The 144,179-nt window shown below is 40.5% G+C and overlaps 1 protein-coding gene across 2 annotated transcripts; it reads right to left on the bottom strand.

Annotated features, from left to right (window-relative positions):
* Positions 1 to 27,032: 27,032 nt before the first annotated feature.
* On the bottom strand, positions 27,033 to 110,258 carry trpc7b (transient receptor potential cation channel, subfamily C, member 7b). 2 transcript variants are annotated; one of them, XM_064341922.1, is made up of 12 exons: positions 110,093 to 110,255; positions 107,966 to 108,728; positions 96,469 to 96,654; positions 94,175 to 94,339; positions 87,514 to 87,730; positions 48,006 to 48,239; positions 40,202 to 40,466; positions 36,918 to 37,113; positions 36,239 to 36,448; positions 35,688 to 35,771; positions 35,521 to 35,596; positions 27,033 to 28,439 (listed from the first exon to the last, which is right to left on the bottom strand). In XM_064341922.1, the coding sequence occupies exons 2-12, from the start codon at positions 108,713 to 108,715 to the stop codon at positions 28,303 to 28,305; spliced, it is 2,520 nt and encodes an 839-aa protein (XP_064197992.1). In that variant the 5' UTR covers positions 108,716 to 108,728; positions 110,093 to 110,255; the 3' UTR covers positions 27,033 to 28,302. The 2 variants fall into 2 exon arrangements, with proteins under 2 accessions (XP_064197992.1, XP_064197991.1); XM_064341921.1 differs by lacking the exons at positions 27,033 to 28,439; positions 48,006 to 48,239 and having other exon boundaries at positions 35,554 to 35,771; positions 110,093 to 110,258.
* Positions 110,259 to 144,179: the final 33,921 nt, after the last annotated feature.

The following is a 144,179-nucleotide window of genomic DNA, read 5'->3' as shown; positions in this document are numbered from 1 at the left end:
GCATGAGAGTCAGCGCAGGGCTGAAAAGAGGCTGGCCTGGCTCAACTGGGGCACCTGCGATGCACCTCTTCTCACTGTCGGGCAGACCAGAGAGATTAAGCCAAAGGGCCCACTCACCAGCTACAGCCAGGGCCATGGAGCGACCACAGGCCTGGACACACTGGCGAGCATTGCACAGAACCAGGTCGTTAATAGTGACAATCTCTTGCCACAGTAAGAGGGAAGGGCTCCCCTTCACAAGCTGTTTCCCCATCTCCTCAATCAGCTTGGCTTGGTACACTGAGAGTAGAGAGGAGACATTGATGGCTCGAATAGCGAGGGCTGACGACCGGTAGGAAGCCTGGTGAATAGAGGCTGTGAAACGGTCCATCTTATTCGGTAGGGTGGGCTTTGGTGGCGCCAAAAGCCCTCCCTGCATGGGGTTCAGGTGTCAAGCTATAGAGGGTTCGACAACCGGGGGTTCCCCCATGGCGTGGGCGGAAGTCAAGGGGGTCCTTCCAGTGGTGCCTCATGTGTTTAGCACAGGCAGGAAGGATGGGGAAAAGCTGTTTCTGAGGGCCTGGGAGAGGGTCCCATCAAGACAATTCTCATTTTTGGTCATCAAATTTGAATCAACGCTGTGGCTCCATTGTGTTCCTAAGCTGACCACGCACAGCCACAAGCATCTGTAAATCAAAAAAATCTTTTTGGTTTATGAAACCTCAACAGTTTTTGAAATTCTGTGCCTTTGTTACAGTAACATTCAGAGTAATTCTGACTGGAAAACAAACTCCCAAGGGTTACCTTTCAGAAGAGACCATGATTATGCCTGTAGTTCAAATGGTTCAAGAATAGTAACCATTTTATTTTGGGTATGTCATTTTCAGGCTTGTGTAAAAAAGACGGCGCTACAGAAGGGGTTAAACACCTGATGCAGAATGTGCAGAAATTTGAACACACAACTTTCTTGCTGTGCGGCGACAGTGCTACCCACTTCACCACCGTGCCGCACAATCGTTACCTAGACTATGCAAAACTAACAGACATTTTTCCTCACGCTGTAGTTTCAATGGGGTTAGAAAGGGAATTAATTCAACAAACTGCCATTGTTGCAATTTTGCACCAGCTAACAAGTTTCGGTACCTACTTGATCGAGAGCTGCTATTCATTGGTCAAGATTGCACCTGCTGAAGGGAGTTTGACCATTATGTGACATGGGAAGCCACAAGGCTTCCCTCTCCAGCAATCAGCGCTAATATTTGCTGCACACCTTGCCTGGGATTTCTCTCTACTAAGTTCCTACACTGGCGTCTTTCGAAATGATAAGCTTCTTACATGATCACAGAATACTGGAAGTATGTCTTTCCAAAGATTAATTGCAATAGTGAATGTCATGTTAGACTGACTTTACTGTACACATGTCAATAGTTACATATTGCAACTTATGCAATCACGTATATTCTTCATCTAGGTCAGGGGCGCCTAAAGCCACTTTTCCACTGCATGGTACCGGCTCAACTCGACTCGACTCTACTCAATTTTGGTACCAGGTACTTCATTTTCCACTGCAGATAATAGCACCCCCGTCAATGTAGCTGGTCGTCATAGTGATGCCGCATGAAACTGCCGTGACATCATCTTCAACGCGACACACACAATGGAACAATGGAGGATATCGAAGGGATAGTGTTCTTGGTATGTGGCTGTTTTTCACAGCAAGGAGGCAAATTTTGTTTCAGAAGAGGCTGAAGGCAGCAAGACAAAAGACTGCTGAAAAAAACAGAAGAGTTTGGGAAATCCTACATCAGAGCTCAGACGATGAGACGACTCTGGTTGCTAGTTTCTAGTGACAATTCTCTCTGACCAATCAGTGGTCTGCAGTGTTTTCATTCACGCCACCTTTTGGTATCACCTCAGCTCGCTTGGAACCTCGACGGAGGTGATACCAAAAAAAGTACCAGGTACTAGGTACTATCCACAACTTTTGCCCGATGGAAAACCAAAAAAGTCGAGTTGAACCGGTACCATGCGGTGGAAAAGCGACTTATTACGTTGATCATGATCGACCAGTCAATTGTGGAGGTCATGTTGGTAGCCATTAAAAAAATATATATATTTTAATTATCTCCATTTTCATCACTCTTCCCTACTGCTTCAACCTGACAGACAGGTAAACTATATTGACATGAAATGAGACCTATCTGCTGCTGATGAGAGCTTTGTAACATTATACATTCCCATTCATGATATAGACACAATTAAGCACTCAAAATCTTATGGTATGTTCATGTAAATATCCAATATCACATGATAGTAACACAAGACCTTTGCCAGGGAGCAGAGCAGTCATGGTGATGACACTATAAATCTGGTCCATTTTTGGCAGGGAATTACACTTTCAATATCTGATCAATAATGGTGTAAATAAAGCTAAGGTTTTGTTCAGATATGATACTGATCAACCCCGGCTGGGTCACCTGTCAACCAGGGCCCTGCCAGCCTGCAGGTCCTGGGGCTTAAGCCCCCCTTAGCCCCGTTGTTAATCCGGCCCTGATGAAGAGTAGTTAAGTAAACGTTGGATCAAAATAACTGCACTGACATGTGCTAAGTAGCTAGTTAAAACTAGCTTTCTAGTTTCTGTCAGCATTCCAAGAGACAGTAATAAAGGACACAGCCCTTCTGGCCGGGAACTGTGATTGGGGTGGCTAGTGGCAGTAGCCCTGCTAGCTACCAAACAGTAGGTTCTTAATCAGCGATGTTCCTAGCTAGTGTTATCTAGTTAACATGCTAATGATAATAGTTATGAAAAAAGGATCAAGCAAACCTTTGAGTGTTCGATCTAAATAAAGGAACTTTCATTTGCTAGTCACTAGTTAAAACTAGCTTCTGTTTGTGTTCTGGGACACAGCCATGAAGACACTTCACCAACCCGGCAAGGCAGGAACTGCAAGTGGGACGGCTAGCTGCATTAGCCCTGCTAGCTACCTAGCAAGCAAGCAATGTTCTTAATTACGGGAGTGTTAGAATTGATTAAAATGAGGCGGCGTTATCCTTCATGAAGTTTAACCTGTGCATTTTGTGTTTTTGCGAATTGCTTTCATTCCAATAAAGGATTTGCACTCATTCAATAACTGTGTGGATGCATTGCTTATTGATTTGCACCCTATCTTAGGAATGGACGTGCGTGAAGCGACTTATTGCTTTTCCCATACAGCCCAATGCTGCTCAGGCTGTATGGCAAGCCTGGCCATCTGCAGAGATAGCTGCTCACCTTGCGCTCAAAGCCTTCCACTACAGTCACGGGGACTTCATAGATGAGCAGGGGCCAGAGGAATCTTGGGAGGATCCCGTGCTGGTAGACCCAGGCCTTAAATCTTCCAGGGAGCCCAGACTTGTCCACACCTCTCAACCAGCCCTCCAGGTCGGCACTAGTAGCCTTGATGGAGTCTGTGTCCTTCAGGCTGCAGTTGAAGACCTTCCCGAGACTCTTCACTGGTTTCTCCGTGACAGACGGGATCTGATCTTCTCCCAACCTGAAGCGGAACTTGTCAGTGACCTTCCCTCTCTTCAGAACCAAAGACCGGGACTTTGTGGGTTTGAAACTCATGTGCGCCCACGACACGAGCTTCTCTAACCCCTGGAGGATCCACCTGGCTCCTGGCACTGCTGTTGTTGTCACTGTGAGGTCGTCCATGAAGGCTCTGATGGGTGGTTGCCTCACTCCAGACTTTCTGTGGGGGCCTCTGTTTCTGCTGACTTGACCAGCATGTTCATTGCCAGCGTGAAGAGGGCCACCGAGATGGTACACCCGGTAATTATTCCCATTTCCAGCTGGTGCCAGTCAGATGTCAGCAGACCAGAGGAGACCCTCAAGCTGAACTTGCTGTAATAGTCCAGGATGAGGTCTTTCACCTTCTGGGGTATGTGGTGTCTCTCCAGTGCAACCTCGACCAGCTTGTGGCGTATTGAGCCACAGGTCACCACGCCTGTATGTTCAGGGCAACCAGAGACCCCCGGTATGCATCCCTTCTGTACCGACGCGTCAATGTATTTGTTACTCAGCAGGGAGTTGGAGAGTCTTTTGGCCACAACGCTGAAGATCTTACTCTCCACGCTGAGCAAGGAGATGATCCGAAATTGGTCGACGTTCTCGGATCTCTCCTCTTTCGGTAAGTATACCCCTTCAGCGTATTAAATAGCCATGAGGTGGGAATTATTTAATTATTTCGAAATAAAATGTATTTATTTAATGATTTATTTAATGATTTATTTATTTATGTATTTAATTCCACATTTATTTATTTAATTATTTATTTAATTTTGGCATATTTCATCCTTCATACCTGTGAGGACTTGAGTTTATTGTCTGCACTGGCACCCCGAGGAAGCTGTGGTTCTCTGTAATTCTTGGTAGTCAAATCCAATCAAATCCCTGCCTGCTACCAAGAATCTACCAATATTTGAAGACACTAGCCAATCAGGTCGCGCAACACTACGAAGAATTGAAAGACACGGCCAATCAGAATTTACCAAGAATTAACCAATCGCTCTCTCTACTGCCTCGGGCTGAGAGACGTGCAAATCTTGAATGAGGTAAATTGCTATTTTCTTTTCCTACATCGGTAGGTAAAGATAACCGCAAATTTCACTGAATGATAATTTCACTTAGGGAAAAAGCTATGACTAGCGAATTTACCTTGCCAGCTAGCTGGCTAGCTATGGATAAGTATATACTTGCCATATGGCAACGTTACCAAATGTAATGAGAAATTAATTTTAGCTAGCTAGTTACCTTAATACCGGTCAGCTTCAAACAAGGTGGCCAACTAATGTTCACCGGTTTACGGTAGACGATCTAATCTGAGGAACCATTCTTAATTTACATCAGGCACAAGGTAAATATATCTATAACCTTTAAGTGTATTTTCTTTGGCATTATAAATATCTTGTTTTATATGAGTATTTTTCAGTTATATATAGTTAGGCAAATAACCTAGCTCACACTGTAAGAAAATAAAATGTCCCAGAAAAAACCTATTATACACCTGATCGGTCATTTTCATCTGTATCACCTGTCACTGTGTCAACTATGTTTTTTAAGGCTACTATAACGCCCATTTCTTTTAATATGCCAAAAAATTCAACATAAAACCATCTTAGCATAAAAGAAACCTATCATAGTTTTCATTGTTTCACAATACTGTGCAGTGGCAGTACATAATATGATTGCAACTATCAGCGTGTTCACAGTATGCTCAGTAACATTTGCTGAAATTTTGCAGGACTTGTGGGAATTTGGTCCTTTGTAAAGTTCAATTTGTAGTTCCAAATTTTAAGTCAATAACAGTTCATTAAAGCCAAAATAGTCTCCTTTACAGCATGAAACATAGCAGATTAAAGCAGGACAGTTATAATTATAATAGTGTTATTCAAGAACCTGCTTTGTACCCATATTCCAGAAAACAATGTACCAATAAGGTGCCAGCTAACCAAATGGCCATTTTTATTTTTGTGTACATGTCTGATCCACTCTAATAGATAAGAGCACCCATATTTGTGCTTCCAATTCTATGGCAAGTCGATCCCAAATCAAAATTCTTGATGATTTCATTAAATAGTCATTGCCATCTGTGTGTGTGTGTTAGCTCTAGTAGGCTGGGGCCCAGCAGCATGACATTTATGATGTCATATTAATATCACAGGCTGTATTATAACTTTAAAAAATAGCAATGAGCAAAACTAAATAAATCAAAGCATTTTTTAAACCTGGAATGAAGGGTTTTAGACTGCTATAGCACTGTATACACATGTATGACATCCATTTAATCTATAGTCTTGTATGTATTACTACACTGTTAAATTAAATTATTATTAGTAGTAGTAGTAGTAGTAGTAGTACTAGTAGTAGAATTTTTTTTTCATTTGCAAATTTTAGACTGCTGTAGCACTGTATAAAAGATACCATTCAGATGTTGACAATTTAATCTAGTCTTTCATTTATTACTGTTTTGTTAATGTATTTTGTATTGTTGTTGTCATTATGATCATTTGTAAAGCATTTTAGACTGCTATGGCACTGTTTAAATTATGCCATAACAGATGCTATCTGTTGTATTTAATTCTTAAGAAAAATTGTTTCCATGATGAACATGTTTCAAAATAGAAAATGTTCATAAGTGGATAAAAAGCTGGAAACCAGATTTGTGGTTTGCTGTTTAACAATGTTCTGAGTCAGTACTATTGTAAACACTGTAAATAAACAGTATTGATTGATTAGCCTAATATTTATATGTCATTAGAATGTAGAAGCTGAACATGCATGTATCAATCGCTACTGGTAATTGAAAGCCATGAAGTTCTTGAACACTGAAAAAACATTCTGAAGGATTAAAGAAACAAACAAGACTGCACAATAAAACTTATATATTATATGCAAATCGGCACTTTTAATATATGACGGTCTTACTCGTACCAGAGTGTTGTATTAATAGTTTTATGCCTCTGACATCGTTAGTCATCCTTTTAACCGCGTTTCGTTTCGTGTTTTTAAAAAAATGCGCGATTTGCGGTGTCCTCGTTTGTAACTCACGTCGTCGCGGGGTAATTCTCGGTTACTCGTTTCAATTTTTGGTAACCCAACAGAGACCAATGCGCTATTTTCTTGGCGCTACCCTCGTGGCAACAGCAGTGGCCAAGCACTATTAAAAATCACATCTGGCTACGAGGCCTCAAGGTCTCAAGCGGTGACTGACAGGAGAATCGGAGAAACAGTGGCATTTATTGGATTGCAGTGTGTATGTGGCAAATTTGGCGATTCAAAATTTCATACAAAATTGTTCTGGACTATATAATGGGGTCTTTATACCTTAGAATAGCAGTAATAAAATTGGATAGCACTAGTACCGCCTTACCGAGAGCAAAAAGGCTTGCCTCCTTTCCTCCTGATCCCACCAGCCGCTACTGATGACACCGACTTTCGCCTCAACCAAATACGGTTTTTATTTGGATATTAAATGACAACATTTTTGTCAAATTTCCAAATTAGCTCAGTTTTACTGGTCTTACGTGGAATCACATCAGAGGAGATAAGATAACGTTTGACATCGGTTTTTTTTTTTTTTTTACTAACAACTATCTTGCACGCAAGCACTTTTAAATAATTCAATACTTGCTAGGTAGGGGGTTTAACTGATTGATTATTCGTTTAGCAGCTGGCTCTGGGATTCGCGACAGGCTGCTTCCACCTGGCGTGCTGACAAGGTAATAAAATCTCTCCAGGGAACTCCCAGCGATCTGAGCACAGCGGTGTACAGTTACAGCTCGACCTCTTCATTACCATGGGCCGTAGCTATGGTCAAGTGGCTGGTAGACGACATGGAAAGGAATGTTTGGGAAGATAACACCATAGGTTGTAGCCATTGCAGACTGCACGCACTCAGCAATGTGAGTATGTGCTCTTTTTAAGTGCACCAGTTGCCATGTCTCTCACCTTGTTAGTTACACACTCAGCCAAGGGACCGTTTGATTGGGATACAGAGATCAACGCTCAAGCCTTGTGAGGGGAGAGTTACATGTCACGCACAGCGCCATCGCATGGGCAAGTTAGCTGCCAGTGGAAAAATTTGGAAAAACAAGCAGACTAGTATAAAATGTAAATAAATAAATAAATAAAAAATCCGAAGAGGGGGCTACAGCAGAAATATTTTTTTTTTAATTATGCCCATAATATAATTTAGTCCATAATGCTCAAAATAGCAATCAAATAGCAAGCATTACAGTCTTTCTCAGCTTCTGAATGTACAATGAAGATTCAAGGTTAAAAACCATGCAATGCCCAACTTGGCTTTGGAGTGCTTCTACTGTTTTTGGACTTACGTTTTTGAGATAAATTAGGCCTATAAGAATTACTCACGATGGCTCAGATTTAATAAATCACCAAAATCATTGGGATTTGATTTGTGTGATTACCCATGTGATATATATATATATATATATATATATGTTTAATTTGTTACTGCATCTTTTAAAATGCTTAGTTTGTATCTTATGTTTTGGATGTGATCAGATCTTTAAAGTCAGTAATGTATAATTTGCATAACCTATTAACACTCACAATTACACAAAACACATAATTCAAAACAAGCCATACACAGCCCAAATAATATTATTTTCTTCAAAAACACATTGGCAGTGGTGGATGCAGTTACATTCTTTTGCATTTCAAGTCTGTATAAGAGTCTGCTAAATGAATATATATTTAGCAGACTCTTATACAGACTTGAAATGCAAAAGAATGTAACTGCATCCACCACTGCCAATGTGTTTTCTTACTATCATATCCTGACTGAACTATGTTTATGATTTGCCACAAAAAATGTTCTACAAGTTTATCATCAAATTATACAGAGTATTGTATAATTCTCTTATATTCTCCAATATTCAGGCACTGGAGGGAGGGAGAGCATAAAGATTGGTTTCTGGGGCACAAAGGAGACAACGTGGTAGTGGAGGAAAGGAGGACACATTTTTTGAGTATTGGATGCACCCCCATGTGGTTTTCCATTGCCATACCGTGCTGTGAAACTATGCTTACTGGTTCTAGATACGTTCCATCAGCCACAGAAGCATACCGCATATAGTTCTTAGAACTTAGTTGACAAATTTGAAAAAAATTAATTTAGGACAGCCTTACAAATGAAACTGCAAATTTGACTTCACTTGATCACCAATAAGTAAGCATTTAGCCTGCTTGCAGCAGAGTATAGGGGTGAGTTGCTATAAATGTAGGTTTTTGGATTTTTACTTCAGACAGCTTTGACATATCACTTGTCATTAGCCGTATCAATTACATTCATTACGTAATCGAGTCAGATACAATTACAACAAAAGTACACACACAACAAAAGTACACACATTCTAAACAGAGAAGATTCTCCTTGTAATAACAGGGCACAAGGAGGTATATCCTGGAGAAGATGTCACTATTTGTATTTGTATCTGTATTTGTTCAACCAACACAATTATTTGTATTTGCTTTTGTATTTGGATAAAACCGTAAATGGGTGTGACCTGAACCGAAGTGGGTGGAGTTCAACATGGAAGCTGTTTTAAATGCCAAAAATCCCAGATTTTTACAATGATAAATACTGGCATTGCTATTATTGAGATATTAAAGCATTAAAGTCATGGCTGCACAATGACATGAATAATAATTGGTTAGTATTATTCTAACCAGTTTATTATAACCAGTTTAACAATGGGTAATTTACTAATTTACCAAATGACCCATATGTTATATAGCCATAACAGGCTTTTATAAGACTGGAAGTAAACAGTCAAATCAAGTTTCAGACACGCCAATTGTTTTTATTAATTAACACATAGTTGCTCATTCTTACTCTGAACTTCATAGTACGAACTGCATTAACCCGACCACCACCCTGACCTGAGGGACACTGAAGTCAATTATAAAATGAAAAAATGTTATAATAAAAATATTAATAAAAAAATAGTTTTTTTGCCTTCGTTTTGAACAACTGTACGCAGTGAACCCCTAATGAGAAAAAACTTACAGAATGTAAGGGTAAAATGTTGTTTTTTGTTTGCTAATGTTTTTTCTTCCCTCTTCATTGAAGCCACACATTACCTGTATGTTTGATTTGCATAACATTAGGTAAATTAAAGAAGAAACTGAAAAGCTTCCATGGGTGGAATACTTCTTCAGCTATTGTCCTTTACTCAAACTTCCCCAAGTTGTATTTTATAAAGACAAGCTCCTGCACATGAGCTCGGAGCAGTCTGTGATGGGGAGACACAGCATCCCTTGCTATGCTGAAAACTTGCTTGGAACACTCGTTGGGGGGGCAGGTCAGATATTTTAGAGTCACACAGCCTAGTGCTGGGTGTGTCATTAGTGAAGAACCTGTGTCTAATATTTTAACTCTAGAAAAGCTGTCACAATAAATTTCATTCCCCCTACAAATTTAATCCCCCCTTTTCCCTTCCGGGTCACGTTGTGCTGGTTGGTCAGATCTCTCTGTCAGAACATCAGTGTTAGCTATGTATTAGCCACAGACTGTTGAAAAAAATATTTTATTAGCTAGCATTGTATTAGCTAGCAAAGGATTAATTTAGCTAGCTAGCCATTGCCTCTGTGACTCTCAAATTCAAATTCAAATTCAAATAAACTTTATTAGCATGACACACAGGCAAAAAGAAATGGGTCAAGCCCAAAATGGCAAAAAAAAAAAATTATGGTTTTAATGGTCTCAACAACAAATCATTGGTCAGAAAATTAGCAAGAATTAAACAAATGCACTCCTGAGACCTCCTGTGCCACCATTTGCTTGTTTACTTTTGCTGCAGTGAACTGTTTGGGGAAAAGCTAGAAACAGAGAAATTAACTTATACAGTAGACAAATGAATATAATGTCAAATAAAAGAGTCATGTTTTGTATTTGGTTGCATATCATTTGCATGCAATGACTTCCTGATGTCCGTGACCTATCAGCATCATCAGAGTCTGGATATTATTTTCAGGTTGTCCTACAAGCGATACAAAAACTCTGTGCATTTGAATGGATCTCCATGGGAATTTGGGGGTGTGACTAGATTCAGCTGTAAATTATGCTGATACAGTGGCTAAATGGCTTTAAGTCAAAGGTGCAAGGTATCAAATGAGCCTCAAACCACCGTGCTGCTGCCAGATATGCAGTAGATACTACAAGCATTGCTTTTCCTGATTAATTTTCCTGTTAAACTCAATGGAAAAAATATTCAGGAGAAACAATGCTTGTAATGCTCTCTCTCGCTTTTGTGTACTTGTAGCGGTCATTTTATTTTGTGTTTATATAGGTGCACTCTCTCTCTCCATACGACAGAAACGGTGTTCCCCGGTACTGGCGCATCTCCCCCCCAGGTGTGTCACACTGGCGTTTGACAGTACTATATCAGATTTTCAGCGTGTCAAAAGTTTACATACACTTTGGTGTTGGGGACATGCCGCTACTTCTCATAGTGGGGCACGAAACTGTAGAAGATACACCGATATCATCACAGATAGTGCCAGCATTTTATAATCAGTCTCATTAATTAAAGTTACAATCTCGAAGATTTCCATTTCGTTCTCTTTGACGGTACCAATGGCGAGAAGCAGTAATTGCAGGTGTCAACCAGTGTCGCCTGTGTGACGTCAGTCAGTTGGCACGCCAACTATAACACTTACTATTTACTGAATAAAAAACGGTTGTTATAAAAGTAACGTTATGTACATACTCATTCGTTGTCTAACATTAGGCTAACTGAAGGTGTCTTTACACTGCCGAGCCGGGTTAAAATGTCGTAGCAAACCTGGGGTAGAATTAAGCCGCGTTTCCACCGCAGGAACTTTACCCCGGAACTAGGAACCTTTTCCTTTTCCGGAACTAGGGTCTAAATTTAGTTCCTGGGGCTTTATTTTACCCCCCAAAAAGTTCCTGCTCGGGGGGTAGTACTTTCCAAAAGTACAGGAACCTTTTGGGTGGAGCTTGCAGCGCTGAACATTTCTGATTGGTCGAGTACTCGCAGCATTTGTTTGTATTTATTTTCAACCGCCATGTTTGAAAATATGCAGTCGCAAACCAATTTATTTTCATAATAACTTCAAATCAAACTTGTATGTTATGCGGCACAGTAGCCTACTTTTGGTTATAGCCTGCCAACGTCTTGGAATTATAACGTGTGCTCTTCTGTTCTTTTCTTGCTTTAGTATTCGTTTTATAAAATGCTAAGCATTCGTGCTGGGACAGCATATTACGTAGGCTACCAAAACATTCAAACGGATTAATTCGGTTGCTGAATATTTTCTTCCGGATTTTCTTTGTTAGCCCGTTGTAATTGACTCAAAACGTTTGATACAGTTATGTGAGGTATGCGGTAGTTCTGCGTAATTAACATTGGTGATACAGTAAAAGCAAACTGGAAATCACCTTCCGCACTTTTTGTCTGGGTAAAATAACAGGTTAATTCTAGTAATCGTCCCTTTAGCTTTTTCAGACTGCCGTAATTTTACTCCATTTTACTGCCATTCTTCAATTCCACAAAAAGACCAGGAAGACTATGGACTAATTTATGGTGCATGGTTCGCATCTGGAGGGCACACTTCGCTGCTCGGCTAGCAGTAACTTTTTTAACGAAGGAAAGCAAACGGTGGCTGTACCACTACTAATTAAAATTTTTTTAAAGTCCGAGTTTTCGTTCTATTCTTGTCATTTTGCGATTAGTCTAGGCCAGGCATGTCAAACATACGGCCCGCGGGCCGGACCCGGCCCGTTGGATGATTTAATCCGGCCCGGCATAAATTTCTGAGTATGTCAAAAAAAGAAGCGAGTCTCTATCTTATTTCTATCAAAAGTTATGATTTTTAAAAATAAATACAAACCAAATGCTCCCTCCGGCCGCGGGAGGGCAGTAAATGTGTAAAAGAGCTCACGTCCAGCATGCGGCATTGACACGAGTTAGTACTAATTGCTTCACAATTCACCACTACTAAACAAGTTATCGGTCAACACACCCTTCCCAAAATGGCACTGTCAAAAAAAAGAAAAGTGGACACGGAGTGCTTCTTTGAGCTACGAGGGGAAATTAGACAGTTCATGGAGAAGAAGGGACGCCCAGTAAAGGAACTTAAATGCAAGGAATGGGTGCAGGATCTTGCGTTTATGGTTGATATTACACAACACTTGAATACACTTAACACTACATTGCAGGGCCGTAACAGAGTTGTCACTCAATATTACGACAGCATAAGTGCGTTCAAGATGAAACTGTCACTGTGGGAGACGCAGCTATCCAACGGTGACACCGCGCATTTCTCTTGTCTCACAGCTGTGCGTCCGGAGGCACCAGACCGTCCCGATAATGATTTGGAAAAATATAAAGACAACATAACAGATTTGCTGCGAGAGTTTGAGCAGAGGTTTCAGGTATTCAGTGAACTTGAGAACAAATTTGGCTTTTTTCGCTCGCCATTTACAGTGAAGCCTTCTGATATGCCAGCTGACATTCAACTCGAGCTTATTGACTTGCAGTGCGATTCCGCTATGAAGGATAAATTTGGGTCCGTGGGATTGGATACGTTTTATCAATATCTCGTGCCAGGTTACCCCAAAATAACAGCCATGGCTGCAAAGGTTCTATCCATGTTTGGGACTACTTATCTTTGTGAACAGGTGTTCTCCGTAATGAACAATAATAAAACAAAGCAGCGCTCAAGGTTAACAAATAAACACTTGAATGACATTGTTAAATGTGCTGCTACTCAGGATTTGACACCTAATATCGATACACTTGTGAAGGCAAAAAGATCCCAAGTTTCAGGAGCCAGCAGCAGCAAGTAGACTGCAGGAGTGCAGTAAGAGAGAAAAAAAGTGTGATGACACGAAATTTGTTTGCACTCATGAATACAGATCATTAAAAATAAGATTAATCTGGTTTCATATTAAAGACAATTAATATTGTGCAGTATATTCTCAGCTTCAGTAGGCCCAGCCTAGTAGTTTGATCTGATGTAGTCTAATCTTATTGCCCATGCACGGCTATAACTTTTATTTTGTATTTCTTTTTTTATTTATTTCAAAGCAGTATGACAATTAAGGCGAAAATATTTTTTTCATAGCTCCCACTTGAGTTTGTTTAGTGTGGTGAGTTGGTTCAGGTGTAAAACTGCATTCACTTAACTGTTAAAATAAACCAGTTGTTAACACATTCACCGCCTAACATGAAATCATTTTTTTTTTCCATTGTTGGTGAATAAATGTGTTGTGCTTAGAAAAGATCCCTTGTCATCCGTGATTATAATATGTAGGGTAGGCTACAAATGTAGGCTGAATGATAAAGCATAGTACTGAAAAACAAAGCTAAATATTTGGAGTTGACATTCTTTTACTGATCCGGCCCACCCGAGAACAGAAAGTCTGGATCCGGCCCCAGAGCCAAACTGAGTTTGACATGCCTGGTCTAGGCTATATGGAATTGACGATGAGAAAGTAATCAAACAGCAAATTGTTTACAATGTGTGCATGTTTTCTGCTGTTGTTGCCAGTTATATTGGAAATGTGAATGCATTCTGTCGCTTCGGATGTCAAGACATGAAAGCGAATGTTCGCATAAAAACATAATGAATGTGTTTGAGAGGATATATAAAACAGTTACAATCTGACTATTGGCCTGTTATATACTATTTGTTGCATAACAACGGTCCAAGTTCAACTACCAACAACATTTTTGCTTGACAACGGTAAAATATGCCCAAACGGCTGCAGAAGAATATTTCAATTCCACGTGATTAAATCGATACAAAAAAATGAATACAAAAATAACCATATACAGTCATTGTTGGTAGCCCGTTGTATATAAGTGGAATAAACCCCTCCGGGCTGTCCCGGTTATTAGAAAATAATGGAGGCTACTTCGGTGGTAGTATGGGGTTACAGAAGAAATCATAGGACAGATGGACGGACGACAACGTCGCTTTTTCATACGTCAGTGGGCTAATTTGCCTAATCTTCGCGGGACTTTAGACCGCGGTGGAAACGCAGACAACCATGGGCTGAAGGAACCTTTTAGTTCCTTGAAAAGTAGTTCCTGGGACTAAAAGTTCCGGGTAATTTTGGTGGAAACGCGGCTTTAGTGATGATCAATTTCTGCAAACGTTCTTTATCCACCTTTTTCCCGGTATTAACATATTTACACCGCAGAGAAAAATTCGCGGGATTCGCTCCTGCAATTATGTATCACGTGCACAATAAGCAGTCTTTTTCGTGAATGATTGTTGTGCGGTATTTTTGAAACAACTGCCTTGCAAAATGTTACCCCTGGTGTTTCTGGTTTTGCTAGCTAAACTGTTCGAGAATAAAGCTGAGCTGGGTGTTAAATTAGTAAGCAGAACAAGAAGAATAAAACAAAAACAAAGGGGATTTCATCAAAAAGGGCATAAAGGCTGAACGAACATATGGGGAAGCGTGATAAAATAATAACAATGCTAATCCATACTGCCGTATGCTTTTATTTCATTTTCTCGTGACGTCTTCAGAAATCAGACCCGGCTCTGCTCCCCATACCTCGGCTTTATTCCGATCATTATAATATATTGATGAACTCGATGGCAATGTAAATAACGGTAGCGCCAGTTCAGATCAATGATTCGCAACGAGGCGAAACGGTTTTAGAATGTTGCAGAGACAATTGCAGCGGTATGAACTGGCTAGTAGCAGAGACGTTGCCTGCCCTGAGGTTTTAAAAGACTGACCTTGTCAAATCGCCAAGTGTAGTTTTAGAACGTTTACGATCAGACGTCTTGGAATTTTGCAAGTTGCATCCAGTCTCGTTGCGAATCATTGATCTGAACTGGCCTTAAGTTAGCTACACTGCAACGTTGCAACAAGGTAGCATTGCATTCGAGAGACGGTTTGCGAGGTCGGCTAGCGTTAGCTAGCGTTTTTTCTAATTGTTAGCTGACATTAGATTGTGTTAATTACATTAGCTAGCTAGCTAACACAATGTTACCTGATATGAGAGATGGATACTGTGCGCAACGTTGTCTAAACTAATGTTGTCTTTCTTGACATGGTCCGGTAGCTAGCGTTAGCTGTGCAAATAGCTATGTAATTTAGTAAAGTTACATTGTCATTAAATGTAATACTAAATCTACATCAACAAATAATATGATCTCTCATGTTACACAAAAACTTTTTAGGGTTCCATAACTGCCCCCCCCCCCCCCCTTCTCTGTTATTGTAACACATGCAGACACCGGAAAAAACAGTACGCCGCTCACACACAAGTGAGTTGAAGAGCGAGCCTGTTGCGTTAGTTCCGCCTACCCTCTCAGGCGGACCAACCACTGATGGGTGATGGAAAACGCGTCACTAACTATGCGCCGCTTGTGTTTTTTTCCCGGGAATGTCGCCACAGACACCCAGTTCTTTAATCATGAATTATTATAATAATAATAATAATATTAATTTATATAATAATAGGCTCAATCACCATTGTGTTACCTAATTCGGCGATAGATAGTGACTTAACAGACATTTGTTTTAATGAAAATCTTCAAGATTATTACTTTAAATATACAAACTACAAATGGGCAACTTAAATTAATAATAAAATTAGTTATTATTAAAATTACAAATTAATAGTCAATTTTAACCAAATCATAATATCATGCATTCAGCTAATACTAAATTAATATAAATGATTTTGCTAAGACGTGAAGGTATTCTAACTTTTGATTAGCAGCAGCTGACTCAATTCAACACAAGAGTAATATCAATAGACAACCGTGTAAATATAATAAAGTTTATTAAACACAAAGTACCGAAAAGGACAAAGCAATTCTCTACAATGATGTATAACAAACTATGTGAGTACACGTGTGTCTGGGTGTTGTGTGTGCATGTGTGTGTGCACATGAGTATGTGTGTGAGGAGTGTTGGATGTTCTCCTACGTGGAAGTTGTGTACCGCGGACACGTGTTCACGAAGAACAGAGGAACAAGATGGAGTGTGAATGGAGGGGTTTTTGAAACTAGACGAGCTAGTGAAAAAAACATGAGTCCTTGGTTTCGTTGTTGGAAATGATTCCTGGTTTCCAGTGCGAAGTCTGTGGGAGTTGTAGTGGAAAAGGGGAAGCTGGCCGCCCTTTTCTGGTTCCAAAACACACAGCCTGATGCTTGTCGCAGGTTGCTTGCTTCATGGGACTATCTCTGCAGGATGCATCGGTCGTGTCTGGCTCTCCTGGTTCTTCGACCACCACTAATCATAGGAGCGCTTTGGAGCGCCTCGTTCCTCCCGCAGCCAGTAGTCGAGGGAAGCCGGAAAGGAAAGCTGTGTTAGGGGCTGTGGTTAAATGAGTCACTCTGAGGTGGACAATATGGGCTTTGTAGTTTAGTGTCTTTTGTAGGCTATGGTACCTACAGTGGAATTGCCTTTAAATCCCTCTGATTTTAAGATGGCTCGTGTTACCCCACTTCTCAAAAAACCCACCTCAGACCCCTCCGATGTAACAAATTATCGACCCGTATCGCTTCTACCCTTTCTGTCCAAAACCCTTGAACGAGCAGTTCTTAAACAACTAACCTCTTTTCTCCATCAGAACAAGACCCTCACCAGTCTGGCTTCCGATCCGGGCACTCCGAGACTGCACTCCTAGCTGTGACGGAGGCACTTGCCACTGCAAGAGCCTCACGCCTCTCCTCTGTCCTGATCCTTCTTGACCTGTCTGCAGCTTTCGACACGGTCAACCATAAAATACTCCTCTCCACCTTGGCTGGGATGGGAATTGCCGGGACTGCCCTGTCTTGGTTCGCTTCCTATCTTGCAGATAGGACCTACCAGGTCACCTGGAAGGGGTCTGTCTCTGCTTCTCATCCACTTGTTACGGGAGTGCCGCAGGGATCTGTACTGGGTCCTCTGCTGTTCTCCTTATACACCAGATCTCTTGGTTCAGTCATTAATTCACATGGCTTCTCCTATCATTGTTATGCAGATGACACACAACTCTTCTTTTCTTTCCCCCACTCGGCCACACAGGTCAATGATAAGATCTCTTCCTGCCTGGCTGACATCTCCACCTGGATGGCCAGCCACCATCTGAAGCTCAACCTCAACAAAACTGAGCTGCTCTTCTTCCCGTGCAAGACCTCCTTACTTCGTGAGCTCTCAATCATGGTTGATGGCACCACAGTGACTGCCTCTCACTCTGCCAAGAGCTTGGGGGTGGTCCTGGATGACCAACTGGACCTCAAGGAGCACATCAAGGCAACATCACGGTCCTGCAGATTCCTTCTGTACAACATCAGAAGGATTCGACCATACCTGACGACACACTCCACCCAGCTGCTCGTCCAGGCTACGGTGACCTCTCGCCTTGATTACTTCAACTCTCTCCTTGCAAGCCTGCCAGCTGGTGTGACATACAGCCACTACAGATGATTCAGAATGCCGCTGCCCAACTCATATACAACCTCCCCAAATTCTGTAATAGCAGATATAGCTGTACAAAATAAGTATTGTACCTTACTGAACCCGTGTTTAGCAGTTGTCTACGACCATGAAATGCACTTTTTTGTACGTCGCTTTGGATAAAAGCGTCTGCCAAATGAATGTAATGTAATGAATGTAATTGCTTAACTTGAATCAAACGCTTGGGGTAGCCTTCCACAAGCTTCTCACAATAATGGAATTTTTGCCCATTCCTCCTTGTGTAACTCAGGTTTGTGGGCCTCCTTGCTCAGACATGCTTTTTCAGTTCAGTCCACAAATTTTCTATGGGATTCAGGTCAGGGCTTTGTGATGGCCACTCCAATACTTTCACTTTGTTGTCTTTAAGCTATTTTGTTACAACTTTGGAGGTATGCTTTGGATCATTGTCCTGCTGGAGGACCCAGTTGCGACCAAGTTTTAATTTTCTAACTGATGTCTTCAGGTGTAGCTTCAGTATTTCTAGATAATCCTCCTTCCTCATGATGCCATCTATTTTCTGAAGGGCACCAGTCCCTTTTCCAGCAAAACACCCCCACAACATGATGCTGCAACCCGCATGCTTCACAGTTGAGATGGTGTTCTTCGGATTAAAAGCCTCACCCTTTTTCCTCCATATATAGCGCTGATCATTATGGCCGGACAATTCCATTTTTGTTTCATCTGACCAGAGAACACTCCTCCAAAAGGCTAGGTCTTTGTCCTGGTGATCTTCTTCCTTGCGTAACAGCCTTTCAGGCCATAGTGATGTAAGATTCTCTTAATGGTGGATGTAGATACTTTGGTACCTGGTGCCTCCAACTCCTTCACCAGTTCCTTTGTTGTTGTCTTGGGGTTCAGTTGAACCTTTCAGACCAAAGTTCATTCAGCCCTGGGAGTTAATTTGTGTCTCCTTCCTAAAAGATGCAGTGTCTGTGTGGTCCCAAGATTTTAATATTTGCATACAATTGTTTGTACAGATGCTCGTGGTACCTTCATTTGCTTGGAAATTGCTCCTAAGGAGGAACTGGACTTGTGGAGGTCCACAATTTTTTTTCTGAGGTCTTGGCTGAGTTGCTTGGATTTTCCCATCGTATCAAGGGCAAGAAGGCAGTGGCTCTAAAGGTAGGCCCTTAAATACAGCCACAGGTGCCACTTAACTCCTATTTATGACAATTGGCCAATCAGAAGCTTTTAAAAAGTAATTATATCAATGTCTCAAATCTTCCAGACCATTTAAAGAGACAGTCAACTTGATGTAGCTAAGAGGACTATTCAACAATTAGCTAGCTTCTAGCACTAGCCAGCACTACGCTACCACCATCAACACAACGCACACAGCACTCATACGCCGGTATACACTTGTTATAGCTAGCCGCCTCTACAGCATTTTCAGTAATACGGGAGTATGCAGCTTAAATCCTCTATGGAAAGCAAGCTCACAGCGATCTTATCTACGATCAGTAGGTAAGGTTGTGCTTCACTTCGGGGTGTTTATTCTGATGGAAAAGAGAGAGAGCCAACTTTTGTATTTTTATTTTTTAGTCAGTGACATTTCCTGCTGACGTTTACGACGGCGATCGCGACCACAACATTTATTTTGCCTTTTTTGTATAGCTATTTCCGTGGATAAAATTGCAATTATTATTATTATTATTATTATTATTTATTGGTAAAAACATTTACTTCATATCCAGGGAGATAGCCAACTACTTGAAAGTTAGATTACACGTGTAGCCATTTACCAATACAATTGCATTTCAGGCTGGAAAATAACCCGTTAAAAACCGGAGAAATTGCTTACATCAATTTATGGAATTTTCTAGACTGTTAAAAGAGACAGTCAAGTTGGTGTATGTAAACATTTGACCCACGGGAATTATGATATAGTTAATTAAAGCTGAAATAAATATGTCTCTAATCAATTGTTTGAAAATTACCTCTGAAGTGAACAAAGTAGATGCCCTAATTGACTTGCCAAAAGAAATGTATGGTAACATTAAATGTGCGGAGTTGTGAAAAACTTGTCTGAATATCTTTAGCCTAGGTGTATGTAAACATTTGGCCTCAACTGTGGATAGCCAGCGAGACAGCCAGATATACAGACTGCTAGCTAGCTGGAAGATCTTCTCTTAATCTTATATAATAATAGCTTCTCTTCCTAGCTAGCAATATCTCACTGTCATTAGCAACCAGCAGGCAAGGTCAACTTGACGTAAGGTCGTCAAGGGAGTGTAACCGAAAAAGTAACCCCTAAAGGGAATAGGGGGGATGACATTTGTTGGGGGGATGGAATTTGTTGTGACATGGTCTTGTTTTTTACTACGTACTTCCGCTATGCTGATGGCCAGTGTCATCAGACAAAATGATTTCCTGTGAAATAAAGGAGACAGCTGAATCAATTTCAATGCTTGTATTTCTAAATTATAGCAGATTTGTTCTATAGGCTAAGGGAAAACGTATTGAAGCATATTACAGGAATTCTGAAAGTGCTAAAATGTGCATGACAAAACAAAAAGTAGTTAAAGACATGCAAAGTGCAATATTTTCCAAAGTAATTTATTTGGTCAAATACGCAAATACTTCCAAAGTTGTTGGAGGATATAACATTTACAATGTTGGAGTAATTCTAATGATAAACTACCCAGTGCGCGATGGTCTCGCTTTGGCCTATCTAGTGTTAAAGGAAATTCTCTCTGCAGGTGTGTGTCTAATTGAGAAACGTGTTGCTGACTTCTGAGTGAATCACTTCAAAAAGATGGTAAAATATATCCGAATCTGAATAATATTGGCAAAATTCGGGAGGAGTAAATATTTGTGGAGAATGCATTATTTGAGTGTTGCCGAATGTGGTATTTGTATTTGGCTCCATCTCTAGTATATCCATTTAAGAAATAGGATTTATTTCCGCAGAACGAGTCCGGCACTTACACCCAACAAGGTAGACAAGCCCGAAATAAAGAAAACTGGAGCGGTCTCTACTTTTTAAAATAATAACATACATAATTTTATATGATTGGTCCTTGGTTAATACATAAGCATGTTATGACCCCTGTTGTAAGTTTATGTTTATATTTGTCTCTGCATGTGTGTTTTGTGTTTCCGTTTTGTCTGATTGGCCATATCCGTCTCCGGTTACTCAGAATGAAAAAGCCAGAATTTTCCACTTACCAGGGGAGACTAGCACTTCTAACTCGTGTTTGGTGTGTTGTGTATAGAGACTGCTTCCTTTGACTTTGCGTATTTTACCCTATTTTTGTTTGATTCCAATTCCCGTCTGGCCCTTCTGGTTTGTTTTCTGATTAGTACTTGTGTATAAACACTAACTCATTCCCTTCAACTCCGCTTCTTGCCTTAGCCCTTCTAATTTGTTTGCCCCATGATTTTGTGTTTCTGACCATTCACTCTTGTATTCTATTCCAATTCTCGCCTAGCCCTCTTGTTTGCTGATTGGATTTCGTGTTCGACAATTCATTCTTGACCTTGACTTTTGTTTTGCCCTCTGCTCGGCTGATAGTGCTCCGGTTAGTTAGTGTGTTCCCCGCTGCAAAACAAATCCTTTAAAGTGTGTTATTTTGGTTTGGTTTTTTTTTCCTTTATTATTCTTGAAGGTACTCCGGGCGGAGATGTAACACTCCATGGGGGGTATGCTTTTCAAACTTTTGGTTTCAGACTATTGGCTAATTGTCTGAAGTTAGTGTTCAAAGCCACCCCGTGCCCTTCAAAGACTAGAAAATTTTCAGTTAGATTTGGATAGCTAAATAGGGACTGGAGTTACTGGTCAGTTTGCAGTTTCCTTTTCCCCAATCATTTTCCTCATCATCCACCCTGTTACGATCTGCCTTAGATCGGGTAGTAACAAGCATGCAGTAAAATGTAACAAAGAAAATGATTCCCAGGTTGCAAGCCAACATCCAATATCAGTTTGTTTGGCAATCTCATGACAATATTGGGTCAACATTGGCATACATTGGCAAGGCTGACAAATGTCAAACAACTTTTCCAAAATCGATAGTTTGTGTGTGAATTATTCTGGTCCTTTCTTTTATCAATTTGCTTTTTTTCTTAAATGCATTTTCTTTTCACAGGTACAAAAGGTAAGTATTTCAATATTCTGTACAACCAAAATGTTCTTTTCATAGCCCTGAATTTTTAGATTCAGATAATAAAAATCAATGGAACCTATGTATGGAAATGAACGATGCTCCAGAAATATGTCCCTCATTTTTCTGGGAGGCAGGTAAAGCCTTTCTTAGGGGAGCCATTATTTCATACAATATGTTGCAGCAAATAAAATACTAACTGTGATCTTGAAGGAGACCTAAAAAGAACCCCATCTAAACAGCTGACAAAAGAATTACAAGCGACTAGGTCAGCTTTAGATCGGCTACTCTCAGAGGAGGCAAAGGCCTCAATTTTTTTTAGCCAGGCATAGATTATACGAATTGGGTAATAAGCCAGGCTGCCTACTTGCAAAATTGTTGAAAGATAGATCCACCTTTAATTCAATTACCTTATTAAGGGGTGGATCAGGTAAAACTGCAAAAGACATTAATAAAACTATGAGAGATTATTATTGTTCTTTTTACAGTTGTTACTCCCTAAAAAGCGGTAATTATATACAATATTTTCTCTACCTAAAGTGTCAGATGTAGATAAAGACATACTATTGTAAGGGAATTACAAAGGAGGAAGTTTCAGAAGTGATCATAACTCTTAAAAATGAGAGGGCTCCTGGTCCCAATGGATTTGACCTGGAATTTTATTTAAAATGTGGTCATTTTCTGATTGAAACATTACTGCACATGTACTTGGATTCTTTTCAGCGAGGTCAACTTCCTGCATGTCTTAATCAGGCTAACATTTCCCTTATTTTAAAGAAAAATAAGCCTGCAGAGGAATGAACTTCTTATTGACTTCTTTCTCTTATTAATGTGGACAGCAAGATTCTCTCCAAGACACCAGCAAAAAGGCTTGAGCAATTCCTGCACAAGCTGATGAAGATGGATCAGATTGGATTCATTCATCATAGAAACTCCCTTGAAAATATCAGATGTCTTGGCATAATGCAATAATGCAAACAGTCAAAGCACAGAGTGGTAGTTATTTCTCTGGATGCCAAGAAGGTGCTTAATCAAGTGAAGTTTGATTATTTGTTTAATTTGTGTGAGGTTAGCTAGCCAATATTGTTTCTTATAACTTGATATTGATATTAATACTTTTAATGGCAGGCCTTGTTTTTGCCAGTTTGAATTAATGACAGTGCTTTGTACATGTGAGTAACTTGGCATTGTTGTATGTTGAAAACATGTTTTGCATCAGATATACATTACATGGCCAAAAGTATGTGGACGCCTGACATCCAACATCTCATCCAAAATTGTGGGCATTAATATTGTTGAGGAATTAACCCACTCTGATTTTAGAAGGACCACTGTAATAAGGCACCCTCTATTACATGCTGTATGTAGTGAATTCACAATACATCAAAGCGGTGTGTTACAACCCCTGGCTCTCAGGTTGCAACAAAGAATGGGGGACACATGAAACTATTAAATAATCAAATAATTTATTAACAAAAGTAATGAAATGAACTACATAAAATAAGTTATGTATATGAGTGTCAGTAGAATCAGTGGTGTAGGTGAGTGTGTGTGTGTAGAATATGTCATGCGTGTTGCAAGGTGTGAACCAAACAATAACCAAACTAATGAAGTGCGCAGCAGAGTGGAGAGAGCCCGCACTGGGAACTGGCAGCAGCCTTTATGCTGGAGGACATGCCCAGGGCCAGGGTTACGCCCTCAGCTCTGACGAGCCACCTCCCAACCTAGAATGATACAAAGTAGAACAGAAATGAACAGAAACAACCCAAAAGGGGGCAGGTCGTCACAGGTGCTTTCTCTGAAACACAACAACAAGCTTTCTGGTAGATATACTCTCCATTTACAGTACGTCTAAACTATATACTTTGCACATTCTACATTGTTCCAACCATGTACATATTCTTCTTATTCCAGTTGAATCAGCTCTTAAGCAAAACATCATAATCTTACATTAGGGCAAAACAACTCTATCTAACTGTTGAAGAAGAAACAGATCCACAAAAAAACTTTAAAAAAACGTGATTACTTAAAAATGATCACTTCAGTGTATGTACTCTTCCACAATATGGAGTTGGTCCACTCTATTCTGCTATGACAACCTCCACTCTTCTGGGAAGGCTTTATACTAGATGTTGAAGCATTGCTGCAGGGATTTGCTTCCATTCAGCCAGAAGAGCATTAGTGAGGTCGGGCACTGATTGGGCAATTAGGTCTGGCTCGCAGTTTCCCATTGATTGAGGTTAGGGCTCTGCGCAGGACAGTCAAGTTCTTCCACATTCTCGACAAAACCATGTCTATATGGAGGTCGCTGTGTGCTGGAGGGCATTGTTACATTACTTTACATTACAGGCATTTAGCAGACGCTCTTATCCAGAGCGACTTACACAACTTTTTACATATCACTTTACATTGTATCCATTTATACAGCTGGATATATACTGAAGCAATGCAGGTTAAGTACCTTGCTCAAGGGTACAACGGCAGTGTCCTTTCGGTTACAAGCGCAGTTCCTTACCCACTGTGCCACACTCCGTCCTGTCATGCTGAAACAGGAAAGGGCTTTCCCCAAACTGTTGGGGAAGTACAGAATCGTCTAGAATGTGATTGTATGCTGTAGCACTAAGAATTGCCTTCACTGGAACTAATGGGCCTAACACAGAACATGAAAAACAGCCCCAGACCAAGGGGTACCCAGATACTTTTGGTCATATTGTGTGTACTGTATGTGTTTTCGGAAAAGCTCACCATGTCTCAGTAGGGGCTCCGTAGAAACGCGACCTGCTCGACTTGTAACTTTAATTAAATAAACTATGTGGGTCTGAGAAATCAATTGGCAGTATTACTACTTCTACTGCCTGTTAAAAATTAAGCTTTTTCAATGTGGGGAGGTAAAGCAGAAGCTTCAGGAACGATACTTCCGATATACTCCTCCCTATGAAATAGAGCGGTGAAAGCTATATATAAGCAAACTACGTACTGTTTAAGCCTGCGTTCAAAATATGTGTTTCAGGGTAGAAATGTATTGCTATATGTTGAATATGAGAGAATTTCAATGACTAATCTGCCCCATTTTATGTTTTTATATTACAGAGATACAATTTAACTGCAATTTTAAAATGGCACTAAACTCCTTCTTTGACAGAAAGTCTGTCAACAGTAGCATATCGAAGACAACCTGCAACCGATGACATGCTTGATGAGGAAAACCCCATGGTCTTGTTTGTTTTGGTACATCCTAGAGACAGGCCATGCAGAGGATGGATAACAATGGCATCCTTGTTATTGTATTTGGTAGACAAATCTGACTCGTAAAACAAAAAGTTTTAAAAAGTAATGAGAAGCTGCATATTGATCATTTGATGATGATGTGGGGCCTTGTAATTTTGGGGTTGTAGAGTAATTCAATGCTTCATTTGCTAATAAGAAGTTCTCGCTGTTACCGCAGAATCCAAACAACAGAGTTGAAGTTGTTAGAACACCATACTTTGATCACAATATAGGCTAGATTATACCAAATCTGTTAAATGATTAGGTGATTTTTTCCACACCAAAATCACCAACATTCCACACCAAAATCACCAACTTACACCAAACTCTCACCTCATCCACACCCCCTTTAGATGAACCACTCCCTACTACTGCTGCCACCGCAACTTCTCCCTCCCTGGTTTTACCTTCACCCATATTGACAGTGCTTCACTCACCAAACTCATTTCCTCTGCCAGATCCACCACCTGCTCATTAGATCCCGCCCCCACTGCCCTAATTAAAGCCTGCCTCCCTACCTTCTGCCCTTACTTCACCAAGCTCATTAACCTGTCCGTGACCCACTGTGCTGTCCCCACCATCTTCAAGACTGCTGCCGTGTGACGCAATCCTTAAAAAACCTGGCCTGGACCCAAACACCCTCTCCAACTACCGCCCCATCTCCAAGCTCCCATTCATGTCCAAACTCCTGGAAAAAAGTTATTGCTTCCCAACTCCGTTCATACATGTCCGACAATAACCTCTTTGAGCCCCTTCGGTCCGGCTTCCAACCTCATCACAGCACAGAAACAGCCCTCACCAAAGTGGTAAATGACCTCCTCCTATCCTCTGACTCTGGTGCATATAGCATACTCACTTTTGACACAGTAAACCACAACATCCTCCTCACCCGTCTGTCTCACCTAGGCATCACTGGCCCATCTCTCAACTGGTTTCACTCATACCTCACAAATAGGTCAGAATTCATATCTATCCATGGTCACACCTCAGATCTTGTTACTGTCACAAAGGGTGTCCCACAAGGTTCTGTTCTTGGTCCCCTCCTCTTCATCATCTATATGCTTCCCCTTGGCCCCATCCTCCGCAGCTAAGGTCTCAATTTCCACTTCTATGCAGATGACACCCAAATTTATATCAGCTCTACATCCACAAATCAGCCACCCACTGCCATCATTGAAAACTGTCTGACACACATCAAATCCTGGATGCAACACAATTTTCTTAAACCCCCCTGACATCTGTACCTCAGACTCACTCATCTCCTTCAAATCTAGTCTTAAAACCCACCTCTTTTCCCTAGGCTTCCCTTGATGTTTGTCTCCCCCCTCTCACACCCCCATTTTTTTCTCTGAAATGTATGTTTCATTGTATGTATGTATGTGTATGTACCATTTATTGTAAAGCGTCTTTGAGACCATGAAAAGCGCTACATAAAATAAATGTATTATTATTATTATTATTATTATTATTATTATTATTAAGTACATCGCTGGCAAATCTCTGAAGTAGGCTACTAATGTCATCACTATTAAAGTCTGTGTGGGGTCCCAGTGCCGCTGCACCCCCAGCATCTGCCCCCTGCCCCAAACTTCACTTATGCCTGTAGTCCTTGGTCAATTAAGACGACACCAGTTCACAAACAGGTTTTTATTATTATGAGCAAGTATCTTCATTCCAGATCATAGTATTCTTCACATCAGTAGAAATATTTGATTATTATGATGAATTACTCATTGAAATGAATGTTAACTTTATAATATAATTATTTTACCAACTGTGGTTTTTCATGGAGACAAGATACAAAAAACATTATTGAAAATAAGCACAAAATAAGTCATACTAGTACAGATCACACTAGGTTTGATATATACTTACATGGCTTTTAAAAAGGAAGGTTTCTTTGACTTTATGCATTAAAATGTGAACCCCTCATAAATTTGAACTTAAATGTCCCATCTGACGATTTTGTCATGGTTCTGTGTTTTCCTGTCTGTGTTTCCCTTGTTGGGCCGCCAGGTGGCGGCACTTCTGTTTTGTGTCCTGCTCCCCCCTGTTAATTGTTGTCTCGTTATTCTATCATTGTTCCCACCTGTGTCTTGTTATCCCCTCCTTTTCTGGTTTGATTGTTTTTTGAGTTCACCTGTTTCTTGTTACCCCCTGTCTATTTAAGTTCTTTGTTCCCTTGACTCGGGTGCTGGTTCCTTGTGTTTGTTTCCTACCTGTGTTTGCTTCTGACTTGTGCTTGTTCCTGACCTGTATGTATCTTCTGGTGTTTCTTTTATGTGTTTGCCTGTGTGTTCCACCTGCCTGCCTGTGTTCTGTTCTGTGTTTTTTTGTTCTTAAGAATGTTTTGAGTTTGTTGTTTTGCCCTTTGTGGCCTTACCTGTTCCCTGTTTGTGTTTGCCTTTTTTGTTGTTGTAGTAAAGTCCTTGTTCGTATCTATCCTTTTGAGTTTAGTGTTTTTTTTTTTCCCTCTGCTTTTGGGTCCGTACCCCCCACGAGTCCTGACAGATTTAGCAAATAGACACTGACTGGCTTCTTTATTTTTAAATTAACCTAAAATGCAAAGTAACAGTTATCCCGATCAGATGTGCAATACATCAAAACACATGGTTTTACCACTAAAAAATTATTACGTCTTCCAGTCTGTAACAAATATCTTCTTTTCATTTGCCTTAGTTTCCTGGATTCTGCCTTACAGGTAGAAACATACAGCTGGATTACTAAAGCTTGGATATGCATAAAAATGCCAGTCCTTACAGAGACACAGGTAAACCAGCAAATATCTTTCTGAGTAGGAGATGGAACAATTTGCATTTAGCTGGTTTCCACAGTGACAGGAATGCAGTCTACACGCCATCTGACTGGACTGGATAATGCTTGGCAGTCTCCCTGCTGAAGCACAGGCATTTTGATGAGTGAACTGCTGGGTGGATTGGTGGCCAGTCACAGTGTCAAGCGCAGTGTGTCATGTTGATGTTGTTGCTGAGTTTCTGTATCAGGTCAGACAGCTCCTCTGTGGCCTGAGACTTGTCCTCCAGGAGCTCATAGCGAAGGCTGGAGATGTCCTGTTTGATCTCTTTCAGCTCTCCTGTAATGGACCAGAGAACAGTGAGTGTCAGCCTATTGGTGGAACCCTCAGACAATTGGAAGCCTGAGTCTATTGGAACCCTCAGTGTATTGGAACACTCAGCCAATTAGAATACTCAGACAATCGCCCTATGGCTAGGATCCTCCCTAAACAGAAATCATACTATGCACGTTGACCTCAGACAAGCAGCTCAGTCAAGGTGCATTGAAACCACAGAAGAATAGAATGTAAAGTTTATGACCAAACTTTAGTGCGGTTGCTTCAGCAGTTGTTTAGCTGCTACCTGATGAATAACTTATAGAGCTGTAGCATCATAAAATGTTACCAGTCTAACCATATGACCATTATTGTAAGGGTTAATTTATTTGGCAAGCTATAGCATGAATCTGATGAAGAACAGATTTTGAACAAAAATGCCATGTTACTCACACATACAAAGCACTATCTACTATAATTAATTCCTTCAAATCTAGGCCTGCCACTAAAAGTATTCATATCAAAATTGTTCCAAGTTACATTAAATAATATTGGCTATCTTAGCTCACACAAATGAAACAAGCTCTATTCCACAGCAATGCTGCCCAATATTTCCTAAATTCTTTCAAGTAATTTGAAATTTGGCATGCAATTGGAAAATCATGTTTTCTACATTTTTTATGCCTGTCTGTTGTGATATTGTTACATTGCCACTATTATAAGTATTTACTTGTTAGGAATACTTGGTGGGACAAAATGGCATCCTTTCAATTTACTCTACGTGTTCTACTGGCTGAAATAGCATCAAATTCTATTTCTATATGTCCTATGTGCTGAAATAGCATCACATATACCATGGCTCAACATTTGCCATTGTTACAATTTACTTTTTATTCCCCATTCATTCTCTATGGGAATCTTTTCCAAAAAACTTTAAATATTTGTAAAACTATTTGGAATTTCAAAAATATTTGAACAAGCACACTGCTCTGAATCAAGCTGAATATTATGAAGTTGAATGGCATGTCTAGCTTAAAAACTGTAGGAGGAGTAGTGTGCAGAAATGTAGGTGGAAGAAAATAAGAATAAGAAATATAGCTGCAAAGCAGCAATTCCGAGGTCCAAGCAGCTAATGAAATATGACGCTGGAATCAGCTATGTCCACAGTCATTGAAAAAAGAGTTCATGTTCAAAAAATGTCGTGATCAGACTTAAGCCTGTAACATACTCTACGCAAGTAATAGCAATGCAAGGCACGTTTCTAGCGTTCCACAGAAGAAAAATGTGTAATCTATATTTTGTAACACATTTCCATTTGGGCTAAATGTAAACTCCATTCAACAAACAATTACAAATAAAGAAGTAATCATTTCTGCGCCAAGGTTACTCACTCCAACTAGATTAGCATAGGCTGCCACCTTGTGGATTAGCAGTACATGACCTCAGACAGGGCTAAAAGAAGCCAGTAAACGCACGTATGGTATGTACGCAAACAGCTTGTGTATGTCCAGAATGTGCATTTGCATTTCTGTTTGTGGCATTGAGTATATACCGGGCCGTATGGTTCATGAGAGGAAGATCTTTAAGTATTGTTTTTTTCAGTTGGAAAAATAGTCAACAATGCTGAATATTCCTTTTTTAATGCGCCCATATTTTTCAAGCAATCAACACCATAATTGACTTGCTGAAAGTCAGCCCAGGTCCATCTAACAACAACAGGCATTGCCAGGGATTTATACTTTAAAGACATGCAAGCCACAAAACAGAATCACCCACCACACAAATAAATGTGAAATATTAAACCCCTACTGGCAGCCATATTGTTCATGCCATTGACACTATTAAAGTTTTGGCTAGTTCAGAAAAATTCAGAACATTTTTCAAGGCCAAAGACTAAGCCCGAAATTAATTAGACCAAGAATTAGTGCTGTGACTTATACAGTCCCCTCCAAAAGTATTGGAACAGCAAGGTCAATTCCTTTGTTTTTGCTATACACTGAAGACAATTGAGTTTGAGGTCAAATGATGTACATGAGATGACAGATCCGAATTTCAGCTTTTATTTCCTGGTATTTTTATCTAGATTTATTAAACAACTTAGAACATATCACCTTTTGTATCAGACAACCCAATTTTTAGGTGAGTACAATTATTGGAACATGTGACTGACAGGTGTTTCTTGTTGCCCAGATGTGACCTGTTAGATTGATTGGTTAAACAATAAATAGTTCTGAATGTCAACTCTTGGTTTTAGCCTTGGGTTTTGCCTCTGAAGACTGCATTTGTGTTATAAAAGATAAACTAACATGAAGACCAGAGAACTGTCTTTGGGAGAAAAGCAAGCCATTTTGAAGCTTAGAAAAGAGAGGAAATCGACCAGAGCCATTGCACAAGCATTGGGGATAGCTTGTACAACAACTTGGAATGTCCTGAAAAAGAAAGAAACCGCTGGCGTACTGAGCAACAGACATCGAACAGGTTGACCAAGGAAAACAACAGCAGTTGATGACAGAAACATTGTGAGAGCTGTGAAGAAAAACCCCAAAACATCAGTCAGTGACATCACAAACAATCTCCACAGGGCAGGGGTGAAGGTATCTCAATCAACCGTTCGAAGAAGACTTAGAGAGCAGCAATATAGAGGCTATACCACAAGATGCAAACCACTCATCAGTAGTGAGAATCGGAAGGCTAGATTACAATTTACAAAGAAGTACAGAGATGAGCCACAAAAGTTCTGGAACAAAGTTTTATGGACTGATGAGACCAAGATTAACCTCTACCAAAGTGACGGAAAGGCCAAAGTGTGGAGAAAGAAGGGATCTGCTCATGATCCAAAACATACGAGCTCATCTGTGAAGCACGGTGGAGGAAGTGTCATGGCTTGGGCTTGCATGGCTGCTTCTGGAGTGGGCTCACTAATCTTTATTGATGATGTAACTCATGATGGTAGCAGCAGGATGAATTCAGAAGTCTACAAAAACATTCTGTCTGCCAACTTACGGAGAAATGCGTCCAAACTAATTGGGAAGAACTTCATCATGCAGCAAGACAATGACCCAAAACACACTGCCAACACAACATTAGTGAGAAAAAGTGGAAGGTTTTAGACTGGCCAAGTCAATCACCAGACCTTAACCCAATTGAGCATGCACTTCACCTCCTGAAGAGGAGATTGAAAGGAAGAACCCCCAAAAACAAACATCAACTAAAAGAGGCTGCAGTAAAAGCCTGGAAAAGCATCACAAAAGAAGAATGCAACAGTTTGGTGATGTCAATGGGTCGCAGGCTTGATGCAGTTATTGCAAGCAAGGGATATGCTACCAAATACTAAGTGTTATTTACTTTCATTTATTTAAATACTCTGTTCCAATACTTTTGCTCACCTAAGAATTGGGTGGTCTGATACCAAAAGGTGCTATGTTCTAAGTACTTTAACACATCTAGGTGTAAATACCAGGAAATAAAAGCTGAAATTCTGAACTCTTGTCTCTGTCGGGGTGGGGCGCGGGAATGGACCCAAGCGCAGAGTGCAGGGAAAAACTCAAAACTCCAAACGTAGGGAGAACAAAGACTTTACTGAAATTAACGGAACAGAAAGACTTGCAGGGCGGTTATAACAAACACAAAGAAAAACCTCAAAAAACACGGGAAAACAAAAACCAAAAGTCCCAAAAACGTAGAGAAACAAAACAGGCAAGGAACAGGCAACAAGCAACGAGCAGGCAAGGAACATAAGGCAAGCAAGGATCCAGCACCTGAGGCAGGGAGAAAGGAGACTTAAATAGACCTGACGCAGACGAGACACAGGAGGGCACAATGAACAATCAGGCCACAGAGAGGGAAGGGAACACGAGACAATAAGCAACTAATAATGGGATAATTGAAAACAATTAAACAAGACACAAAGCAGAGGTGCCACCATCTGGCAGCCCAACCAGGAATAACAGGGGGAAGACACAGAACCCTGACAGTCTCATGTTCATCTTTTTTTCTCAACCCCAAATGTATTGAATGTATTGCAAAAACAAAGGAATTGGCCTTGCTGTTCCAATACTTTTGGAGGGGACTGTATATGCTAATGTGCTAGGTCATATACAGTAGCTGCCATGTTCTAATAGATTGCAATTTAACAAATCCCTAACATGCCTACCATGTTTCAAGAGTTTTGACCATACCGTCTGGGAGATATAAGCATTTTCCCTGGAGAAAGAAAATAAAATAAATAAATCGATATAGCTGCGATGTGGTGGGGGGGGGGGGGGGCAAGCACCATGGATGAACTGCATAGGAGCGCAATTAGTATCTTTCTGAAATATAAACAAAGTAATAAGCGAAAAAATAAAAACAAAGTTTAGCAACAATTTAGTTGTCTGCATACCACAGGTGTGCAGTGGGGGACACTACATGCTTCAATGAGAGAGGGAGAAATGCAGAGTGTGCAACGTCCAGTCCTTTCCCCTCTCAGCCTGCCATATGCACACATGTGGTCCTAATTGTGTTGGAGCACCAGCCAATTTGCCACTCTGGAGCAAAAGCACCCCTTTGAGTTGCTAACAATAGCCCACTTTAGCAATCTATAGCTAGCTGCTGTTTACGTTAGCTAGCTTGACCCAACATCCTTTTTCCCTGGACATTTCCTCTTTTGGAACCAAAAATATACATCCATCCATTTCTAAATTATTGAAAATGTCCAGTTAAGTTTTGCTTGTTCCAGAGACCGTATATAAACCAACAAATAGCCTAATATTATGTTCATACCCACCTGCCACTGTCCCCCTTTGTTTCAAAATCCAATATATAGTCAATCAACTTTAGTTAGCTAGCAAACAGTAATTAAGTTTCTTCTTACCATGAAGAGTCACTGACTTGCTTACCTTTTTCTCTAAATTCTGGAAAGATGTTACTCAGCCCTCAATCCTTCCCCTCGCACCAATTATAACAAAAGGTTTTAGATACAGCATATGAACAGATGATTATACATGGTGTTTGGTGATCATCAGACTTAGCATTTTTACATTAGGAAGGGAATCAGAATTTGCCAGTTTCAAAATGGCATCTACCAAAATGGGACTCCCCTGTCATTCCCTCTCTTAGCTGTCAATATTAGTAATAAAAGGTTGTAAATAATGACAGCATATTGTCACGACAGGGATCTGGTGAGGCTTGAACTTTATTGTTCTGACGAGGTGTCCGGGGAGAGGCTAATGCACTAACCACTACACCAAATACAAATGGCAAATATAGCCGCAAGTAGCGATTCCGGAGGGGGGGGGGAGGGGTTCAAGCCAACATGGACTGTTAGAAGGTGAAAGCTGCGAAGTGCAATAAGAACTAGTCAGAATCAGAGTAATTGTAATAGTCAATTCCATTTATACATACAAAGAATTTGACTTGACACAATATGTTCATTCTCAATGAATGAATGAAAAGGTTTAATTGCACAACAAACGAACAGTAGCATAGGACCATCATCATCATATCATACAAGAACTAAATAAATAAATGACGGTTTGATTGTGTCTGGATGAAAACTATTTAATGATAGGTATTGGGTTTTGGAAAAGGGAGCCTTCAACACAATTATAATTAATGGCTATATTTCTGTTTGTAATTGTTATTTATTGTACTGGTACACTCGAGGTTATACCCATATATACTCATTCGAGCTAAATCCAGTTCCAATTTACATTCTTGAATGGTCATTTTTAGATGTGAAGCACCCTTATGACCGGCAATGTCAGTGGGCAGAATTTCATGTCTCTACCATTTATCATCTCACGGGAATTTGCGCAAACATTTCTGAAGAAGATTAATAATAAAAAACCAGCACAAATGCAAAAACAATGGGGTTTCAGCCCTTCTGGCTTGAACCCCTAATTATTGAGGCCCGCCACAATCAATCTACAGTTCAGTCTGTATGCTCCACTGTATTTTCGTTTAAATTTTAATTGGAGAAATTAAGCAAAAGAAAAGCAAGTATCGTTCATAGCACAGTTTGTAGCTTCACATGCAGATTCATATTAAGGGGAATCGAAAAATGGCAAAACACTAGCTTTGTTTGTGTTTAAAGAGCTGCAAGGGTAACGCATGATTTCCTTTTGGTAACATCTGTCTAGAATGTAAACAAAAACATAAGCAAGTCAGGGACTCTTCATGGTTAGAAGACATTTTATGACAACTGTCAGCTACCTTGCTCAAGCTGTTGTCTTAATATGACAGCTTCGGGGATTTATGTTCATAATATAATAGTTAATTATAACTACATTAGTTCTTAAATCTTACCCTGTCGTTATCAGCAACACCAATAATCAGATGGTGAGGTTTCTCGCTTTTACATTGGACGCGGTAGATAGACGTGGCCTCAAAATGTGATCATGTATTCATTTCTACATGCTTTTACTTCTTGCACATATCGCTCCTTTGCTAATGGCAAATCTTCCTGTCTGGTTCCTCTGCTGAAAATTCCAGCTTAAAACTGGTTTAAGATGTGTTTTTAACACTTTTAGCTGGCCGACCAGCTGTTCACTAGCTGACCAGCCTATGTCAGCAAGTCCACCAGTTTGACCACCAGCTTACCAGCTTTGACCAGGTTGTCCAGCTAGAGACCAGCTTTGACCAGTCACAGACCAGCTATAACCAGCTAGAAAACACAGCTAAGCCATCTTAAACCGGCGTAGAATCCCAGCTGGTCTTAGCTGTTATTTTTCAGCCGGGTCTTGAGGAAATTGCTTTCTCATTTTTCCAAAATGTTAATTACCTGTTGGGTTATTTCGAAAATTGTATAGTTTTGACCTGAAATCTATTGTTTGTTTGAGTTTGCAAGAGTAACCAAAGGGAGCCAGACTTGGCAATAGGTTAATTGGAACCCTCAGACTACTGAAATGCACAGTCTAACATAACAATGAGTGGATAGAACTGATATAGTGACATTAAACAGGGCCAGCAGTTATCACATAAATATGAATCATTTCATGATTAAATACAGTAAGGTTTGCTGATAAATAGTAGCGATAAAGCAGTTTAGTAAAGGGTTGTAACACCCAGGTTTGTGAATCATGTTCCTTTTTTACAAAGAAAACAAAGAAAACAGAAAACACCAAACCTTCATTGACTTCGTCGTTTTCCTTGTCAACTTGTGCTTTCAACACGTAGCGTTTTATTAGCCGTTTCATTATTTGCTGTAAAAACATGAATAGTAAATTATGAAAAATGAAAATTTGTGATTGGAAACTGTTTAAAAGGCTCTTCAAAGGGCAGACATGTTCTTGCCTGATATCGAGTGGGCTGGTTCAGTATACTGTTGAAGCTGTGCGACTCCGCTATCCGCAGGTTCAACTGGGTGAAAAGGTTCAGCTGAAATTATAAAAGTGCAAAAAATACCATCTGTTATATGTACATGAAAAACAAGCAGGCCAATGACCAGCTTTATCCTGAGGGTTGCAATACTTCCAAACTACTGTTCTCCCTTTTTATTGTTTAACTTTCTCTTTTTAGCATTGAGTATTTTATCTTACAGTTAGTTATCTGTCTGTATATCACATCTTTATTGTACATTTGTATATATTCCAGTTGTACCTGCAGCTCCATTTTTGGAAATGTATTTGAATGTACTGTATGGAAAGTACTGAGTAATTAAAATTATTATTCAGCCTTGTGTGGTTTAATATTGAGGACAGTTTGGTGTTCGGAAAAAGCGTGCGCATTATGGTTTTTAAAACGCAAAGTTGGAGCAGCAGACTGCAGGCATCTCATCCACTAGAGGACTCCCTCTTGAGCAATGAGACTAAGGCGGCCGACCCGTTGGCTGTCCTGGCTCATACCCTGGATTTGGAGCTGCCCATGCACAGCTCCACGTCCCTCTTCAGTGGGTCGTGCTTACAACAGAGCAGGGAGCAGGCCCGGCGAAGGCACTGGAAGAAAGACTTGGGACTGGGGACGATGCTGAAGGGGGGGGGCAGCGTCTTGCCAGTGTCGAAGTAGGACAGCCACAGCTTGGAGCGTGCATACTTCCACTCCACATCTGCATCACCCTGTGGGGGCAGAGCCAAGGGACAGCTGACTCATGCGCACCGACTCCAAGAACACTACACCCACACACACAGACACAGAGCACCAACAATTGAGGACACTGCAGTGTTATATCATGTCACTTTGCAAGGGCAAGGCCACAGATGGACAGTAGCCTTGAAGACACATGTTGCTGGAGGTCACCTCTCCACATCACACTGTCTATATTAAAGCCATTTCTACCAAGTGTTAACAGCTGGATCTTCCATCTGTTGCCTACTGTGTGGTTAATGGTACTGGGGAAGTGAAACTCTACTACCCGCCTACAGATAGGCTGTGCTTTTAATAATCAATTATGATGCATATATGTGTGTGTGTTTGTGTGCTTGCGTTTGTGTGTGTGTCTGAGTGTGTTCTGTCACATAAGAGATCAGTACAGCTTCCATTAAAAAACATTATTTTTTTTCTGAGAAGCAGGACAGATGTTGTCACCTCGATCTCCTGGTACGAGTTGTTGATCATGGCGATTAGCATATTGAGCAGCACCACCACCATGGTGACGTTATAAATCCCATACAGCACGTAGCCGATGTTCTCTATAAACTTGTGGTCATATTTCAGGACCACTGACGACACCTCAGAAAGTCCAAATATGGACCAGAACAGCGTCTTAAAACTCTCCTCCACTCTAAAAGAGAGAGAGAGAATAACATGCAACATTAATGTCAGTTAATCAATCAATCAATTTTATTTATATATAACATTTCAACACATTAGTGCTACACACAGTGCAAAGAATAACAAAAGAGCAGATAAATATGTAACTTTCTGTGAACTGCAGAAGTTGGGGGATGAGACCAGTACATACTTCCTCTGTCCAGAACAGTATTCGATGTGAATCAGAAAACAGAAAACAGAAAACAGCGGAATTCTACTGGTGACATAAAGGTTAAGGTATTTCAAATAGATAACTATTAGACCATTGCTGGATGTGGGAACTGAAGCCTGATTTCACACTCTGAAACACAGTGACACAGTGTTCTTTGTAATGTCACCCTGTCTATACCACCATAAATACAAGCTTGGCTCTTAACAAAATGGAATGTCTAGTAATTTGTCTCTTCATGTCTTTAACCCATTTTCAAGGTCAAGAGTCCTCATTAATTCATTCAATTTGAGAGGGGAGATTAAAGGTCACTTTTTAAACCAGGCATGTCAAACATACGGCCCGCGGGCCGGACCCGGCCCGTTGGATGATTTAATCCGGCCCGGCATAAATTTCTGAGTATGTCAAAAAAAGAAGCGAGTCTCTATCTTATTTCTATCAAAAGTTATGATTTTTTAAAATAAATACAAACCAAATGCTCCCTCCGGCCGCGGGAGGGCAGTAAATGTGTAAAAGAGCTCACGTCCAGCATGCGGCATTGACACGAGTTAGTACTAATTGCTTCACAATTCACCACTACTAAACAAGTTATCGGTCAACACACCCTTCCCAAAATGGCACTGTCAAAAAAAGAAAAGTGGACACGGAGTGCTTCTTTGAGCTACGAGGGGAAATTAGACAGTTCATGGAGAAGAAGGGACGCCCAGTAAAGGAACTTAAATGCAAGGAATGGGTGCAGGATCTTGCGTTTATGGTTGATATTACACAACACTTGAATACACTTAACACTACATTGCAGGGCCGTAACAGAGTTGTCACTCAATATTACGACAGCATAAGTGCGTTCAAGATGAAACTGTCACTGTGGGAGACGCAGCTATCCAACGGTGACACCGCGCATTTCTCTTGTCTCACAGCTGTGCGTCCGGAGGCACCAGACCGTCCCGATAATGATTTGGAAAAATATAAAGACAACATAACAGATTTGCTGCGAGAGTTTGAGCAGAGGTTTCAGGTATTCAGTGAACTTGAGAACAAATTTGGCTTTTTTCGCTCGCCATTTACAGTGAAGCCTTCTGATATGCCAGCTGACATTCAACTCGAGCTTATTGACTTGCAGTGCGATTCCGCTATGAAGGATAAATTTGGGTCCGTGGGATTGGATACGTTTTATCAATATCTCGTGCCAGGTTACCCCAAAATAACAGCCATGGCTGCAAAGGTTCTATCCATGTTTGGGACTACTTATCTTTGTGAACAGGTGTTCTCCGTAATGAACAATAATAAAACAAAGCAGCGCTCAAGGTTAACAAATAAACACTTGAATGACATTGTTAAATGTGCTGCTACTCAGGATTTGACACCTAATATCGATACACTTGTGAAGGCAAAAAGATCCCAAGTTTCAGGAGCCAGCAGCAGCAAGTAGACTGCAGGAGTGCAGTAAGAGAGAAAAAAGTGTGATGACACGAAATTTGTTTGCACTCATGAATACAGATCATTAAAAATAAGATTAATCTGGTTTCATATTAAAGACAATTAATATTGTGCAGTATATTCTCAGCTTCAGTAGGCCCAGCCTAGTAGTTTGATCTGATGTAGTCTAATCTTATTGCCCATGCACGGCTATAACTTTTATTTTGTATTTCTTTTTTTATTTATTTCAAAGCAGTATGACAATTAAGGCGAAAATATTTTTTTCATAGCTCCCACTTGAGTTTGTTTAGTGTGGTGAGTTGGTTCAGGTGTAAAACTGCATTCACTTAACTGTTAAAATAAACCAGTTGTTAACACATTCACCGCCTAACATGAAATCATTTTTTTTTTCCATTGTTGGTGAATAAATGTGTTGTGCTTAGAAAAGATCCCTTGTCATCCGTGATTATAATATGTAGGGTAGGCTACAAATGTAGGCTGAATGATAAAGCATAGTACTGAAAAACAAAGCTAAATATTTGGAGTTGACATTCTTTTACTGATCCGGCCCACCCGAGAACAGAAAGTCTGGATCCGGCCCCAGAGCCAAACTGAGTTTGACATGCCTGTTTTAAACACTATGCAAATTAATGGCCAGGAAATGTCCGCCATCTGTGAGGACAAAAATCAGGAGAAAGATTTCAGGAGAAAGTGCAGTGTTCCTGTCTTCTGTTTGGTATTCGAGAGACACTTAATAAAAAAGCATTACTCAAGTCCACCTGTTACAAGGGACTTCAAATTAATATCTCACTGGCTGTTAAATAGGTTTATTTTCACCTGAAGAACTCCTTCACAAAGTGGCTAGAGACCACCTTTACATCCAATTTACACATTACAGGTGTTATTTTCTGAGAGCTGAACAGAATCAAGGTGATCATTTGATTCTTAGGATATTACTACAGAGATACTCAGCAGTTGCTCAACCAGTGTCAATTTCTCAGTGGTTTTACAGAGAGAAGGAACACTCAAAACAGGCAGTGATTACAAAATGGATGGCTTGCCTATCAATTCCCTTTGAGGGAATTGAATTATTTAATATTACATTACATTATACTAGTAGATATCATACTAAAGTTATTCAGGTATTGTGCCCTTATTCACTTATTTGGGTATTATCTGCATACACACTTTTGACTTACAGCTTACATTTTAAGTAACATAAAAATGTACAGAATTGTATATGTATAATTGTATATTGTATATATATTAAAGTTAAATAATGCCTGTATAGCAATTGAACATTTTTACAAAAGAAACTGCAATCTCTGAGATACAAGCCTGTTTCCCTGGGGTCTGGCCTTTAAGTTTTATTCAATATCTTACTTTTGAACAGGACAGGAGATTTTATTGGTAAAAAAAAAAAAAAAACATACATAATTGTTGTGGGGTATTGTCCAGCAGGAGGTGCACTCACGTGGTGAATGCGGGGTTCACCTTGGCTCCCAGGTAGTATGAGTACAATATGAACATGCCGATCATGAAGGCAAGGAACACCATGATGAAGAGCACCATGAACTTGAAGATGTCCTTGACAGTTCGGCCCAGAGAGATCTGCAGGGGACCGAAGCTCTCATTGGCTGGCAGGATGTAGGCAATACGTGCGAAGCTCAGTACCACAGCGATGGCGTACAGACCCTCCGAGATCAGCTGTGGGTCTGAGGGCAGCCATTTATCCCTCGCTAGAGGACACAGAAAGAGAAGAAAGTGCCAGCAGGTCAGGTTCAAGTAATTTAGAAAACCTGGAAGTTACAGGTGTATTTCCTTTACCATTATACAGTGCTATACTACTAGGGCTGCACGATATATCGATTTGCAATATTTTTAAGCCTGATAAGAATAACCACCTCTATGGACCATACAGGCGATCTTCTGGCTTTTTTTCTTTAACCCCTTGAACCCCATTTAAAATCCAGGGCTTTTTGTAAAAATCCCCCTGTCCTAAATAAACCACATTATCTCCAAGATGATATATGGTACAGACATGGTTAAAAGCTTTAAATAAAGAGCACATTTGTACCAAAATCCCCTGATCACATGGGAGTATCATTCTGTAAGCATACAAGACAAATTTATTCTGAAAAACAAGAAATCCAAAAATTGTTTCGTATTTTCTTTATTCAGTAGTGATTACGTGTACTTCTGATACTGCATGAAACCAGATTTCTTTTTCAAATCTTACCCCAGGATGTATGCAACACTAGGACAAAAGTCTGGAGTGGATTGAACAATGCAGTGAAATTTGACACACTTTTTTCCCAGTCATATTCCACTTCCAGATGCTAATTCCATTGAAGGTAGTACCCTCTGGAACCCCACAAAACAAGTATTCTTTATTTATCCATTCTCACTCTTGACTAAGCCCAGCATTTCAGTCAAATGGTGTCCTTTTGAAGAGCATCTGTACAAAATGTATTCAAAATGGTTACTTATCGCACAAACTAAATTCACTTAGAAACAATCAAACCACTTGGTTTTACCTTGCGTCCTCTAACCCAATGTTTTTCAACCACTGTGCCACGGCACACTACTGTGACGTGAGAGATCGTCAGATCAAATTGTCCAATTTCACTTAATTGGTCCAGAAAAATGTTGTTTTATTTATTTTTTTAATTATTACTACAGCCAAAAAAAAACTACACATAACACTACACACAACACACATGACTTGTCATGTGAAAAATGAATCATAATTTGCGCCAAAGAATTGATTTCAAACAGCGCTTGTTGAGCGTCTATGGTTGAGCTATACTCTTAAATGCCTGTGGGTAGCGGTAGCGTGATTATTAGCCTATTAATGACCTTGTTGATTTCAAACAATAAGAGAAAGAGATGCAGGTTGCAGCGGTTAGAACAAGTGACAACGCTAACAACAAAGATGGAAAAATATTTCAAGAGGAAAAATACAGATTCTGGACTTGATCCTCCTGATCAAAGTCCTTCCAGACCTGACCCAGATGAAGAGCCCACTACGAGCGGGGGTCAAAACAAAGCAAAAACGGTGAGCTTGCGGCAATACAGTGACAGTTATTTGTTGTTTGGATTTACGTTCACCGGGGATCCTGCTGCACCGACTCCGTTGTGCTTAGTATGTGGGGAAAAGCTATCCAACAGTATCCAACAGCAAGCTTAAACGCCACCTGCAAAGGAAACACCCATCACTCCAAAACAAGAACACAGACTATTTCGTTCGTCTGCGTGGTCAAACTGAGAAACAGGCAACTTTGATGAGAAAGGCCACAAAGGTGTCTGATAGAGCTCTTGAAGCTAGCTACCTAGTAGCTGAACTCATGGCCAAATCTAAAAAGCCACACACCGTGGCAGAGCCCTTTTCAAGCCTAACTGCCATAAAAACTAAGAACAGAGAGAGATTGAGAGCAGTTGAGGAAGAGCTCCGTGTGTGCCTTTCGTCATCTTTGTGTTCATCTAAACAGGGCCAGGTTTCGCACTGAGTGAGTATTGTTAGAGGCGAAATAAATAAATAAAAAGAAAGAAAGAAAAATGTAAATGCACACAAATATTATATATTTTTGTTATTTTATTTATTGTTTTACGATGATTATTATTATTTAGTGACATAGCCCTGTGTAGCACTTGATGGCTGCTAAAGAGAGTCCTTTTAATTCAGGTGCGGCTGCCTTTGTCTGATTCTGTAGCAAGCGGGAGAGACCACAGCAATGTGTGTTTTTTTTTTTTTTTTTTTTGAACGGGTAAACGCCAACCGATTAGTTTGAATTTGAGTATTTCGTTTGATAATAAGATGGTTTGAATATTGTAAATGCTTTCATCTATCTTTTGTCATTAAATGTAGATTTTTTTGGAACTGTAAACCTCTCCGCCAGTTATTGGAAATGTTTGGGATCGCGCAAGTCGGAACACCAGCAGCCACCAGTAGAATCTGATTCTACAAGTATAACTATATAAGTCCTTATAATAATTACATACTGATGCTACTAAGTTTATTTTTGTAACAGTTGGGATGGGGGTGTGCCGTGGGATTTTTTCAATGTCAAAAATGTGCCGTGGCACAAAAAAGGTTGAAAAACATTGCTCTAACCCACACTCAGCTGTCCGGCTTACTGTAATTCAGGCTTGTAAGCAGTGAGTAGGCTGCTGTAATTTGCATATGGAGGAAACAAGGCACAGCGTCCCAGCACTGCCTTTATTCATTATCAAAGCTAACAAACTTCATAGGGAAGTGTGAATTGAGTGAACTTTCATGAAAATGTCTTTCACCAACAGCCTCATGCGCAGACACAAATACATTTCTCATGCAGATCACAACAGGGTGAGAGCCCACAAGGTCCTTGCAGAAATATAAAATCAAATCAGAATCAGAATCAGAATCAGAATCGGGTTTATTGCCAAGTAGGTTTACACATACAAGGAATTTGTTTTGGTCAGGTGGTGCGTAACAGTGAACATAAAATAAGATAAGATAAATAGAGTAAGGTGAACATAGTGCAGTAAAAAACATAACAGACATAACATAACATAACATAAACATAGTGCAAAACAATAACAATAGTGCAAGGGGATAAAGTGATTTTAAGTACAGGTGCTGTCTGTTGGTGTCCGTGGGGGTCAGGATAACAGTACAGTGTCAGTGGTATCAGTGGGGGTCCCGGGCCTTGTTGATGAGGCCAGCCGCAGTCGGGAAAAATGACGTGAGGTTTTGGTCCTGATGGACCGCAGCCTCCTGCCGGAGGGGAGTGTTTGCAAGAGTTTGCGTCCAGGGTGGGAGGGGTCGGCCACAATCTTTCCTGCCCACCTCAGGGCCCTGGAGGTGTGCAGGTCCTGGAGGGATGGCAGATTGCAGCCAATCACCCTCTCAGCGGCGCGAATGATACGCTGCAGTCTGCCCTTGTCCTTGGCAGTGGCAGCAGCGTACCAGATGGTGATGGAGGAGGTGAGGATGGACTCAATGATGGCAGTGTAGAAGTGCACCATCATTGTCATTGGCAGGTTGAACTTCTTCAGCTGCCGCAGGAAGTACATCCTCTGCTGAGCCTTCTTGGTGAGGGAGGTGATGTTCAGCTCCCACTTGAGGTCCTGGGTGATGATGGTGCCCAGGAAGCAGAAGGACTCCACAGTGTCGACTGGGGAGTCATGCAGGGTGATGGGGGCGGGTGGGGCTGCGTTCCTTCTGAAGTCCACAACCATCTCTACTGTCTTTAGGGCGTTGAGCTCCAGGTTGTTATGGCTGCACCAGGACACCAGATGTTCAATCTCTCTCCTGTAGGCGGACTCATCCCCACCAGAGATGAGTCCAATGAGAGTGGTGTCGTCTGCAAACTTCAGGAGCTTGACTGACTGATGACTGGAGGTGCAGCTATTGGTATACAGGGAGAAGAGTAGAGGAGAAAGGACGCAGCCTTGAGGGGAGCCGGTGCTGATGGTCCGGGAGTCGGAGACGTGTTTCCCCAGCTTCACGTGCTGCTTCCTGTCAGACAGGAAGTCGGTGATCCACCTGCAGGTGCAGTCAGGCACGTGCAGCTGGGAGAGCTTGTCCTGTAGTAGAGCCGGGATGATGGTATTGAAGGCGGAGCTGAAGTCCACAAACAGGATCCTGACATAGGTTCCTGCAGTGTCCAGGTGCTGGAGGATGAAGTGGAGGGCCATGTTTACAGCATCGTCCACAGACCTGTTGGCTCTGTATGCGAACTGCAGGGGGTCCAGGAGTGGGTCTGTGATGGTTTTGAGGTGGGACAGTACAAGGCGCTCAAAAGACTTCATTACCACAGAGGTCAGGGCGACGGGCCTGTAGTCATTGAGTCCTGCGGTCCTTGTTTTTTTGGGGACGGGGATAATGGTAGAGGTCTTGAAGCAGGCTGGTACGTGGCATGTCTCCAGTGAGGTGTTAAAAATGTCTGTGAACACCGGAGACAGCTGATCGGCACAGTGCTTCAGGGTGGAGGGAGAGACAGAGTCTGGTCCAGCTGCTTTGCGGGGGTTCTGTCTCTTGAATAGTCGGTTAACGTCCCTCTTCAGGAGGGAGAGAGTCGTCATTGTGATAGGGGAGGGGGAGGGGGCCTCTGAGGTGGGTGATTGTAGAGAGGCCCGGACTCCTGCTGAGATGGGGGAGGAGGAGCTGGTGGTCTGGAGCTGGTGAATGGGGTCACGGGGGATGGTGTCAGGACTGTCCCATTGTCTTTCAAATCGGCAGTAGAACTCATTCAGGTCGTTGGCCAGGCGCAAGTCATTAGTGGAGTGGGGGGCTTTCACTTTGTAGTTGGTGATCTGTCTGAGGCCCTTCCAGACAGAGGCCGAGTTGTTTTCTGAGAACTGCTGTTGGAGTTTCTCAGAGTACAGTCATTTAGCATCTCTCACCGCCTTGCTAAACCTGTATTTAGACTCTTTAAACCGGTCCTTGTCCCCACTCCTAAATGCTTCCTCCTTTGCCAGCCTTAGCTGTCTGAGTTTAGCTATAAACCAGGGTTTGTCGTTGTTGTAGATAACCCTGGTGCGTGATGGTACACAGCTGTCCTCACAGAAGCTATTTAGGCAGTTCGTGGCTGAGATTCCCTTTGTTAAAGTCGCCGAGGACGATAACGAAAGAGTCCGGGTTTGTCCGCTCCACACACAGTATCTGGTCGGCGAGCATACGCTGTGCCTCCTGCACGAGGGCTTGCGGTGGAATGTAAACACCGACCAGAATGAATGAAGCGAACTCGCGGGGGGAGTAGAAGGGTTTGCAGTTGATGAAAAAAGTTTCCAGAACAGGAGAACAGTGCTGCATAATCACTGTAACATCTTTACACCAGCCACTGTTTGTATAAAAACAAATACCTCCACCTTTCATTTTGCCGGAGCGCTCTGTGTCGCGATCCGCTCTGAATAGCTGAAAGCCTGCCAGCTGCAGCGCAGAGTCCGGTATCGATCCACACAGCCAAGTTTCCGTGAAGCACAAAACGGAAGATGTTGAAAAGTCTCTGTTTTTCTCCACCAGTAGCTGGAGTTCGTCCAGTTTATTGCACAGTGATCGCACGTTAGATAGAAATATTCCCGGTAACGGAGTGCGTAGACCGCGTCTGCGGAGACGCACGAGCGCACCGGCACGTTTCCCTCTCCTCCGGCGTTTCACTGCGTGAACAAGGGTGAGCGTACCTTTGACAAAAGTGACCAGTAATTCCGCAGATGTGATGAGAAAGTTGGGAAATAAATCCACAGGAGTTGTTACCCTGATATTCATGAGCTCTTCCCTGGTGAAAGAGTTCCGGATGCTATCGCAAAACACTGAATTTACAAACAAAACAAGGCAAAACAATGCGCACCAACACACCGAGGCAGCCATCCGCGGCACCATCATGATCTATCAAATCATGTCACGTACGGGAGGGTAGGACCCAGACGCGGAGTGGAAAAAACACAGGAACTCAAAAGGAAAGTTTAAACAAAGACTTTACTATTAACAATAAACAAAACAGGGAACCAAAAAGAGGGCACGATGGGCAAAACAAAAAACTCAAACACTATAAAAAACTTGACACAAAAAAACAAATGACAAGGACAGAAACAGTGAACAGAAACAGGCAGGCAGAATACAGGCAGGGCAGAAAACAAGCAGGCAGAAACACAAGCAGGTAAAAAACACAGGCAGGCAGAAACACACATGAAACGCAGTCAGAAACACACACAAGGAACCAGCACCCAAGTTAGGAAACAAAGAACTTAAATAGACAAGAGTAACAAGACACAGGTGAACTCAAAGAACAATCAAACCAGAAAAGGAGGGGATAACAAGACACAGGTGGGAACAATGAGAGAATAATTAAAAGCAATAATACAATTAACACAGGGAGGGAGAACGAACTGAAACACAAAAGTGAAGTGCCAAAAGGGGAAAAACAGAAACAGAAAATACAGAACCATGACATCATAAACTATTGACAATAGTAGTTGCATTGTTTTTATGCAAGCATTTGCCGATAAACAAACAAAGCTCTGGTAAATAACTGATAAAGCATGCGCTAAGGTTCCACTCCTGTACAATGCAAAAATGCGAAGTGAAATTAACTGAGTATGCAGCAGGATGGCTAAGACATCATTTCAACTGGAAGAAAGAAATTAACTACGTGTAAATGACCTTGAAAAAGATAACACTGTAAGGTTACTGTAAAGTATACATGGTTTCCAAGCAGGGTTAAAAGTCATGATGGGTAGATCATAGAGACGGTCCATTATTTCAGGTAGTAGCTTGCTCTTAGGTCATTTACTCTGCACTGAAATGTCTGATTGAGATAATTTTTTTGCTGTTAATAAGGTAAATTGCTTTTTTTAAAAACTGGCACTTCACGTTTGAAATTCTATTTACGTACATAGAAATGCTCATTTTCAAATGGCCCTGAAAACACTTTCAGCTTAATGGAAATAACACATAATGAATAATGACTTTTGCTAGCCTGTCTACAAAGACCAGATTGATTGCTTAGGGATTACAGGAGGATTCTAGTGATATTAATACCATCACTATAGTATTAGCAGTTGTTTCACTTTTCGCAGACAGTTATTGGATTATAAAATACAATAATCACCAGCCTGGGGTTTCAATTTCAGCCCTCCTTTGGGGAAGTGGACTGCCTTGTTATTTCTTGTTATCTCTAGTGGTTTTCCCAGTCAAGACCGGTTTTTTGCATCAAAGTGTGAGTTTTACATTGGTATTGGTGTCACAGAAGTGCAGTGACTGATAAAAGCAATAATTTCAGAGAATGCTATTTTTAGATGCCCACATCTAATTGGGGCTATATGAGATTTAAATTTTTTTTAAAACTTAATCACTGATAACTATTGGGTGTAAATAAGACCAGCAGCAAGTTCATAGAGCTTATATGCGATCATGTGATTTGCTTTGGAAGCTGCAGGGCCTTGCTGCTGATTGGTTGTCTATTCAGCACCCAGTCATTATCAGTGATGTTTTTTTCCCCCGGAAGCATTTCACATGGCCTCTGAAGCTTAGATGTTGCATCATTGTATGATCAAAGACAAAAAAAGACAAAAGATTGCCTATATGCCCCATGACGGTATTTATTCCTATTAAGCTTAAAAATATCACAGTGCAGCCCCACATAATATTACCCTCTAATGTGTATGTGTGATCATAAAACATTTCAAATATTTGCATGGCTGTATTATCTTTCATGAAAAGAGCATCTACTGAAAATGTCTTTAAATTATATATACTATTAAGAGTTTAAACCAGCCTGGCCTCCTGGTCTTCTTACCGTAGGTGAAGTACTCAATGTCAGGGGGTAGAGCCACTAAGGAGAGGTCGCTGGCATGGATCTTCTCATCCACATATTGCTGGGCTTTGGTGGCTTGGAGGAAGGCCAGGAAGCGGGCAGTAAAGGCGGCGATGAATATGGAGAGCATGCCAAAGTCCAGAACATTCCACAGCTGCAGGATGTACTCCCTGGGGCCCTCTGTCCACAGCTCCTTACACTCTGACCACATCATCCCTACACAAAGTCACACCATACCCAAACCACATCATCCACAAGCCACACCATTCACAAGCCACATCATCTTTGTACAGTTATACCATACCCAAACCACATCGTCCACAGCCCCCATCATACCCAAATGACATCATCCACAAACCACATCAACCCTGCACAGAACCACACCATACCCGACCCACATTATCTACAAACTACATCATCCCCAAAGATACATCATCCACATGAAAAAAATCACTGCAAGAAATTGAAAACTAACTTTTTAACCTGTGAATGACAGAAAGCAAAGTTGGAAACATTTTCCAATCCTTGCTTGCCTCATCTGCATTTAAATAAAGAAATCCAGTCTGAAGTGAAGAAAAACAACCTCATAATTTAAACAAATGAGCTATAAATAACATTAAGCCCTTCCTACCAAGGGCAAAATAGGCAAATTCTTGCCTGTTTTAACTAGTGCTAGTACTAATACAAAGCTCTATATCTCAAAAACTATACAGGGTACAAATACGGTTCACAGTGTTTATTGAAGCAGAGTATGGGATGCCATTTGTAAACTCGAATGGAACATGTTCACAGGCCTTTTTTTCTCACATTTAGAAATCTGGTAATATAAATAAACCTTTCTTTAGGAAGATTTCATTTATAAATCTAACCAATGAAAGAAGGTATTTATTTATTTGTATCATATATTAAATTAGTGTAACAAAATAAATATTTAACAAAGATTAAATATTTAAATGATATCAACTATGCAATAAAAATAAATATTTAGTGACAAATTAAATATATAGCTATATATGTATAATGTACTGCTAAATAAATATTTAAAAACCAAGGCACTCTTGTTGTGAAAAAGTAAAAAGCCTTTATTGTATGCTATGCATTAGCCATACAATAAAGGCTTTTTACTTTTTCACAACAAGAGTGCCTTGGTCGCTATCTTATTTCATCAACTTCATCACCCTTGTACCAAAGAGCAAAATGTTGCATTTTACTCACTTCCAAAAGACGTGCTCCTCTCTGTTTTTCGAAATATTTAAATAATTAAATGAAATATTTCCATTAAATCTTAAACCTCAATGATAAAATGCATATTTAGTTCAAAAACAAATATTTATATTAAATCTTAAATCTTGGATTTTTGATTAAATATTTTAGTTAAATCTAATCTAATGTTGGTTTTACGCTTTGCCACATTTAACAATTTGCTATGGGAATCTACATTCAAATGAAATAAATTAACAAAGTACACATCTAAGATTTAAATATAAGTTAAATATTTCTTTCTGAACAAAGATTTATTGTATAAGTTAAATATTTAACTGCAAGCTAAAGATTTGTTTCATTAATACAGACACAACATTTAACTCAAATGTATAATGTGTCACTAAATCTTTATTTAGAAGAACAGATATAAGAAATACACTAAATAAATATGTTTTCTTCAAATATTCATTTATGTGTCTTACATTTAGATATAAGTCATATATTTAGTAAGTTGTTATATATTTATTTATGGTCAGATTTAATATTTAAACTATATAATTAAAAGCAACACTTTCTGCCTTTGATTTATAAATTAAATCTGATGAATTATTTATTTATTTAAGATATATTTATCCCTTGCATAAATAAATGGATAACTTTTTTTTAATCACATTTAAATTAAACATCTATTGAAATAAATGATGTTTATAAATATATAACTTATATGTTAAATCTCTGATTTTAAATAAATATATAATGTCATACTAAATATATAATATATCTAAATCTGAGAAAAATTATTAGATTAAAAATTGAATAAATATTTTGTAAACCATTATATATTTAAATGAAATGCCATTTCTGAATTTATGACACAAATATAACACTCTATTAAATATTTCTCTTATATCTTTGATATATAATTTTAATGTTAAATGTTGGACATTTGGCAGGATTTAACAAATCTGCGAAATATATGCTACTTGAACCCACCCATCTCTGACTCATTGGGACAGCTAGGCCGTCAGAAAGTGTGGTCTTCAAGAGGTGCCTGAGAGAAATGTTTAGAGGCAGATACTGATTGCGATTTGTATTTATATGCAAAACCATGCGTATGCCTCTTTGACTGGTCGGCGTGGAAGTAGTTACATTGGTGTGGATCAATCGCTTAGGACAAACTTATTTTATTTCACATTATAAACGTTTAAACCGCTTTCACGGACCCTTATTTATTTTTTTAGTTACACTGCTGCCAATACATTTTGAGGAGTGTTAGACTACGTCTAACTACGTCTGTACTGCGAGCTCTTGAATGAGGAGCTGCGAGCTGAGAGCTGCGAGGTGGGAGCTAGCTCCCACCACTCAGAGAGAGCTCGCATCTCGCAGCTGAGGACTGTACCTGCTCTCACGAATTAGCTATCTCCATTGCTATAATTCAGCCTAATGTTTGCTGTGTGTGGGTCATACAAATGTAACAGTAGGCTACAGCCTATTTTGTATCTGTAGTAAGCAATTTTCAAGATCACTGAACACACCCTACTTCGTTTTGGAGTTTGAAAATCATCAGATGCTTTCACTTTTATAAACCACATGTGGATTGCCACACAAACAACAATAATCAACAACAATCTCTTTCCTGTCATGCATAAAATTGCTTATTTGTTTACCTGCACACCCTTTTGCACTGCATACAGAAACACTTTCTTGTATGGAACACTGACAACTGAACAAAAACGTCCACACGCTAATTCATACATTCAAAAATGTTCGGTATATCACAGTAAAATAATCATTCATTTCCATGTGGCTAGCTTGTCATCCCAGCTCACGACTTGACCTGAGCGAAACAAAGATTAACCGATTTTATGAGGAGCTTGTACAGTAGTTTCTTACAGTAGACAGAAAGGTACTCTTAAATGGTATGTAATTTTTTAATTCAGAGGGATTGGTTTTACCTCAAAACACAAGGGTTCAGGCATTTCTGCTAACTAGAACATTCACTAGTTTTCTTGTACAATTTATCAGGTAGGGTTACACCAAGTACACCCAGAAACTTCTCAGCATGTATTGTTCACTGGGTCACATAACATTTTTTTACTAAATGGTTTCATTTCAAAATAGACAATTCACCTTAAGATTTTGTTGCCTATTCTTAATCATACTGTTACAATATGCAAATGTGTATACTATAAAAACAACATATTATAAAACCAATAAGATACAAGCCAAATTGCATGTACCTTGGCTTTGCATGATGCAGAGAGCAATAAGGTAAACCTATCATCGAACCCTTTACCTGCTAGTGTAAAATGTAATTAATTTATCGTATAACACTGTTAGTACTGTGAAATAACATGTCAACAAAGGCATTACTAGCTATAGTCTCCCTCATTTGTAGTTTCGCCATACTCCCTTGACAGGCTTATCAAGCCAGGCCTGGACTTTCTAGAGAAACGCCTCAAAAACCTATACATGACTAAACAAAATTCCCTAACTTGGTATTAGGGCCTAAAAAGAAAGAAGTTAACTGTGATTATTACCAAATTAATAAGCCACGCTAACCGGATGGTTAAATAACCGAAAAGTTAACATGTTCTCCATGCGCACATCTTGACAAACTTCCAGAGTGCACAGCCTAGCACCCATTATGCACTTGTGTTTTACAGTGCAAGCAGAAGGGGGAGTGATGGAAAAGAGGTTCTTTGAAAGATTAGTCTTAGCTACTGGCTCGATAAATTGACAGACAGATGTAAGACTCATTTGGAGCAAACCAGGCCGGAATTCATAATTAAAACATAGCCTGAAATTCAGACATTCGATAGGCCTACTGTACTGTCTTTTCAAAAAAAATGCACAATTGAGCAAGAATTTGCATACAACTGTGCAAAGATTTTAAAATCCCTAAGAAAAAAGAAAAAAAACCCTTCCAGGTCTGAAAAATACAAAAGAGCTGCTGTGCCTTCATTTGGGTGAACTGCACAGCGTTACAACTAGTGTTGGGAAGTTTGCTTCATTAAAATGAATCAGTATGTTTGAGTCAGTTTGTCTAAATGAATCATACTTTCGAGTCAATTTTTGTTCAATTTATTTTCCCAGAATGCAGTGCGCCTCCGGCTCCTACGTGATGCTTCGGTTTGGTTCTGCTGATAATAAATCACTTTTGCCGAACATAGGGGAGGGTAGGGAAATAACTATTGGCTTTCGTGTTTTGCATAATTATGAAAATATAACTAGCGATAGATGAATCATTTTTACATACAAACAACCTTGGCTATGATTACACCACAATGAAATTTGATGTCACATGTTACCACGTTGCCTAAAGTTAAGTGAATGCAGATTCAACTCAGATTGGGAGTTGAACAAAGCCAATCAGTTGGTTTAAGAATAGTCGACTGACTGACATCAGACAGGGGAGGGGGGGGGGGGGGGGTTACGATTGTTTCCATCACACTTCCGATAAAAAATAGTTTACTTGCAAATAGCCAAAACAGACTTCTGGCAATATCTCCCGAAATATTTATTGAACTCTCCCGTCGTTCGTTGGAGACAAAGAGATGATAATTATGCGTTATACGTAATAATTATACGTTGTTAAGGCAAGCTTGATGCATCTATCTGAAAAGTCTGTGTTGCATTTTACCCTGCGTTAGGTTTTGCCTTGGTCTGCTTCTTGGTTTTTGCCATGCCTGAGCTGGGTTCATGTCAAAGGTTATACCTACTATTGAAATAATATTGCTAGAGTAATATTCAGTACTTTAATAATAATAATAACGTTATTATTATTATTGCATTTAGATGGGTCCACTTGGAACATATTTTCCTTGGTGTGATATTGAAAGTTTACATAAAGTTGCTTTACACAATGATGTGATTTGATTGATTCAGAATTTTATTCTATGTTTACAAAGTTATGATACTAAAATGCATCTGTGACAAGCATATTTGGACACAAAATGTGATGTACAGTGATAGGAATATTCTCTCTGGAGCCTGTCAGTCCTTTTCCCCATTATGTTAAAAGAAATTAAATGCAACTCAAATAAAGAAGCACGCTCTCGGTGTGAGCTCCCGGTCTCAGCCCCGAACTGTGGCACACCTTTAAGCACCTGGGCTGAATAGCTAACGCAACCCAGGTGCGTGTGCTCTCCACCAGCCGGCTCAGCCGAGACCAATCCGGTTCACCGCCGGACTGAATGCCACAGATATGTAGCCAACATTAGTTGGTTTATCCAACTGAAGCCCCAGAGGGGTTTAGTTATTTTATTTTATTTATTTTCCTATTTATTTATTTTTTATATAATTAAAAAAAATTGTTCTCATTCTTTATTACAGTTCTTATTTGTTTTTAATATTATTCTTAATTCCTTATTATTCTTTTTTCTTGGCTGTTATTTTTTGTTTGTTGATCTTGCCATGGGCTGCCTGTACTGTCTGTACTGTATAATTACGGGCAACACCATTTCTCAGCCCAAGCATACTAATATAATGCTATACAGATACATCGGGTTTTGTATAGAGAAATGGTCCATGTGCTAATTTTATTTTTTACAAAATGCAGCGAGTATGCCCTTACAAAAAGTTCTAATTATCATCAACATTGCCATTAACGTCATTATAAATATCCCAGTGACACTATTTTTCAAAAACTTCTTTCGCAAAGCATTGCATTTCCTGTTTGCGTTTATGTCGCAGCTGCTGGCTGTTTTTGTTCCAGAGTTTTTGTACTAGTTAAATCTTTCTGTTAGTTTCAATTGTTTTAATATTTCAGTAGGCTACATTCAGAACAATCAGTTCATTTTGGTCATGTGAGTCTTTCAGAACATTTAGTTAATTTGAGTCTTTCAGTACATTTTCTTCATTTGAGTCAGTACATTCAGCAAAATCAGTTCATTTGAGTCATCAGTACATTCATTTCATCCCGTTCATTTGAGTCTTTCAAATGAACTGAAAGAAACAAACGAAAGATCAGTCAGACGGGCTTCAGCTCTATCGCAGTAGTACACAAGCGATTTCTTACAATTTATTTAATGACATAAATTGGGATGGCAGGTATGCCATCCCGCCAAGTTACACCTTGGCGGGGTGGCATGCCCCATACCTATACAGCCACGAGAATTTGGCACTTTTAAGGGTTCCCCACAGAAATAACCACAACAGCCACAGACACTCAGCCCTTAAGAGGTTGGACACCTCTTGCATTGCATGTCATTTAAGGTGTTTTTATAGTTGAAAAAAGATCATTCTATAGGCTATAGTCTGCCTGATGTACAACAGTATTGAATGAAGCTCTGAAATCATGGTCAAGTTAAAAATGTGAATTAAATCATTGTCAGCTAAAAATAGGATGAAAAAAATTCTATGCAGATGATTTAAAAATTTGTTGAAATCTGATGGAATGCAACGGCTATTATGCAATGAATGGGAACACAGCTAATGGATGTTGTATAAGGCAGTTGCTCTCAACCACAGTCCAGGGGGACCATTGTGTGCACGTTTGTTCCAACCTTAATTCCAAGAATTTAACAAGCTGTTAATTAATCAGAACAGTCTGCTGTATAATATGCAACAGCAATGTTTGTCTTCTGAGGTTACTGGATTATAAGCCAAACAGTTTCAGGAGAAACTAACTAAATTGAGCTTTGGATAGTATATAACAGTTTTAGATAGCCATATGGATGAGCCTGTGTAAAGCAACATTTAACAACAAAGGCCCAACTTTCTTGATGCACTATATTAGTTTCATTCCTCTCTTCTCAAACAGCCAACTATTAATTGTTTTATGTGTGCGACTTAAATAACTGTGCACAAAAGCTAAAGCTTCAGCCAACATAACCAAAGAAATCCACGGCTGAAGTAACCGATACCAGCATTGCTTTGCTATTTATTTTCCTATGCCAGGTAAACACACATGGCTACCGGACAGTGGCAAGCTAGCAAGCAAAATTACAGAGGCAGCACAATGTCATAGCAGCCAGCTAGCTATTTATATCTGAGATTTTTTTGCAAACAAATCAAATAGATAACATTGGCTACATTAGCTAATGGGATATCATGTTTTTGTGACTGTCCACTCATTCCTGATGGTTCATATCAAGTATTTCCATCTGGCCTGCACTCATGAACACTAAGAAGTGCTAGCTCGATACATTTCTGCGATCCATACGCAGTTCAGTAATCCATATGCAGTTCAGCAAACATGGAAGTTTAAACTACTTCACGGTCATGCTCCTTGTAGTCTGTTCATGAACTGTATGTGTTGCAGTAATCAGAGTCATATGTTGAGTCTTATGCTGGCCAACTAGAGTCAAGCGCTGATGCACAATGAGTAAAACAACTCAACTAGCTCTACAACATGATAATTCATGATATTTTGTCAGTCCATTACGGAGAAACACATTTTTGGCATTTGTCGCACCAATTTATATCCTATTTTCATATATCATATCATTTGAGCTATATAATATAATCAAATCATATTTTGCAATCTATTTTAGTGTGTGAACAAAACATGTCTGCCAAGCCTTGTGAAGATCTGATGAAAACTGAGATACAGCCATTTTTGTCTGAAGCCATGTCCAGTCTCAAATTCATTGGTCCATTGTTGCTACACTGTTTATGCCAACAAGCTGGTTTACAGTTGGCAAGTGTATTTAGGTAACCTGAACATATTCTAAAAGTATCATACAAATTGGCGCAGAAACAAAAAAGCCTTAGGGAAGAAACTGTTTCACATAATATGCAAATTAGCAAAAAGTCCAATATGGCAGACTTAAAATTGAAAGGTGGAGCATTGCATAGGTTACTCCAGAAATTATGTGCAAAATGTTCTGCATGAATTGGACAAAGGGTGTGGGAGCTAGAGCTGTGTAACGATGGTTTGATATTGAAATACTATTCGAATTGCAAAAACAAAAACAAAAACAAACCAAAAAAAAAAAAAAAAAAAAAAGACATTCGAGCATAAAAATTAATGTGAAAAAAAATTGCAGCAGTTTTAGTGCAGCTGTCTTACTTTCAACCTCGGTTGTGTTCAAACAAAAATAAATCTCGCATTCTCGGTTGAAAGCGGAAGTCGCTGGGTCAGGTTGACGATCAGGGCACTTCATCCTTGGTGTCTTCTCCACCGCTGGGAGCATAGTGAATGAAAAGTATATCAGCACTGGCCTCGCAAATGGACCATCTGGTGTTTTTGGCAAATAACCTGCAGGCCTGACATAAAATTCTTGAGTAGTTAACTTAAGCCGCGTTTCCACCGCAGGAACTAGGGTCTAAATTTAGTTCTGGGGGCTTTGTTTTACCCCCCAAAACGTTCCTGCTCGGGGGGTAGTACTTTCCGAAAGTACAGGAACCTTTTGGGTGGAGCTTGCAGCGCTGAACATTTCTGATTGGTCGAGTACTCGTAGCATTTGTGTTGTATTTATTTTCCGCCATTACCCGCCATGTTTGAAAATATGCAGCGGCAAACCAATTTATTTTCATAATAACTTCAAATCAAACTTGTATGTTATGCGGCGCAGTAGCCTACTTTTGGTTATAGCCTGTCAACGTCTTGGAATTATAACGTGTGCTCTTCTGTTCTTTTCTTGCTTTAGTATTCGTTTTATAAAATGCTAAGCATTCGTGCTGGGACAGCATATTACGGAGGCTACCAAAACATTCAAACGGATTAATTCGGTTGCTGAATATTTTCTTCCGGATTTTCTTTGTTAGCTCGTTGTAATTGACTCAAAACGTTTGATACAGTTATGTGAGGTATGCGGTAGTTCTGCATAATTAACATTGGTGATACAGTACAAGCAAACTGGAAATCACCTTCCGCACTTTTTATCCGGGTAAAATAACAGGTTAATTCTAGTAATCTTCCCTTTAGCTTTTTCAGACTGCCGTAATTTTACTCAATTTCACTGCCATTTTTCAATTCCACGAAAAGACCAGGAAGACTATGGACTCATTTATGGTGCATGGTTCGCATCTGGAGGGCACACTTCGCTGCTCGGCTAGCAGTAACTTCGAAGGAAAGCAAACGGTGGCTGTACCACTACTAATTTACATTTTCACGCAAGTCCGAGTTTTCGTTCTATTCTTGCCATTTTGCGATTAGCCTATATGGAATTGAGGACGAGAAAGTAATAAAACAGCAAATTGTTTACAACGTGTGCATGTTTTCTGCTGTTAATGAATGTGTTTGAGAGGATATATGAAAATCAATAAATACAAAAGTAACCATATATAGTCATTGTTGGTAACCCGTTGTATATAAGTGGAATAAACCCCTCCGGGCTGTCATGGTTATTAGAAAATAATGTAGGCTACTTCGGTGGTAGTATGGCGTTACAGAAGAAATCATATGACAGATGGACCGACGACAACGTCAGTGGGCTAATTTGCCTAATCTTCGCGGTACTTTAGACCCCGGTGGAAACGCAGACAACCATTGGCTGAAGGAACCTTTTAGTTCCTGGTAAAGTAGTTCCTGGGACTGAAAGTTCCGGGTAATTTTGGTGGAAACGCGGCTTTAGTCTTACCTATTTCTTTTTCCATGCTAGCGTCTTGGAAGGATAATGTTAAAAATAGGCTGATCTTAGCTCCCTCTCAAAAAGGTCCAATAAAGTATACCTTTCACTTTTCATAGAACTTTATTGGGATGGCAGGTATGCCATCCAACCAAGTTACACCTTGGCGGGGCATGTCTCGTACCTATACAGCTCTGAGAGTTTGGCACTTTTCAGGGTTCCCCACAGAAAGAACCGCATCAACTACAGACTCTCAGCCCTTAAAAACATTCATTTCTGTACATTCTGACCCCATTTCAACTCGTAAATCCATAAACAACCTCACACCTCCACACAATAAAGCACCAAACTAAGGGAATTTAGCATTTTCTTTCTGCCATAAATGCACCTAGCCCACAAAGAATATGTCTCCCCATTGGTCACTTTACGTACATTAACCAATAAAAACATTGGATACAAAAACAAAATGAACATATATACAAGTGTGCATATTTAAAATAGTACAGCTTTGCAGCTCTGACATGTACTTCCTTTGTAGCTAACTGGGTAGTGCCTTTTTGGAACTGTTTACAGGACTGATAGGAGACATTGGCTGGCATTGCTTTAGAATACAGCTTTTTTAATTTAGGTGAGGCAAGATAGCCTATATTGTTTGTAGTACAGTAACTTGGCGTCATTTTGATATCAATACATTTTGACAGTTTGAATGAATGACTTATAGACAGTGCTTTGTAAGTGTGAGTAACTTGGCATTTTTGTACGTTTAAAACATGTTTTTCATGAGATTGTAAATTACCCATCGGAATCAAAACATTTTTTGTCACATTTCTCAGAATTGGGTGCCTTAATGCTGCCTAAGCAAAACGCATTATAAACAGGGATTCACATAAGTAGTACAAACAAGTAGCTTACACATGCATGGCAAAAAGATTAAAATGCGCAACAGTTACATTGTATAATTTTATTTAGGTAGGGGAGTTTCATTATAGATGCATCATAAATGTATCACGGTCAGTACATTTTGGTAAACACCGCTGCTACAGTAGCTATTTCAGGTTTGTACATGTGCAATTCAGTATTGTACTGAGTGCCAAAAGAACAGAGCAATTTGAACAACATTCGCAATTTTCAGAGAAAGACATTCTTTTTATTTGCAATAAATCGAATCAAACAACATTTTAAGCATTAATTTGTCCTTTAAAAGTTTTTATAGTTTTCTGATTCATTCTTTACTGTACTTTTGGTTACCAAAAAACATGATATCCCTGTCTATATAAATGTACAACAGCTATTGCAGTTATGCCACCTCTGAGTTGCTACAAGAAACAACAAGCTTTTAAAAGATATCTAAAGAGAAAACGAGATGGTTGATACCCAGGGAGACCATGGCGAGGGCTTCAGATTTGGAGATTAGGGACACTAGATGGTGTAGAATGCTCTGGATGCTCTAAATGATTAATGGAAAAGAAACAGCCACTTGGTCACAGGCATTTATAATAAGCACCCACCGGACTGATCTGTATAGTAGCCTGCTTGCTTTGAAAAGGCTTACCTGAGTGTTAAGTAACAAAGAAAAGCATATTTCCTCATCGATTCGGACGTTATCACAACTCACTTTACGATAAGTTATGAAGCTGCTTGTGCATCTATGTTTGCACAGTCATAAATAAAGCCCCATGCTTAATGATCTGAGGATGTGGCTGGTCTCACATTACCATTAATGTGTATCCTTAATTAAGATTAGTATGGGCTGAAAAACCTCTATACACATTTTCATTTGCTGTTATAATATGTAGATATTAAAAGCCTTCTTTAATTTTCTTTCAACTTGACTGTGTTCATGTTTATGTTAAAATGAAATTTACCTTTGGTAGTTACAGTATGTCTCTCGTTGTATTAGTTTGCCGTCTTGTGGACATAAGGTGTTGGATGGGGTTGAGGTCAGGGCTCGGTGCAGGCCAGTCAAGTTCTTCCACACCATTCTCGACAAAACCATTTCTATATGGATCTCCCTGTGTGCCTGGGGGCATTGTCATGCTGAAACAGGAAATGGCCTTCCCCAAACTACTGGGGAGCACAGAATTGTTTAGAATTTCATTGTTTGTTGTAGCATTAAGATTTGTCTGCACTGGAACTAAGGGACCTAGTTCAAACCATAATAACAGCCCTAGACCAAGGGGTGTCCAGATACGTTTGGTCACATAGTGTATTTGAATATATTCAAACGTGTGTTCTTTGTTTTTCAGGAATATACGAACGTCATTTTTTGCCAATATTGACAGGCTGTTGGGGAAATATTACATATGTGGGTACCCTCCGTAATTATGAACCTTGCTGCCAAGTTTTAAGTCTCCTCTGTGTAGTCTTGGCTAAGAAAACTAATGGCAAACAGAATGATCTGTGCATACCCGAGTTGGGAGAGCATGAGCCCCCAAATTATGATCTAATTTGTGATGAGTAGCTCAGTGGACCTAGGTAAAAAAATGCGAACTTTTGAGTAACGCATGAGGATTACGGTTATCCTTATCTGAAGTTTTACAGTATGATCAAGGTTTACAATTGCTGAGACAAATGGCACAATGGCATTATTCAAACTATAACAGGCTGGCACCATCAGAAATCCAACAGAAATCACCCTGAAAAACACTTTATGTACTCACTTATTTGACAGGCATCCCATGAGTAGGCTATTCATTAAAAAAAATATCAGCAATCTCCTTCAATTTCAGCTGCTGAGCTCTGACGCTCTTGACAGAAAGTAGCCTATAGCCAGTCCATTCAGTCTCTCCTGTCCAATGCAGCTCATCAGGTAGTTCTTGATAAATTTTAATTTTCAAAATGATTCATTCATTTAAACAATGCTCTGCCGTCGCTACTCTGACAGGCAATGTCATAACTGCAGTAGCCTACACCGCTCACCAAAGGTTACTGGAGAATGCATAATAAGCATTTTCGCAAGTTAGGACAGGGGTATGTTGACAATCTCAGTTTTAAAACATGGCCTGAATGACAGCAGTTGAGCAAGGCTGTTGTTATGCCTGTGATCAGCAAATACTTTTTGACACGGTTGAGTTTTGGGTTTGGCGATTGCTTTTTTAAAAAGCCGTTCAACTCTGGCAACTTGTCTACCTTTCTCTCCTGGTCCGTTTTATCTTTTATCTTCTGAGATCCACTTTTTGTGTTTATAAGGCATTCAGCTGTAGCTAGGACTCCACTTTAGTTGACCATGTTTTCTGCAGAATGGGCATATAGGTTAAGTCTGACATGATTACAGGCTATTAATACAAACAGGGCTTATTAACCATGACAAAGATGAGTTTGCTTATAGAATGATATATAAAACAGATGGTACCATGGCAGTGAACATGTATCCTCTGATGTTTAATGAATGTGTCAAATCCAAGGGCCCGTGTGTAAATGTTTTTTTTTTTTTAATGTACTGCAAGTTATGAAAGAGTTTGTCCTATTTTTAAATGGGAGTGATTTAAGCTAACATTAATTTAGAAGCATTGCATTTGCAGGTAAAGTATAGCAGTAGTAGTAGCCTAGTAAAAATTAAACAGTATAAACGCCGCAGTGGTTAGCCATTGCCCCTTTTAAAAAACATCAATATATCTGCCATCATGAAATGCATATGGCTCCCTGTTGGTGACTTTTGCTAAACATATGCGTTGAAAATTCCAATTTAATTTGAATGCCAATATTACATAAGGGAATAAAGTTAAAAACACTCCTTGGCCATGAACGGCTTTGAAATAAAAAAAGCCGTCACAAGGCCGAATATAGACAAAATCTAGACGTCTAAAGGGGTGGAAATTTAGGTTGACAAATGTGTTTACATAAACAGACTAGGTTAGCTCCACTTAACCCTAATTCGGCCAAGGCTTCACTTCCATAGCCTGGCTATAACATAGCTGGCAAGGAAACTTTCACATTTCAACCAAATCTAGTTTTTCACCAAACTTGCAGATAGTAGGCTAAATATACAATCTAAATGTTTGGTGAAAGACCGGCTGGATCTGGTTGAAATATGATAGTTCTCTAGCCAGCTAAAACATAGCCAGGCTACATCAGGGTAAAACATGAAAAATTAGTGGTAAATAGAGCTAACCTAGTCTGTTTATGTCAAAACATCTGTCAACCTAGATTTCAGACGTTTGAATACCGTGGGTATTCGTTCTTGTGCTCACTGTGAGACAAACGATACTATGTGAAGTTTGCATGTGAAATGATAGCGAATGGATTTCAGGAATATAAATGAGTTCCCACAAAGATAATACAGTTGCAAAAGCAATAGTTTTAAAGTAACAGGCAATTATTAGTTAGCTTAAATAAGCTTGTGTAAAGAGTTAGAGATTTGCCTGAGCCTGGGATTCGGAGGAGCCTCTCAGCTTTTCAAAGATCCTATAGGCAAGTGTGTTACCAGTGAGCCATCCACAAAACACATGCAGCAGGTGCCAATTTTTTTGGTTAAAAATATATGCAGATTTTGTGTGTGTATTCAATGTATTGACTGATGTAACCAAATATCCAATGGGGAGACGTATTTGTGGGCCTGGAGCATTTGTATTAATGTAATTGGCAGGAAAGAGAAGGAAAAAAGACACAAAATCCCCTAAGTTTGGGTTTATTGTGTGTACATGAAGCTGTTTTTTTAATTCTTCCTGTTTAGACAAGGTCTGAAGGTACAGAACTTAATGTTACGCCAAGGCGTAATGTGCCATCCCAATGATTCATTTCTGAAAAAAATATAATTCATATTAATTATAATTAATGCCTTCTACTGCAAAACAGAGGAAAGCCACCAGTGTGTATAAAACTGTCTATTTCAATGATACAACCTTGCATTACATAGAAAAACTGACGACTGATACAGCAGTGAATTTCTGAATATTTGTTCATATTTGGATCTTTATTGCGTGACAAAGGGGTTGAATTGGGCTAAACCTTCAGGGCTGGAGTCTTGATCCTACTGTCACTGCCCATACAATTGTGCACTGCAAATTCACTGGATGGTCAGTCAGCCATATTTTTACATAACCACAAGAAGATAATACCTGTATAAAGTTAAAAGTAATAATCTCGAAGATTATTTTTTTTCATTAAAATAAATGTCTTTTAAGTCACTATCTATCACTGCATTGGGTAACACAATGGTGATTGAGCCTATTTTTATATTAATTTATACTATTATTATTATCATAATTAATGATTAAAAAACTTGGGGTCTGTGGCGACATTCCCGGGAAAAAATCACAAGTGGCGCACAGTTAGTGACGCATTTTTCATCACCCATCAGTGGTTGGTCCGCCAGAGAGGGTAGGCGGAACTAATGCAACAGGCTCGCTCTTGACTCATGTGTAGCGGCACTTTTTCGTGTCTGATGCGTCATAGCGCAAAACAGACTTCGTTTTGAAGCTCATTTCCTGGTGTTGTAGTCCTGGTTGCAGTAGCGCACACGGATGCCAATGAGGGTTTCATATCCAGTTCCATGTAGTCTACGACAAATGCGATCAAAATACAAAGTCAATAATTTTTTCTCACAAGAACAAATAGTCATAATAGGTGTATTTTATTCGTCTTGATGTCCAGTCGATTCTGTTATTCGTCATTTGGGCACAGCCAATTTTCTCGACCATGAGGTACAGCTTGCACTTCCGGATACTGAGACTATCAGTGGGTACACTGGTTACTGTGAGGGGGCCTTGACTGCGGCACAGTCCTTGCGGTCAGAAAATGCAGGCATCCCATTTTGTAGTGGTTTCATTATAGCGTGTGCTATTTACAGCTGCACAGACGACCATAAAATAATCCTCCTCTGAAGTTTTGCGGTAGCCGAGTCGTTTTTACTATTTCCTTTAGCCCACTTAACCAAATAATTAGTTGGCAGAAAGCGTAATCAGCTAACGCTTATTTGCTATATGTGGTAGTCCAGTAGCCTATGCTAAAACAGTTCGCAACTTCGGCTACCAAGCCATTTGACTGGCTAGCTAACCCTAACCGGCAAATATTCCATCTGTCAAACGTGTTTGACGGCTTGTCAGTCGTGTACATTCCGTAAATGTCTACCTGGGCTATGCTGCACGAATGTGACAAAGCTAGAAGCTAGCAAGAAAATAATAATAATTAGAAATTCAATGTACATTATTTTTGTCTTTATGCAACAGGTGGAAAACTTGCTCTTCAAAGTGCGTTGTCATATTTACACGCCTGTAAATCAGTTATTAAAATACTTGGTAGATTTGTTAATCACTGCTGACAGTGTTAATTTTTATTCGGTAAAAAGTGACTTGCTGGGTGACGCTAGCTGACCGATCATTCGCAAGTAAACACCACAAACGGCGATGGAGTAGTAGCAGTTAATGGCTGACTGTGGCGAAAACCTACGACGATAACTTGCTTGGTTAACAGCAGGTCTACCAGACAGTTATATGAAAATTAGCCTAGTCAAATCACCAGTAGTCTACACATCTCTGATTGATTGACCATCAGTGCAGTCGATGTTCTTCCCCTGTAGTTCATATTGCTAATGCATGAGCTAACCACGGATAGCTTACCTAGCTCACTGGCAAGCTGATATGCTAGCTAAGCATATTCGTTTTGCCGAGAAACATAAATTGAAGATAACTGAACATAATTGTATTATTAATGTCATACATATAACGTGATTACATGACACAGTAGGCCCTACAGTCACGGATGGAAATTAAACTCCGTAAACATTTGATAATATATTTTAAAACATAACGGCAGACAGTCAGCTAGCCTCAAGTTCGTTCTGCAATCGTTTGTTCAGGTTGATGGGCTTTTCCGCACCGGACTGTCAATCACATTGTAAAAATCACAAGACCGCTTAACTCTATGGTTTTGGCTCCAAATCGAGAACATGGCCGCGCCCGCCATTGAGCTTCAAAACGTGTTTTACAGACCCACGGAGAGGCAATGGGTGATGTCACAGTAGCTTTGTCCATATTTTTTACAGTCTCTGGTTACAATAACAGAGAAAGGGGGGGTTGGGGGAGTTATGCAACCCTAAAAAGTTTTTGTGTAACGTGAGCGATCATATTATTTGTTGATGTAGATTTTGTATTACATTTAATGACAATGTAACTTTACTAAATTACATAGCTATTTGCACAGCTAACGCTAGCTACCGGACCATGTCAAGAAAGACAACATTAGTTTAGACAACGTTGCGCACAGTTTCCATCTCTCATATCAGGTAACGTTGCGTTAGCTAGCTAGCTAATGTAATTAACACAATCTAATGTCGGCTAACAATTAGAAAAAAACTCTAGCTAACGCTACCGACCGGTACCGACCTCGTAAACTGTCTCTCGAATGCAATGCTACCTTGTTGCAACGTTGCAGTGTAGCTAACTTAAGGCCAGTTCAGATCAATGATTCGCAACGAGACTGGGTTCAACTTGCAAAATTCCAAGACGTCTGAAACATTCTAAAACTGCACTTGGCGATTTGACAAGGACGGTCTTTTAAAACCTCAGGGCAGGCTACTAGCCAGTTCACACCGCTGAAATTTTCTCTGCAACATTGTAAAACCGTTTTGCCTCATTGCGAATCATTGATCTGAACTGGCCTTAACGTTACCGTTATTTACATTGCCATCGAGTTCATCAATATATTATAATGATCGGAATAAAGCCGGGGTATGTGGAGCAGAGCCGGGGTCTGATTTCTGAAGACGTCATGCAGGAGCAAACTAAATAAAAGAATACGGCAGTATGGATTAGCATTGTTATTATTTTATTACGCTTCCTCATATATTCCTTCAGCCTTTATGCCCTTTTTGATGAAATCTCCTTTGTTTTATTCTTCTTGTTCTGATTGCTAATTTAACACCCAGCTCAGCTTTATTCTCGAACAGTTTAGCTAGCAAAACCCAGGGGTAACATGTTGCAAGGCAGTTGTTTCAAAAATACCACACAACAATCATTCACGAAAAAGACTGCTTATTGTGCACGAGATACATAATTGCACGAGCCACAGTGAATCCTGCAAATTCTTCTCTGCAGTGTAAAGATGTTCATACCGGGCAAAAGGTGGATAAAGAACGTTTGCAGAAATTGATCATCACTAATTCTACCTCAGGTTTGCTACGGCATTTTAACCCGGCTCGGCAGTGTAAAGACATCTTGAGTTAGCCTAATGTTAGACAACGAATGAGTATGTACATAACATTACTTTTATAACAACCGTTTTTTATTCAGTAAATAGTAAGTGTTATAGTTGGCGTGCCAACTGACTGACGTCACACAGGCGACACTGGTTGGATCTGGTTGGATCTATGGGAAGTGAGGTCCAAAAACACACCTGCAATTACCGCTTCTCGCCATTGGCACCGCCATAGAGAATGAAACTGAAATCTTCGAGATTGTCACTTTAAAAACAGAAATGCTTTGTTTTAGTTTAATTACTAGACCATACGCGACAACTATGCCGAATACGGAGTTTTGCAGCGCCACCATTGTCGCACTGGTCGTTGATTTAAAAAGCACCCCCTCCCTGCAGTCTCATCTGCAACTACACCCCCCACCCATGACATAATGGATAATATTATCTATCTGGGCATTCATAAAAATATTATTTCACCACTCAAAAATCGTATTCTGTCATAGCAACAATATAAACCCGACAATAGCCCTAAGATATGCCAATACAGCAGTGAAAACGCTGCTCATTGAATAACAAAATAAACGAGACAAAGTTTTTAAAAATGTCATTCTACAGTCAATATCTGGGAATAAATACACAACCTTAGCATTGATTTTACGCATAGAGATGTCCCTTTTGAAACTGAGTGGTCATATATTGTCTTGGACAATCCGTTTGTGAAATATACGCGCATTTGTGATGCTTGGGTACCTTCCAAAATAGCCGTGCGTAATACCACACGTGTTGTTTACGGCATTGTCACCCTTTTTAGTGCAGTCTGGACTAAAAAGAAAACAAACGAGAGTACAGAGCATAGAAATACATGCAAGAGTTAATTACACATTTAGGTACTGTACTGCATTGTGTGACAATATTTTTGCATTACCTTTTAATCTGACATCAATGTTTCATCTTAAACCTTCATAAGGGGCTCATTTATATGCTTTATAATGAATAAAAAGCATTTTATTCATTTTTGGAGAGATTTTGGATATGTTTCTGGACACCTAGCTATTTTAGACCACTATACTGACGGAGAGCTTGTAATTCCCACTTGAAAATGATGCAACAGTGAGTTTCTTGAGTCAAAACAGTTGATTTGTAGTGAAATACATGATTATGTTGTGATTTACTGCAATGCATAATTTAGACATTTTGGGTAGATTTGTAGACACTGGGTACACTACTTAGTTTTTGCTTCATAGATCTTTAGTTGTTCTACATATCCACCCTTAGATTTTATGAACTTGTGGTCAAGATGTTTTTGATCCAGGACATGTAGTTTAACCTGCTGTATATATGCAATTTCTCAGTATTTCATTGTAAACTAAAAAAGAGCAAATTAATTTGTGATTTCTTGCCTAGACAATTGCATTTGTGACACTTTATTTCTTCCAAAATTCTGAATATAAACTAACCTAAGTATTGTAAATGGTACGAATGTCTTGCTTCATTCAAAATATTTTTCAAGTCTCTGTGGCGTTCACATCTGAAGTTATAAAGCTTTAAATAGGGTACCCCCTAAATGGGCAAGGATTGACAGGTACTCTAGTGGGGGAGTGGTTTGGGGTGGAGTTAACCAGCTATTGTTCCCACCCATTATCTCCCTGTGAGAAGTGTGAAAATTCAAAATCTTTCAAGGGGATTTTCTCTGCTACTTGATTTTAGGAGTACCAACATTCAAATAAGCATATATTCTAACTATTTTCAGAATTCAATGTATGACACATCCTTTGAAATCTTACAATCTGCACTTTCATAATCTGTAAAAAAAACTGAAAAATGACCTTGCTCTACTTGAGGACCAAAACACCAGCACCTGTCACATATTAGCTAGGTTACTGACATAACATTCATATATTTACGAGTGTTTACGTAACATTTTTCACCTGAAATTACTGCTTGTTATTCAGGTGTGTTAATAATAGACTGGAAGGCATATTCAGTACTCAGAAAGTCTCATCAGATATTGAAATAGAGCAGTGGTTCTCAAACTTTTTACACTGCGTACCACCTCAGAAAATATTTGGCTGTCCAAGTACCACCATTATGACCGACGTTAAAATATAGTAGCAGTAGTGTAGGCCTACCCTATTCAACTACGCACAGTTCACGGAGGAGGCTAATTTATTCCTAATAAGAAAATGATTTATTGTTGACTGTCGTCAGCCACAGCCACACTGTACACAGGGGTAGCACTAGAACTGGCACTTAAACTCTTACACACAACTCTCATACAACGCAAGGGGCAGCCCCTTACACACACACACGCACACACACACACACACACACACACACACAGCAAGTGAGAACATTAAGAATAACAACTGTACTTCATTCAAACACACACACACACACACACAGAGCAAGTGAAAACATTAAGAATAACAACTGTATACCAACAACCTGTTTGAAATTTTTTAGGCTAAATACAAATAATGTTAAAAATTGGCCAGCATGTTGGTGACTATTGACAACTTACATAAGCCTAATGAGAAGGGTGCGCCTGCCTCTGTGAACACAGTCCTGTGATGTGTGGGTCAATCGAGGTCAGCTTCAGTAACAGGTTTGGCTCAGCATCCATCCTGCTTCTGTATTTCGTTTTTATGACGGCAAGTGAAGACAAGCCTTTCTCGCACAGATACGTGGTCGCAAAAGGAAGGAGAAAGTGAACGGCAAAAGTCCAACAACGACTGACTTCTGAAAGCAGACTTCAATGTTTCGTCGCAAGACAATTCTATTAAACTCTCCTGCTCACCGACAGTGAAGTCCTTGGGCATTTCAGAGGTTTCGAGCCTGAACGGGTTTCTCATCCAGTTGTTCGCTTTGGCAGTCACTGGGAAATATTTGCGGAACTGTTGTCTGAGCAAGACGAGGTGCGCAACAATGTTGTCCCTGACTCCATCATCAAGGGTCAGGCCGTTGTCAGACAGAAAACTCTCCAAAGCGGGGAAAGCTGAAACATCACCTACCTTGACTTTGATTTCGAACAACTCCATCTTTTTCAGCATTGCATTGATTTTGTCCTGCACATCAAAAACGTTGATGGTGAGTCCCTGTAGTCCCAAATTCCGTTTGTTTAAACAAGAGAAAATGTCCGACAAGTATGCCAGTTGACTGAGCCACACAGTATCTTTGAAAACATCTGATAAGGGGAAGCTTTTGTCCTGTAAGAACATTTGGACCTCTCTGTGCAATTTGAAAAGCCTCGAAAGCACCCTCTTGATAGCCACCTTACTTCTGTATGAAGCAAGAGTTGGACATGCTCGCTGCCCATCTCATCGCAGAGCACATGGAAGAGGCGAGAATGCTTCGGTCGGGCCTTAATGAAGTTCACAGCTTTCATGGCCGAGTCCAGCACAGACTTCAATTCTTTGGGCATCTTCTTCACCACCAGGGCCTCGCGATGAATGCTGCAGTGAGTCCATCGCATCTCGGGTGCCAACTCGCGAATTCGAGCTGCTACCCTGCTGTGGCAACCTGTCACAGCCCTGGCGCCGTCCGTGCAGACTCCAACACACTTTTTCCAATCGAGCCCATTCTCTTGGACAAATGAGTTCAGGAGCTGGAATATGTGCTCAGCTGTAGTTCTGGTCTGCATTGATTGACAGAACAGAATGTCCTCCTGCACCATCATATTCATATCTGATGTAAACAAGCAAATTGGCCAAATCTGCAACATCAGTAGTCTCGTCTAGCTGGATGGAATAATAGGGACTACTTTTAATGCGCTCAATCAGTGTGTTTTTAATGTCATCTGCCATGGCTCCTATTCTCCGCGACACAGTGTCGTTTGAAAGTGGCACCAAGTTCAACTGCTTGGCAGCCTTCTCCCCACACATGATGCGTGTCATCTCTTTGGCTAATGGTAGACTCAGTTGTTCACCAATTGCGTGTGGCTTACCGGATTTCGCTATGCGGAGGCTGGCACGATACGAAGCTTCCTGTGCTTTGGCTACGGATGTAACGCAGGACTGAATCGTGGACTTGGACTGCTTCAGTTCGTCACATTTTCTTAGAAACAAATCAACTGGTTTGTCTTTCAGCACTGCTTGTTTGGTTGGTTGATGCCGTTTGAGATGCGATGGTTTCATGCATTCATTGCTAAGAACATCACCACATACCACACACTGCGGCCTGGGTTCTTCCTCCGTCCTGCTCCAGCTGAATCCAAATTTGATGTAACTCGAGTCATATTTCCTTACTGTTTTGCGCCGTTTGCTACTAGCAGGTGCTGTGGAGACTTCACTGGCACTGCTGAAGTAGCCACTAGCACTTGTGCTCGGTTCACTGTCGTCCACTTCAGTTTCTACAGGGCTGCTCGAAATATTCTCCTCCTGATCCGCACTTCTCTTTCTAATAGTTCCCGTTTGGAGCCACGATTACAGTGTTTTTGAACCATTCATCATAGTTTAGCTTGTAACAGTTAGGCCTACTAATTGTGGATGTTTGCGCACGCTACTACCCGACTACAGGCTGATATCAAAAAAAAAATATTACAGGAAAGGCAAAACTTATTTTTAATCCCATTTCAATGATCTCATGGTTAAGGTATTTTCATTTGTAGTAGTATTTTGATAGCATTATTTGTTTTTAAATTAATTTTATTTAATTTTTTAAAAACATTTCGGATTCCTCCCCGTACCACTAGAGGGAGCATGCGTACCACCAGTGGTATGCGTACCATAGTTTGAGAACCAGTGAAATACAGGATAAAGAAGTACTGCATGAATTACTTAAACTAAAGACAAACACGGCAGCAGGTCCTGATGGCATGTACCCAAGAGTACTCAAAGAGTTAGCTGAGATCATTTTTAAACCATTGGCAGGTATTTTTAGACAGTCCTTAGAAACTGGAGAAATACCTGAGGACGGGAAGTGTGGTAATATAATAGCAATATATAAAAAAGGGGACCATACTGATCCAGGAAACGACAGGCCTGCAAGTTTAACTTGCATAATATGTAAAATACTGGAATCTATCAGTAGAGACAAGTTGGAAGTATTTCTTGAAAATAGCAACATCCTAAGGGATAGCCAGCATGGTTTTAGTAAGGGAAAGTCATGTCTGACAAACCTTCTGGTATTCTTTTAAGAAGCTACCAAGTGTTTTGATTATAGCAAAGCGTATGATATTATCTACTTAGATTTTCAAAAGGCATTTGATAAGGTACCACATGAGAGACGTGTTAGTAAAATGAAGACAGTAGGAATTAGAGGATGTATTTCAGACTGGATTCAGAACTGGCTACAGGGTAGAAAACAAAGAGTAGTAGAGGAGGGATATTATCGGAGCAGGGAGCTGTTAAAAGTGGAGTGCCACAAGGATCAGTGCTGGGACCACTGCTCTTCCTCATTTATATCAATTACTTCAACAGGGACATAGAAAGTACATTAGTCAAATATGCAGGTGATACAAAACCGGGAGGCCCAGCTAATAGTTTGGAAGCTACTAAAGTAATCCAAGAAGATTTAAATAAAATCCAGAAGTAACCTGGCAAATGGAATTTAATGTAGCCAAATCTAAAGTTCTGCATGTGGGAAATAAGAACATTAAGCAGGATTACTTTATGGGAGGAACAAAATTGGAATGTGCTCAGTTTGAAAAAGACTTAGTAATGGTTGATCAAAGCCTTTCTGGTTCTAGGCACTGTGCTGTCGCAGTAAAAAAAAAAAGGCCAACAGGATGCTGGGATATATAGCCAAAAGTATTGAGTATAAATCCAAGGAAGTTATACTTATCTTATACAATACATTTGTTAGACCACACTTGGAGTACTGTGTGCCGTTCTGGGGACCGTACTACAAGAAAGATATAGAGGCTGTGGAAAAAGTTCAAAGAAGAGCAACAAAATTGATTCCTGGTATGAAAGATAAAAGATATGAGGGAAGACTTAAGATGCTTAAACTCTTCGAGGTTAGTAAAAGGAGACTCAGGGGTGATTTGATTGAGGCTTTTAAATTCATAAAGGGGATCAACAAAGTGAACTACAAGAGGCTCTTCAGATTGAGTTCTGTTAGTAGAACAAGGGGAAATGGAAATGAACAAAAGGTAGATTCCACACAGGGGTCAAAGACATATAAGGTTTTCAAAGTAGCAAAAAACAAAAAAATAAAACAGCAATTACAATTCCCTAAAAGGCTTTTTAACGTTGATTGGAGTGTCACCTATGCCCTTATATTAGTTATATTCAAGAATAAAGCCAATAATTCATTTTTATTGTGATTCAAATGAATGTACCCTAGTAAAATGTCATTCAGTATAACACTAAGTGTTTTTTCAAAAAATTAAATTTTATTTTTTTGCTTAACAGACAAGCAAACAGACATTAACATAAATATGAACATTACAGACATTATTAGAACCATACACTGAAGATATTATGACAAACAGACATTACAGATATTTTGCTGTTGACACAAATATGATGACAAACAGTACTGTTCATATTGGGGTTAAGTGATTGGAGTTAGAGAAGAACTAAGAAGGATTATAGGGAAGAGTGCGTGAAGAGAAGAAAAAATAATGAAGGATATAGGTAAGTGTGTGTGTGTTGATAGGAAAAGAGAATATAATGAAAGAAATAAAGAAAAAGAAAAATAAAATGCCCATTTTTCATAATCACAAGGTTATATATCCATGCTTAGACTGACAGAAATATAACTACCCAGAAAAAATGGCATTATTTTATTTTGAATACCACATATTTGATGTGTCACAGGTACAACTCAAAATTTGCTAAAGGTATTTCACAAAAACTTCCTGCCATACACTGTAAAAAATTCAAAAATCTGAAAATATCTTTCACTTCATCCTTTGAGATTTGTTTTTGTCTCTCTGAGTCAACAAAACAAAGTTACTGTATTTTAATATAAAATACTGGTGTTACACTGTATGGCAATATTTTGTTACCCTGAATGACACATATCACTACGGCTCACAAATATTGATTAAATGTGATTCCTTCAGCAATAACAATAATGATCCTATAAACTATTATTAGTAGCAGCAATAGTATTTTTCTTTTAGCTATTTTTTCTTTATCTTTAAAACATGGGTTTCTTTTTAGATTGCTTGTGTATGTCGTTTTCTTGTGTAGGCCTATGCAGTATTCTGTAGCCTAACTGGGGTGTAACTTGGAATTTGGACTAATAAAGCTGTGTAAACTTTTCCCAGCCAGATTTGCAGAGTTTTGAATTCCTTCATTTTGTAGTAAACGGTTCTGGTTCAGAGATTACTGCTTGGACATCCGACTTGAAGTAGTATGTGATGTCCTTAACTTGGGGCCACGCAAATTAATTCTTTCTTTCAGCTGCTTGTTGCATGCAACTGATTTCCATCTCCTCTCCCACAACCTTCAGAACTTGGCCGACAAATGGCTGGTAATCGTAATTGACCATTACAAACTTTCCTTGTAAGTCCTCTGGTGGTTTCACCGTCGTGGACAGGCTGTCTTCTGTTTCTGCTTCTGCATTTTGGTTCTGAAAGTCCACCTCTGTTGGAGCATTGCACTCACAGGAGATGCCTGCTCGTGAGCAGAAGCAGGACACCTCCCGATGGTAGAACTTTCCAGGTTCCTTTGCGATGATCTGGTGGATTTTTAAGGTTACTTTGACAGCTGGCAACTCATTTGGAACTGCTTCATCAAATCGGTTATTCTCATCCTCAGCAATCCAGAAGTACTTTACGCTTGACTGCATTTTCTCCAGCATGGTGTAGAGCTCCTTTGGGTTCAGAACATCACCGCCATTTTTGACAAACTCCTCTGCAGAACGTTTCACGGAACCACCAACCCCATCAGGTGCACCTTTTCCGTGGGACTTTTCTGAAAAATTCCACGTTTCCTCTTTGAAACCCATGAGAAATGGCACCGTGCTCAGGAAGTAGAAATTATTTTTATTTCTATATTGCGTGACGGGGCCATCGCTCATGCAATGTAGTGTGGTCAGGGATAGGTTTTTTTCCTTCATGTCATCCAAGACTGGCTTCAGATGAGCCCACACGGCACAGTCGTCATGTCGGAGGGACTCTGAAATGGAGGCATAGGATTGGCATTCCTGTGATGTGTACACAACACTTGTGTGTATAGTTGCCTGCTTACGGCTGCCCCCAAAATGAAAAGCCGACGCGTAATTTTCAGAAATGTCCATGTGGATTACAACCACATGTTCTTAAAGTATGTCTTTTAAGTTTCGGCACTGCTCAACTTGGTGCAGCCAGTTAAACTGATGCCGCGCAAGAGCATCCAGTTTCTCGTTGAAGTTTTTAACCAAATCAAGGTGCCCGTCTCTGTTTTTTTTTTCACAAAATTTGTAAATGACCTTTCTCCGTTGCTTAATTTCTCCCTTTGCCACTGTTGCCATGAAATCGGTGCATTCTCTTCAGGTAGGGCCAGCTCTATTTCACCATAGCAACACTTTGCACAAACACGGTACATGCATTGCTTGTTCTTGAGATTACAGACAATGGAAGACAGTGACTTGGAAACACTTTTTTTCAGCAACCCGCTTTGGCTCAACCTTTCAACTAGAAGTTTCACATGTGACACGCACAGGTGTTGCGGTCATGTGCCTTCGGCTCTGTAATGTAAAATGGCCGCAGTCGTAAAAACTGTCTGCATGACTTCTTCTTTTGCGTGACCATGTCTTTCTTCCCTGAGAGAAGGCGAGTATTTTCATCTCTACTGAGAAATGCAATGACCTGTGTTTTCCTCACTAAAGACATTTTCTTTAGCCCTTGTGGCCTGTATTTTTCACTTAGATTGCGTTTTAATATATTTGACATTCGCATGCCCTTTTGTAATTTGTCGCTTTTTTGTTCTGATTGTTTCAGTTGCATTTCTTTAGTTCTCGTTTTTCGTTTTGAACACTTTGATAACTTTTTTACTTTTTCTGGAGTGGAGGAAGCAAGTGGTTGCTCCAGTGTTTGAGATTGACGCTCAAGGGATTGCTCTAGTTCTGGAGTCAAGGACTCAGATGGTTGCTCCAGCTCGGGAGGTGCAGGTTCATGTTGTACTTGTACAAGTTGTTCAGAGGCCTGCTCAAAAGAGTTTCCTTCAGTGGATACTGGAGTTAAGTTCATCACCACATTTGTTTGATTTTTTCACAGTGCCTCTGATTTAATCTCCATTTTCCCCTCTTTTTTCAGCATCAGGTTGTGTCATTGTATGGATCGGTGGATGATCAGGATTGACATGCTTCTTTCTTCTCTGATAGCTAAAAAATGAAAATTTAATAGTTATGACACTGGCGCAGGATTTGCACCCGCTAAATGTTATTAGTAGTATATTAATAGTAGGCTACACAATGATAACACTTAATCAAAGTTTAAAAGTTAAATCAACTCCCTCTCCCTTTCTCTCTCAAACATGTTTTGTTACTATTTCATTGCTAATGTTAATAATAATCACTTTACTATAATTTGAGCCTGCAGCAACACTTTACGTTGCATTATTACATGATTATTACATAATAGTTAATGTTGTAATTATGCATTTTTACACTGTAACTGATAAATTTATATTCAATGCAGGTACACAAATGCAACTTCAAGACACCTACACAAAATAGCTACATAAAATGCCCATCAAACTACTTCAATTCAAACTTGTACAGTCTCGATTTTTCATGAAGTGCCCCAAATGTGAAGCAGCTATTAACTAACATAATTCATAATCCATTTTTAATCAATAATTGTGTGTGTGTGTGTGTGATATTATATTAACTAATATAATCCATTAGTTATACCTTAACTGCAGTGCAATAAAACATTAACTACAGTGTAATTTGCATTAACTGCAACTTAATGTTAAGTGTTATCCACCCAGCTTTATATCCTATTCTGTTGCTGACAGTAGCATGAAACCATGAAAACAATACTCTGCTTTTCTTCTGGCTAGTCTTTCCTCCCTAGCAACTGGATCTGTGTTAATCTTTTGTCTATGCCGTGCAGCCCTCTCCTTATTAGAAAATGGCATCTACAGTATAAAGATAATGTGCCTTGAAATACCTTAAAATGCCATAAAATAGTTTTAAATGATAATACCTTAAAATGCCATAAAATAGTTTAAAATGATTATATTCAGAATTCATACAACAAGCAAATATGAATTGCATGATTAAACTAGTGAAAACATGGGATAACAAAGCTTCTGTCATTCAGCATAACGGGTGATATTGTGGTATAACATGAAACTTTTGTTGTGCTGAAGGACAAAAGCATGATACTTAAGGACGGATTTCATACATAAACATATTTAACAGGCAGTTCCTTGGCCACCTATATAAAGTAATGACCTTGACCTATAAAGATTATCCTTACTTTTCATATTTAATATAGCTTTTTATAAAATAATAACATTAAAAGTATGTTTTCTGTGTTGTACTGAAGGACATACGTTTTTGTCACCAAATATTATTTCAGAGATTTACTCACCTCATCACATTGATAGAGGGTCTTCAATGGGTCTTCTTTGTGATGTCACACACTGTCACACGATATGCTTTAAAATGTCTTTTTACCTTTGTTACACTGAATGACATTGATGAAGCGCAAAAGTCTGGACAACAGTTATTCAAGTTTAAAAAAAAATTTTTGATACAGTATGTAGCCCATTATTCTTATATATTGTTGAAAATACTAACACAATTATGCCATGGGTGTTCATTTATATTTTTAGGATGAATTTCTACATTTTAAAAACACTTTTGTCATTATAATTTTAACCCGGACAGTTACACTGAAGGACATTTTGACACTTCAATAACTCCCTTAATTTAATAGTTTGCAACGCAAATATTTATGGGTCAAAAGAAGGGTAAGGGTTGAGTGATTTAATATTATGTTTATACATATTTATCTTTTTATGTTAAATGAATGGCCTTCAGACCAAAATTACGCACCACGTCTTTGACCCACATATATTAGGAAGACTTTTTTCACACAGAGAGTAGTCAATGTGTGGAATAGCCTGCCAGGTCATGTAGTAGAGGCAGAAACTCTGGGGATTTAATCTAGCGATAAAATGGCGAGCATCATCGGGCTGAACGGCCTGTTCTCGTCATTATATTATGTTATGTTATGTTATGAGATCTGGCTAAATATCAGTGTTTCAGCATGGTTGTACTGGGAGGGTCCTCTCGCTACGAGCTGTTGACTATGGTTCTGTGGTTGCACAAACACGCTAGTTGTCCAGACGTGTGCATGTCTAATTACCATGTAGGCAGTAGGGGTGGAATTTCCTGCTCAACTGCACTTGAGTTCGTTGCAAACGGTAAAAAATAACAAAGGTGGCACCCTAGTTTGGGCTTCATGCACTAGTGAGCACTAACCATAGAAAATGAGTGGGTGACGTATCATCACTTCGTCCATATTTTTATACGGTCTGTGGGTGACACCTTCTAGTAAAACGTAAAACGACACCTTCTAGTAAAACGTCTAGTAAAAGTTTCATAAGCATTAGCCAGTTGGTTTAGAAAGAACTCAAAAGTAATAGATGAGCACATTTACAAAATGGTGGCCAATTCAAGATGACACCAACACATAAAGCACATATATATTCCTTATGATGTCTTTTGTCATTGTCGCAAGTTTGACATCTCTGCAAAGGAACTGTAATTTATAGTGGATTTTCTAAATTTTTTAATATTTGAAGCTATTTAGCACCACCAGATTGGGATCAAACTTTTTGAATTGGGATAAAACTCCTGATCATACTATTAATACACATACCAAGTTTCATAACTTTATATCAAATAGAATTATTAATAGATTATTTTTATGATAAGCCCATTAAAAATTAATCACATTCCATATATCGACATACATATATCTACATGCAAAATAATATAAAATACATACACAGGTTAAAGGGGAATTTCACTTTATAACACTTCTGCTTCTCATGACTGATATTGTCCTTCTAATGAATGTGTCACCCTTCATTTTTTGTTATCTCATTATGTTAATATTTTACGCTGTTTTGATGTTTTCCTTTACAAATGCAGGAAGAAGACCCAGGTAGTTTAGTGTCGAACTCGAGGATGCATATCATTGCGCGACTTCTGACGTGGCGTACCTGTAGACAATAACATTAGGTTGGTCATAGAAATAGTGTTGTATGACTACTAGCTAGCGAAACCGAAAATGTCTGAGGACGAAGGAGATTTTGTTTTTGATCATGGGATTGTTGTGCCCTATTGATTGGAGCCAGAATACACAGAAGAAGAGCTTGCTAATTTGCAGGCTGATCATGCGAGAGCGAGTCAGGAGCGGGCCAAGATCAAGGAACCACAGGCTATTCCCAGGAAAAACGGCAACTGGTGGTAAACATTTTATGTATCACAGACGCGATAGCGTTAGCCAGCCCGCTTAGTACCTACCTCGAGCGATTCGACCAACGATGGGAAAATGGTGGGTACAGCTCCAGGCTTCAGACGGTTGCCTTGGTAGTCAGTAGCTTCAAAGTGGTCACTGCATATCCGTACTCCTCGTTTGCGAACTTCTTCAGCTGTTATGTTGGGGTGTCTGATTACATCCAGCCATGTCTGGCACAAAGTTGCATCGCGTGAAAAACTATGAAAATGTGCTTTCAAGCCAAGTTTAACGAGGGCATTATAACAACCGGGTACAACGCACCTCATTATTACACCGATATTGCATCAAAAAGCTAGCAGATGTTAGTTTGTTCGATTTCAACGCTAAGTTAACAGAATGTTTTGCTTCGCTTCTTCTCAATTTTGCAGCGAAACGAAATCGAAGAAGAAGAAAAAACCAGAAACCGTGCTACTATGTGGACTTGCGCTAAAAAAACGTTAAGACATTTAAAATGAAATAACTAATCGAAAAATGAAGGGCAACACATTCATTAGAAGGACAATATCAATCATATGAAGCAGAAGTGTTATAAAGTGAAATTCCCCTTTTAAATAGTGAGCATGGAGTGTGGTTCAAAATGGTAGCTGGTAGTACTATTTGCAGTGCACATATGAACTTTCATGGTAATGAAGACCCAATTTCCCCGTAGGAGTACTTTGTAATTAATGGCATACTGGTTCGTACCTATCACTAAAAAGTGTCAAATTTTCATTTTATTTTTAGAAAAAATATTTCTAATTAAAAACAACCAGATTTCAATATCAAAACTTGATGCAGTTTCTTAATATTTGTACTTCTGCTTGTTCTTCTCCCTGCCAGTTGCTTGCTGCCAGCTATTGCAGTCAATAGCACCAAGCATCCTTATTTGATATGTTGTGCTTCACTTTGGGGGCTTATTCCGCTCCTACAGCTTGTTTCCAGCCCAAACCACTGCAAAGAAAGACAACTTTTTTTTTTTTTTTTTCAGTGACATGTCCTTCTGATGTCTACGATGGCGATCGTGACCACAACATTAATTTTGCCTTTTTGTTTAGCTATTTCCGTGGATAAAATCACATTTATTATTATTATTTTCTGTTAAAAACATTTAATTCATATTCAAGGAGATAGCCAACTACTACAAGTTAGATGACATGTGTAGCCGTTTACTAATACGATCGCATTTCAGCCTGGAAAATAACCCATTAAACCAGAGAAATTGCTGAGTTGACTTAGAATCTTTATCGCCACAGATTGTAGCAAGGCTGGCAGCGTCGGCATAGCAACGGACGCTGTAACAAAAAGTATGTCACAAATAACAGCTGTTTTGGAATGTCATTACATCACCCGGATCATTTTTGCAGCCCAGATTAAATTTGTGGTGACAGCACTACAATCTTTGCTATCCGATTGTATTTGATAAATAAGGATCTGCTGAGAGAAGAGAAACGACTCATGGGCAAAATTAAAAACAATATTACTGGACACTTATTACAAACAAATATTCTAAGTGAAGCTAACACTAGATGATATTATAGACTGTGCTCAAACCTATCTGGGCTGCGTTTCCCAGTCTCCTTACCGCTACGTGCGTCGTAAGGTATCCCTTAAGCTCTTCCTTTAGCTCTCGAGCTGTTTCCCAGCGTCTCCTTAGCTAAGGTATACCTTAATTAAGGTATACCTTTAAAAGGGTGGCCTGAGGCACTCGTAAGCTGTCCCTTAGCGATGCGCTCCGCGGTTTCAGCCTTATTATGCCAACATTTTGCTTTTCAAATCGACAGTTGTACTACAGTGCGCATCTAGTAGCACATCGGCATGCGAAAATGAGTTTAATATTTACTTTACGAAAAGTAATTATCCAATCAACGTGTCTGTGCATAGCACGTCGTGAGAATGTTGTCGTTTTACCTGTCTATCCCCATCATGATGGTAATTAAGTATAGGGCCTATCCATGATAATAATCCAATTTGTGAAAAGAAAAAAAAAAGTTTTTTTAAATTTATACGTAGTGGCGCTAACTTAGGATATGGCTTTTCTGACTGCATACCCTGTAGAAATTAGTTCGTTTGTGTGTGAGTCAATGATCACACTGACTTGGAACAAACCGCCGGTTTATTAAGAATATAAAACCTGTGTGTGCAAAAACAATGTTGAGTGAGTCTACTTGCATGACCGAACTAGAGCACGTTGATTGGCCTAGCCATAAACACACATACAGGTACAGTGGCTCATAATGGACAAACATAGCCAAATGATCTACATCCCCTTCCTTTAGCTCACACCTCCTATATAAAACAAAATAGCACTGGGTAAATATCAACATTTCGGAACATTTTTCTTACCATGTTGTTTTACAATTTTCGGTAAACAACCCAATAATGATATTCTTGGTTAAATTTAAGATTATCCAACAGCAAATTAAAGTGGACGAACAAATCACTTTAACAGGTAGACCTATTCATAAGGCACCCTGTATATAATTCATCATGATCATTTTCCACAGACGCGCTTTTGCCTTTCATCTACGATCATTTTTGCATTGCAGAGAAAAGTTTGCAGGAATCAGTGCAGTGCAGTGATATGCTGCTACAGTTGCCTATATATTGTGTGACAAAAACAAATTAACATTAGACCTTTGTTTCAATAAGAACAAAATAATTCACCCATATGTAGCCTATATCCTTTCCCCTGGGCTTCCACGAAGTCCCAGACTATGGCTTATATGTCCCGATTGACGCTTTTTATTTTATCCATTGTAGCCTATATGTACGTATTTATTGAAACTATCACAAGATCTCGTCTTAACGGACTCTTAAAGAGATTAGCAGATAATCTCTAGTAGGCATAGCTTCCTCTTCTGCAATATTAGATTGATGTAAAATGATTATGACAACACGTGTAATATTAAAACGTCATTCACAAGCCTTTACAAGTGAGACAATCGATTCGCTTGGCATCGATTGATAAACTTTTCAGCACCACAGTGAAGGCCAGCTCCAACTTACGATGTACCTTTAAGTTGTCCCTTAAGAGTTGCCTTAAGGTATAGTCTGGGAAACACTCGTAAAAAAGCGGTTTCCCTTAAGAAGGTATACCTTAAGAACCTTTGTAAAACGTTAAGGTACATCGAAACTCGGAAACGCAGCCCTGAGTATTGTAAGTTTCACAGTCAAACCACGAAGTTCCATGAATAACCATTTATAAACGTAAATCTGACTCACAAAATACACACAGAAATGTTATGGGTAGCCTTGTCCTTAAAATAAGAGCAGCGGTCCTTTGACTGCAAGTCGCTGTTCTAGGTCCACAAGTCCCATGGTCGAAGTGTGAACAGTCAGCTATAGATTTGACTGCACACATCTACTATCAAATTTGCCTCTGCTGGGACTCTGAGATCCCTTCTCTCAATCACAGGGGCAAGTATTAGTCGCAACCTATTTCAAGGTTCCATAAATAGTTTAGGAAATATTTTCAACTGTAAATAAGATTGAACTTTTTAAAAGATCATTTGGAAATGTACACTCGTGAAGTGCACTTTTTTGCGTTAGACCACAAACCCCTGAATACTCATATGTTTAGGGTTTATACTGGAGTCAAATATGTATCTAAATGTATTTTTGATTTTTGAGTACTGGTGAGACTTGAAAATACCTGAGAAAGAAACAAGTTACTAGCCAAAATGTATAGACCACAAGAAAGAAACTGTATTTGGAATGCTGGTGGAAAAACAAATCACACACACACGAACGCACACACACACACACACACAAGAAGATCTGGAGGCATAAGAATCTGTTAACATTTTTTTTAACCTAAATATTAAAACATACCTTTCGGCCTAGATTTTAAGTAAGGGCGCATTCATTATAGTTCTATTATACATTTAGTTTTACTCAGATTTTATTGATTTGTCTACGTGTTAAGGCTGTCAAAAGTACCATGAAATTGAGTTTGAATATTAGCTTTTGTAATTAGTTAGCATTAAAATATATTCGAATATCATTTGCTTATAATTCACAAAAATAAGCTGCTTATTGTCGGGCGCAATATGCACGTGACGCTCCCTCTAAACTGGCCTGCGCGTTATTTTCCACAAGCGGGCAGTAGAATAGAGGACATCGGTGAAGTTTCATACTAGGTTACTACATCTGGGCCTCATTTATAAAACATATTTTAGATCAACTGTGTGGCGCGTATGTAGAAAATCACGTCAAAGTAGTGTTTATAAAATTTCAACCATGACTCGATTTGACGGCGCTGAAGTTGGCTCCCGATTCGCAGCTCCCGATTCTAAATTTCCGGTCCACCTTAAATCGGTTGCGTTATATGATTGGATGGTTTCGCGGTTTGCAAAGGCTATAATTTGCTTCTAAAAGTGAGATATGGGGTCCTGGTCTACATCCTACCCCATTTCTGTGAAATTTTAACGTACCATTTTGGGGAGAAATTCCAATCCAAAATTTCACTTTTATATTAGCCTGCGTTGGATTACATTGGATGTTTGAAGTGGGATTATTAAAAAATGCTACAGTAAAATTTCATAGTAATTGGGTAGGATGTAGACCACGACCCCTTCTGCCAGGAACAAGTGTCAGAATTTTCTGAACTTGTAATTTTGGAGAGATATTTCAATCCAAATGTTCACTTTTTTCAATTGCCATCTATTGGATTACATGGAAAGTTTGAAGTGGGATTATTAAAAAATACTACAGTAAAATTTCACAGAAATGGGGTAGGATGTAGACCAGGACCCCTTCTGCCAGGAACAAGTGTCAGAATTTTCTGATCTTTTACATTTGGAGAGAAATTCTTATCCACACTTTCATATTTATCTAATGTCCATTTTTCAATAGGATTGTATTACTGTATTTGTTTATATTGACCGTTTGGAGTTTTATTTGCATATGGTGCAGTGATATTTCATCCACACCATTTCAAATGTACATTATTTCCTGTTATGTCATACACACGTAATGTTGAGACGATTAGATTTTGAGGAGAAAACAAAATGCGTGACACTTGGGTATCTGATATTTCAGTATTACAGAAAGCGTTGTCTTAGTGAAGTGAACGTAACAAAATTTAAAAAATTAAAAATAATAATAATAATAATAATAAAACTAATTTCAAATCACCACCTTTGTTCCATTTCTCACTTGAGCCGTATCTCACTTATAAGCCGCGTTTCCACCAAAATTACCCGGAACTTTCAGTCCCAGGAACTACTTTACCAGGAACTAAAAGGTTCCTTCAGCCAATGGTTGTCTGCGTTTCCACCGGGGTCTAAAGTACCGCGAAGATTAGACAAATTAGCCCACTGACGTTGTCGTCGGTCCATCTGTCATATGATTTCTTCTGTAACCCCATACTACCACCGAAGTAGCCTACATTATTTTCTAATAACCGGGACAGCCCGGAGGGGTTTATTCCACTTATATACAATGGGTTACCAACAATGACTATATATGGTTACTTTTGTATTTATTGATTTTCATATATCCTCTCAAACACATTCATTAACAGCAGAAAACATGCACACGTTGTAAACAATTTGCTGTTTTATTACTTTCTCGTCGTCAATTCCATATAGGCTAATCGCAAAATGACAAGAATAGAACGAAAACTCGGACTTGCGTGAAAATGTACATTAGTAGTGGTACAGCCACCGTTTGCTTTCCTTCGAAGTTACTGCTAGCCGAGCAGCGAAGTATGCCCTCCAGATGCGAACCATGCTCCATAAATGAGTCCATAGTCTTCCTGGTCTTTTCGTGGAATTGAAAAATGGCAGTAAAATTGAGTAAAATTACGGCAGTCTGAAAAAGCTAAAGGGAAGATTACTAGAATTAACCAGTTATTTTACCCGGATAAAAAGTGCGGAAGGTGATTTCCAGTTTGCTTGTACTGTATCACCAATGTTAATTATGCAGAACTACCGCATACCTCACATAACTGTATCAAACGTTTTGAGTCAATTACAACGGGCTAACAAAGAAAATCCGGAAGAAAATATTCAGCACCCGAATTAATCCGTTTGAATGTTTTGGTAGCCTACGTAATATGCTGTCCCAGCACGAATGCTTAGCATTTTATAAAACGAATACTAAAGCAAGAAAAGAACAGAAGAGCACACGTTATAATTCCAAGACGTTGACAGGCTATAACCAAAAGTAGGCTACTGCGCCGCATAACATACAAGTTTGATTTGTTATTATGAAAATAAATTGGTTTGCCGCTGCATATTTTCAAACATGGCGGGTAATGGCGGAAAATAAATACAACACAAATGCTACGAGTACTCGACCAATCAGAAATGTTCAGCGCTGCAAGCTCCACCCAAAAGGTTCCTGTACTTTCGGAAAGTACTACCCCCCGAGCAGGAACGTTTTGGGGGTAAAACAAAGCCCCCAGAACTAAATTTAGACCCTAGTTCCTGCGGTGGAAACGCACTGAGTTCCTCAAAAGGTTCCTAGTTCCGGGGTATAGTTCCTGCGGTGGAAACGCGGCTTTAGAAGCAAATTATAGCCTTTGCAAACCGCAAAACCATCCGATCATATAACGCAACCGATTTAAGGTGGACCGGAAATTTCGAATCGGGAGCTGCGAATCGGGAGCCAACTTCAGCGTCGTCTCGATTTGACCGTGGAAAGGGTTGTGGCTCTATAGCCGCGTTTCCACCGCAGGAACTATACCCCGGAACTAGGAACCTTTTGAGGAACTCAGTGCGTTTCCACCGCAGGAACTAGGGTCTAAATTTAGTTCTGGGGGCTTTGTTTTACCCCCCAAAACGTTCCTGCTCCGGGGGTAGTACTTTCCGAAAGTACAGGAACCTTTTGGGTGGAGCTTGCAGCGCTGAACATTTCTGATTGGTCGAGTACTCGTAGCATTTGTGTTGTATTTATTTTCCGCCATTACCCGCCATGTTTGAAAATATGCAGCGGCAAACCAATTTATTTTCATAATAACTTCAAATCAAACTTGTATGTTATGCGGCGCAGTAGCCTACTTTTGGTTATAGCCTGTCAACGTCTTGGAATTATAACGTGTGCTCTTCTGTTCTTTTCTTGCTTTAGTATTCGTTTTATAAAATGCTAAGCATTCGTGCTGGGACAGCATATTACGTAGGCTACCAAAACATTCAAACGGATTAATTCGGTTGCTGAATATTTTCTTCTGGATTTTCTTTGTTAGCCCGTTGTAATTGACTTAAAACGTTTGATACAGTTATGTGAGGTATGCGGTAGTTCTGCATAATTAACATTGGTGATACAGTACAAGCAAACTGGAAATCACCTTCCGCACTTTTTATCCGGGTAAAATAACAGGTTAATTCTAGTAATCTTCCCTTTAGCTTTTTCAGACTGCCGTAATTTTACTCAATTTTACTGCCATTTTTCAATTCCACGAAAAGACCAGGAAGACTATGGACTCATTTATGGTGCATGGTTCGCATCTGGAGGGCACACTTCGCTGCTCGGCTAGCAGTAACTTCGAAGGAAAGCAAACGGTGGCTGTACCACTACTAATTTACATTTTCACGCAAGTCCGAGTTTTCGTTCTATTCTTGTCATTTTGCGATTAGCCTGATATGGAATTGACGACGAGAAAGTAATAAAACAGCAAATTGTTTACAACGTGTGCATGTTTTCTGCTGTTAATGAATGTGTTTGAGAGGATATATGAAAATCAATAAATACAAAAGTAACCATATATAGTCATTGTTGGTAACCCGTTGTATATAAGTGGAATAAACCCCTCCGGGCTGTCCCGGTTATTAGAAAATAATGTAGGCTACTTCGGTGGTAGTATGGGGTTACAGAAGAAATCATATGACAGATGGACCGACGACGTCAGTGAGCTAATTTGCCTAATCTTCGCGGTACTTTAGACCCCGGTGGAAACGCAGACAACCATTGGCTGAAGGAACCTTTTAGTTCCTGGTAAAGTAGTTCCTGGGACTGAAAGTTCCGGGTAATTTTGGTGGAAACGCGGCTTATGTCAGGTCTTCACTTGACGTATGCACGCAAGTTTATTTGATAAATGAGCCCCCTGCAGTTTCTATAGCCTAATGTGCAAATGAATAAAGCACTTCTCGGGGATGTAATTTGCCACAACTCGGCATTTATTAATCACAATAATAGGGAAATTATTGTTTATAGGAAATCCTTGTTTATTTCATAACACAAAAACTATTCAAACAGCTAATATCTGTAGCCTAAAACAAAATAGATTACTTACTCTGTTTAGTTTGTTTAAACTTCTTTCATCATCCAATTTTATCAATATCTTCAGAACAGAAAGCTGCCATGGGAACATTATTTAGCCTAAATTGTTAGCTGACCAGTAGCGTTAGCACAGGAAATGAACTTTGCGTGCATGAACATGATTCGCCGCATGAAATTAAAGCCTGTATATTTATGTTAATTACAAAACACGAGATCCAAAACTAATATTCAAATGCTCAAATTTGGGTTTGAACTTAAAAAAAAAAAAAGTTTTTGAATAGTTTTCGAACTTCGAATATTTTTTGACAGCCCTACTACTTGTTCTCATCATATTTACTGTGAAGCACTATTTATTGAAAACTTGGACTATATACATAAAGCTTACATTGAACACCCCCACCAAGGAAAAGAGAACAAATTTTGAAACACCATCATTATAAAAAGTTTGTGTCCCCAAACTGCCAGTCCTTGGTTTTCAGGAGCTGGTATTAAAACGGCAGGACAGTGCTGTAATTTTTCAGATGAATTCAGAGCCATCTCTACACTGTCTCTGTATCTTTATGTAGAAATACAGCAAATAAAATAGCATAAACAGGACAAAGCAATATTAACACAACTGGAGACAGAAAACAAATTAATTGTAAATATTAAAAATAATGGATTGTAGGTTACACACAGTTCAATGACAGAATGTTTTAAGGAGGCATTCTGAAGAGGACACAGGCTGGGCAGTCCTGCTGTCTTCAGGTGAACCATTCTACCTGGAAATTCTATCTATTAATTTAAATTATTGTCAGAAGGTAAAACCTGAGCATAACCCTGCTAGCATTACAGCCTGGATCACGAGGGACCTTGGAATCTCATACCCAGGATACGCTCAGTGATCCCAGCATTTTGGAGTGGACCTGAATCCTAGAAGCCTCCACCCCCATCGCCGTGCAGTGTCATAAATTACCCAGAAGGCCAGAGTGGAATGGCGACTGACACGGCACTCTTGAGTAGCTATGGTACGGTACAATACCTGTGACCCACACCATGATGAGCATCTCAGTACAGCTGAAGCGTGTGGTCTTGACCCGAAAGATCTGGGTGGGGTAGTCTGTGACGGTCATGTTGGGCAGGGTGTTGATCCCCTCAAAGCGGTCCGAGGCATTGAACACCAGGAGGCAGAGGAAGATGATGAAGGATGCGGCGTGGGCTACAAACTTCATGAAGGGGCTCCGCAGGACCTTCCCCAACTTGGGGGGGGGGGGGGGATGGCAGGACAGATGGAGGGGGGGGGACATGAAGGGACAGCAGGTTTAGTCATCTTCACATAAATCATTGTTTCATCTCATATGCAAAAAATTTGTTAGAACTCTTCCCTTTTATGAAATGCAATAATGTATTTTAATCCATGAACCTGATATTCTAACTCATAAATGCACATGCTGTATGAGTATAATAACTACTAAGATCGACTGGGGTCAAAGGCAGATTTCACTTGGAAAACCTGCAGGAATGGTATTCAGAGAACAGGACAGTGTTTTTCTGTAAGAACTGTCTTCCTGTTTCTAAAGGGGGCAAAGTATTTCTAGTCATAAAAAGCTCTTGCACCAGTACCTGTCCCCAAGCACAAATGTGAAAAAGGCTTTTAGTGTTAAACCAAAATAATAGACCTGAAACTACAAAAGGCTACCAGCAATGTCACTTATACTAGACCACATCAATACATACACCCAATACCCAGGACAGACTGACCTAAGGCTCATTTGGGGCCTGTGAATGAAGAGTGAACAACAAAATCAATTTACTTCCAATTGAAGCATTTAGCAGAGGGTCCGAGACACCTTTCTTTTCTGAAATCCTGTCATTACATTACATTACATTATAGGCATTTAGCAGACGCTCTTATCCAGAGCGACGTACAACAAGTGCATAGGTTTCAAGATGTAGAGGCGCAAAAGAAACACTAGAGTGAAGTAAGGATCGTAGTGCCAGAAGTGACCACATCGATCAGGACTCCAACCCTGTAGAGTAAGCTTGTTCAGCAGCAAGAATCCTACCAAGTACAAAGTACAAACTAGCACTGGAATCACACCTAATCATACAAAAACAATCCTACCAGATACACTAACATAATCAAATTATCCTAGCTAGGTACAATGAGCTGAACTATAGGCTAGGGAGGGTTGGGGAGAGGTGCAGCCTGAAGAGATGAGTCTTCAGTCTGCGTTTGAAAGTGGTGAGATTCTCTGCTGTTCTGACCATCACGGGGAGGTCATTCCACCAGCGAGGGGCCAGGACAGACAGCAGACGGGAGCGGGAAGTGCAGACGCGAAGAGGGGGAGGTGCCAAGCGTCCAGAGGTGGCAGAACGGAGAGGTCTGGCTGGTGTGTAGGGTCTGATGATCCTCTGAATGTACCCTGGTGCTGACCCTTAGCTGCCTGGTATGCAAGCACCAAGGACTTAAATTTGATGCGAGCCATAACAGGCAGCCAGTGGAGGTCAGTGAGCAGGGGGGTGACATGGGAATGTCTGGGGAGGTTGTAGACCAGACGCGCTGCAGCATTCTGGATGAGCTGCAGGGGTCTGATGGCGGATGCTGGCAGACCAGCCAGTAGCGAGTTGCAGTAGTCCAAGCGGGACAGGACCATCGCTTGAACCAGGAGCTGGGTTGCGTAGGTGGTGAGGAAGGGGCGGATTCTCCGGATGTTGTACAGGAAGAACCTGCACGTTCGACTCACCGCCGTGATGTTCTGGGAGAGGGACAGTCTGTTGTCCATCACCACTCCAAGGTTTTTGCGGTGGGTGATGATGACACCACAGTGTCCCCAGGGAAATAGAAAAGTCAAGAAGGTTAGAGGATGGAGCAGGGATGAAGATCATCTCCGTCTTGCCTGGGTTCAGCTTAAGATGGTGGTTATCCATCCAGCTCTGGATGTCCCTCAGGCAGGCAGAGATGCGAGCAGAGACCTGAGTGTCAGAGGGCGGGAAGGAGAGAAAGAGTTGGGTGTCATCGGCATAACAATGATAGGACAACCCATGGGCAGAGATTACAGGACCAAGAGATTGGGTGTACAGGGAGAATAGGAGGGGACCAAGGACAGAGCCCTGGGGAACTCCTGTGACAAGGGGGCGAGGTGCTGATACTGCACCAGCCCAGGCGACTTGGAAGGAGCGACCGGAGAGGTAGGACTCAATCCAGTCAAGTGCTGTGCCACAGATCCCCATAGCTGCCAGGGAGGACAGGAGGATGGGATGGTTGACGGTGTCAAAGGCGGCAGAAAGGTCTAGGAGGATCAGGACAGATGAATGGGAGGCTGCTTGTGCGGCGTGAAGCGACTCATTGACTGAGAGGAGTGCGGTCTCTGTCGAGTGGCCAGGTCTGAAGCCAGACTGGTAGGGGTCTAGGAGGTTGTTCAGGGAGAGAAAAGAGGAGAGTTGATTAGAAGCAGCTCGTTCAATTGTTTTGGATAGGAAAGGGAGAAGGGAGACAGGACGGTAGTTCTGGATGACAGAGGGGTCCAGAGTGGGCTTTTTCAGCAGTGGGGTGACGTGGGCCAGCTTGAAAGAGGAGGGAAACGTCCAGAAGACAAGGAGGAGTTCACGAGGGAGGTGACATATGGGAGGATGTCAGGTGTGATGGTCTGGAGGAGAGAGGAAGGGATGGGGTCAAGAGCACAGGTGGTAGGGTGGTGGGAGAGTAGGAGCTGGGAAACATCAGAGTCAGTGAGGGGAGAGAAAGTGGAGAAACAAGGGGAGGGAACAGAGCTGGGGGAGTGGGGAAGGGTGGTGGTGGACGTGAAGGAGCTGCGGATGTCTGCAATTTTCTCATCGAAGAAAACTGCAAAGTCATCTGCAGCGAGGGAGGACTGAGGTGGGGAAGGAGTGCTGAGGAGAGAGGAGAAAATGGAGAACAGCTGATGAGGGTTAGAGGCAGATTTATGGATTTTTGTTTGATAATAATTAATTTTGGCAGAGGTTACAGCGGTAGAAAATGTAGCTAGTAGAGACTGGTAGGCAGACAGGTCGGATTGAGCCATGGATTTCCTCCACTTCCTCTCCGCTGCACGTAGGCTGGCCCGGTTGGTTCGGAGGGGGTCAGACATCCACGGACTGGGAGGGGACGAGCGTGCCTGCCTGGAGACTAGAGGACAGAGAGAGTCAAGTGCTGAGGAGAGCGAGGAAGACAGAGTGGAGGATGCAGAGTCAGTGGGAAGGTTGGAGAAGGATTCAAGAGTGGGGAGTGAAGCAGTGACACTGGAAGCGAGAGAGGAGGGAGAGAGGGAGCGGAGATTCCGGCGGACCATGACAGTAGGAGTGGATGGAGGGGAGGGAGGGAGGGAGTAAGAGGGAGGGAGAAGGAAATGAAGTGGTGGTCAGACTGGTGCAGAGGGGTCACTGTGGGATTGGAAGAGGAGCAATTCCTCAGGATAACCAGGTCTAGGAGATTGCCAGCTTTGTGTGTTGGTGGGGAGTGCATTAGGGAGAGATCGAATGAGTGAAGTAGAGGCAGGAAGGCTGCGGAGTGGGAGGCATCAAGGTGGATGTTGAAGTCTCCCAGGAGGATCAGTGGGGTGCCATCCTCTGGGAAGGAGCTCAGCAGGGTGTCGAGCTCATCAAGGAAGTTTCCCAGGGGCCCTGGAGGGCGATAGATAACTACAATATACAAGTTAACAGGATAGGTGATTGAGACAGAGTGGTATTCAAAGGTAGAGATGGAGAGGTGAGAGAGGGGTCATGGTTCTGTATTTTCTGTTTCTGTTTTTCCATGTTGGGCCGCCAGATGGCGGCACTTCTGTTTTGTGTCCTGCTCGTTCCCCTGTTAATTGTATTATTGTTTTCCATTATTGTCTCGTTATTCTATCATTGTTCCCACCTGTGTCTTTTTATCCCCTCCTATTCTGGTTTGATTGTTCTTTGAGTTCACCTGTGTCTTGTTACCCCTGTCTATTTAAGTTCTTTGTCCCCTTGACTCAGGTGCTGGTTCCTTGTGTTTGTTTCCAACTTGTGCTTGTTCCTGACCTGTATGTATTGTCTTGCGTTTCTTTTATGTGTATGCCTGTGTGTTCCACATGCCTGTACCCTGCCTGCCTGTGTTCTGTTCTGTGTTTTTTTGTTCTTAAGAATTTTTTGAGTTTGTTGTTTTGCCTTTCGTGGCCTTATCTGTTCCCTGTTTGTGTTTGCCTTTTTTGTTGTTGTAGTAAAGTCCTTATTTGTATCTATCCTTTTGAGTTTCGTGTGTTTTTCATTCTGCACCTGGGTCCTAACCCCCTGAACCACGACAAATCCATGTATACACCTGGGTAATTTACTGAAGTAATTCAGGTTACACAGCTCTGCTCAAGGGTACAACAGCAGTGCCTCACCTGGGAATTGAACCTGTACACATGGTCCCTTTCAGAAACTGAATATACTGAAAATATATTGAAATAGAACATATTAAGATGTTGAAATGCAAACACATAATCTGTTTAGTCCTACTTTTGGATGTTGCAATAATAAACTGCTTTGAAATATATATAAATTGTATTTACAAATGAACAAATAAACAGACTTCAACTGATACAAAATGCTGCTGCCAGAGTTTTAACCAGATTAAAGAAACATGATCATATCACCCCTGTACTACAAACCCTGCACTGGCTCCCGGTATCTTTTAGAATAGATTTTAAAATTCTCTTATCGGTTTTTAAATCACTTAATGGTATTGCACCTCCCTATTTAGCAGATATGCTTTTAAATTATGTGCCCGGCAGATCCCTGAGGTCCTCTGGTACTGGCCTTCTGACTGTTTCAAGGGTTGGGGCCAAGAGAAGTGAGGGGGCATTCAGTTTCTGTGGCCCTAGCCTTTGGAACAGATTGCTGGAGGGACTGCGGGGTTCTGCATCTGTGGACACTTTCAAAAAGAATCTCAAGACTTACCTTTTTAGCATTGCTTTTAGTTAGGGCATCCATATTCTTTTGTAATCATTTTAATCTTAAATCATTTTATTAATTTTTTTATCTTATATTTTATGAACTTTTATGTATAACCTGATTTTTAAGTTCTTCATTTTCATTTTTTTGTTCAGCACATTGTGTTGCAAATTTGTATGAAATGTTCTCTATAAATAAAGGCTGATTGATATTTATTAATATGTCTATGTATTTACAGTATATTGCAGTATATTCCTTTGTGTATGGGGAGAAAGACTAGAGCCTATATTCATAATGTATCTCAGTCTACGAGGTGCTGATATAGGATGAGTTTTCCCTGGTCCAAATCTTAAGTTTGTTTATTATGAGCTAAAAGGCAAAAAAGGTGATTTATGTTTTTGAGAGAGGTTTTCTCACAAGAAATCCTCACAAAAGGTGCTGCAAACACTGGAGAGTGTTTTATAAGCTGGTTGTAAGACCAAAGTTTTATTATCACTCAAAATAAGCTAGGGTAAGGTAGCTATGAATTATTCATGAACCTTACAAAGCCATCCTACAAAAACATACTCGTGCAAGGTGCAGAGGTTGTGATGGTGTAGCACTTCCTATACAGGTTGCAAGGGTCATTCCAGTTCCATATTGGTTTGTTCTTCATCTATCCTCTCTTGCAAAACAACAGTTCCCTTGTTACATGTCATAAATTTCATCACAAAATATCTCACTTGAGGGAAGAAAGCAAAAGAAGAGAATGTGTTAATCCCTTAAACCCCATTTAAAACTTTAGGGCTTTTTGTAAGAATCCCCTTCTCTTAAATAAACCCCATTATCTCCAAAACTATATACAGTGCAGATATGGTTCAAATCTTCAAAGGGCACATCTGTACCAAAATGACCAAATCCTATCATTCTATGGGAGTGTCACTCAGTAAACATAGGGGACATATTTATTCTGAAAACCATCAAAGGAATCCAGAAATCTTAGTGATAAAATATAAAATTGAATCATAAACGATTTACAGTAATATAGTGCCCCTTATTACTACTGCAATGTCTTTTATGCAAAGCATTTGCTGATAAACAAACAAACCTCCAAGAAAGCATGCACTAAGCTTCCATTCTTGCAATGCGAAAACGCAAAGTGAAAGTAAGTCAGTACGCAGTAGAATAGCTTAGCCATAGTTTCAGCTAGAAGGAAGCCGTAAGCTATGTTCGAAAGCTATATAAATACTTGAAAAACTCGACACTGTATGATTATTGCAACTAGTATGGGGTTTCCAAGCAGGGGCAAAAGTCATGATGGATAGATCTTAGAGGGAATTTAGTAGTAGTAGCTTGCTTTTAGGTAATTTACTCGGAACTGGAATGTCCAGTTGAGATCATTTTTTCACTGTTTGTAAGGTAAGATATTGCTTTTTTAGGAAAACTGCACTTTCGATGTCTGACATTCAATTTATGTTCATAGAAATACTTGTTTTCAAATGCTCAAGAAAACGCTTTCAGTTCACTGGAAATCACGCATAATGAATAATGAATAATGCTAGCCTGTATACAAAGAGCAGGTTGATTGCTTAGAGGATCAGAGGGGGATTTAGCAATATCAGTGTCATCACTGTAGTATTAGCAGTTATTTGACTTGTTGCAGGCAGTTATTACATTATAAAATACCATAGTAATCAACCTAGTGTGTCAATTTCAGCCCTCCTAAAGGCTATTATTAGACACCTGAGTCTAATTGGGGTTAAAAACAATTAAGGTGGAACCGAATAAAGCCTGGGACTCACCCTGCTGCAGGGAGCGAACCAATAGCCAACAGCCAGCAGGGGCAGCCCAAGGGCCACAACCAGCACCACTAGGCACTTCACTGCTATGAACTGTTCCCTCAGCCCCGATAGATTCTCATACCAGATTGTGAGGAGCTGCTGCTGGCAGTTTGGATGGGCCACAAACTGTAGAAAGAAAGAACAACAACAACAACAACAACAACAACAACAGCAATAATAACTAGAAAGATTACAATTCCTGAAGGAATTGTGTGGGCTTGCTTCAAATTCCAACTGGCACTGTCCTCAAGCCTCAATGCATTTCAATGAGGGCGCATAGCTCAGAAGAAGCACAAAACCGTCCAGACCCACGGCGCACCATAGCGTTACATATACAGCCAGGGATCAGCAAGTAGCGATTATGTTCCAGGGATGAGTCATATCCTAAAAGTGTCATGAGTAAAACCTGGCTAACTATATAGCTAGCTAGCTATGGCATGTCCTCACCTCTGTAACGTTATTTGTTGTCCTCCGTGTGTCTAAGCATCTGTATCGGTGGTTGTACCGTCCGTGTGTCCATACATCTGTATCGGTGGTTGTAGCTGTGTGTCATTAGCTCCTACTCATGCGTGCAGGATAGTATCCATATGCGGGTTGTAGCTGTGTGTCCGTAGCTCCTACTCCTGCGTGCAGGATAGCATCCGTACGCGCTAACTAGGTTAACTAAAGTAGGCAAAACGCTAACATGTTAGGGTTACGGATAGCTAAAGTAACGTTAGGCGATAAAGCTGTGCATAAAAATCTTGTGCCGTTGGATGTGCGTCCTACTAAACGTCCGTGAGTGAGTGACCACCTGCGCATGCGTCCTACTAAAGCGTTGCACTAAACGTCCATGTGCGACCCTCTATGGACCACAAAAAAGTTGAATATTTCAAAAAGTTTTGAATATTTCAAAAATCTGAATACAAGCAAAAATGTTTGGAACTAGCCGGTCATTTTGGTGAAAAAAGTTTGAATGTACTGCAAAAACTGTAGGACTAGTTAGAGCTAGAAAGATCCGCAGAAAGTGCAGATAATACATATGAAAGAAAACAAGAGTGGGCTTGCTGGAAGCAAGCATAGCCCACTAATAATAATAATAATAATAATAATAATAACAAAAACTTTCATTTATTAAAGCACTTTTCTCAATGGTCAAAAGTGCTTTAATCAAGGGGAAACAGAGAAGAGAAAGGAAGAGCAGGAGGAGGAGGAGGACCGCACACATTAAACAGTAGCAGCACACCCGGCGTTTCAGCTATCGCCATGCTTTCTGCCATCTCTGATCTCTGACTGGCCTTGGCATTGAGGTTCATGGTGACCATTTGCATTTTAATAGGGTCCTGTGTGCACAACACAGGGCGGAGCAAGGTGTACGCACGTTAAAGGGCCTGATCAAAGGCGGGACATCACATGCTTGCCACCTGCCCCTGTAACAGGAAACCACTCCCTCACTCGTGAGACAGAAGCGTCCAATCAAACCATGCAGACCTGACCCTGACAGAGCATTCTGGGACCTGTGAGGAGTGGGTGGGGTTGGTGGGGCAGGTTTGTGTAAGTAGTGTATGGATTGAAAACCATGGCTATATTTCTGCTCTCACAACCAGGCACCTTGTTGATTGTCATTACTGAGTCAGGGTCAAACTGGTTGGTGGGGTGGGGGTGGGGTTTGGCATCCTCAAGTGTGCACAGTGAACTGGATCAAACTGACAGGTTTGAAAAAAAACTCCATTGAGCATAAGGGATGTGGCAGTTACAGCTGACCCACAACAGTAATGGCTTATCTTCCATGTAAGGAAAATGGGAATAAAATAAAAAAACATAACCAAACTAATTAGGTCTCCTGTAGCAGCTAAGCACAATCCTCTAGCAGGGAGGCCGCTGGATAAATAGATATTCAAATTTTTTATGTTGTGTGTCAGAGTTAATAGATGACAACTGTTTTGAGACCCAAACAAGTTGGACCTGAACCACTGTGCAGTGGGTGAATACTTCCAAGTTGCAGCAATGGGAAGTAGTCCAACTGTTCTGATTTCTCCAATATGACATGAACGGCATTATTCCTGCGCCATATTAACACAAATATTATACATATTCATAGAGGAACATGACCAAGCACACTGGGGCATTGGAAATATTCCTGTCATAAGAAAGTAGAGAAGACAGACAGCAAAAGGTGACCATCTGGTAAGTCCATAGAATGTTGCGACTCCTGGGAGAACAGGCAGCTGGAATAAAGGGGAAAGGCAGCACCGCAGGGGAGAGGAGTAACTGACCTTCTTGACCTCGTACTTAATGGCCAGTTTGACACGACTGAGGAGGGTGCGGTGGCATTGCCCTTCCTCCAGCTCCTTGCTGATGTCACCATTCAAAATAGCGTCCACCTCCTCTGTATCCCGGCACAGGTCCAGCACGCCCACCACAAAGTCCTTGCACTGCATAGACAGCTTGCGATATTCATTCTGGATGGGGTGATATTGGGGGGGGCGGGGGGGATTTGTGGTTACAAACTAAATTGTTTACAACTGGTGAAACCCAAAAGCCTCTTCTTAAATATGTATGCTGCTTACACAGCAGAAATAAGAGTATGTACACACACACACACACACACACACACACAGTACATGCCAAAAGTATTAGGCCACCACTGGTTTAAAAAAAAAAAAAAACTTCTGGTAGAGTAGAATTCAGTTAATTTATCAGTATTTATTGAATAACAAACCAAAGTACAAACATTTTTTTAACATTACTGCCCATCAGCAGGACCCTTGTAAGTGTGGAAATCTTAAGGTTCTTTACAATTTCTAGTTTCTAGCCACAATGGCTTCTATGGCTCCAATCTCTAGCATTAGGGATGAGCGAGTACACCATTATCTGTATCTGTATCTGTATCTGTTCAACCAACAAAATTATCTGTATCCATATCCATACTCGGAATGGGCGGGGCTTAAACCGGAAGTGGACGGGGCATAACCGGAAGTTGGTATTTTAACCTCTTAGCGCAAAGCCCCTAGTGGTCGGCACACCGGCGTGCCGAGATTACTGAACTCAGACATTCAGTGCTACTTCAACCAAAGTATGAGTTAAAAACAGAAACGCTTTGTTTTAGTTTCATTAGTAGACCATACATGACAACTATGCCGAATACGGAGTTTCGCCGCTCCACCATTGTCACTCTGGTCATTCATTTAACACGCACCCCCTTCCTGCAGTCTCATCTGCAACTAACCCCCCCACCCATGACATAATGGACAATATCTGTCTGAGCATTCATAAAAATATTCTTTCACCACGCAAAAATCGTATTCCATCATTGCAACAAGATAAACCCGACAATAGCCCTAAGATATGCCAATACAGCAGTGAAAACGCTGCTCACTGAATAACGAAATAAACGAGACAAAGTTTTAAAAAATGATACCATGTCATTCTACAGTCAATATCGGGGAATAAATACAAAACCTTACCATTGGTTTTACGCATACCGCATGTGATGCTTGGGTACCTTCCAAAATAGCCGGCGTGCCGACCACTAGGGGCTTTGCGCTAAGAGGTTAAAATACCAACTTCCGGTTATGCCCCGTCCACTTCCGGTTTAAGCCCCGCCCATTCCGAGTACGGATACGGATACAGATAATTTTGTTGGTTGAACAGATACAGATACAGATAATGGTGTACTCGCTCATCCCTAGTAAATAGAATGCTACATGCAAAAAGTGCAGTTTTTCTATAAAAAAAGCAACTTCTTACCTTACAAGCAGCAAAAAAAATATCTCAATTAGCCATTCCAGTGCTGAGTAAATGACCAAAAAACCAAGCGACTACTACCCTCTCTAAGATCTACCTATTGTGACGTTTGCCCCTGCTTAGAAACCCCATACACGTTACATTATTCACACAGAGTCAAGTTCTACAAGCTCAGTTACATAGTTTTCGAACATAGCTCACAGCTTCCCTCTAGCCGAAACTACAGTTTAGCTATTCAACTGTGTACTGACTTACTTTCACATAGCACAAAAGTGGAAGCTTAGCACACACTTTCTTGGAGCTTTGTTTGTTTTATGCAAATGATTTGCATGAAAGACACTGCAGTACTGATAAAGGGCACTATATTATTGTAAATCGTTTATGATTTGATTTTATATTTTTGTCATTTTCCTCCTTGTGAGCTCTCACTCTGTTGTGATCAGGAGGTTTACTGCTGACAACAGTCTGGCAGCTGATTGCAGGTCTGAGCACTCAGCAAGGTAAAACTAAGTGGTTTGATTGTTTCTATGGGAATTTAGTTTGTGTATTAATTAACCATTATGAACACAGCTCTTCAGACCATACCTTGGACTAACTATCACTCCCAATCTGGGATCATTTTTTAAATCCCCCTCTTTCAAGCTACACATGTACCTTATTGTACTTTGCATCATTATCTTGATATTGTAGCTTGCTGTGCCTCCTAGTTTGACCTAGCATAGGTTAGGTCAGAGTAATGTTTACTGTGTAAACTTGACTTAATGTGTTCATGGCTATGGATAACTGTTACAAAATGAGTATTGTACCTTATCAGACCTGTGTTTTGTAGTTGTTCCAATGACCTTTGGTATGCACTTATTGTATGTTGCTTTGGATAAAAGCATCTGGCAAATGAATGTAATGTTAAGTAGCATAGAAGCTCTCCAAAAGGACAGCATTTGACTGAAATACTTAGGCTTAGTCAAAAAGAGAAAATGGGTAAATAAAGAATATTTTTTTGTGGGGTTTCAGAGGGTACCACCCTCAATGGAAATGGCATCTGGAAGTGGAATATAGCTGGAAAAAAATTTTACACAATATTCGAATTTAGAGATGTTTGGGACATTTGGGCCCACCTTTGGGAAAACTCATGTAAAATTTTACTGCTTTGTTCAACCCACTTCAAACTTTTTTCCTGGTGTAGTAGTATACATCCTGAGATATGATTGGAAAAATACATCTGGTTTCATCCAGGATCAGAAGTACATATATTCACTACAGAATAAAGAAAATACAAAATTATTTTTTAATTTGTTTGTTGTTATTCAGAATAAATATTCCCTGTATATTTACAGCATGAGACTCCCATAGGATCAGGGGATTTGATCATTTTGGGACAAATGTCCTCTCTATTTCAATGTCTGTACTGTATTGTATATAATTTGAGATAATGGGGTTTATTTCAGACAGGGGGATCCTTACAATAAGCCCTGGATTTTAAGTGACGTTTAAGGGGTTAAAGCTCTTGAAAGTTGAAAACATTAACAATAAAGCTGCACAGAAAATTGCACAATAACATTTAAAAGTGTATAAATCAAACACATTAAAGGCACTGCATTAAGGCATACAGCTACTCCAATGTTAACTTAAAATATCAGGTGAAGCAGGGGAGTACTTGCTTGAGGAGTGGATCTTCTGTAGCAGATTCCTGTTTCTCAGAAGCTCTTCGTGGAATTATGCACAGGTGTGATCAACGTTAACTCTTGTGATGACCAGTGTTTTAAGAGTTGCCAGTCCTATGTAGTTTCTCTTCTCCATCAAGGTATTGTTCATTATAGAGAAGATCTGTTCCACAAGGGCATTTGTGGCAGGTAGACTGACAGATGCAACCAATGTTTTGGAATGGAGTTCCATTTTTCTGGAAATGGGTTAACATCTCCATCCAGCGTCCATCTGCTGGTGTGCATTGCACAACCTTCTCGCCCGTGTACTTCTTCACAGTGGTTGTTTCATGCAATAGATACGCTTTGTTGATATCACTTTGTCAGTGCCTCGATGTCACATACTGAACTGTGCCTTCAATGTCATCGCACAGAGGCACACTGGTCAGCAGTGTCCACGAAAAGACCTGTAGTTCAGTGAATGTTGCTCCCCATTCACTCAGGTAGGAGATGGAACAATCATGAAAGGCAATGCAGTCGTTGAAGGCTGTCATCTGATTGTGCTGGAACCACATCCATACTTCACACAACGTCCTGCAGAAACTGCATAATTGCAGTGGGGACATTCTCCTGGGATGTGAAATAAGATTGCAGTGCTGGGTATATCTTCAGTACCCACTTGACTGCAGGTATCAGGGAGAGCCATCAGGTGTTGCTGTTTGCCAGAAGACTGACATACTGAAGTTTGACAAAGTCACAGAATCCCTTCAGCAGTGAACATATGAGAAAGCATGCAGACATTGATGACAAAGCTCTCAATGTTGCAGGGGAGTATGTCAGCTGCTATAGCATTGTGCGTAGTGTGTTCTGCACACATGAGCATGATGTATGCACACTTTTACCCCCTCGGTGGCCTTGAAGTACTAAATCACTATGGGGATGAGTTTCACCACTTTGTGGTTAGAGGCATCAACTGCAACCGAAACACAATTGACATCCATAGTTTCAGCTTTAAGCATATCCATAGCGTGAGGTGCTATCACGTTGCTAATAAGCGCCTCGGTTTTTTAAGGGCCCACGAGAAAAATTCATCATAGAGGTTATTAATTAAACCAGTTGGATTGAAAGCTCTGGTTATGTTTCACAGTATGGTGAGCAAATGTCCTTTCCTTTGCAGCTCATCTTAGATCATTATCTCTGGGGTTTCCAGCATTGAAGAAGCTAGCAGCTGAACTACTTTCTGTCTCTAGCTGCCATTTGTGATTGCCATCTTCAGATGGTCATTAATGTCCGATTTTCCACCGCGAGCTAACAAAAACTTAGATTTACAACGATTGCAGAACACCTCACTTGTATTACCATTGACATTGTGGATAAATTAGTTGGTTTTTTGGAGCTCTTTATTTAAGGGGCTCTTTCTCTTCAGCATGGCTAGTATTTGGAGGGGGAGTAGCTAACTAGCATCTAAATTATTACGACAATGACGCAGCTCAACGTGGTAGCTATAATTTATTGATTGGCACTCCTACAAACAAATCAATATTTAATTCCCATGTGTGGTTGAAATTGTTTGTTTTCTGATTGGATTGTAGGGCCCTGTTTCACAAAATGTGATTACTGAATTAGCAGGATAACTGCACTGAGTAAAGAGCTGTTGGGTTTTACTCAGCAGTTATCTAGCTAACTCAGTAATCCTGATTTGTGAAATACCCCTAGAACCACAGAGACAGAACGTAGGGACCAAATGTAGGAAATGTCTTAAGCTCAGAACACCATAAAACATATTTTCTACTAGCATCCAAACTGGGACACTTTGTGGACATTTGTTGAAAACCTTGACATCTAGATAATTTGCAGATATTTGTCAGGACAGGGGACACCCTGGCTTGAATCCTGGACTGTCTCAGTCAACTGTGAACCTTCACCAATAATGCTCAGCACATTTGTATTGGTGGCTAACAAACAGCCCTGGCTCTCAGTATGGAATGGAAATGGCATGGAAAATAGTTATTCTAATTTCCTGTGTGCTGATATGTGCTAGATTAACATAAAATTTACCTTCCTGGAGATCCTGGAGTGATCATAAATAGTAACATATGTAAAAATGTTGTCCCTTCCCCATGCAACACAATGTTACATAATCTAGAGTACAGAAAAACATACAAGTATGAATGATTACATGTTTAGGTAGGTGTGCAACAATGTTTTTGGATTATTTTTTAATGTGATCAATCAATATTTCATCTTAAACCCTTCTCGAACATGCCAAATCTGCCCAATCCTTGCCCATTTAGGGGGTACCTTATTTAAAGCTTTATAACTCCAGATATGAGCATCTTAGATTTGTTTATATTCATAATTTAGGAAGAAATAATGTGCCATAAAGGCAATTGTCTAGGCACAAAAGCAAAAATGAATTTGCTCTTTTTAGTTTACAATGAAATACTGAGAGATCCCACAACAGGTTAAACTATACATGTCCTGGATCAAAAACTCCTTGATGACAATTCCATAAATTCTAAGGGTAGATATGTAGAACTACTAAAGATTTATGAAGCAAAAACTAAGCAGTGTACCCAGTGTCTCCTACTCTATCCAAAATGTCTAAATTATGCATTGCTGTAACTCACAACATAATCATGTATTCCACAACAAATAAACTGTTTTGACTCAAGAAACTCACTGTTGTATCATTTTCATGTGGGAATTACAAGCTTTCCATCAGTACAGGGGTCTAAAACATAGAGGGGCCTGAAACAAATCCAAAATCTCTCCAAAAATGAACAAAGTTATTTTTGTCAATTATAAAGCATATAAATGAGCCCCTTATGAAGGTTGAAGATGAAACATTGATATCAGATTAAAAAATAATGCAAAATCATCGTCACACAATGTGGTACAGTACCTAATTGAGTAATCATTAACTTTAGTGTGTTTTTTTGTACTTGACAGTAGGCCTATGTAATATTTTCTTGTATGGGGATGCAACGACATTAAAACAATATTCAACTGTCTACCACGTTTTGGCGATGTTCCAGCTTTCACATCATATCAGGTGCATGAAAACACAAACACTAATGTACTACCAGTGAACGCTTACCTTACATTGTGAAATATCCTCATTATAAAATACTACTAACCTATTTAAAGACATTCAATTTCAAAAATAATGTATATAACCAAAATATTTTTAGCAGTAATACTTACATAGCGATGAAGAAATTATATCTGTGTTCAGTAGATAGAGACAGATAATCAATGCTGTCGTACTCCTGTTCTGACTTAGCCTAATCCAGAAAATGTCAGCTAGGTCTATCAGCAAACATATGGCTTAGCTATGCTCAGAAGTCCTCAATTATAATAATAATGTTTTACAACAAAAGACAAAACTGATCGATAACGTTTTGCCGGGTGCTGTGTCTTTTACTGCTACTACAGAGTGAATGCATAAGGTGGCGATGATGATTCACAACTCTCCCCAACTTTCGGTTACGCAGGTTTATAAAACAGTATTCCAAAAGTAAAATTAGTCATGTTATACATCGTTAGAAAGCTTATACTGTCACCTATTGGATAGATGAATTGTCAATCAAGCCAGATTGTACTACAAAGGGCGACAACACCGTAAACAGCAGTATTACACGCATTTCACAAACGGACTGTCTAAGACAATATATTCCATATTTAGTCACAGATATTGACAGTAGAATGACATGGTATAATTTTAGAAAAAATTGTCTTGTTTATTCAGCGAGCAGCGTTTTCACTGCTGTATTTGCATATCTTAAGGATATTGTTGGGTTTATCTTGTTGCTATGACGGAATATGATTTTTTAGTGGTGAAAGAATATTTTTATGAATGCCCAGATACACTATTGTCCAGTGTGTCATGGGTGGGGGGTGTAGTTGCAGATGAGACTGCATGGAGGGGTTGCTTGTTAAATGAACAACCGGCATGACAATGGTGGAGCAGCGAAGCTCCACATTTGGCATAGTTTTCGTATATCGTCTACTAATGAAAGTACAACACGGAGTTTCTGTTTTCTGGTTGCAGAAGCAATGAATGTCTGAGTTGAGCAATCTAGGCATGCTGGCGTGCCGACCACTACTGGGATCGCGCAAAGTGTTTAAACCATGAACACCTATGTCTTTCTGCAGCTCTCTGATGCACATGTATCGCATCCATGCAATAATTCCAAATATGACCCAGCGCCTAAACTTCACTATCAGGTTAACAATAACTGCTATTATTAATTTGTCAGGCAAGGTATGTTTTCTTGCTTTTAGTTCAAGAAGGGTGGTTTGGAGACCTGACTGGTCAAGGTTAGACTTGATAATCTTATCCCCTTCTGATTGAATTTGATCTGTGTGTGTCATCCAGTTCAAACTCATGTTCTGTAAAGGCATCAACTATTTCAATTTCTGTTTCATATGTCCCAGAGATGAGATTGTACAGTGCAACATCAGAATCAAAACCCTTAGTGTCTCAAACAGAAGGCAGCTGCCACACTGTCTACATCCTTATAAGTGAGCTCCCTCTGAAGATGGCATTCTAATGTTAAAGGAACCTCAAACGGCAATGAGTTTGGGATGCACATTTAAGGCAAGAAGACATCACAGAAAAGTAACGTGATTACTGGCTAGTTCATGGAAAGCTCAGTCTTAAACATTGCATACATTATTCCAGTGTATTAAATAATTTAAACATATTTCTAAATATGACCACAACAAATCATCAAGTTTGATGTATGTTCACACTTGTAAATGAGCTCCTCCATTGCAACTGCAACTGTCACTTTGCTGTTTTCAGCCAGCATTATTTCAATGGAAGTGAGAAGCCTGAGGTAATCTCAAAGACCCATGAGATATCCTACCTAGCAAAGGACACATCTGTTAATGCCTTCAAAATTGTCCGATTGAAGGCATGCTTTTTTGCTAACTTTATAATGAGACTCAATGTCTTCCTGCCTTCAAATGCTGCCTGCAAAAGATGCAGCCTGGATGTAGTTTGACATCTGGGTATTTTCTGAATACTACTTGATTCAGACTATACCTTCACATACTAAAAACATTAATATACTAGTTTGATGTCCTAAATTTTGGATGCAGAAAAAGTCACCCCCGTCCTCAAGTCCACCCACTCACCTATTTTATTTGTTTTTATTTTTGTATCTCCCTTTTTTGATAGCTGTCGCTGTTGAGGAAAAGTCGTTTCACGGTTGACTCCAGTTTTTGAACGAGCCCAGGCAGCTAGTCGTTCTCTCTCTGGGAGGGTATTTAGTACCAGTGGCAACACTGTGTCATGCCGGCAAGCATCACTCAAGCCAGAAACTAGATAGACTTGAGATCCTGGCTTAAAACTTGTAAGAGCAGCTGAGCATCCAGAGAACAAGTTTGCCTTACACAAGAGTCTGAACACATGCACACCAACATAAAAGGGAATACAATTAGTTTGTGCTTAAAGAAGCCTTTTTATGTTAATATGCCCTTTGTTTTGTGTGTGACTTGTGCTTATACAGTGTGCACTATTTCTGTCTGTGTATTCTACAAACCTAACTCAATATATTGGGTTTATTGAAAAAAAAAAATTGTGTACCAGGGAGAATTTTTGTTGACTTTTTAATGCTATGTCATCAACAGGGTTTTTCCTGGCTCAAAATGAGGCAGAGGCACATTAAGCATGGGGTGTGGGGGTCCTCCCGCAGGAAATTTTGAGTGTCAAACATTTAATTTCCTGCATTCTTGTGAATTTTTATGCACCAATTTGTGCCTTTTCAGCATCAATTTATGGTAGAAATGTCTTTATGTAAAGGAATACACAAAATAGGGGGATTCATTTTATGTTCTAAATATTGAGGGGGACGCATCCCCTACGTCTCCCCAAAATCTACGCTTATGTGTGCACACATGTGCATGTGTACCATGCCTTCAACTGTCTCAAGCAAACACTTTTTACAAGCAACATATTTTAGGAGTTCTAATAATTATAATTGAAGAAAATGACTATTATCACGTTAAAGCATATTTTATTAAAATAAATAAAGGTGCCCTGCTCAACATTAAATACAACATAAAAGCTCATGTGTTAATTTACAGTTAACAAACAACAAAGTTGTTTAGAATCAAATCAAATATAACAAGTTATCGTTTTGTTTTCATTTACAGTTCACAGGGGCCTTTTTGTGGTTGTGCACTAATTTCAGACCAGACGAATTTACCGCATCTCGTCAGTAACATGAATTTTTACTTTTTATACAATGGCTTGGCTGAATACTCGATTCTGATTGGTCCAAAGGATGGGTATTATTTCTCAGTAAAGGGACACCTCGGGCCTTTTAACAGATCTAAAATCAATGCGCTACAAAATCCAGCATTCAGCAGTTAAAACTACAACATTATTCTTTCGCTTTTGAATTGTTGTTACATCGCCTTTTCAATGTCCAATTTCACAATTGATGGCAACATTGTATCACATTTCTAGTTACTGGGTTAATTTAGGAATGCCAACCATCCAGCAAAATACATAACCGTCCCTTATTTTGACAGTAGAATAGGCGTTCCATATTTAAGTCATGGCTACGGGACGCATTTTTGTAAACGATTGCGTTTGTCGTAACCGCTGTTTTGTATAGAATTCAATAGTTAGTTAGCTAGCTAGCTAGCTAGCCGGGATAGCAAGCATGCCGTGAGACCATTCTGACCTAAAACCCAGAATTTTAATATTGGTGACAATAACAAGTGACAAGGTGACAAGTGACAGTGAACTTATCATAAAGCTAGCTGGCATTAAAACCCGGTTTCAGAGGGTCTTGGAGAAACGCTATGTCTACACTGCGAGACCGCAACATTTTAAAAAGTAAGACAGAGCTAGGGAGATTATTTGATTGAGTTATGGTTTCATGCAGTTTTCTTAAATAATGTAATGACAAAAATGACCAAAATTGGTGCTAATTGTATTGTATAAAACGAGAAAGAACTAGTTTTCTCGATGGAATCGTTGTTTTCATATAATAAACGTGTTTTTCATGAAGACACCCGTCAGAGTTTTGTCGAAATTTGGCACGAAATTTGACGGAGACGGCCGCCTCGTAATTCTCTATGCAGAAAAAACCCTGATCAAGCCAATGTGCGACCATTTATTTTCATTTGACAGTCATGCATTAGTTTTCTATATTGCATTTGGTGTGACTTGTTTTCAAAGTATTTTTGAAATTTGGAACAATATTTAGCGCAAGCATACTGTAGGTTTGTCTGAGCACTGTTATTGTTTTATTGAGTCAGCTTTTATTGACTTTTGAAAATCTGATTGCGCTAAATATAGGCGGCTTTCATTAAGTATATGATTCTAATTGAAAATCACTCTGTTACGCTATTTCAGAGAATGCATTAATATCAAGATATATGTTGTATATCAGCAAAAAGCTTAAAAATATAGAGACATTATTTTTTAGCCATATTACCTAGCCCTACATGTAGCAGAGCAGTCAGAAAGCAATTTACAAAGATGTAACAAGAACTAATTTTCTACAGCAATATAGAGCAGATAAACATAGCAGAACGATGTACATAGAACCTTCACAGTTTGCTGAAGGCAAGTAAATGGGGGAAAAAATACACATTCGAGGGGGAAATTGATCTTTCTGTAGTGTATTTCCTTATCAGGTAGCGTTCTGTTGTATAAACATGACAATACTGCCAGGGTCTAACGGTATCCTGTACTAATCCTGCTGAAAAATATCCTCTTGTCTGTGAGGTGTGGAGAGGGGACAAAATGTAATTTAACACATAGACAGGGGGTCAAGCAAACAAATATTCCCACCACCTCAGCCATGCTCATAATCTCATTATTAAATCCACAGTATGAAGTGTTCAAATGCTGTTCAAACCTCACACCTGATCTGATTAAATACCCCCCCACACACTGTGTCGCCCATCTGCAGAAATAAAAAAAAATTTAAAGTATAAATACAATAATTATATTTTATACAAGATACTTGAAAACTACAAGTTCCAAGTGATTCCTGTGGTGACAAATATCAAAAACAACCAGAAACAGTACACAAAACCACACAACCCCGTGCATTTACATAAGCGCAAAGATACACATCCACACACACACACACAAAGACACAGAAAAACATGAACAAGGACAAAAAAGCATACAGACACGACACACACATACACACAAAACAAATTGAATTTTCCATGTTATACAATCAATCAAAAAGTCATGCTCTCTACAGAAAAACAAAAATGTGTGACAAAAATACTCAAACTCAAGAACAAAAGCAGTAAAAAACATTAACCTGATGTTCCAAGATGAGGGATAGAGGTGGACAGAGAGAAACAAAGAGAGCGATGGGGTTGAAGTATGTGTTTTCCTTACCTTGAACTCCTTCTCGATGTTGGCCAGCTTAGCGAGTTCGTTACTGAGCTCCAGGGCAGTGAGGACAGGGTCTTCACTAGACAGGGAGAGATAAGCGGGGCTGGCCAGGCCACGGTATGCGTTGATGCGAGAGCGTGAGTGGCTGAAGGAGTCGTCGTGCTGTTTTTCAGTGCAGTCGGTGCACTTGCAAAAGTAGTCATGTGGCCGCTCGATGCGCGCTCCCTTGGTCAGTAGCATGTGCACCACCTCGTACTTCTGGCAGTGGGCGGCCAGGATGATGGGCGTGATGTCGGACGAGAAGCGTGTCCCGTCCTCGTCGTAGGAGTAGAAGTCGTCATCCTGCAGTTGGCCAGGGCTCTGGGTCAGGCGCTCACTGGCGGTGAAGGACGGGTGGTTGAGGATGGCCTCCACGATGCGCACATACCCTTTGCTGATGCCCAGCAGGAGAGCGTCACCAATGCGCGCCAGGTTGTCCTTCTTCAGGAGCAGCATTGTCACCTCCAGGTGCTCATTGCCCACCGCCAGCTGCAGTGCATTCTGGCCCATGTAGTCCACACAGTTGACATTGAGGGTGGGTGATTCTTCAAGCATCTTGCGCACTACAGGGATGTTTCCGTACTCTGCTGCGTCCAGAAAGCGCTCCTCCTCCGCCGTCAGGCTGGCAGCACGGTCATTGAACATGAATGCCGGGCCTCGCACTGCCTGCCGACGCCCTTTTTCCCGCAGCATGGTCAGCCTTCGCTGTGCCATATCTGGCGGTAACCTGGGAGACAGAGAGAGAAACATAGACAGAGACAAAGAGTGATTGCAGGGCTTTTTATGCCTTAAAATTGCTATCAAATTACAAATTTACATTGAAATTCCTATTAGAATTTGGCTTAAACTATATGAATCAGTAATTCAACCAATGTCCCTATATGGCAAAGTGTAGGGCCACTTTCAAATAAAGATGTAGCAAAATGAGACAAACACCCAAGTGAAAACCTCCATGCACTGTAAGAACATTTTCACCCAAAATTAACAACCCACCCCATCAGGAGCAGCACATTGATATAAAATCAATTAGAGTCAACCAAATGATAACCTCCCTAGTGCTACCTGGCCCTAAAAAAACTGTACATCCTGGCAGACTACCTGACCTGGCTGAGAATCATCTTGAAGTACCGACTCTGTGAGCACAGCCTGAACAGCCTCTGAGATTAATGCAAACCAAAAATGATTTATTCACAGAGGTACAAGTTTATAAGAAACAAAACAAACTGCTACATTAGAACCAAACATGCTTACCATTACACAAGGATAACAAGCGCAGGCGAATTAAAGGGGTCATGCAGTCTTAATAACACGTCGGTCTAGACAGAACATAACGTTCAATAACTGATCCATATTTGTAGCGCTCTCACATACTATCGGTAACGTTAACCATTTTGATAGTTAGCTACCTAGCTTCATGAACCTAGCTAGTCTAGTCCAGAAAGGCTAAGAAAAACATAATAAAAATTAGTTTAAAAAAGAAAACGAATTATAAACTAAATTTTATAACCATAGCGATACAACTATATCCTACTTTATATTATAAAATTATTAGGCTACATTTAAAATGCTTTGTAAATTAGCATACATCAGTTATTTTCAGATAACAATGCCCAACTGTCACAGCGCAATGATGGCTGTCGAAGCGGAAAACTTTGAGACATTGGTAGCGAAGTAGATCAAAAAGTTTTTGACAAAAACATATACGATATGGTAGAGGAGGCTTTCCTCCCTAGTTTTTTTTTTTAAATAACCGTCGTTGCGTTAAGTTTATGAAATGGGGACTGCTAATTTAAAACTACAACAGTGAACAGTAAATTAATGCTCTACCTCATTTAAAAAGGTGGATACATGGCGTTTAGGTGCGTTAAGCTCCACTACAGCCTTGATTACTGCTCTTTCTTGTTATCTCTTGATAAGATCATTTCGATTATTGAGATTATTTTTATAAATTTGGACAACCTAGTTTGAGCTTAAATAAGCAAAAAGATAAATATTAAAATGTCAATTTATGAATAGAATCATTTGTAGAATAGAACCCTTTCTGGGCATATATCTGTTTCAAGCCCCTTATACCTGAAATATGCTGCTTACCTGTGTCAAAGGCAGGCCTAGATCTTTACAATGGGTTGGGGTAGAAGGTCTCCGCTTCTGTGATTAAAGTTTTTTTCCTCCCCCATCCCCATCTGGAGCGATCCAGATTCGTGACACTCGCGAATTTGGGAAGGCAGGTCTAATATGCTTTCCCGAATTTAGAGCCACTCCACGGTGATTGCAGCCAGAGGTGTGATGGCATGGTGCGACGCTGAGAACTCCCACAGAAGGTGCAAATATACTCGCGCCTTTAATCGCATTTTAATGAAACGCAACAGATGACACTTCCGAACCACGCGGTTTGGTGTTTTAAGAGCCATTGATTTCTCTGCCAATCCTCCTCTTCCAACAGCTTTTCCAGCAAAAAACAGGTCAGAAATTTCGGAAATAGCCTACGCTGCCCGCGCTGCCAAACGGAAATATCAAATAAAATTATCGCTGATCTGACTCCTGTTTATATTTTTTCACTTGTAAAAATATAGGCTAAAAAAAAAAAAAAAGATTTAAATGAAAGAATCACAATCGTACCGTTAAGGGCCAGACAAATTAACACATTTGGGGTCAATATTGCTGTGTTTAGGCTAGGGAGTCGGGACGGTGGAGATACGATGGTATATTTTTAAATTTATTGGGTTATATTATTTTGAATTTTTTACTTTTAGTAGCCTAGGCTAGGCTACTAAAAGTAAGCCTATGCTTACTTAATGCGGACTTGTTCTCTCAATGCACCTTCTCAGAAAAGGTTGGATGATTGATTGAAATCATTGGGATTGGGATGGCAGGTATGCCATCCCGCCAAGTTACGCCTTGTTGGGATGGCAGGTATGCCATCCCGCCAAGTTACGCCTTGGCGGGGGCATGCCCCATATATATTATATATATATTTATTTTTATTATATATATATATATATATTATTATATTATATATATTGGGATGGCAGGTATGCCATCCCGCCAAGTTACGCCTTTTGTATATACATACATACATACATATACATACATACATACATACATATACATATATACATACCTATACAGCACCGAGAGTTTGGCACTTTTCAGGGTTCCCCACAGAAATAACCACAACAGCCACAGACACTCAGCCCTTAAAAACATTAAATTCTGTACATTCTGACCCCATTTCAACAGACAGATTTCATAAACAACTTCACATGTCCACACAATAAAGCCCCAAACTAAGGGGATTTTGCGTTTTCTCCTTCTTCTTCTCTTTCTTCGTCTTCTTCTTCTTCTTCTTCTTCTCATTCTTATTTTTCCTGCCACCTATCCCACTAATAACATGTCTCCCCATTGGACATTTTACCGACACCCGCCAAATCTTCACCTACACGACCCAATGAAAAACTCGCATACACACGCAAAATACCCATACCGTCTTGGGAACAGAGGGTCTGAGGTTCAAGCCCAGCTAAGAATGCGTTTTTTAAACCTGCTTTTACCCTCACTAATAATTGTCTACTACTTCTCAATTATTGCTTTTGCACCATATCTACCCGCCGTTCACCAAACGTATACACTGAATTATGACGTACCGTCTGCACGTCCAGTTATTAACCGGCTACAATATTGCACAGCCATATGGATTCAACGGGAGCTCTTCTGTGCTTACTGGCCTGTGTTCTTTAAAACCACGGACAGGTTTGCTAATGCTATTTCACGCATTGCATAGCTATGTCATGGTGCTGCACTAACAAAGTCACAGACTGGTAAACCTCCGGTTGAAGGATTGAATACCGCCTCGCCCTCAGGCAGATAATTCCCTCTTTTACACTAACGTTTTCTTACGCTTTTATATTTTCTTTACCAAAACTCACTCACGGCCACCCATATGCATTTCATCACGGCAAATGTATTCATTTTATTAAAAAGTTACACCATTTCAGCACCCAATCAAAAACTCGCATACACAGGCAAAATACCCATACCTTCTTACTCTGAAACATTTCCAACTTAAGTAACTAATCTGCTTGTGGCCGGCGGGGGCCAGCCGTGTATAGGTGTAACGCGCGCCCACGGAAATGATGGTTCGAATCCACGTGCGGGCAAATAAATAATCGTTCATAATTGATTTGTTCTTCACAGAAGTGTCTCAGATATCGCTTCTTCTTTTTTAGGTTTGATACTAACATGATATTTGTTCTCCACCTCCATTTTATTATGGAGAGGATCAGGAAATTTTTTCTGCCAAATCAATACATATTAAGTTTTCAAAGTATTTACATCAGATCAATTATTGCAACAGTACAAATAGGATTGCAATATTACATATTACAATTCTTAATAAACACATAAACACAACAACAGCCAAGTATAAATGTAAAGCTATATTTGTATTTTCCTTCATAACAGTATTAGCAGGGTTGATATGCATAAGCATGAAATGGGATTGGGGCTGGGACTGGAGCAGGTGGATTTACCGAGGCTGCAAGGTGACAACTGGCACACATGTCGGACTCCTTGCAGTCGCATGCTGCCGCGGCTCTGGGTCTCCTGAAGCTCCTCGGAGCTTGGGTGTTAAGAGGAGCACTGGCATTGGTCTGCTTTTGCCAAGTACTTCATGGGCCACTTCTGAAGCAGAAATTATATTTTTATATACAGTGAGCTCCATAACGTTAGGGACAAAGCCGTATTTTCTTTACTTGGTTCTGTACTTCATAATTTTAGATTTGTAATCAAACAATTCACATGTGGTTAAAGTGCAGCCATCAGGTCTCAGCTCTTATGAAAGGTTATTTTAATACATTTTGATTTCACCCTGTAGAAATGACAGCACTCTCTATACATACATACAACCCCAATTCCAAAAAAGCTGAGACGGTATGGAAAATGCTAATAAAAACACAAAGGAGTGATAATGTTAAATATTGTACATTTTATTTACCCTGTACTATATTTAAAACAGCACATTATTTGATGTTTTACCTTGTGAATTTAATTGTTTTTTTAAAATATACACTCATTTCAAATCTGTTGACTGCAACCCACTCCAAAAAAGTGCAATTATAAGGTATGCCAATGGAAGGAAGCCATTATGAGGCTGGGATATATGAAAAAACAGTCAGAGACATAGGCCAAACCTTAAGCTTACCAAAGTCAACCGCTTGGAACATCATTAAGAACGAGAGCACTGGTGAGCTCAGTAATCACAGAGGGCCTGGTAGGCCAAGGTGGACCTATACAGTTGATGACCAAAGAATTCTCACTATAATGAAATAACATTAACTCTAAAACAGAGACCTGGACAGTAAAATTTGGGGAGGGTTTATATTTTCATGGGAACTGTACATCATGATGCTGTATAAATGGTAGGTTCTTTATGCCCTTGACCTTATGTTTTGCCATTTTGATACACAACCTTGTGTAGCTTTATCACCCAGTATTATCAAATTCTCAACATGAAAATTATTATTGTTATTATAATGATTTTCCACTGATCTCCCTTTTTTGTGTGCTGTCAATCCAGGGGATAGGGTGGGAGGGGTAGTTAATATGAATTGCATTACACAAATTCTGTATTGTCTGAAGGTGGAGGCAGCAATATTTGTACTGTGTCCTGTTCTATATTGAATAGTTAAACTGACTAATAATAATAATAATAATATAAATAATAATAATGGTAAGTATAGAAACATATAAATAGGAAAGCGTTTGTTAAGATGGCTGAATGACAGTACTGACAATGAACAATAGCGTAATAAGTAATAATATATTTTTTTAATGTATGTCTAGACCGTGACGTGTCACACAAGGCACATGTAAAGGGGGCAATACCAATAATGATGATGATACCAGCAATAATATAGTGAGGGGGAAATGAAACATCGTAAACTAAACCCTAATATGATTGCAGGGCCACGGTAATAATAGCTGATATATTGAGACACAAACGTACACATACACACATGTCCCATTTACCTGCGATATTCTCACTTATTATTATGTACGGAGAAGCCAACGAACGGGACGTGAAAACCAATAATGAAGTCAAATAGGAATAATGAAACTACTGATCTGTTAGCTGAAATAATGACAGAATACCTCGATGACATCAATATAAAACAGGAACCTGTTTGTAATAAAATTATTAAGACTTACCGAAGCGTAGGTACCACAAAATAACCGCAAAACGCCTTATTTAATATTCGAATTTATTTGTTTAATACGCTGTCATTCATTCATTCGGGACGGAACAGCGCCGCGAAAAAATACGTGCGGCCGAAAATATATTACATCCGTAGTGTTAAGAACTACTGTTGAGAACGAACGGTAAAAGTTAAGGGAAGTTAAGCCGCCGCAGCAGGCGGGCAGTCTTGGGAACACGGGGTCGGAGGTTCAAGCCCAGCTAGGGACACGTTTCTTTAACCTGCTTTTACTCTCACTAATAATTGTCTACTATTTCTCAATTCTTGCTTTTGCACCGTATCTACCCGCCGTTCACCGAACGTATACACTGAATTATGACATACCGTCTGCACGTTCAGTTATTAACCGGCTACAATATTGCAAAGCCATATTGATTCAACGGGAGATCTTCTGTGCTTACTGGCCTCTGTTCTTTAAAACCACGGACAGGTTTGCTAATGACATTTCACGCATTGCATAGCTATGTCATTGTGCTGCACTAAAAAGTCACAGACTGGTAAACCTCCGGTTGAAGGATTGAATCCCGCCTCGTCCTCAGGCAGATAATTTCCTCTTTTACACTAACGTTCTCTTACGCTTATATTCGCTTTACCAAAACTCACTCATGGCCACCCATATGCATTTCATGACGGCAAATGTATTCCTTTTATTAAAAAGTTACACCAGTTCACAGCTGCGCCATTTCTACTAACTACATTTCTTCACTTGGCTACTGTACAAAACCTTCTTATCAGCAAACGCCACGTTTCTACATTCATGTTACCTCGCCCTGTTCTCTATCTAGCCACGTACAAACAATTACTACGTATGTACGTTCTGCAACTCCCCATTAAAACATTACATTTAAAAACATGATTCACTCATAATTATAACTACTAGTACTGAACATGAAAAAACACAGCAGTGCAATAGATTTCACACGTTACTTAACCCTCCACTTCAACAGCAAACCCGTCATGGCGACTGTTATATATACCGTTCGATAAGGAATATAAGCTCGCTCATGGTCACTCCATTTACTTCGCACTATACTCCGTGATCATGTCAACCTTCACCTACATGCCCATTCTGCTAAAAACATATTGTTCAACTACGCAATTTCATAATTTCATCCTAATTTCTCTCACACTGTTGTTATTTTCTCATACGCAAAGCCTGCTGGGACATATGCGTCTGCTCCTATTCTCCACTGTTTTCCGGTTCTAGTTTAGCAAAACAGCGAAGAGGATTCCTACCTGCAGGTAAGCCTATCAAAATGCCTTACACACCTTACAAACACTAAAAGTGCATCTCCACGAAATAACAGACAACGGAGCAGGACAGAAGGCTACACAAGTTGCCACCTAGGGAGTTATAATTCTACAGGCTTGCTGATTCTTTTGTCAGTCAAGGCTCGTTGGATGGACGTCAAATCCGTGAGTATACACTGGCCATATTTCATATGCGTTTCTGATGCGTTTCATATGCGTTCTTTCGTTTTACACTTATACGCCACCGCACCCTTTGTCACAGCCACTGTTTTACATATATAGCAAACCGAAACTGCTAAACAGTACACGCTCATCAGACTACAAATTCACACAAGGATACCCATAATCCACAACCGTTTCTTACAGGGTCACTTCGCATTTCTCACTCTCATAATAAAACGCTTTGCAAAAAGAAATGATCTCATAAAAAACATGTTTTCAACGTACAAAAATGCCAAGTTACTCAAAAGTATTGATATCAAAATGACGCCAAGTTATCTTGTCTCACCGAAATGACATAAGATGTATTTCAAAGCAATGCTACCCAATATTTCCTCAATTCTTTCAAGTCACTTGGCCCTGTGTGTATAAGCATGCACTACATGGACAGGCCAAACATATGTGTGGATGGCTCTCTCACAGTCAAGATTGATTGAATAGGCGTGTATATGTACAATTTGTATTGGTATGTATGTATTTCGCTGCCCAGCCTTTCTGTTGCGTGAATGATTGTATGTTTCTTGGTATAAGTGTGTGTTCGTAAATGTGAATGTAACATGCAGCGAGGGAAATGTCCCCATGGGGATAAAGAAGTTTTCTATGTATGTATGTACAATATGTATTTTACATGCAGTATTTATTGTACGTAGCAAATATACAATAACTTGCACATGTACTCAAATTCAGTTCAGAAGCAAGTACAAACATGTTTTCTGGAGAAATATGCTTCCTGTAGTTACTCAGCAGCAGTTTTGTCCATTAATTTCAATGTGTTCCATGAGGCAATTCGAAATATTTGACTCTTTCATCTGACACAAAGTTTGCATGGTATTGTTAAATGGTAAGGTTACAAAACACAGGGCCAAGTGACTTGAAAGAATTGAGGAAATATTGGGTAGCATTGCTTTGAAATACATCTTATGTCATTTCGGTGAGGCAAGATAGCCTATATTGTTTGTAGTAACGTAACTTGGCGTCATTTTGATATCAGTACTTTTGAGTAACTTGGCATTTTTGTACGTTGAAAACGTGTTTTTTATGAGATCGAGATATACAAGAACTGTCAAACCTTCAACAACATTACATTCATGTAATTTAGCCTAATCTTCATTAAATCCCTGGAACATTTTCAAATCATTTTAATTTCTTGTCGAACAAGCACTTTGTTTCTGGGGTGCTCTGAATAAAGATTCGCAATAGCCTTAAAGTCGTTACATTTAAAACGGTAGCTTATATTTTATTGAAAACATGTCTATAGCTAGCCTACTTTGCACGACATAGGCTACCTACAATACATATTTCAGTTGGAAATGTTGCTTTAATTGCGCCTGAAATTATTGGTTATATTTTATTTCTAATAAATATTTCTTTTTTATTCTTTTTTAATATAAGCATTTACAATTATTTTTTTTTAACATATGATTGCGTTCGACGGTTCGTAGGCTAATATACGTTTTACCTTCACTTAGGCTAGTTATCGCTACACTAGATGGGGCTATTTCGCTACAGGACCGCTAAGCAACAATTCCCAGCTAGTTCTAGTTTAATTGAAAGTACGTTTTTGATCATTTTTATGAATTTATTTAGGCTACTCTCTTTTTTCTTCTTCTTTTTTTTACAGTATTACACCCTCATACGAGCCGGACCTATTATTAGACTGGCAGTTACTCTGTGCACTGCAGACTACAGAGTGGATAGTGACCAGAGACTGTGACAGTATGATCTGTGTTTCCGAGCCAGAAATGTGCAGGAGCTGATATCCTGTTCAGTTCGGACTGGAGTTAACGGCTAGGATATTTTGTAGTGCAGCTGGAACGGCGGGGGAGGCCAAGTCTCTCTGTCTCAACCAGAGAAGAGGATGGGTATTGTTAGGTAAGTAGCCTAACTTATACATTTGATTAGTTAAATTTCTTCTAAATCTTAGCTAAATAAATGTATAAAGTCCCATTTTAACCTTCTTGCTATACTAGGCTAAACGATAATTAACCTATACTTTGTGTTTTCGGTCGGGTCGATGCTGTAATTATTAGCTTATGTGCTGTTCTAATTTAGCAGCCACGGTGACGGTGATTAATTCATGTTGCCAGTAGAACATGTGGTGAAAATAACAAGGTGTTTTTGAATGTAACGTTAGCTAACCAGATTAACTACAGAAATAATAGAAAATGCATCTGCCATTACATCAGTTGTTAGGGTTGATGCACTAACCCTCCCATTTCATCCCTTTATCTAGACGAGAAATGTTGTATTTTCCTCTGAGTCTCATCCTTTTTTGTGCCAGAAGTAAATGACAAATGCCTAGAAAATACACTTTTGGAAGAGTGGATGAAGTCATTGTGACTTTGGTAAATGTCACTAAATTAATTTTTTTTGTGTCTTCAATTTAAATCATTCTAAATTCATGTAAAATATACACCCGTTCAAATTTCAAGTGGCTCTTTATGTGTGAGTATGCTTCAAGGATAATAAAAACATAAGGACATGCATGTTAAACAGTTTTATTTCAGTGATTTTGCCACGTTCCAAGGACTGCTCAATTCTTATTTTCTTACATTGTATCTCACTCATAATGTTTATATAAAATGGTCTATTGTATTTTTAATAAGAATATTGACTATTTTCTGAATGTCCTCAAAATCACTGTCCACCCTGTTATATTGCAGTTAGTACCACTTAATAAAGGAACCTTTTTCCAGAATGGCATCACAAAAGGAAGTTGTGTCACTCTATTTGTGGGTAAAACAACTGTGGTTAACAATTCAATCCAATTCAGTTCAATTCAGTTCAATTCAATTCAATTTATTGTCATTATACCATTCCAGTATAACAAAAAGTCTTGTTCGCCAGTCTCTCTGGTGCAACATAAAAGCATAGTGCAGACACTGACACAGTTGAAGAAAGCACATTTCCAAGACAGTTTTAGACATAAAAACACAAAAACAAAACAAAATAAGTTAATAAAAATAAGAATAGAAAAAGCTTTTAAAATTAAAAGTTATGTATAAAAAGTGCAAGTCATACATGCTCATCATCGAAAGTATTGCACAGTGCCATTAAAAAATTGCCGTCATTGCACAACCCGTGTCCATAGTCAAGCTTAGTAATCAGTGTGTGGGGTGGGTGGGGGTTGGGGTCACTAGCTTTACAGCTCTTGGAAAGAAACTGTTCTTGAGTCTGCTGGTCCATGAATGTATGGTCCGGTATCTCCTACCAGATGGCAGGGGGTCAAACAGGTGGTGGCTGGGGTGTGATGGGTCCCTGGTGATGCAGCGGGCTCTCCTCAGACATATTTTGTCAAAGATGTCCTGTATGGATGGTAGTGCAGTTCTAGTGATAGGCTGGGCTGTTTTCACCACTCGCTGGAGAGCCTTGTGGTCAGCCACAGTGGAGCTGCTATGCCAGACTGTGATGCAGCTGGTCAGTATGCTCTCCACTGTGCATCTGTAAAAGTTAGTGAGGATCTGAGGATGCAGCTTGATCTTCCGCAGCCTCCTCAGAAAGTGGAGGCGTTGGTGAGCCTTTTTGATGAGAGAAGAGATGTGGAGGGACCATGATTGGTCTTGAGTTATGTGGACTCCCACAAATTTAAAACTCTCGACTCTCTCAACAGCAGATCCATCAATGTAGATAGGCGTGTGGTTTGTGTTGTGTCTCCTAAAATCCACAATCAACTCCTTTGTTTTTTTGATGTTGAGGCAGAGGTTGTTCTTAGTACACCAGTCTGCTTGGAGCTCCACCTCCTCCCTGTATGCTGCCTCGTTGTTATGGATCAAACCCACCACTGCAGTGTCGTCTGCAAATTTAAAGGGGAATTGCACTTTATAACACTTCTGCTTCTCATGACTGATATTGTCCTTCTAATGAATATGTCACCCTTCATTTTTCAATTAGTTATTTCATTTTACATGTCTAACGTTAGAAACAGAAAAGAAACAGAAAGACTTATTTGTTTTTAGCGCAAGTCCACATAGTAGTACGGTTTCCGGTTTTTTCTTCTTCGATTTTGTTTCACGACAAAATCGAGAAGAAGCAAAGCAAAACATTCAAACTAATGTCTGCTAGCTTTTGTTTGATGCGATATTGGTGTAATAATGAGGTGCATTGTACCCGGTTGTTATAATGCCCCCGTTAAACTTGACTTGAAAGCACATTTTCATAGTTTTCCACGCGATGCAACTTTGTGCCAGACATGGCTGGATGTAGTCAGACACCCCAACATAACAGCCAAAGAAGTTCGCAAACGAGGACTGAGGATATGCAGCGACCACTTTGAAGCCACCGACTACCAAGGCAACCGTCTGAAGCCTGGAGCTGTACCCACCGTTTTCCCATCGTTATTCGAATCGCTCGAGGTAGGTACTAAGCGGGCTGGCTAACACTATCGCGTCTGTCTGTGATACATAGGATGTCTACCACCAGTTGCCGTTTGTCCTGGGAATAGCCTGTGGTTCCTCAATCTCGACCCGCTCCTGAGTCGTTCTCGCTCTCGCACGACCAGCCTGCAAATTAGCCAGCTCTTCTTCTGTGTATTCCGGCTCCAATCGATAGGGCACAACAATCCCATGATCAAAAATGAAATCTCCTTCATCCTCAGACATTTTCAGTTTCGCTAGCTAGTAGTCATACAACACTATTTCTACGACCAACCTAATGTTACTGTCTACAGGTACGCCCACGTCAGAAGTTGCGCAATGATATGCATCCTCGAGTTCGACACTAAACTGCCTGGGTCTACTTCCTGCATTTGTAAAGGAAAACAACAAAACTGCGTAAAATATTAACATAATGAAATAACTAATCGAAAAATGAAGGGCAACACATTCATTAGAAGGACAATATCAGTCATGAGAAGCAGAAGTGTTATAAAGTGCAATTCCCCTTTAATGATGGAATTTGTGTTATGCCTGGCGACACAGTCGTGGGTAAACAGGGAGTATTATAGTGGGCTGAGGACACAGCCCTGCGGAGCTCCTGTGTTCAGGATGAGTGTAGTGGAGGTGTGGTCTCCCATCCTGACAGACTGAGGTCTGCCGGTGGGGAAATCCAGGATCCAGTTGCATGTGGAGTTGAGAAGGCCAAGGGCTTGTAGTATGCCGACCAGCTTTGTAGGAATGATGGTGTTAAACGCCGAGCTGAAGTCAATGAACAGCATCCTCACATACGCATATCTGTTGTCAAGGTAGGTGAGTGCAAGGTGGGTGGCTGTGGAGATTGCATCTTCAGTGGAGTGGTTAGTCCAGTAGGCAAACTGGAGCGGATCTATGGTGTCTGGGATGCTGGCTTTGATGTGTGCCATGACCAGCCTCTCGAAGCACTTCATAATGATGGAGGTCAGTGCGACGGGGCGGTAGTCATTCAGACATGTGATGACAGCTGACTTTGGGACAGGAATGATTGTGGTGGTCTTGAAGCAGGTGGGTACTCTAGCTTGTGCCAGGGACATGAGTATCTAGCCTTCATACTATCAAATGTTCATCATTTTTTTGTTGTTAATGTGTAGGGGGAAAGCATAACACCCTGTTACATGAAAAGGCGGAAGAAATTGATATAATTTTCACAATTTCAAAAAATTTGTATTAAACAATATAAACTCCTTTTCAAGTGTCAGCCATTATGCAAACTTGACCTCAATCCTTTGGAGCACAATGAGTAATTTTAGTTCAAATGTCAAACCTGTTGTTGTCCACCCTGTTGTATTTGTATACATAACAGGGTAGACTTTCCATTAACTGGGTGGACATATTAATGCTGGACGCCAATGTTTTGATGTTTTTATGTTCACAGTATTCATGTATTATTATCCAACTACAGTATGTATAGCATGTACAGTTCCTTATTATATTAGAAATATATATTGACTCAGGTTTTTTTAAAGGAGTGGCACTATCTTTTAGTGTCGCAATATACAGAACACCATGATGCAAATCGTCAGAGAAGGATCTTGAGATAGAGAGGGTGTAATGGGAAAGACAGGCAAGAATAAGGCAATTAGTGAGAGTGAGCAGCATGCAAAAAGGAAGAAGTGGAGAGAGTCAAAAAGGAAATGAAGAGCCAAGGCTAAGGCTAGTGACTTGCTAGTCCAGTCCCAATCCTCACCCTACCTGCTGAGAGGCAGCTTGTGGTAGGGTGTTCCAGGTTAGAATATGTATTAGGTAAGATTGTGAGTTGTACAATGTTATAAAATCCCTGGTGTGGCGTGGATCGGGGCACGGCCCCTCCCAGCCTAAAAGGTGTCAGCTGAAACCTGCCACCAGACCAGCTGTTCAGTACCCTGAACAGCGCCATAATAGGAAGCCCAGCCGCAGGACCCTGGAGAGCGGTAACCTGGAAATTCCACAACCCCCTCACTTGCAATCAACACACCTGAAAGCAATGAGGAGACACAGCTGACACCACTCCAGGGAAATGAGCTGGGAGCATAAAAGGAGGCCCTAGCCTCCCTTGAAAGGAGTTTTTTTTGTGCTTGCAGCAAAGCTTTTAACCCCTATCTCTGATTTTGGTTTATATTTCAGAATCTGGTTGAGACGCAGGACCGCATCCCTCTTCCAGCTTGAAGAGGGACTTTCTAAGCCGTCTCTCTGACAACAGTACCAACTGTTGGTCAATTTTGGTTTTTGAGAACAGGATTTTTGTTTGTCTTCAACTTTTGTTAAATAAAAGGCTCTGTTGGGCTATTTTTCCCCAAACCTCCGGTCTGTGTATTTCTGTGCCGCCCCGCCTGCACCGTCACGCCCAGTGTGATGCCACAATGGAGTACTCTTTACAAAATGAAAAGTGCCAAATTCTCAGTTCGGTATAGGTACGAGGCATGCTCCGCCAAGCTGTAACTTGGCAGACTGTATACCTGACATCCCAGAAGACACCACCCGTCACAGATCTTGGAGCCCTTAAACCAGATGATAATGGTGTCAAAAATGGGATGTTGACAGAAACTGAAAAAAGATGGCTGACAACAAGAATTATTTACATGTTTTATTGGCAATCAAATACCATTTTACACAAAAATTCCTGAATCCTATCTTTAACAGTTTTATCTTTTTTTAATTAGCATCTCAATCCCACCAGAATTTGGAATGGCTAATTTGCAAACTATGTACAAGTATGGTCATATATGGCCCCTGCTTAACATTTAATTAAGCCAAGAACTGTTGTTTCCATTTGACTCTATGATCCAGTGGGCTACTATTACATTCTTGAGGTGCTGCACTATAAAAAGGTGCTGTCCATCAGATGATGTGCTAAACTAAGGTCCCAAATTTAGCTGGTCATGAAAGATCCCACAGCACTTACTGAAAAGTGTAGAGCCGGGGACTCCAACCTTTTTTAGGATAAGAGCTACTTACAAGAAAACAAAACTAGTCACAAGCTACTTCCCCCCCCCCCCCCTTGTTTTTTTGTTTAGTTTTAGTTTTTGTTGTTAGTTTTTTTTTTTTTTTTGCAGAGTGCATTTAGTACTATGAATTAATATACCATCGCACAATTTTAACATTATTATGTTTACCTTCAATGAGAGGCTTGACACTGGATACCGTCGACCAGGGCCTTGAAATTTGGAGTGTAACCTGAGAGGTTGACTCGGATGGAGTCATCCAGGTGCACGTCCGTCAGGCGAGTTCTGAACTTCGACTTGATAAAGTTCATGTCAGAAAAGGCAGATTCGCAAAGATATGTTGAGCCAAATAGAGCAGCAAATTTCATGGCTCCTGTGCTAATGTTGGGGTACTTCTTTGCATCGACAAGCCTCCAAAAATCAGCGGATGACTGATATGACTTCAACTGGATGTCATTTTGTAGACTGACCATTTCCATCTCCAAATCAACTGCACTGAGATTGAACACCTCACCCATCTGTTCAGAAATGTCAGATATGTCCACCTCTACGAATGGGTTTGAAAGGAATGTGGCACAGGGTTGCAGTCGCACAAAGTCTGTCAATCTGTCCTCAAACTTCTGACCAAGCCTGGTCAAGAGATCTGTGTATTTCTGGATGTCCAGGGCCCCAGATGCAGCATCATTTTCTTCCACCATTTTTTGCACAGAGGGGAAATGCTGCCTTTTCCTTTTCATCACTTGTTGGAGAAGACTTGTTGCCTTGAAAGCCTTGATCGCACTAATCATATCACTGATTGTCTTCCCCTTGCCTTGAAATTCACAGTTCAAGTTGTTTAATTTTTCCGTCACATCTGTCAAAAATGCCAGGTCCAGTAGCCATTCAGTGTCAGACAGCAGGGTTGTATCCTCATTTCTTTCTTCCATGAAAGCTTTGATTTCAGTCAGAAGTGCTAGAAAATGATGCAGGATCTTTCCTCGCTAAGCCATCCCATTTCTGTGTGCAGCAAAAGATCACCATATTCTGATGACAGCTCTTCTAAAAATAACTTGAAACTTCTGTGTTGTTTGGCCTTTGCTCGAATGGAATTTATTATCTTAATGACAGGTGTCATGACATCAAATCCAATGACTTTTGCACAAATGGCCTGCTGGTGAATGATAGTTCAAAAAATGAGGAAAATCAGGGTCTGCTTTGCAGTTTGCAATGAAGCCATTATGCCTCCCTGTCATGGCTGGACATCCATCTGTTGTTATTGACACCAATTTTTCTAATGGCACATTCTTTTCAGAAAAGTAGTTCTTCACTACATATCAATGCCTCTGGTTGTTGTTTTCAAAGGTAACAATGCCAGAAATTCCTCTTTAACAGAGAAGTCTTCAAAGACCATTCTAATAAAAACAGCCAACTGAGCAGTATCACTTGAGTCCACTGATTCATCACACTGAATTGAAAACCATTTGCATGTACCCATGTCCTGCTCCATCTGCCCCATCACATATTCTGAGAGTGCAGAAGCTCTCCTTGCCATGGTATTTGCGCTTAATTGCACATCTGATATAGCAGACAGGATTTCAGGACTCGGCCAGGAGAGTCATTGCATCCTTAACAAAACCCCCACCTGTAAAAGGTTTTTTATGCTTTGCTAAATGATGGGCCACTTTGAATGATGCTTCGGTTCCAGCCTCGGATTTCTTCACTGGTTTCGTGAACAGCGATTGCTGCCGTTGCAATCCCACTTTCAACTCGCTCACCTTTTCAGACCGCAGGCTGCTACCAGAAGGAAAACACATTCGAACTTCTTGTGAATTGTGGTGAAGTGCCACTCAACATTACATCTCTTCCTGGCTGCAACACTAGCTCCACAAATTAAGCACACGCACTTCCTCAAAATAGCCTCATTAGGCTTTAATTATAATTAAACAAATTATTGGAAGTTAATCATTTTGCAAATTAGGATGTGGGGGTGGGATGGAGGTGGAGGGGTAGTTTAATTGACTGAAAATCTAAGTTTTTAAAACCACAGGTAGCCTAATACCATTGGCCTGTAGTGCAAGTAAAATAGGCTCTAAAGTTGCAAGAAATATGGCAAAGATTTGGGCTTATTTTAATTGTACTACAGGGCAAAGCGTTATTAACTAAAGTGTTTTTTAGCACCACACAATTCTTTTTTCACTAAAGTGTTTTTTGATCAATGATGTCTGTACACTGCAGACTCTAAACATGTCATTTTAATCACTGTCTGGTGTCGGGGAAAATGACAATATAGCCTTACACAGGCACCACTTATGTCGGGATTATATTTCTATTTTCTCACATTGGGCGCCACTTATGTAGGTGAAGTGGTATAACCGCACAATAAAAAATCAATCTCATAAAATTACAGACTATTCGACCATAAATTTGGAACTTCAGTTTATAATCAAAATTACAAATATTAAGGATCCAATAATTAAATCAAAGATTTACGATAACCTGAAGGATATAGTTCTGGATAGGCTATTTCGATTGATTTTGATTCTTACGTTCCAGCAACATCAAAACAGACACGGGTTTAATACAATGATTTATTAAACAAACGTACAAACAGAACATACACAAACTAACCTAAATGGGGAAACTGCTAAATACGGGTAGGTAGGGGTGCATATGCGTGGGTGCGGTTGCGTGTGTGCATGTGCCCCTTTGTCTGTGGACGAAAGGGGGAAGGGTAAACGGCAAGTGGTCAAGTATGTGTGGGGTACAGTATAACCGACGTGGCTGAATAACTTAGCTCAGCTACGAAGGAGTATTGCTCTCGGTAGTGCCAGAGAGTGAAGTGCAACTTCAGCAGTTAAGCAGTACATGCAAGTGTGGTGTACGAGTGTGGTGTTGTTAGGGTTACAAAATTAGTTGGGGAGAGAGAGCGAGAGCGAGAAAGAGCATACATATGATTGTTTTCTAAGATTACATCAACAGTGAAAATGATTGCAAAAGACAACATGGAAATACACAATGTCACATTAAACTCACTACAGACTAAGCTAAACTTGTATTGCCTGGAAAGTTTGCTCAGTCTCACTGTCCACCCATTCACGCAGGTATCGGCCTCCGGTGTGTGGTTTTGGAGAGAACAGTCTTGGGGTTGTAAAATTGTGGAGGTTTCCAGATGTGGGGCGCGCAAACTGAGTCCTTGTTCCGTATGCACCGGCGATGTAGTTCTCCCCCCGGTCGGTCGTCAGCAAGGTTCTTCTCCTGGAGCTTGTTGTGGTTAGCCGGCGCAGCGTCGGACGTGTGCTGGTTTACACAAACGATGGATCAGGCTAAGTTGCCGCAGGCGAGCTAAATCGGCAGAGCCCGGTTGCTGCGTACAGCGACTTTTTTCTGTGCGTTAGATAAATCGGTGACTGCAGCGATCTTAGGCATTCTGCAAACCCCTCTGAATTGGAATTCTACAGGGTTGTGAGAAATCGAGTTAGGCCCATAGGTGTTCTACAGTATCTGGGAACTCAAAGGACAGTGGTAGGAAGAGACCGTGCAGTTAGAGGGTAAAAAGAGAGAGCGGGCGATTACTGTCCTTAACTTTTATACCTGGGGGGGGGGGGGGGGTGTCTTCACACTGTAAACACCTCACAGCTAGACCAATGAGGGCACCGCGTGTTTTCCCTTGGCTGGTGTGATTCAAAACCGGAGATGTTATTTATTTTTCCTCTGTTCGTAAAAACAGGGCACAATTATACTTAAGAATGCACTGGTTCTGTCGCCACGGGTCAGATATGAATGCGCTGCTTCATATCCCGCTTAAGATGGGCCTGAAACGGACCAGTAACATTCTTGTTACTCTCCGTTCGCAAACGGGGCTATGTTGTCATCAGAGATATATCTGACTTGTCGCCGAACTGTCAATATTCCAATGGGAGCATCAGAATATTCACAAATGAGCGGAACAACACATCAAATATATCCGTGACCACAGCAAGTAAACGTAACAGTTACTAGGGTTTACTCTTGTACTGATCTGACTCCAAATGAAATTATAATTTAAAATTTGGTTTTAACTTGTGAACTCTCTCAGCCCACAGGGGGTTGGGTGACGGAAGTCCAGAAGAACCAGAGCAGGGAGACTGAGGTAGTGATTAACAAAAAGTTCTTTAATGATGGTAACGAGTGGGGGCAATGGTAGGGGGAGCCAAAAACAACTAAAACGTCTTCCCGGTCGGGGTATCGGGGCTCCACTCCAGGTATTCACGCGGTCCCCTTCTGGAGAGAAACAAGAAGCACATCGGTTAGGGGGGCGGGGCTTGGTCAGTCCGGTCCGGGTCCGGCTCCTTCCTCCAGGTGCCGACTGGTGCTCCTCCCGTCTGAGAGGGGGTGTAGGGGTGAAGGTCTCCCTCCCCTGTGTGGTCGCGCTCCAATCTTCTCCCAGCTCCAGCCCTGAGCGGTCCCTGTTGTCGCCCCCGGTCACACGGTCCCCTGGACTCACGGTTGCTCGTTACACAAAACAGTTTACAAGTTGTCACACCTATTCCTCTACGCGAGGAGAGAGTGGCCCACGGCCGCTTACGGTCTCTGATCCAGGTGCAGAAAGTCGCCTGGTGTAGCTCCGCCGAAAGCCCCAGCAGCTCTCTCTTCCTGTGGTTGTGCTGGTCTATAAAAGCCTGCCTGCTCGTCAGCGCAAGCAGCTTCAGGTGGGCGCCGGCAGCCAATCTATCAAGCAGCTGCAGGTGTGCAGCAGAGTGGAAAATTCCCCTTACCTTCCCTCTGCTGCAGCCCTGTCCATGGTGCTGCCTGGTGTCACCTTAGGTGTTCTGTCTGGTACTGTCCAGGGTCCTGAACGTCTCCAGGCTGTGGTTTGGTAAGTACCGCCCACTCACGACTTTTCCCAGCAGCCGCCGGTGTCGATGGGCTCGGCCGTCTTGGTGGTCTCGTGGGGAGCACCGATCAGGGATCGGGGCGCCACAAACTATACGTGGAACTTGGAGTGGTTACACTCGACTCTATCTTGTGCCATCATTCCTCAATATATGCTCCCGGGATTAGCACTATTGTTAAATCTCAGTTCGGTGAAGCCTACAGAGGGTAGGAGGCTGACCACCATAATACATGCCTTCCTTTGTGCATAGATAGTTATGAGCCAGTGTGGACAGTGTGCATTTATCGGGCTTCTTAAGGTGAATTTGACAAGAACCGGTGTATAACGCCCATGGGTCCTCTTAAGCCAAAACTCCAGAACCAATACAACACCAATCCCGTCAGCGGGCAGATCGTGGTCGCCTATCTAACTTGAGGACCTCACTAAAGACTTTTGCTGTACTAGACCCCTGATCAGTAGGTCCTAGTCATAATTGTCCCCCTGAGTATTTAATCGGAATTTCGACTGAAAAGAATATAAAATGGATTAGAGTCTTGTTGTACGTCGCTCTGGATAAGAGCGTCTGCTAAATGCCTGTAATGTAATGTAATGTAGAGTCATGAAGACCACGCAAGTTAAAACTAAGAAGAATTTATTAACAGGCAGGTAGGTCATTAGCTTCAAATTCACAATCAATTTAAAATACGGAAGGTTTTAAAACATAAATACAGAGTAAAAAGTTCTTACCCAGCCTGTTTAGCTACACACAAAATCACAGAGTATGCGCAGTGTGGGAAGTCGATTGCGATCTTCCCTGTTTAGCTACGCACAGAACACAGAGTATGTGCAGTGTGGGAAGTCGATTACGATCTTCCCTGTTCAGCTACGCACAGAACACAGAGTATGTGCAGTGTGGGAAGTCGATTACGATCTTCCCAGATTGCTTTGTCTCCCTTCCTTTTAAGCCAAATCCCGCATTTGATCTAGGCGGCATTGCCATAAATTAACCTGGACGAATGATAAAATCTGGAATTTAGGCCCCCACTGTTTGGAGGCTGTTGTCAAAACAATTAGTGGGGAAATTGGAAAAAGGAGATGATTACCAGAGAGGACATTCCATTGGGATAGTTTTTTCCTGAGTTTCTGAAACTATGTTTTATCAAATTCTAATTGGTATGAAACATATTTCATTCAATTTCTTGAATTTCCCTGAATACGTCCATACATGTCAAGGGGATGTAATATTATGGTGCAGTTGTCATGAAAATACCCTTTTGTTGAACCATTTTACATGCAATCCATGTTATTACTACATAAGGCATAATACAGCAATATAACGAAAACATGTGCTTGGTTTGTAAGGTTTTACAGGGTTTGTGAATGTGATAAACAGACGGTTTAGAGTCCAGATCCAGAAAAGAAATAAAAAGTGTAATGGCAGAGGGGCCCACATAAGGGCACTGTGGTACTGTCAAGAGTAGTTGCCCCACCATTTTGCCAGAGGCCTGATGATCTTTTCACCCTTAATGGCCCTAACACACACACACACCCACAACCATAGACAAAGAGACTAGTTCCCCTTATCTTAGTCTTGTCCAGATGGCAACATTCCAGAGAGCCAACGGCTTGCTCACATAACCATAAACAACCAGTCCAGTTCCCCTTATCTCAGTCTTGTCCAGAGGGTAACAGTCCAGAGAGCCAATGGCCTGCTCATCCAGAGGAAGTCTGAGTAACCTATTGTTTTATCACAAGGCTCTCGGGTCCTTTGAAGTACAGGATGAGTCCCAGCCCCCAGGCTCGTTCAAATGCCAGCCTTTTCTGGGTCCCAGTTTGACTCCCTTCTATAACACCGGTGGAGTGTGACAAGGATCTAGAACGCAGCGTGCACTGATGATGTCATCAGATGCACGTCAGATGCCACATCATAAACCCTATAAAACTGACTGACATGTTGGTCACCAGTTGACCTTCCAAGGTTCCTTCCAAGGTTTCTTCCCATCTGCCACAGGGAGTTTTTCCTTGCCACTTTTGCCTTAGGCTTGCTCCTGTGGGGGTTTAGGCCAGGGTTGTCTGTAAAGCGTATTGTGACAACTGCTGTAAAATACGCTATACAAATAAAATTTGATTGATTGATTGAGATGCGCTGCATGTCCTTAAAGAAAGTAATTGGGCATGACAGTAATTTCCATTTGGATGGCACAGACTGACCTTGTGTACCTACACTGGTGTGGGTTACAAGATTGGGTTATAAGATAGGTATAGTTTTGACACATGACACTATCAAGCAGAAATTGTGAGGCTAATTGAACAATATGTTGTCCTACAACAATCCCACCCAAAAATACACTACATGGCCAAAAGTATGTGGACATCTAACATCCAACAACTCCAAAATTACGGACATTAATATGGAGTTGGTCCACCCTTTGCTGCCACTGTATAACAACTTCCACTCTTCTGGGAAGGAGTTTATACTAGATGTTGGAGTATTGCTGCAGGGATTTGCTTCCATTCTACCAAAAGAGCATTAGCGAGGTAGGGCACTGATTGGGCGCTTAAGCCTGGCTCGCAGTTGGCTTTCCAATTGATCCCAAATGTGTTGGATAGGGTTGAGGTCAGGGCTCTGTGCAGGCCATTCAAGTTCTTCAACACCATTCTCGACAAAACCATTGCGATTAGGGCTGGGCGATATGGACAAATCAAATATCACAATATTTTTGACCAAATACCTCGATTTCGATATTGTGATGATATTGTGGGGATGACTATTGGTACTTTCACAAAATTACACAATGAGATTTTTGATAAATAATCATCAGTAATGCCTATGTAATAACTAAGTGGGTAAAGGCAAATGATAGAACAGCTAGAACAGTCAGGTAAGTTCAGAAAAATACATCACTTTACTGTAATGCTGCCTTTAAAACCAGGAAAAGACAACACTTATACCATATCACCAGGGGTTAAATTGGGGGTGGACGCGGGTGGATGGCGTCCACCCACCTTTGGTAATTAAATAAATAATTTTGACCGGTAGTTTTACAAATAACTATGACAATCCAGACCATTTTTTGTATGCTCCAGTCCATGTGTTCCCTCCAGCCAGTTACTCGCTCAACCAATCAAAAATCCAAAGAAAAAAACTCAGGAGGAACGGTCGTTTATATAGACAGGCACATTGTAATGAAGGAAAACATTGTTTTCCTTCATTACAATTTTGTGCACAATACATTAAAGATACAACTACAGTCCCCTCCAAAAGTATTGGAACAGCAAGGTCAATTCCTTTGTTTTTGCTATACACTGTTATACAAGTGTCATGTTCCGGTGTTCCTGTCTGCGTTTTCCCTGTTGGGCCGCCAGATGGCGGCACTTCTGTTTTGTGTCCTGTTCCCCCCTGTTAATTGTATTATTGTTTGTCTCGTTATTCCATCATTGTTCCCACCTGTGTCTTGTTATCCTTTCCTTTTTTGGTTTGATTGTTTTTTGAGTTCACCTGTGTCTTGTTACCCCTTGTCTATTTAAGTTCTCTGTTCCCTTGACTCGGGTGCTGGTTGCTTGTGTTTGTTTCCGATGTTTCAGACCGTATGTACCTGCCTGTATTTTGTTCCTGACTGTGTTTTGTTTGACCTTCCCTTGTGCTCTGCCTTCCCGTGTTCTGCCCTGCTTGTGTTTGTTTCCGATGTTTCAGACCGTATGTACCTGCCTGTATTTTGTTCCTGACTGTGTTTTGTTTGACCTTCCCTTGTGCTCTGCCTTCCCGTGTTCTGCCCTGCTTGTGTTTGTTTCCGATGTTCAGACCGATGTACCTGCTGTATTTGTTCCTGACTGTGTTTTGTTTGACCTTCCTTGTGCTCTGCCTTCCCGTGTTCTGCCTGCTGTGTTTGTTTCCGACTTCTGCCCGTTATCTCTGTCCTGCCTGTGTTTTGTTTGACCTTCCCTTGTGCTCTGCCTTCCCGTGTTCTGTCCTGCCCGTGTTTGTGAGTGTAACGGTACGGGTGCTGGGACCCAGGCGCAGAGTGGAAAAAAACACGAAACTCAAAAGGGAGAAAATTAACAGACTTTAATTACAGACAAACAAACAGGGAACAAACAAGGCCACAATGGGCAAAACCACAAACTCAAAAAATATCTAAAAGCAGAAAACAAGGGGGACTCAAATACAGGCAGGGCAGAACACGGTCAGGGCAGAACACAGGCAGGCAGAACACAAGGGTAATTCAAACAAACACAAACAGGTCACAAACACAGGCAGGTACATACGGTCGGCGCAAACATACGTAGGAAACAAACACAGGAACAAAGGAAATGCAGAAACTCAAAAAAACACTAGAAAACCAAGACATGGGCAGGAACACATGGGACAGAGGCTTACGCACAAACAATCTGACATAACCACAAGGAACCAGCACCTGAGTCAAGGGAGGGGGAAACTTAAATAGAACAGACACTGACGAGACACAGGAGGGCACCATGAACAATCAGGCCACAGAGAGGGAAGGGAAAACGAGACAATCAACAACCAATAATGAGACAATTGAAAACAATCATACAATTAACAGGGGGGGGACACAAAACAGAAGTGCCGCCATCTGGCGGCCCAACAAGGGAAACACAGACAGGAACACAGGATCATGACAGTGAGTTCCTTTTGTTTTCTGTTTTATTTCTATTTTTTTTTTTTTGAGTTTGTGTTTTTGCCCATTGTGGCCTTGTCCTTTGCCTGTTTGTTTCTAAAATCTTTGTTAATTTTCCCTTCTTGAGTTTGTCTTTTGTTCCTCTGCGTTTGGGTCCCCCCTACCCGTACCGTGACATGAAGACAATTGAGTTTGAGGTCAAAAGATGTACATGAGATGACCGATCCGAATTTCAGCTTTTATTTCCTGGTATTTTTTTATCTAGATGTATTAAACAATTTAGAACATATCACCTTTTGTATCAGACAACCTAATTTTTAGGTGAGCAAAATTATTGGAACATGTGACTGACAGGTGTTTCTTGTTGCCCAGATGTGTCCTGTTAGATTGATTGGTTAAACAATAAATAGTTCTGAATGTCTCCTTTTGGTTTTAGCCTTGGGTTTTGCCTGTGAAGACTGCATTTGTGTTATGAAAGATAAACTAACATGAAGACCAGAGAGCTGTCTTTGGGAGAAAAGCAAGCCATTTTGAAACTTAGAAAAGAGAGGAAATCCACCAGAGCCATTGCACAAGCATTGGGGATAGCTTGTACAACAACTTGGAATGTCCTGAAAAAGAAAGAAACCGCTGGTGTACTGAGCAACAGACATTGAACAGGTTGATCAAGGAAAACAACAGCAGTTGATGACAGAAACATTGTGAGAGCTGTGAAGAAAAACCGCAAAACATCAGTCAGTGACATCACAAACAATCTCCACAGGGCAGGGGTGAAGGTATCTCAATCAACCGTTCGAAGAAGACTTGGAGAGCAGCAATATAGAGGCTATACCACAAGATGCAAACCACTCATCAGTAGTAAGAATCGGAAGGCTAGATTACAGTTTGCAAAGAAGTACAGAGATGAGCCACAAAAGTTCTGGAACAAAGTTTTATGGACTGATGAGACCAAGATTAACCAAAGTGATGGAAAGGCCAAAGTGGAGAAAGAAGGGATCTGCTCATGATCCAAAACATACAAGCTCATCTGTGAAGCACGGTGGAGGAAGTGGCATAGCTTGGGCTTGCATGGCTGCTTCTGGAGTGGGCTCACTAATCTTTATTGATGATGTAACTCATGATGGTAGCAGCAGGATGAATTCAGAAGTCTACAAAAACATTCTGTCTGCCAACTTACGGAGAAATGCGTCCAAACTAATTGGGAGGAACTTCATCATGCAGCAAGACAATGACCCAAAACATACTGCCAACACAACAAAGGATTTCATTAGTGAGAAAAAGTGGAAGGTTTTAGACTGGCCAAGTCAATCACCAGACCTTAACCCAATTGAGCATGCATTTCACCTCCTGAAGAGGAGATTGAAGGGAAAAACCCCCCAAAACAAACAACAACTGAAAGAAGCTGCATTAAAAGCCTGGAAAAGCATCACAAAAGAAGAATGCAACAGTTTGGTGATGTCAATGGGTCGCAGGCTTGATGCAGTTATTGCAAGCAAGGGATATGCTACCAAATACTAAGTGTTATTTACTTTCATTTACTTAAATACTCTCTGTTCCAATACTTTTGCTCACCTAAAAATTGGGTGGTCTGATACCAAAAGGTGCTATGTTCTAAGTACTTTAACACATCTAGGTGTAAATACCAGGAAATAAAAGCTGAAATTCTGAACTCACATGTTCATCTTTTTATCTCAACCCCAAATGTATTGAATGTATTGCAAAAACAAAGGAATTGGCCTTGCTGTTCCAATACTTTTGGAGGGGACTGTATTTTGAGCTGAGACATTCATTGTACTTTTTTCACTCACCTCCCACGGGATCTCAGGGTCCACCCACCTCCCAAATCCCAATTTAACCCCTGCATATCACAATATTACGATATACAAAATCCCAGACGATATGTAGTCTCACATGATATCGATATAATATTGATATATTGCCCAGCCCTAATTGCTATATGGACCTCGCAGTGTGTTCAGGGGCATTGTCATACTAAAACAGGAAAGGGCCTTCCCCAAACTGCTGGGGAATGTCATTATATGCTGCCACATTAAGATTTGCCTTAACTGGAGTTAAGGGGCCAAGTCAAAACCATGAAAAACAGCCCCAGACCAAAATGTGTTCAGACACTTTTGGTCATTTACCATTTTTGAATATGCTTGTCATACCAGCTATAAATTTTCCACCATCCTTGCTCTGTGTTACCATCTACCCTCCATCTATGAGCCACCATCCAACTGCTGGCAACCCACCATCTATGAGCCGCTGTCCAACTGCTGGCAACCCTTCTAGCTCCTCCAAGGAACTATACAATTATATTACTTTGTAAACTAGTTTGACTACCACATATTTACAATATGTTTTGTATATGATACTTTTGTAGATCATACTTATTACAGTCCCTGTCCACTAATATTGGCACCTTTAGTAAAAAATGAGCAAAAAAGATGATAAAACAGCTTGATCTTACACAGAAAAAAATTGAGATAATTGAAGTAAAATGTTTTGAAGAAAAAAGTTAAATAAATATTTTTCTCAAAAACAATTATTAGCACCCTTAACAATCATGATCCCCTACTATGTATTTTGGCAATCAAATTAATTGAATGTTTTCTCATTCATCATTCATCTGTATACTGCTTTATCTGAAGATGTAAACCATTTTGTAGAAATTTTTTAATGTTTGTAAAAACATATTCACCTTAAGCCTAAATTAGGCTACAGATTTAGTTTAAAATTTCTTATATGGTAAATGGACTGCATTTATATAGCGCTTTTATCCAAAGCGCTTTACAATTGATGCCTCTCATTCGCCAGAGCAGTTAGAGGTTAGGGGTTAGGTGTCTTGCTCAAGGACACTTCGACATGCCCAGGCCGGGGTTTGAACCGGCAATCCTCCGACTGCCAGACAACCGGTCTTACCGACTGAGCTATATCGCCCCCATAAATATTATATATTTGTCAATACATTTAATCAAATTTCTGGTGACACTGGCAAACTCTTTTCTTCATGCCGATGACAACCATATCATTAATATGATGAAGCCATCAATCAATCAATCAAATTTTATTTGTATAGAGTATTTTACAGCAGTTGTCACAATACTCTTTACAGATAACCCTGGCCTAAACCCCCACAGGAGCAAGCCTAAGGCAACAGTGGCAAGGAAAAACTCCCTGTGGCAGATGGGAAGAAACCTTGGAAGGAACCAGGCTCAAGGGGGAAACCCATCCTCCTCTGGTTGGCTCAGGGTGCCGACTGGTGACCAGCATGTCAGCCAGTTTTATAAGATATGTGATGTGGCTCAGATGATGGGTGGGGCCAGGTGGTGGTGATGGGGAACAGCAGGTGGCGACAGATGTGGGCAGGGTGGAGGCAGTGGAGGCGGGGCTGGACCGCAGAGGTGGGGGAGACCAGACGACTCTCGAAGTACTCTCGAGGGTTGGGGCAAGAGCCCCGCCGGCAGCGTGGGGAAGAGGGTAGAAACGGCAATTAGGGAATTTGCAATATAGCAGACAGTGGCAGTGGTATGTATTGGGGGGACCCCGCGAGGAGTAGAATATGGCTGCATATCTACTAGGACAGGGATGGAGAGCCCATGCAGTCATGAGGGGTAGACAACCATCCTTTATAAATTTTGGAAGCTGGTTCCACAGTAGTGGGGCCCTGTAGGAGAAAGCCCTACTACCTTTAAGGTTTTTGGAAATTCTTGGGACTACCAAGTAGCCTGCGTCTTGGGATCGGAGTGACCTTGTGGGCTTATAAGGTAGGAGCAGGTTAGATATGTACACAGGTGCACGTCCATGCAGAGCTTTAAAAGTCAGGAGCAAAACCTTGAAGTCTATCCTATGCTTAATGGGTAGCCAGTGAAGCGACGCTAGTACTGGTGTAATGTGCTCATACTTCTTAGTTCTGGTCAAGATACGAGCAGCTGCATTCTGCACAAGCTGGAGACTCTTTAATGAGTTATTAGGGCAGCCAGAAAGTAGGGCGTTACAGTAATCTAACCTAGACGTAACAAATGCATGGATCAATTTTTCAGCATCCCCGACTGACAGGAAATGTCTAATTTTAGCTATGTTGTGCAGCTGAAAGAAGGCAATTCTGGATATGTTTTTTATTTGGGTGTCAAAAGATAGATCAGGATCAATGGTGACACCAAGGTCTTTAACGACCATATTAGGTTCAGCCAAACAACCATCACAGTTTAAGGTGAGAGTAGACAATTTCTCCCTTAATATTTTGGGACCTAAAACCAACATTTCAGTCTTGTCTGAATTTAGGAGCAGAAAATTTGAAAGCATCCAAACCTTGATATCTACAATACAGGCCTCTAACCGTGAAAGCGGCAGTGCTTCGCCAGGTTTCATTGAAATATAAATCTGGGTATCGTCCGCATAACAGTGGAACTCTACGCATGTGCCCGGATAATATTGCCAAGTGGTAGCATATATAGCGAGAAGAGTACTGGTCCTAGTACTGATCCTTGTGGAATACCGTATTTCATTATTGAGGAGCTGGACTCTTCTTCTTTTAATTTGACAAACTGTTTCCTGTCACATAGGTATGACCTAAACCATGCGAGTGCCTGTCCATGAAGTCCAACACAGGCCTGGAGTCTGTCCAGTAGAATTCCATGGTCAATTGTGTCAAAAGCTGCACTCAGGTCAAGGAGCACAAGAACCGACACAGAGTTACGGTCGGCTAACAGTAGCAAATCATTTGTAACCTTGATAAGTGCAGTTTCTGTGCTGTGGTGGGGTCTAAACCCAGATTGGAATACTTCATGGATACCGTTAGAGCTAAGGTATGCACTTAGTTGCTTAGCAACAGTTTTCTCCAATAATTTTGATAGAAATGGAAGTCTATAATGAAATAGGTCTGTAATTTTCCAATTTATTAGGTTCTAGGTTTGGTTTCTTCAATAATGGCTTTTAGTGACTCAGGTACGTATCCTGTGACTAGGGATGTGTTAATGATTTTTAGTATATGCTGGCCTAGTACTGGAAATAGTTCTTTAATCCAGTTTGAAGGAATAGGATCGAGTAGACAGGTCGTCGGTTTTGAAGACATAACTAATTCGGATAACTCGACCATGCTAAAACAGTTTAGTACCGCTGTCTGTAAATCTTCCTGTTTCACCCAGGTGCGGGGCTGTTTATTAACATGAACAGAAATAGTGGGTGATGGAGACAGTTTGGAAATCTGGTCTCTAATAGCCTCAATTTTCTGATCGAAAAAGTTCATGAAGTCAATGCTGCTAAGATTGGAGGGATAAGTTGAAAACTCTGATGGTTTTTTAGGTAATTTATCCACAGTACTAAATAGAAATTTTGGGTTATGTCTGTTTTGTTCAATTAGGTTTGAGAAAAAGGCAGATCTAGCAGAAGCAAGAGCTTGCTTATACTGAAGAAAGCTGTTTTTCCATGCAAGATGAAATACTTCTAGCTTTGTTTGCATATTTAAAAACTCTGGAATAACCTCAGGGTTTACTGATCGGCTGTAGTAATGTCTAGGCTCTGATACAGGAGGATTTGATGCCTTAATATTAAACGTAATGAGGAAATGATCTGATAGTATAGGGTTATGAGGTGCGATGGTAAGATTTACCACACTAATACCATGGGACAGAACTAAGTCTAAGGTATGGCCACGGTAGTGAGTAGGCTCACAAACATTCTGCACAAAACCAATGGAATCAATAATAGAGGCAAAAGCTGTTCCTAGGGGGTCACCATTTTTATCCACATGTATGTTGAAATCACCAATAATTATGACCTTATCTGCTGAAATTGCAAGGTGTGATAAAAACTCAGCAAATTCCCTTAAGAAATCAGAATAAGGCCCAGGTGGCCGGTAAACAGAAGCCATCACCATACCTGAAGATAAATATAGGTCTAAATTTGTTTGGGATACCTTGTCTCCAGGGCCAGATCATGGTCCTGTGAGGCCTCTGGGCACATGTCTTTTGGAGGCCCCCCGGCAGCTAGCTAACTCAGCAGCGTAGGTTTTGTTTGAACATTGGGGGGACACATTAAGTGGGGGTCTGGGGGTTCCCCCCCCCTCACTAAATTGTGAACGTCAAATACTTCATTTCCTGCATTCTGGTGAATTTTTATGCACTAATTTGCGCCTTTTCTGTATCAATTTATGGTGGAAATGCTTCTTTCATGTTTTTATTGGGGGGGGACAAATGCACGTGTTCAAAATATTGAGGGGGACGTATCCCCTGTGTCCCCCCCAAAATCTACGCCTATGAGCTAACTAATTTCTGTTAACAAGCTGAATCATATGGGCAGCTAGCTAGGGAAAATGGGCAGCTAGCTAAAATAAAGGGATAGCTAGTTACGGTAAGTCAAATAAAGAACGGCTTGCCATAATATGACGCCCTTCAAACTGTCCTGTTATTCAGAATGAACTGACTTGTTGATGAATATTGTATCATGTCACAGCATATTGTAGCGTGCCAACCAGTGGTTTAGTTGTACAGCACTGTACTCTCTGAGAGGCTCTCGTTTTAAGCATGCACTGTATGTACCAAGGGGCCCAGGTTTTACGCTCGATGTATGCACCGAGGGGCCTGGAGCCCTAGTGGTCAGCTCACACTTTAAGCACTGAGGGGCCTCACATTGTAAGCGCTGCGGGGCCCGGGGGCCCTAGTGGTCAGCTCATGCTTTAAGCGCGGAGGGGCCCAGGGACCCTCATACTTTAGATGCCAAGGGGCCCAGGGGCCCTAGTGGTCAGATCACTCTTTAAGCCCCAGGGGTCTAGGGGCCCTAGTGGTCAGCTCACTCTTTAAATGCCAAGGGGCCTGGGGGCCCTCACACTGTAAGTGCTGAGGGGCCCAGGAGCCCTCACACTGTAAGTGCTGAGGGGCCCAGGTGCCCTCACATTGTAAGCGCAGAGGGGCCCAGGGGCCCTAGTGGTCAGTTTACGTTTTAAACACCAAGGGGTCTGGAGGCCCTCACAAAATCAATACTGGGTCCAGTAAGGGAAGACCACACAACATCTTGGATTCAGTGGGCAGCCCACACTCTGTTAGGGCTGGGCCCTGCATGGGCAACCAGTTGTAGGCTCTTAGTAGAGCCCTAACTGGGCCCCCACAGGTTCGGAGCAGGCTTGCTTGCTGGATTGCTACTGCACCACTTCTCCACTTCCACTTTATTTCCTACTTCTATCAACTCTTCGTTGTCATGGTATTGTATGGTTGACAACGCTTTGGACATAGAACCATGTGAGCTCTCTGCTTCATGCTTTCATTTTAAAGCCACGTCATGACTAGCATCATTTGCGTGTTTGATCCCATGGAGACCTTGGACATTTTGAAACACTGACTCAAACTTCACAGTGGCATGTACATGACATAGTATACTTGGTGGTAACAAGCGAATGATGTATCAAACTGAGTTGCTATTCACTTAGCTACCAGCATGGCTATTTGTTTGGCTACTTGCTTAGCTAGAGATTGGGCTAATGGCCCTGATATTCACTTAGCTACTTGTTTAGCAACTTAGCCACTAACATGGCTATTTTTTGGCTACTCACATTACATTACATATCCAAAGCGACACACAAAAGAGCATATCATTCAAGGTCAAGGTCATTGGAACAACTACAAAACACAGGTTCAATAAGGTACAATACTCATTTTGCACAGTTATTCATATCCAAGAACACAGGCCAGTTCACACAGTGAACATAATTCTGACCTAACCTAAACTAAGTCAAACTAGAGGGAAGTACAAGCTACAACATTAGGATGATAATAAGTGCTGAGGTACAATGAAATGGAGGTACATGTAACATGAGTGATATGAAAGAGGGGAATTTAAGTGAAATGATCCGCAGAGTGGTGGTAGTCAGTCCAAGTATAGTCTGAAGAGATGCGTCTTCAGACCACGGTGGAAGATGGGTAGTGAGGGAGTGGTTTCGAAGAGGGACAGGGACTTTTTCACCACTGGGGAGCTTGGGTGGAGAAACTCTGTGATAAGGATGAGTAAGAACCCTTTACCCGGATAGGAGGGGGTGCAAGGCGCCCTGCTGCTGAAGAGTGGAGTGGTTGAGCAGGCACAAAGATTTGAATCATGTCCTGTAAGTAGATGGGGGCCGTCCTGTTGGCTGCAGTGTAGGCGAGGGTGAGGACTTTGAAACCTGATCCTGGTAGCGACCGGTAGCCAGTGGAGTGACCTCAGCAAAGGAGTGACGTGGGAGAACTTGGGAAGGTTGAAGACAAGTCGGGCAGCAGCATTTTGAATCATCTGTACTGGCTCAACTGTATGGCACAAGATGGCAGGCTTGCAAGGAGGGAGTTGCAGTAATCAAGATGGGAGGTCACCATAGCCTGGACAAGCAGCTGGATGGAGTGCGTAGTCAGGTATGGTCTAATCCTCCTGATGTTGTATAGGAGGAATCTGCAGGACCGTGATGTTGCCTTGATGTGCTCGTTGAGGTCTAGCTGGTCGTCCAGGACCACCCCCAGGCTCTTTTCATAGTGAGAGGTAGTCAATGTGGTGCCATCAACCGTGATTGACAGCTCACGTAGCAGGGAGGTCTTGTATGGGAGGAACAGCAGCTCAGTTTTGTTGAGGTTGAGCTTCAGGCGGTGTTGGCCATCCAGGTTGAGATGTATGCCAGACAGGAAGATATTTTATCATTAACCTGTAAGGCAGAGGGGGGAAAGAGAAGAAGAGTTGTGTGTCCTCTGCATAACAATCATAGGAGAAGCCATGTGAATTAATAACAGAACCAAGAGATTTGGAGTATATGGAGAACAGCAGAGGACCCAGTACAGATTTGGTGGTCCTCCTGCAACAAGGAGATAAGGAGCGGAGGCAGACCCCATTCAGTCCCTATCTCAGTCAAGGTGGAGCAGAGTAGTTTGTGGTTGACGTGTCCAATGCTGCAGACAGGTTCGGACTAGGAGGATCAGGACAGAGGAGAGGTGTGAGGCTCTTGCAGTGGAGAGTGCCTCCATCACAGCCAGGAGGGCAATCTCCGTTGAGTGCCTGGATCGGAAGGCAGACTGGTGAGGGTCCAGCAAGTTGTTCTGATGGAGAAAAGGTTACTTGTTTAATTACTGCTCACTTTTTTGGGGGGTTTTGGATAAAAAAGGTGATATGTGATATGGGTCAATAGTTCATTACATTAGAGGGGTCTGAGGTGGGTTTCTTAAGGAGTGGGGTAACGCAACCCATCTTAAAATCAGAGGGAACATAGGCAGATGCAAGGGAGGTATTAAAGAGCATCTTGCGGGTAAAACTTTTTACGAAATGTATACTTAACCTTGTCTGAAAATGACCATTTGAAAAGTTAATGCAGGATTTAATAATTTTTACAAGACATAAGGGCACAATTTAGAGGAAATAGTGGCCGTTTTGAGCAAAGCTCCTAAAAACGCTTTTTTTCAACATCGCGTCATATTAGGTAACAGAAGGGAGTCTGTCTGCCTTAGCCCAATGTGCAGTAGTAGGTGGTAGTGAGTCTGAACGGTCGTGATATAGTGAGTTGGTCTTTTTTCAGTAGTTTTATATTGCATCTCACCGTGTATCATCATGGTAAATTATTGTGTTTGTGCAGGTTGCATAGACTCCAGCCTGTCAGGACATCAGCACACAATTTTCCTAACAGGAAAAGGAACTGTGCTAGCTTCGGGACTTCATTGCTGCATTTGTTACAAAATACTCCTGCCGGTATTAGATGACCAATACTAGTTTTTTTATAGCCTGATACATATAGCAAACTTTACAATGTTGTGACGTGAACACAGCATTAGATATCGTTAGCTAACGCCCATAGATATATACGTGTTCACTCTACAGTCAATATCTGTGACTAAATATTGAATAAATATAAAAAACTTACCATTGGTTTTACGCATAGAGATGTCGCTTTTGAGACTGAGTCATCATATATTGTCTTGGACAATCCGTTTGTGAAATATACACGCATTTGTGACGCCTAGGTACCTTCCAAAATATCTGTGCGTAATACCACACGTGTTGGTTACGCCGTTGTTGCCCTTTTTAGTACGGTCAGCCTTGATTGACAATTAATTTATTCAGTAGGTGAGAGCATAAGCTTTCTAACAATGTATAACGTCTATTTTTTGCTCTTGGAATAGCGTTTTATAGGTCAGCATAACCAAAATTTTTCTCATCATCGCATTCACTTACACACACTCAGTGGTAGCAGTAAAAGACGCCGCACCTAACGAAACGTTGTCAATGATTTTTCGTAATTTCTTGGAAAATACTATTATTATTGAGGACTTCTGGGCATAGCTAAGCTATTTGTTTGCTGATAGACCAAGCTGACATTATTTTCTGGAGGAAGACAGAAACAGATAGAACTATATCATTAATTTACTGTCTCTGTCTCTATCTACCGAAAACATAAGATTTCATCATTGCTATGTAAATATTACTGCTCAAAATATTTCGGTTATATATGTTATTTTTGAAATTGGCTAGGCCAGTGGTATTATATAATGTGGATATATCTATAAGCTAATGCTGGTCACTCACCAGACGCCTACCCTGTTCTCCACTGGTTCTCCTCACACCACAACTCAATTTCTCTCCTATGACCGTTATTCCTTCTAACCCTGGTCTGTTCCTGGTCTCTTGGACGCCTAGCAGGCTCATAATTGTAAGGCTGTGGTCCATCATATGTGTTTGCATAAACATTTACAACCTCTTCAGTGTCAAAACTAGCGTTGAGATCCATTCTTCTTATTGTTCAACTTGACCGCTCTCTCCTGTTACGTCACTTCCAGTTTGGCGTTTTTACATTACATTGCATTTATTTGGCAGACGCTTTTATCCAAAGCGACGTACAAAAAGTGCATTTCATGGTCATAGACAACTGCTAAACACAGGTTCAGTAAGGTACAATACTTATTTTGTACAGCTATTTCTAGCCAAGAACACAGTTTAGTTCACACAGTGAACACTTTTTAGATACGGAAGTAAAATTCTCTCTCAAAAAACGACTCCAGAAGTCACTGTAGTGTATATATAAGTATATTTTTATGAAAATCTAGTTCCTACATCATTTTCCTACACATTGATTCATTGGGGTTTCCAACCTGCAATATGCTCTTTAGCAATAGAGGACAGATGGGGAAGGATCTCGCCGGATATGGACTGAAGGATGGGATGGGGTCAAGTGGACAGGTGGTTGCGTGATGAGAAATGATGAGCTTGAGTACATCAGACTCCTCCAGCCTCTTGTAGGAGGTCAGTGTGGCTGTGGGATTGTCCCGGGGAGTAGGGGGACTCACTGGATGGGCAAAGGAGTTCTAGCAACCTAGAAGAGGGAAATGGAGTGGAGGCAGAATGAGGAGGGAAGAGAAGGTGAATAGTTAGCGTGGGTTAGAGATGCATGCACTGATCTTCGACTAAAAAAATTAGGTCTTAGCTAATGTGAGGGCCGATGTGAAAGTTGCCAGCAAGGTGTGATATGCGGTCAGGTCATCAGAGGATCTGGATTTCCTCCACTTCCTCTCTGCAGCCCGCTGTGATGTTCTGCTGGAGCATAGTGATTCAGTCAGCTATAGGCAGGGGGTGATGATCGTGCTGGTTTGGAGACAAGAGGACAAAGTGAGTCAAGGGATTGGGAGACGTATGAGTTGAGGGTGAAGGTTGCAAGGTC

Source organism: Anguilla rostrata, chromosome 7 (genome assembly GCF_018555375.3).
Source record: "Anguilla rostrata isolate EN2019 chromosome 7, ASM1855537v3, whole genome shotgun sequence".
NCBI classification, from domain to species: domain Eukaryota; kingdom Metazoa; phylum Chordata; class Actinopteri; order Anguilliformes; family Anguillidae; genus Anguilla; species Anguilla rostrata.
Note: the sequence above shows the minus strand (reverse complement) of the source record. Positions and strands in the feature narration are given on the sequence as shown.

Bases quoted from the DNA above. Each gene is read 5' to 3' on its own strand.
- trpc7b (XM_064341922.1), bottom strand. From the start codon at position 108,715: ATGGCACAGCGAAGGCTGACCATGCTGCGGGAAAAAGGGCGTCGGCAG. The intron at 87,731-94,174 runs GTGAGTCCCAGG...CCCCCCCCCAAG, and splicing joins GGTTCGCTCCCTGCAGCAGG to TTGGGGAAGGTCCTGCGGAG. The intron at 40,467-48,005 runs GTAAGAAGACCA...TGTGTCCTCTAG, and splicing joins CATTGAGTACTTCACCTACG to CGAGGGATAAATGGCTGCCC.